This window comes from Gobio gobio (genome assembly GCF_949357685.1).
Source record: "Gobio gobio genome assembly, chromosome: 22".
NCBI classification, from domain to species: Eukaryota; Metazoa; Chordata; class Actinopteri; order Cypriniformes; family Gobionidae; genus Gobio; species Gobio gobio.
Window position 1 is genome coordinate 23,181,147 of NC_137118.1, and position 108,835 is coordinate 23,289,981.

The following is a 108,835-nucleotide window of genomic DNA, read 5'->3' on the forward strand; positions in this document are numbered from 1 at the left end:
GAGGAACGCACTATCAAAGAACCCTCGTCGCTGTGGGAAATCTGCAGTGCCATCAAGGATGGAGTGGGTTGAGTCTTCTGTAATGGACGCTGAAGGCACTGGAGTGACTTGCCTGGGAGAGATGGATGCACTCACTTCCATCTGCCTGAGCATGGGAGGGGTGGCTGCCGTCAGAAGGAGCCGGAGGAGACGCCACAGTTCAATGGGGTCTGCTGCTGTCCACCGTATGAGGAAGAGAAGGCAGAATGGAGCGGGGCTTGCTGCCAGACACTGATATGGAAGGAGCCGTCGCCTCCAGTCAGGAGATGGGGGAGTTAAAGTTGGGGTAAGCAATATTTCTAAGTCCGTTGCTGAACATTGTTGATATTTGAAATCAACCCATGCAATTCGCCCTAACAAGGGCGCTAAACAGTAAACAGCGCATTCACTAGCAGTCATCAGCCTGCACAACTCTCACTAGTTGACCTCCGTTACACATGCTATGCAAAAGTGGATGCCTATTTATCATAACAGAAGTGCAACAAAATAATGCTTCACAAAAAATAAAGTGAAGATGATGAACGAATTACAGAAAAAAGCACTAAAAATGTACATACAGTACATAAGAATAAAAACAAGCAAGAGTTTGTTGTCAGTTGTCAACAGCACAGTAGCTCCAGATAAACAATGACACTCAAAAGCAATGTTACTCAGGTATGGAGAGGAATCAGCTCCACGTCTGTTTTCAGGCCTTCCCGCATAGCTCTCTCCAGCGCTGGAAAGATTTCCCAACATTAACACGGGTCCTAAAGCTCTTTCTTGATCATAACCCTTCATTTTCCAGTGATATTCTTATGAGCTTTTCTCTTTTGTAATGTCTCTCAGGTATCTCTCTTTCAACAGTCTTTCTTCAAATCTCCCTCTCTTTCTCTCTTCTCCACCGTCATTTGCCCCCAAATGCTGATTGGCTACACGGTTTGTTGTTGTGTGTGGTTGTGTCGGTCCAACTTTCAAACAGCGTTTTTCTAATATTGCTTAGCCCACCTTTAAAGGCCGTACACCGAGCGATATCCAGTGCCACTGCCAGGAATCGCAGAGGATTTCACCCAGGAGGACTGGATGGCAGTGCGTTTTGGGAACCAGACCAAGATATTCCTTTTTCTTTCCTCTCTCGCCTCTGTCTCACTGCATCCACGGAGCAGCTCCAGAAGGATAAAAGGAGGCGTGATGACAGTGGAGGACATATCAATGCTATCTCACGACCAATTCATATTATACATGAATTGTCCAATTATTTACAAGGTGGCTAGTTCATACGAATTCGTACAACCTCACGCTTTGAACGTTTAGGGGCGGAGTGAGGGGTAGGTAATTCATACAAATTCATATGAATTCATTAAGATCTCATAAAATTTGTAAGAATTACTGTGAGATCAGGCTGGACATTTATGCTGTTGTTTTTGATTATACAGCAGTCATCGGTGATGGGCTGCCACCTTACTTTCATTTTGTGATTTATTTAGTTTTGTTACGCCGGTTCCTGCATCCTTCTTCTCTGAACTATGAACTTTGTTATAAAAATATTGAAAAAACAACAAAAGTTTGTTGAATATCTACATTACATCAGCAAGTCGGTTCTTCCTAAATTAGGTACACATGATGAAAATGTGTCGGTTCCAGTCCCCTCACCCCCGCTTTTTTTTTTTTTTTTTTTTTTTTTAGAGAACCAGTTCTGAAGAGTCCTGTTAAATTTAATTTGCACATATATATTAAACCTTTCTATTATATCCAGGTACATACCAAAACAGCTAAGAAAATTAGATATATTTGTTTGGAAAGGGTTACAAAGACATGTCTATGGTTCTTGGGCTCTATCAAATAATGCAAGCCTTTACTACTTAATGGAAAAGACTTAGATGTCACTGGGGCAACTCATCTGGAAAGTTTCAAAACATTCCAGAAATCCTTTAACAAAACTACAGGCATCTCAAGCACAAATCTAAGGCCTGGGTTCATATTTCAACAATAACAAAGGGTGCAAAAACCAGTGTTTGCAGAGTGAATCTGTGGGGATGCCTGTGTCTGTCCAATCAGTTATTCGTTTTTCAAATATAGATTTTCACAGGGTTAAATACCCTTTTTGCAACATTACATTCCGTTTGAATATGTACAACCATTTTGTTCTCCAAATATACATCAAAAGCAAATATAAAAAAAAAATTGTGCCACTCTATGATAATTCATACAAATCTTATTCTGTAAAATTGTATGCTACAAAGATCTACACAAGCAGACAAGATATGATTTTCAGCAGATGTTAATTATCTCATGGTCTGAATTTGAATCCCCCAAAGGCAAAGATGGCTCCTCTGTGGCATAGTTAAACCTTCATATTTCTAACCCATCTACAGCTCACTGCTGCTTCAGTGCCCGCACACATGGACTGTCTGCATCTAAAACCCTCGGGATAGTTATTAGAGATTTATGTCAACTTTTCATTCTCTTTGTATAATAATGACTTGAGGCTGAGCATACTGAAATCATGCTCTAAATTTGATTATGAGAAAACATAAGAAAAAAACCACTGCTATAGTACTTTAGAATACTTCAAATTTAGAATCGAATAGGAAATTCCTTTAGTTTAAGCCTCTGTTAATGCCTTTGCTTGGCATTGTCCGATTGGAAAACTTTTGTTTTAGATCACAGATGTACTGACATTGTGATCCATTGGCCCGTTAATGACTGCAAGTCATTTAAACCCTGAAGCAGAAAACAATTTTCTCAAACTCACCGCACAGCTGGCATGAGGATTTGGTGCTGGTGGGCAATGATTTGTTTACTCCAAACTTATTGCTATGTATTGAACTTTTGCTGTGAATGTTTTTATTTGCCCATATAACTGGAGAATAAAACTTGTTCACAGACTGTTCTGCTGAAATGTATTTTCCTTGGCCATATGTGCATAGAGTTCTATTGTGAAGAGAAGCGCCTTTCTGGAAAATTTAGAGCACTGGTGTGTCAAGAGTTTTAGAGAGAGTTATTCAAACAAAAGCCGTATATAATGCTAGAACATTATAATAATCCTATTATTGCTTGGAGGAATATGACTGACAAAGGTGGTGATCGATGTGAAAGGAGCAGTTGCAGATAAAAGACTGCAATGAGTAAATGTCATACCCCTAGTTTCACAGACTAGCCTAGTCCAGACTAAAATGCATGTTTTAACTGAAAGCAACTTATTGACAAATCTTAAAATATGTCAGTACTATTATTTTGTCTCAAGATGCACACCAGTAATGTTTTTATTTATTTATAAAAGCTACTTAAAGGCCCATGAAGCCTTGAAATGCACAGTATTATTCAGTGTGTGGACAATTTCCACTGAAACAGGAAGACAAGGCAGGACATATCAAATAACTCCACCCCTTTTTTTTAAAAATAGCCAATAGCGTTTAGTTTATATCACAGTTTGGCCAGAGCCTTTGAGGTCTGTAAAGCTGCAGTTTTCTCCTAATCTCTTCCACATCACTTTAAAATATAGCATTCTGTGCAGAATTCAAACGGGTCCGATACGTTTTGTGGTCTGCGCAGATTCGCGCATTTGATCCGCTCTGTGCTATCGCGTCTCTGGAACTAGCAGACTGCGTGCGCGCTGCTGCGGTTCACGTGACACTATTCCCATCCCCTTTATAGTGCACTATGTGCAATTCACTATGTAGAGAATAGTAAGTTTACTATTGAAACCGAGTTTGTCAAACTGATTTCAGCCATAGCATCAGTGTCTATTTATAATTTAGGAGGCGGGACACTGTAGATTCTAAAGAGCATTTGATTGGACAGAAAATCTGATGATAAGTGCAAAGTGATGTCATCAAAATCACTGATCCATATTGGTGGAAGTTAGAAACTAAGTTTTGAATACTTATATCTTCTAAATGCGAATTTTGTCATTGTTTTGGAGCACACTGGCTTATAGTAGTAACAGTAAGGCTAACATATTCATTCTAAAAACTTCAAATGTCCTAATTGAATTAAGGCCTAATCCTGGTTTAATCTAAACTCTGTCTGTGAAACTGGGCCATCAAGTTTATAAAACAATAATTTCATCTTTCATCTTCAGGTATGAAAAAGTAATGCAAACATAACGTTTTACTTCATTACTACAGAATCAAGTTCTCTTTCGTGCTTGAAAAAACAATAAGAGAATTATGCCAAAATGCCATTTTGTCGAATATTCTAAAAAATAAAGTCTTAAATTAGTTAAATAAGGTCTTAAATTAACTTAAAGAGTAGTGAGAAAATGAGATGCGCCTGACAGAGTGTCAGATCCTTTTAATGTGCGGCAGCGGCAGATCTTAAAGTGACAACAGCCTAATAAAACAGTTGCTGTGATATGTCATTAAAGTTCATCAAAGAACAAAGGTAACAGAGAAAATGTTAGCTTTAATAAGGATTAATCTATATTTAATTTATAATTTATGCAGTTAAGACTGTAAAGTGTTTGATAACTTCATTCAATTTCTGTATATTGATTAAGGCCACAGGTATTATAATGGGTTTGTGTGAAGATTGTTTTAAGTTCACTTAAAAGTAATTTTTGAAAGGAACACTCCACTATTTTTGAAAATAGGCTCATTTTCCAACTCTCCTACAGCTAAACACTTGAGTGTTACCGTTTCGAATCCATTCAGCCGATCTCCGGATCTGGCGGTAGCACTTTTAGCATAGCTTAGTTACATCGCGTACTAACGGACCGATGGAAAATGAAAAGTTGCGATTTTCTAGGCCGATATAGCTAAGAACTATACTCTAATTTTTGCGTAATATTCAAGGAACTTTTCTGCCGTACCATCTGTCAGTCTTAGTACACAATGTAACCACAGAAGAGTCAAGTTTTAAATAAGAAAAATATTGAAAGTCTTTGGTCATTTTTGAGCGAGATGCTAACGGTCTAATCAGATGCAATGAACTATGCTAAGCTATGCTAAAAGTGTTACCGCCAGCCCCGGGGATCGGCTAAATGGATTCAAAAATGGTAAAACTCAACTGTTTAACTCTAGGGGAGTTGGAAAATGTTGGGAAACTATTTTCAAATATAGTGGAGTGTTCCTTTAAAGCCTAATAAATGTTGAAATTGTTAGCTTCCAATTATACGGTAATGTTGAATGTCATTTCATACAGACACCAGTAGCAGTATTAGTTTCAGTGATACTGGCATTCATTCATAAAAAGATGCCATTACAACAAAAATTTAAAATTTACTGGAAGTTATTTCTACATTAATTTGGAGAGTGAAATTGTTACAATAATAAACATTAAAAACTCAAATGATTAATCGTGAAAAAGCATCATAGGACACCTTTAAACACCACTTGGCTGAAAAAAATGTTTTTAACCAAACTGGTATAGTAATAGGAGTAAAAGCATTCTTGTCATCATGAGATTATGGCACAAACTACATTAAAAATCTTAAAAAATGAAACCAACTCAAGTTATTGGACTCAGCTACCGACTATTTATTTGACAGACTACTCAGGAAAATATATTTAGCATTTCAAATGAAATGCCAACTCTAAAGAAAAACAAAACACAAGTCGGGAATGACAGGTTATTCAAACAGTGTTGTGTATTACATGCTGAGTACATGGCCATTCAAAGATGCCCGAGGAGAGTCCGATACAACGACGTGTAACAATTCAACATGTTTTCTTTCAATCTTACACCAAAAAATAGGTATACCAAAAACATTCCTGGAAAATCAGCAGGCAAAGTTGATCAAAATGCTTTATACAGATAACAAAAAGAATACAAAATGATCTTTGTCCAAAAATGTACAGGAAAAAAAAAATCTAAATAAAATCATTCTTTGTACAAATACCACATAACAACACCGATATTTGAATTACATTATATATAGACTGTATATATTTACTTTGTGATGTAAAACATGACAAAGAAGGCAGAAATCTGGACATGAATTGAGCAGTGTTGACATTATGAGGGAAAGCTACAGCACTCTCTTATACAAAATGTACAAAACAGCTGCTTCTAGGTACAACTAGTTACAACATAATACTGTCTTTTTTCTTTCTTTCTTTCTTTTTTCTTTAAAGTATGCCACAGTACAAAAAAAAACTTTTTGTGCCTAGAAGTGTTGAGGTGAAGCGAAAGTGACTCTGTGCTGCCCCCTTAGTCATGTGACTTCAGTCATGGACGCCGAATGGTTCTGAAAGACAGACACAATTGGATTAAGAGTCGTGCTGTGCCGTTGCAGATGGTAATAAGCACTTAAATGCTTATTACCCATCAGGCGCATTTAACGGAAACACCAGAGAGCCGCAGAGCAGAACGTGTAATTTCTCAACGCCAATTCCTGTTTCGATTATTGTACTTGTCCAGAACGTGACAGAACAGCTGATTTTCCTTGTTTCCCATACACAATGACTGGCATAGCCAGCTCTAAAGTGCACTAGGGTGTTAAGCAGGAGTCCAAAGCAAAGGAGGATTACTCTGACCCACATCTGTTTCTCAGGCGCCCCAGGTATTTCGCTGACTGGCTGTCAATAGAGTCGTCTGACAAGATTTTCCCTGCTGTAAACAGCGTCAGAATGAAGCAGCATTGGATCTCCCTGCTGTGTAATGTGACAAAATGCATATCTTTGGAGAATAAATGGCAAACAAGCAAAATCTTTTTACTCAGGGGCCAAATGATGGAACTACTAGTCGGGTTTACAAAATGCAAGGCAAATTCCAGCCAAATACAGATTGAAACTTAGGTTGGGAAAACTGTAAATACACATTTCATGATTACAAATTTTAATTTACAAGATTACACAATTAATTTATCACAAATTGTTGTTTAATATCCTGACGCTTTCAGATCCCTCTTCATTTAAATTTAGTCTTGGAACCAGGGTTATTATAGTCAACATAAACTAAAACCAAGTTATGTATAATATGATGTAAAATATAAATTAAACTGTAATAAACATGTAACAGAGAAATAAATAAATCGAAAAGTTGAACTATGTTTAATACACATTGACCAAAAATGTCAGTCTGCATTATATATTGTATGCAATATATATATATTATATATATATTATATATATATATATATATATATATATATATATATATATATATATAATATATATATATTATATATATATTATATATATATATATATATATATATATATATATATATATATATATATATATATATATATATATATATATATATATATATATATATATATATATATATATATATATATATATATATATATATATATATATATATATATATATATATATATATATATATATATATATATATATATATATATATAAATAAAGATTATATTTACCCATGGCTGTTTTACAAATAAAAGATTTTCAATAAAATGTTACTAAAATTGTGTTATTTAACATCCCCTGTAGTTAAAAATAGTTTAGATAAAACCAGATTAAAAATGGGGGAATTTAAACCTAAAACCATCAGCAAAATAAAGGCATATAATGCCTAGTATATAATGCCTTTATTTCCGCACTGTGTGTTTGAGCAACGTGTAGGCGTACTGTAAACGGTCACACAATGTACGTTCAAATGAAGATGTTTTAGCCTACAATTATTTTAAAAAACAATTCTTTGATCTGTGATGTAATTAATTTTTAAAAAAAATTATGATTACCCCAAGTTTATTGGTGTTGTTCCCTTATTCAAATTATAAATGATATAACCAAACAAATGAATAATTAATTAGGTGAAACTGCGCTTGAATTTGTCATTGCCTCATACATTCTATGCAGTGCTATGAATTATTATTGCTCATTATGGTCCCTTTAGGGTATTTTAGTCATTTAAATAACATGGGTTATCTTAATATGTGATTAATGACATTTTATTATAATATTACACCACCTAAATATGTATTTCTTTCTTTTTTAAGTTGCATTGTAGGCTGGTTTAGCCTGTATTCACTGTTAAGAAAAGTGATTAGTGTAGCTTGCTTAAAATAGCCTTGCACATAAAACAACAGGACAAAAACATAAAATATAATAATTTCATGAGTCTAGACATCACTTTGTGAAGATAGTGGCATAATACATTGACATACTAAGTTTATTTGCCATATCAAAACAGCGTGGGTAAATTTTACCTGCTGGCGGTTTTAGGTATACAATGACCCCTGGCGTTTCTAGTGTTAAAAAATAATTCTAATAATATATAATAAATAACATATAATATATTAAAACAAACAAAAAGCAGACAAAACACAATAATACATTGCTGTGGATTGAAAGCCAATGATAATAAATATAGAAAGTTACTAGTATGGCACAATGATGTAATTAAGTCACAAGTCATTTTGGCTTTTCTCAGCAACTATTGATATACACAATGAGTGAAAATAACTAAAATAACCACATTGTGCATGAAATGTAAATTACTCTATATAAAATGATTGTCCATATAACTGTAACATCACAATCGTGCTGTTGTACTGAATATCAGCATGGTCTCATACTGACGGTGCTGATATTCAGTGCAACAACACTCTTGCTTGTGTGATATTCCTTTAATAATAATAATTTGTAACATTTATATAGCACTTTTCTGGGTACTCAAAGCGCTTTACATATAGAAGGGGGAATCTCCTCAACCACCACCAATGTGCAGCATCCAGCTGGATGATGCGACGGCAGCCATATTGTGCCAGAACGCCCACCACACACCAGCTGATTGGTGGAGAGGAGACAAAGTGATGAATGCAATCAGTATATATGGGGATTATTAGGAGGCCATGATGGGCAGAGGCAAATGGGCAAATTTGGCCAGGGGTTACACCCCTACTCTTTTTCGAAGGACATCCTGGGATTTTTCCGACCGAGTCAGGACCTCGGTCGAAAGGACGAGAAATGACTTATTAATGCAAGTTACTATAAAATGTGTAAAATACCAAGAGATGATTGTGAGAAGCATGATAGATAGATGATTTACTGAAGGCCACAGAAGATGAAAATACCTGTGCGCTGAGAGTCTCCAGAGGGCTTTCCACACGGGGGAACGTCATCAAGGGAAGACCGCGGTAATCCTCCTGCTTCTGTTTGGTAGGAGTGGAGAGGGTCCCTTTAAAGTTGTTCACTACACAGATTCCCTACAATGAGAAAGGAACTTTTGAAGATTGGGATGGTTATCATATCTACTAAAGCCAAGTCACAAAAAAAAAAAAAAACCTTTCTTTTTATAATATAAATTTGTACAAAATTGATCATCCAAAAACATTTACACACAAAAAAGACTGTTATTTATAAAGTGGAACCTATGGCTTTGAAAACTTTAGTCAGAAAATATGGCGAACAGAAACTCTAATGTGGCGTTCACACCGGACGTGATTCACGCGAAGGTGGACGCGTGTACATTTTGAGTTTACTCGCGCGAATCGCGCGTGAAATTCGCACGAATCGCGCGTGACATTCACTGCACAACAGATGCGAATTCGCGTCATGGGCGGGGCTTCCGCCAGCAGCTCGTCTCGCTGAGAAATGGCTGACATGGGCTGTGTTTACATGTCTTTTCTTTTGTTCATATCTACTGTTAATGTGTGACAAAACGTAGTTTTAAGACTTTTTCAGTCGATAATGTAGTTGTTTAAAGCTCAAATCTGTGGTTTATTTACATAAACAGTGCCTATTTGAACATTTTATCTGCCGTTGTCGGAGCTGTGAGCTCCAGCGGACAGCGCGCTCAGCGCACGTGAAAGCCGGCGAGGGCAACCTTTCCTCGGCCAGTCCTTCTGCCGTCTACCGCTGGCTCTGATGTCTCTGTGGTGTGTCTCGAGCTATAATTCGTCTTGTAACGGCCGATCTTTGGTCTCATGGATCTATAATTTGTTCCCTGGCAAATCGTTTAGGCTGAGGGCAAAGATAAGTTTCATTACTTTATATTTTTAGGCTATAACTGTACGTTGCAGTTGTAACGTTAGCCTACTAGCACTGACTTTGAATGTTTGACTGCATTGTTTGCTTTATTTCATGTATAGCTTGTTATACATTACTTATACTTTTCTATTATTGATCATACATAAACTTGCATTTAACAAAAAGAGACTGGGTTGTGTTTCATGTCATTTAATGTTATCACAGTGATAATCATATTGTCTGAACCAGATATTAATATACAGATTTTCTCCTCATTGTTGTCACTACTAGAGCAAGCTCCTGATTGGTTACCACGGCGCGAAATATCCGCCAAAGTTCAGATTTTTCAACTTGAGCGTTTCACGCGATTCGCTTTAAACAACTACATTATCGACTGAAAAAGTCTTAAAACTACGTTTTGTCACACATTAACAGTAGATATTAACAAAAAAAGACATGTAAACACAGCCCATGTCAGCCATTTCTCAACGAGACGAGCTGCTGGCGGAAGCCCCGCCCATGACGCGAATTCGCATCTGTTGTGCAGTGAATTTCACGCGCGATTCGCGCGAGTAAACTCAAAATGTACACGCGTCCACCTTCGCGTGATTAGCGCGAATTATTCGCGCGAATCGCGTCCGGTGTGAACGCCACATAAGGGCCCTATTTTAACGATCTGAGCGCATGGTCTGAAGCGGGTGCACTTAGGGCGTGTCCGAATCCACTTTTGCTAGTTTAACGATGGTAAAAGTGGTTGGCGTGTCTGGCACATGATCCAAAAGCGTTGTACCTAGTATCTTAATGAGCCTTGGGTGTGTTTTGGGCATAATGTGCAATAAACCAATCAGAGTCTCATCTCCCATTCCCTTTAAAAGCCAGTTGTGCTTGCACCATGGCGGATTCGCTATTTACAAGGCAGAATTTAAACATGAGAAAATATCTATTTTTTTTTATTATTTGAGTAAAACAATGACAGCAAACTGTGAAACTTACCAGAAAAAGAGCTACGGAGCTTCCTAATATGAAGCCAGCAATAACATCAGAGCAGTGATTGCGGTATTCTGATACCCGGTTCAGGCCGGTAAGGAAAGCAGCGCACAGGATTCCCAGACAAAGTACAGGCTTGGCCAAACGACTGCTTTTCGTCTTGATGGTGCTCGTGATGTACATCTGAAACAGGCAAACACGCACACACACACACACACACACACACCCACACACACACAGGAACTGATTAATTCACTGGATTTATTGTGCAGCAGGTGACTGTGAGGAAATCAAGCTTAAATAAATACACAGTGCTTGCTCCACCTCAGGGAAATTATTGCCAATTATGGAGAATGGAATCCGAGTAAATAACCTCTTATACCCATGAAAGAGAGATAAAGAAAAAAGAAAAGAAAAACACAAACTCTGGCAATTCAACATCACTAACCTGACAATGAAACACATTAAAGGCCTATTCGAAATCAGTGAGAAAAACCTGCTTTCACTCGCTCATTTTGACAAAATGTGTAGTTAATTGCCTTTACATGGCAGTGTACAGTAGTTGATATAATAGTAAATATACACCAATCAGGCATTACATTATATTCCTAATATTGTGTTGGTCCCTCTTTTGCTGTCAAAACAGCCCTGACCCATCGAGGCATGGACTCCACTAGACCCCTGAAGGTGTGCTGTGGTATACCAAGATGTTAGCAGTAGATCCTTTAAGTCATAGCACATCCTGGTGCTATGTCTTCCCCAGGTAAGTGACGTACCCGGCCATCCACGTGATGTAAAAGAAAACGTGATTCATCAGACCAGGCCACCTTCTTCCATTGCTCTGTGGTCCAGTTCTGATGCTCACGTGCCCGGCACTTTCGGCTGTGGACAGGGGTCAGCATGGGCACTCTGACTTTTCTGCGGCTATGCAGCCCCATATGCAACAAACTGCAATGCATTGTGTATTCTGACACCATTCTATCAGAACCAGCATTAACTTCTTGAGCAATTTGAGCTACAGTAGCTCGTCTGTTTGATCGGACCACACGGGCCAGCCTTCGCACCCCACATGCATCAATGAGCCTCGGGTGCCCATGACCCGGTCGCCGGTTCACCACTGTTCCTTCCTTGAACAACTTTTGATAGATACTGACCGCTGCAGACCGGGAACACCCCAGAAGAGCTGCAGTTTTGGAGATGTGCTGACCAAGTCTTCTAGCCATCACAATTTGGCCCTTGTCAAACTAGCTAAAATCCTTACGCTTGCCCATTTTTCCTGCTTCTAATGCATCAACTTTGAGGACAACATGTTCACTTGCTGCCTAATATATCCCACCCACTAACAGGTGCCGTGATGAAGAGATAACCAGTGTTATTCACTTCACCTCATAATGTTATGCCTGATCGGTGTATTTGTAAATGATTTCTGTTTCCAGTACATTAGTTATGTTTTATGTTTGCACTTTGATGTTTTATATTTGTATTACCTTTGCATTTTATTTACTAAATGTTTATTTGAGAAATCCTGTTAGATACGTGAAAAACATCAAGCACCATATACTGCATTTGTATATTTCTTGTATTATTTTTTACTTAATAATTTGTTAATAACTTAACGTAATTTGTTCCATTGCTCTTTTTTTTTTCCTAACCTTACATCATTGAGAACTATTTGGAGGATCCAAGCCATTGCTTAATTTATTTTGTAAATATTTATAAAAATTTAATAGCATAGTATTAATAGGATATTCGTTTTTTGGTATCTAAATTAATATTGATAATTTCTCTAGTATTGGTATCAACTTTGCATAAGAATAAAACAGTCACACTTTATATTAGGTGTCTTTAACTACTATACAGTAGCATGCATTTGTTCCATGATGTATTGTCAACTGATTCTTTATTAGGAAAGTGGATTGTGCAACATATGTAAGCATGAAGTATACACTCTATTTTAAACATAGGACACATGTTTATCTTCCTTCTAAGGAAGTCTCTTCCTAGTGAGATCCTCTGTTAGTAGTATATAACATCCAAATTGAGTGTACTGCCTCAGATGGGAGAGAGAGACGTGAGACCGAGACGGGATACAGAGACAGGAGATGGCAGAGACCGAGACAACGATGACGACAATGAGATAGAGGAAGAGGGACAGGGGGAGGATGGAGAAGGGAGAGGGAAGAGAAACGGAGGAAGCTGGCATGAGACAATAACTTTTCAATGTCTCAACTATGTCTGACATATAAAAATAATAAATAAGAAATCTCTTGGCAAATGACTGGTATCCGGTCCTGTGATTCAATCATAACGGGGGCAAAGCTGAATTTTCAGATCAACATATTGAAAAACACTTTTACTGCTTTTGAGGCGGGATACAGGTAAAGTCAGGACAGGTTTTGTAGTATGGGTAGGTTTAAGGGTGGGTTAAGTATCAACAGGGTAATTATATTACAGAAATGTACTACTGCTGTGATTACATTAAGATATTTTTAAATACAAGTACAATGTAAAATAATGTATGTACACAAGAAGTGAAATGTATCAAATGATTAATTTAAATGTTATTATAAATTGGGACCCAATAGATTCTTTAGATCTTCGTCTTTACATTTAAAATGCAGAGTAGCTTACTTTGTTTTCCCTGTATAAAACCTGCAGGGTGAACAAAACACAAAAATAACAATTAACCATATTTCAAGTTTCCAGTGACAAGCATTTCAAGACTAATCGCTTGCCTCTTTATTGCACTGTACATGGTTGTGGAAAGCTAATTTCTTTTTGTACATGAAGTACGGACCAGTTGAAGTCAATTCAAATAAATCTAAGCAAACACACTCTATTAAGGATGCACACTAGTGTCTTACAGTAACGTAGACGGCAGAGTAGACACTGAGGGAAGCATCTTTGGATGGGAAAGACCTCCTGGCTCTCTCCACGACCATCTGGTTCCCAGTGCAGATGTTTCCATTGGCGATGAACTGGTGGCTAAAGTGACAATCCATCCCAGTGTAATTTGGCTTGCAGACGCTCAGGAAGTATGGCGCCAGATTGCCAGTCACGATCTGGCCCGCATTGACAAAGATGTCGGTGGCGAACAGGCCAAACGCGAAAACACCTGCGGTAAAAAAAGAAAAGACAAAAAAAGTGGCAAAAATATATTCACCTTGTTACTCCCAACCAAAGCCCAGATAATATAAGCAAATCAGACAAGGGTTTGGAGGATGCCCATGAATACCAATGCAGTCTTGATGGAACAATGTTATTTTTTATCTTCATCCAGAAGTAATTACGAAAGCCCACTAGAGCAAAAGCTACATTTGCATACACCATTTGGCACAAACAACTCTACTCTACTAAACTTAATATCTTATGCATGTAATTATGATGTCCTTTAGTTATGCATATTCTCTCAGTCTGACTTTTTCCAGCTGATTTTGTGATCTTGCAAGGAATAAAATGTCAACCAACATGTTGTCATGTCTGTTTAGATTTTTGGTTCATGTTTTCAATTCATGTTTATCATGTCATGTCTTGTACTTTTGTATTTCCTGGTTCACGTCATGTGATTCCCTGTTACCCTCATGTGATCCTGTTTAGGGTTGGGTATCGTTTGAATTTTATCGCTTCCGATTCTTACCGATTGCTAATTTCGATTCCAATAAGGTAAAAAAAAAGTGGATAATGATATAGTGAATCGTGTATGACGATTCATATAATATAGTGGATAGTGAATGATATCTAAGTTTTAAGTCTTATTGCAAAACATTTCATTGTAGCTAAATACCATGCACAAAAATCAACAGGCTAAAGAACACTTACACAAGGAACTTTTGCCTATGGTTTGAAAATACCATAGCAAAAACAACTAGCTTAACTAATATAGATTTCAAGCATTATTAAATACAAGTAACCACTCAGTAATTGAAAAAGAACAAATAAACAAATTAGCATTCGCACAAATACAACTGAACATTGTTTTTGAACTGTTTACGGGGATATTTTGAAATTTTTGTGTGCATTTGTCCGGTCAAGACAAAAAGACTCGGAAGAGAACTCAGAATTCAGTATCACGCACTATTCAGTATGAGAGGCAGCTTTCTGCGCGTAGAACATTTTGGATGTGTGCGCAGCACAGAAAATCACATTAAAAGCACGCGTTTTGGATTTGTGTGCAGTGCAGAAAACAGCATGCAGGTCTTCTTGTGCTTGGATGGTTTAAAGTCATATTAAAATGCACACAAAGGAATCATTAAAGGCACAATATGTAAGATTTTTGGATTCAAATATCCAAAAACCACTAGAACTGTGTTATATATTTTGTTGGCTTGTGCACTTACATTATCCCAGATGCTTCCAAAAATGTTTAAATCCAGAAAAATAAGCCTTTTTTACTAGGACAAGGACCATGTCCGTGCGTTGCCTATCAATGACATCATACCTGCGTTACCCTCGAGTTACGGTTTTATTTTGTAGAAACCATAGAAACACCAGAGACTCTTTAATATATTATATGTTTTATTAGACGAGGGAACAACTGTTTGGATACATATATAGACAGAAAACGAATCATTGTTATATAGCTCAACACGTTTGGTCTTATTGTTTGAATCTCGTTTTCTTGATTTACCACGAGTACCATGTTTTACCATGCCTAATATCGCTCTAGCTTACTTGCAGTGTGCTACAAGTGTCTAGCCACTAGGGTTGGGTACCGTTCACATTTTAACCGGTATCGGTACCTGAAATTCGGTACCGGTACCCAACAGTTCATTTTTTCAGTACTTTTGGGATGTTTACATAAATAACGGTAAAGAACCTGCAAGTCATTTATAAAAGTGTTATTGACATTATGCTAGAGCTGCCCTGGTCGCTATCCCATTGTCTGTGATGTTTGATTACTGTAATATTTACTAGTAAATAGTAGGCTACTAGGTACTTAATTTAATTAATAAAAACAACCATATTATTATTTTTTCTTTTTAATTTAATTTCTATTAAAAGATTTCCCAGAAATTATCTGTTATGTATTTTCTGGTAATCAAATGAAGACATAAGACATTCATTTAATTGACCTTTTTTGTCAAGCAAAGTGCTGCACAACTGAGATTTATATGGTTAAAATTAAAACATGTATTTTTTAATTTTTATTAAAATATTTATAAAAACAACAAGTGACTTTCTACTCTGAGCCGTTCATGTGAGCTTTCGCACTAAACATGGAGAATGCAGCTTTCAATGTTGCGGCTATAGCTTCAGATAGAAAAAGAAAGAAAATAAAAAGACAAGTCTGCAAACGATTTGGAGCAAAGTGGAGAACAGCGCAGACATTCCTTTCACAACTAGAGAGTGTATTTGTGTGTGTCAGTGTATGTGCATGCTGCAGGGTTGCAGTCACTGGGCTATAATAATATTCATAGATCTAGTCTATGTGATGTGGTTGAGTATGATTTGGAAATTTAGTGGACACTAGTCGAACATTTTTTTAATTATCAGATGGTCAGGAGGTGCTTGTAACGTACTAGCCTGCGAGCAGTACGCCAGGCTGTGGCTGTGGTCACTGTGAAATTCACTGTGTATCTTGGAGGGAACTCGATTGGTGCCTCTGAAAGTTAAGGGTTCCTATAGCTTGAGCTACTGAAAACAAGACAACCACTGGAGAAAGAAAGACAAAAGAGAGCTGGGATTCTCTCCAGCCCCAAATTGCTCAATATTGTGTTCAGTATTGTGAAAAGGCTGCAATACAATGGTCCATATCACTGCAATCCCAAGCCTCAGAAGACACCATTACCAGAGTCTCCACTACATTATGCATCACATCCATTAAATCAAGTGCTCCCCATTCTTTTAATTTCATTTTACATCAAGCACTTGGAAATGTGCTCTAAAATAAAATATGAATGCATAAAAGAAATACTGTGAGTGGGAAGTTTTCATGGAAAGTTTTGTTGATTGTGTCTATCATTATGTCTGTAGAAAACATTTAAAATTGATTGTGTTTTGGAGGTAGTGTTGTGTGTTCTGTCTGTTCCTAATCAATAAAACAGCCACAGCTCAGCAGTTATACTTTAAAACTTTTACTTTAAAATCTCCAGGTAAACATACCACCAAACAAAGTCAAAGATTTATTGGATATGGGTCACACTTTTACTTCTGAGAGCTCACTATAGTATTACTAATGGTGTTTGCTTAGGTATTTTTATTTTTATTAATGAGCCAAGTTGATTAATCAGCCATTAAGAAATCATCTGCATTGGCCAAAATGTCAAATACATATCCTATGACAGCTATAATTTAATGCACCAATAAACTCACAGCCAGTCGCATTTGTACTCAGCAATGCATCGGAAATGTATATGAACGCGCTGTTGCATCTTTAATACATTTTGAGACTTATTTTGTGGTGGTTTTATAAGCAGTTTGATTGGTTATAGGGTTGTAAAGACTGGTTACACTCACAGTGTGGATGAATCATGTTGGTGTCGAAGACTCAGGACCTACTGAAAAGAACTTATGTGATGCAGAAACTTACAAAAACATATTTTGCTTCCTTAATGCATCTCTCACTTTCTGTATGCAGTCTCACTGTTTGAGGCATCTGTTAGAGGAAATCAATGCATGCTCTCATGAATAATTAAGCGAGGCGTCTTCTCATAGAATAAGGACATGCAGTCTCATGAATAATTATGAGACACCATTGAGTCTAGTGTTGTCACCATACTGGAATTTCCAAGTTCGATACGATACCTTAAAAAATACAGATATTCGGCACCATTTTCAATACCACCGGCCAAATATACACCATTCAAATATTTATATTATTATTTTGTAATGTTGTTGCCATAGCTTACACAGCACAGGGAGGCTTAATTTTACACTCTGACTAAATTTACAACAAATTTTAACTCGTAAAAAAAGTCAGTAATAAAATAAGAATTAAAACAAACTGCAAATGATAGCACAAATAAATACAATAAAATAAAGAGACAATAAATGGCTTTAAGTTTTTCAGGTGGATCTAACAGTAGTTTTCAGGTAAGAAATACTACAAAAATGTAAGTAATCATTGTAAAAATGAAATACAGATTAATGCTTACAATTAAAAAGTTACAAAAGTTATTCAGTCAAGAGCAGCAAATTATTTTCTCTGCCTTTTGTTCTTTGATTAACATGACAGACAACAGCAGGCATATTGTGCTGCTGTCACTTTAAAGGCCGAAGTATACTTCACTTTTAACGTGTACGCGAGGGTCAGCGAATTTCGTCATCAGAAGAGTACAAACGTACTGAATGCGGAATTTTGTAAACAATTTTTGCACATGCGCATTTACATTTTCAGACATCCCAAGTCTCCCGGAAGCTCCGGGAGTCTCCCGCATATTGATAGCGGCTCCCTGATGTCCGCTAATTAGTTAAATTCTCCCGCAATCTAGAGCGAGCAAGAGCTCGCATGCGAGACCAGGTCTTCGGGATACCTCCCTGAAATGACTTTTTTCAGGTTGGGATGTCTGCATTTTTGCCATCATTTACATGGGTTGTAACTTGTGGCGAGATATTGCTCAAAACTGCATGTGTCGAACGGCTTAGTACGCATACAAGGCAAAATAAGTTTACTTTGCAAGGCTGTGCGTTCGACTGTGTATACGTTTGAGTAGGCGTAAAAAAACTAAGTATCGGCTTAAGAGTTTATGCATGGATCCAATACACTGTTGCACAAAATGCGTTATCTTTCTGAATTATTCCAAAACTGACTGTGTTTATCTGAATACTCGCCAAGACGGGAATTTTGACATTGAAATATCAAAATTGTTGACAACACTAGTCGAGTCATCAACTATGTATATCCTGTGACATTGACACAAAGACAAATTTAAACCCGGGAGACGAAAATAGCACAAAAAAGCTTAAAATTAACTAGTTTTCTCATACTGTTAAAACTAACGGATGGTAACATCTTCTATGATTTTTAACACGCATAACTGTTAAAATCTCAGAAAAATTTAGTTTAGGGTTATGATTTTTAATCATAAGTATATTTACCCAGAGTGTTCTCAACATATATTTTAAATGATATTTGTTAAACTGCATATTTTTACTAAATACTCTCAACGCTACAGTATATTACCAATAACTTTTTCAAATAGATTTTTTTTTCAAATGTTAAGAATAAAAGGAGTAATTATAGCCATTCAATAATATATTTGAATAATGCTTAACATTCAATAAGCAAACTGCAGACTAATGTTTTTTGTTTATCATTAACATGTTTATCATTTTTAATAAATGATCAATATACCTTTTTTTTATTACAAGAAATTTACAGCAATTGTCCCCTAAAACCATAATAAAAAAAAAAACATTTAATTTAGTTTTGCCTTTATTTATGAGAAATCCGTGTCATTGCATTAGTAAAAATTCCAAGTATGCATTATCTCACCATGGTGCCATCAATTGTGCCCACTGAAAAATCCATATTGGTACCAAACAATACTGAGCTGAAATGTTCAGCTCTAATGGAAACAGAAGACTCACCAATGAACCGAATGATTCTGCGGATGAGAGGGTTTAGGTAGCAGCACTCTCCAGTCACAATGGTTTTCTCCTGGGCTATTAGGGCTTCTCTAGTGGACTTCATGATATACATGGAGATCTCCCCAACAAATATCTACAGACAGAAAAAAACAAAAAGATTTAAGCAGTTAATGCGAGATTCATGTCTATTTTCACTGTTAGCCTTTTGCTCATCACTTGCATTTGGAGGAACTATATTCTTAAAGGGTTAGCTCATCCAAAAAGGAAAATTCTGTCATTAATTACTCACCCTCATGTTGTTCCAAACCCGTAAAACCTTTGTTCTTCGGAACACAAATTAAGATATTTTTAATGAAATCTGAGAGCTCTCTGACCTCTCCATAGACAGCAATTTAATTACCACTTTCAAGGCCCAGAAAGGTAGTAAAAACATCATTAAAGTAGCCCATGTGACTACAGTGGGACAATCTAAATTTTATGAAGTGTCGAGAACACAACGCTTGTTTGTGATGGCACACAATGTAGTTCTCACGTGAACGGCATCGGCCAATGGTAAGCCAGCGTTCTGGGGTAGCTCTGACGTAATTCGGAAGCGATGGACTGTATTTACTACATCGACAGTGTAGGAGACTGACACAGACGTGAAGAAATTGTTGAATAAAGTCGTTATCTTTGATAATTTTTTGGCAACAAGAAGTATTCTCAACGTTTCATATAATTAAGGTTGATCCACTGTAGTCACATGGAATATTTTAACGATGTTTTTACTACCTTTCTGGGCCTTGAAGGTGGTCATTAAATTGTTGTCTATGGAGGGGTCAGAGAGCTCTCCCATTTCATTAAAAATATATTAATTTGTGTTCCGAAGATGAACGAAGGTCTGACATGATGGTGAGTAATTAATAACAGAATTTTCATTTGTCGATGAACTACCCCTTTAAGTCCTTTACGTTATTCAAGGTGCCTTACACCAAAAAAAAGTAACACTTTGGTGTCAATGGACACTTTTCCACGGGCCAAATGGTTCCAAGAACGGTAAGTAATGGTTCTAGTTTTATATCCACTTGAGCTTGATTAAGCAAGGCACGATTACAAACAACCGTTCTCGGCCCAGAATTCTCATCACGGTTGGCTAACCATGCTGAAGCCCGCTGGTAGAGTTCGTATGACGCAATGAATCTGTGTCCTTACACTTCTGAGAGCTCACTGAAGTATTACTAGTGGTGTTTGCTTAGGTTTTTTTGTATTATTATTCTGTAGTAGTATTAATAGGCCAAGTTGATTATTCAGCCATTGAGAAATAAATCGGCATTGGCCAAAGTGTCAAAATAAACCCACATGTTTTTCAGTGGATAAGCACATACACTAAATGAAAACCACCCCAAAAATGACCGTGCTGGTTGAATGGGTGTAGTGATATCTCCACTCAGGATTAGTCACTTGTCTGTTGCCTGGCTACCAGTTTCTCTGTAGCTGGCCAAGCTCGCTATTTCAGCAAAGCAAACACAAGTTTAAAACAGAAAAATATCTGATCATCCTCCATAACGCAGTTACTATTTACATCTCATACCATCTGTAAACTCATGCGGTAACAAGGCAATGACTGACGCCTTTGTATTACATTCCAAAAAGCTCCGTTATCAGTCCCACAGTGGAAAACAAAACTATATCCACACCGGCTGGGATGAATCGGCACGGAATGGAGTGATTAGCCCGACGGTGAAAAGCAGCTATTGACGTCAATGTTTAAAAATGCCAATCTAAAGGTTTAGTCATCATTTTTGCTACTGTACAATTAAAGGGGTCATGAACTGAAAAATGTAGTCATTGTACTTTAAAAACATATTGTAAGTTTCAGAACTCAAAACTTCCCCAGTCCAAAAACAGCTTTTATTGAAACCAAGCTCTGAAGACGACTAGTTTCAGATTTTGTCAAATTAGGGCATAAAGACCACCGCTGCGGAATCAGATCAACTTCTGAATCATCGCATCTTTGGCCCCGCCCACTGGTGTGTTAGTGAGATGACGAGGGGAGAAGAGCAACCAGTGGATCACTGGACTAAAAAATAAAAATGTCTATCCCCAAAATAATGCTATAGATCTAAATATAATGCTGAAACACTTTTCACAGTTATCGACAGCTGTAATAGTAAAAATTAGGGCTGGGTATTGACACAAATTTCACAATTCAATTCGATTTCGATTCACAAGCTTTCGATTCGATTCGATTTTCGATTCGTTTCGAGTCAATTCAATATCGATTATTTTGGTAATGTATCAGGCACAATACATGGAACATTTTCTCAAGTAAAACAAATTTCTGAACTAATGTTGTAAACTATGGGAGTCAGTTGATACTACATTAGCCTACTAATATTGAAGGTAAAAATTAACTGATTTGAATACAAACACTTAAATGACACTAAATTATGTTTGTTTTTTATAATAATAAAGTTATAATATTAACTTAAAAATTACATAATCATAATTCTACTCCAATTCGTTTTTTGAAATATAAACATTTAAATGGTGGCTGTCATAAAAACTTGCCAGATTTATTCGTACACACATGCATTAAATATTGAAGAACATTAAAAATGACAATGAATATCCTATGTAAGTTAATGTGGTGCATATAATTAGCAAAATGCTCCTCTAGAGTTAATTTTTCTAGCTGACTAACGAGTTTATGGACACTGGATATGGTTTTTCTAAAGTAAATGTGATGTTACATGACATTGTTTACAAGCCGTTTTACTTGCATCTTTCTGCAGTTGAAACCATAGACTGTAAAAAAAATATGGACGTAGTGTCCGTGACGTCACCCAAAGGATTCTGATGAGCAGTTTTGAAGCTCAAAGTATGGACGAGATGGCCGTTGAAACACTGATTGAGCTATTCTATGTGACATGATACGATTTCAGTAAGTTGTCCTGTATCTTTTAACACACTTTCAGAAGCTCATTCATGTTTATTTTGCGCTGTTGCTGGTATTAAGGCGGAAGAGAAGATCCGTTCATGTGCGCTCCGCGCTGTTCTCTTGAGCTGAGCTGCGGCAGAGCGATCTCGCGCCACAGCGCCAAAACGGTATTTATGTTTTTGAATTTCGTTAAAAAAATAGACGCAATTTGAAATCTGAGACTTTGTTTCACATCAATAGTAATAAAGCACAAAAGATTATTGCGATTTATTGGATGGGAGGCACGCTACAATGTTTATTTCATTCATTACCTGAAAACAGGATGATTAATCGATTCTTTGGATTTAAGAATCAATAGTTTTATAAAAGTGAGAATCGATTAAAATCGAGAAATCAATATTTTTTACCCAGCCCTAGTAAAAATGTAGTAAAAGTTTTTGAGAGAGTTCCACATGTAATACTTATTTCATATGCAAAGACGTTAGCCAATCACAGCAGTGGGCGTTTTCACTGAAGTCTCAGCACCCCTTCAAACAGTGTTCAAATCAGAGGGCTAAAATCAGGGCCTTTCATTTATAAATTATGATTTTTTTTATGTAAAAAATCATACTAACATTATAAGTGCACCTCAGGAAACATAAAAATATGCAGCTCATGATCCCTTTAAGACATCTGTATGTAAATGACATTACGATAGGCTAACTTCATCAGATGTGAAAAGAGGAGTGGTTCACACGGTTACATTGGGACGGGTCGCTGAACTGCCACACAGGCATCGATGTATATATAAAGGCAGTCATACGTTAATGAGCTCCTGGTTGTGGTTTCATAACCATGATGACTTCTTGGAATAAGAGTCTTCAAAGAATTTCTATATAAGAGTCTCCATCTCCATTTTACGAGCAAAATCTGATTTTAAAAGTCCTTTGTGCCGTGAAATTGAGTGAACCTCTAATGATCAGTTCACTTTGCCCCTTTATTATTTTTAACAAGCCAACTGTGACTAAACATGGTGTTTCGCACTAATGGTAATAATAATGACAATGTACAAACCAAATTCATACTGTGTCACCTGGCACAGATTTCATTTGGTGAAAAGAAGCAATATTAATAGCGTAAACAATTATTATAAACACATTTAAGCAATATTTGGTAACACTTTATTTACAGTGTCCTTGTTACACGTTAATACTAACCCTAAACCAAACCCTAGTTTGTAGTTAATTAGTATTACTCGTTACTTAAATGTACGATTACAGTGTAACACGGACACCGTAAAATAAAGTGTAAGCCAATATTTCACCCAAAAATTAAAACCGTCATTGTTTATTCACCCTCATGTTGTTCCAAACCCGTATGCTGTTATTTTATTCGTGGCACACAAAAAGAGCATTTAAAAAAAAAAAAAAAAAAAAAAAACTTTTTTCCCATACTTCCAGCTACAACATAAATCAAAACCAAAGCCCTTTTCATTAAGATTCATATGTACTAATTTTAAATCTAAACACAAATGTGAGTGAGACAATTGACATGAAGCTTAAACTCACCATGAAATTATAAATACTGGAATATTGGAGTATTTATTATAATTGATTACTTTTTTTTTAATCATATGCCTCTTAATCTTTAATGAAAATAACTTCCCCTTCCCTTCTCTTCTCTCATAATGAGGGCGGAGCAACCGGTCAGTCCATGAGATCGACCAATAGCAAACCACAACCATCCAAACAATTCCCCATAGACCAAATGAAGCCCCGCCCTACATTTGTTCTATCATGTATCATCAGCAAAATGCTCCTCTAGAGTTAATTTTTCTAGCTGACTAACGAGTTTATGGACACTGGATATGGTTTTTCTAAAGTAAATGTGATGTTACATGACATTGTTTACAAGCCGTTTTACTTACATCTTTCTGCAGTTGAAACCATAGACTGTAAAAAAAATATGGACGTAGTGTCCGTGACGTCACCCAAAGGATTCTGATGAGCAGTTTTGAAGCTCAAAGTATGGACGAGATGGCCGTTGAAACACTGATTGAGCTATTCTATGTGACATGATACGATTTCAGTAAGTTGTCCTGTATCTTTTAACACACTTTCAGAAGCTCATTCATGTTTATTTTGCGCTGTTGCTGGTATTAAGGCGGAAGAGAAGATCCGTTCATGTGCGCTCCGCGCTGTTCTCTTGAGCTGAGCTGCGGCAGAGCGATCTCGCGCCACAGCGCCAAAACGGTATTTATGTTTTTGAATTTCGTTAAAAAAATAGACGCAATTTGAAATCTGAGACTTTGTTTCACATCAATAGTAATAAAGCACAAAAGATTATTGCGATTTATTGGATGGGAGGCACGCTACAATGTTTATTTCATTCATTACCTGAAAACAGGATGATTAATCGATTCTTTGGATTTAAGAATCAATAGTTTTATAAAAGTGAGAATCGATTAAAATCGAGAAATCAATATTTTTTACCCAGCCCTAGTAAAAATGTAGTAAAAGTTTTTGAGAGAGTTCCACATGTAATACTTATTTCATATGCAAAGACGTTAGCCAATCACAGCAGTGGGCGTTTTCACTGAAGTCTCAGCACCCCTTCAAACAGTGTTCAAATCAGAGGGCTAAAATCAGGGCCTTTCATTTATAAATTATGATTTTTTTTATGTAAAAAATCATACTAACATTATAAGTGCACCTCAGGAAACATAAAAATATGCAGCTCATGATCCCTTTAAGACATCTGTATGTAAATGACATTACGATAGGCTAACTTCATCAGATGTGAAAAGAGGAGTGGTTCACACGGTTACATTGGGACGGGTCGCTGAACTGCCACACAGGCATCGATGTATATATAAAGGCAGTCATACGTTAATGAGCTCCTGGTTGTGGTTTCATAACCATGATGACTTCTTGGAATAAGAGTCTTCAAAGAATTTCTATATAAGAGTCTCCATCTCCATTTTACGAGCAAAATCTGATTTTAAAAGTCCTTTGTGCCGTGAAATTGAGTGAACCTCTAATGATCAGTTCACTTTGCCCCTTTATTATTTTTAACAAGCCAACTGTGACTAAACATGGTGTTTCGCACTAATGGTAATAATAATGACAATGTACAAACCAAATTCATACTGTGTCACCTGGCACAGATTTCATTTGGTGAAAAGAAGCAATATTAATAGCGTAAACAATTATTATAAACACATTTAAGCAATATTTGGTAACACTTTATTTACAGTGTCCTTGTTACACGTTAATACTAACCCTAAACCAAACCCTAGTTTGTAGTTAATTAGTATTACTCGTTACTTAAATGTACGATTACAGTGTAACACGGACACCGTAAAATAAAGTGTAAGCCAATATTTCACCCAAAAATTAAAACCGTCATTGTTTATTCACCCTCATGTTGTTCCAAACCCGTATGCTGTTATTTTATTCGTGGCACACAAAAAGAGCATTTAAAAAAAATAAATAAAAAAAAAAACTTTTTTCCCATACTTCCAGCTACAACATAAATCAAAACCAAAGCCCTTTTCATTAAGATTCATATGTACTAATTTTAAATCTAAACACAAATGTGAGTGAGACAATTGACATGAAGCTTAAACTCACCATGAAATTATAAATACTGGAATATTGGAGTATTTATTATAATTGATTACTTTTTTTTTAATCATATGCCTCTTAATCTTTAATGAAAATAACTTCCCCTTCCCTTCTCTTCTCTCATAATGAGGGCGGAGCAACCGGTCAGTCCATGAGATCGACCAATAGCAAACCACAACCATCCAAACAATTCCCCATAGACCAAATGAAGCCCCGCCCTACATTTGTTCTTGTTCCAGAAGCTGTTCCACTCGGATATGTCACAAAATGGAAAAAAAAAAATGACTAATCGCAACTTCTGTTTCATGCTGACTTTAAGCTATTTTTCTGTTCCTCACACAAAAGTGTTTTATGCCCCGTCAATGATAAAATCGCATTAACTTTTCAAAGGTTTCAAAGGAAGTATACAAGCTTCATATGCATGCACATAAACCTATTATTAGAAAATCAATATTCAGTAGTGTACTCTTTTGGAAACTTAAAAACATCTCAATTTCACAGTTTAATAAAGTATATTTTCTAAATTGAATGCATGTTTCCCACAGCATCAGTCATGTTGCACATGCATGGATTTCTATACAAATGTCAAAACAGCAAAGTTAAAAGACGGAATTGACCAAGAAAGACCTGTTGATGGAGTGAATTTGCATAGAAAAGACGTGTTTGAGCTGAAAAGAATGATAATGACAAAAGTGGAGCCGTTTGGGGAATTTGCACCTAAAAGATACATTTCACAGGTCACTTTGAAGTCAGATATTTCTCAGCCACTGACCAATTCTCAAGCTACCAAATGCAAAAGCGGAGAGAGAATGTTTTGTGTCACAGGGAAGGAAAAATTCAAGACCAGAGGCTGCTGCTGCAGTTCTTTATATCTCTGGAGTAAAACTGGAGTAAAAGCTGATTTCTGTGCTTGGAATGATGATGGAATTGGACTGCTCTTAGAATAGTACAGTACAGATGAAACTCCAGTCTGTTGGCTGAGATATAGGCAGGTTTATAAAGATGAATAACTACACTATGTCCCAAACTGAATGAAAAAGGTAACCAACAGGTTGGACATATATTTGTACATGTTCAGCTATCATGTATCATATTATTTATATAAAATTATGTAAACAAAAAATGTTTTCCCCTTTTTGGTTGCACTTTGACATCATTTTCATGATACATTAAATATCTGTATATGTATGCATATCTATGGAAAATGTTTTTAGCTATGGAAAAAAAAAGCGTAATTGCGACATTTTCTCTCACAACTCTGACCTTTTCCTTGCAACTCAGAGAAAAAAATTTCTGAACTGCGAGTTTTAAACTCAGAATTGTGAGGGGGGAGGGGGGGGACAAAAATGTAAATTAAAAATAAAACATGTAATTGCGACTTCTCACAACTTTATTAACAGATTTTTCTCTGAACTGTGAGATATAAACTTGCAATCGTGAGAGAAAGTGGAGAGGAAAAAAAAAGAAAAGAGAATTGGGAATCCACCAAAGAATAAAACTCTCTCACACAATTCTGTTTTGTTTTCAGAATTGCAAGTTCTCAAAATTCTGGGGAAAAAAGTCAGAACAAGACAAGATAAAAAGTTGCAAACAAAGAGCGTTATTCTGTGGCCAAAAAAATAAGCTTCAATATATTCCCAATTGTCATTACCACAATAAAAAAACAAAGAAATAATAATAAAATATTTATAAACTATGGTTGTATTTGTTTATGTGCTAAAGAGATCATGAAGCTTGTTAAAGAGATGTGCTATTTTTTTTTGCCTCGTTAATGATAAAATGAGCAATAAACCTCACATGAATATCACAGAGACTTGGCAGTGGGTTTTTGAGCCAGTAACAGACCACCCAGAACACCAAAAAAAGACCTGTATAACTCATAACAGCTTCATAGCACATTTGATACAGGCCCAAACAAAGGCTGTACAAATTAGATCATTTTCAGCAAATTAAATAAATTCACTCTAATTTTCTTTAGTAGTTGATATTTTATGGTCCATGTGCCTATTAAAAGTATATGGGTCACAAAGAAACCCCACTCTGGAGATTACATTTAATTTCCCATTTATGTTTTACGCTATTGAAATATAGATATAAAGTAATGCAAGATAAAACTAGATAAAATTAATTAGACAAACCTCAAATAAAAATGTAAGATAAATAACTGACTACTTTTCCTTAAAAAGAAATGCATGTAGTATGTGTGTGCGTTGGTATTGCAGTGCCCTCTGCTGTTCATGTCCAACACTCACAATAAAACAATCATCCTTAATCTTTCTTTTTTGGATCATTCATTTAAAAAGATAACACTTTACAATACGGTTTCATTTGTCAATATCAGTTAACTTCTTTACCTCATTTTCTAGTAAAATGTCTGCTGATTAAAAATCACCAGAAGCTAAATACTAAAATGTAAAAATGAACTGGTATTAACTAGTCCATAAACTAGTTTGGACCATCTTGACCCATTGCTACTCACAATGATTAAATCACCAGAAACTAAAAATCAAAACATAAAAAAACAGTTACACTTTATTTTACAGTACGTGTACTTACAGTGTACTTACCTACATGGGTTAAGGTTAGGTTTAGAGGTAGGTTCAGGGTTAGTACCTAGTTATTGTAATAACTATAATAAGGACATAGTATGTACATGGGGAACAGGACTGTAAATAAAGTGCTATCAAAAAATCTAAAACAACTTGACCTCAGTAATTAACTAGTCTGTTAACTTGTTAACCGTTAACTTGTCTTCCGTAACTGTTTTGAGGACTTTTACTAGTTTTTGCTAAAGTATTGATAATTGTGAAATTTCACTGACATTTAAAATTACTCATATCATGAAATAAGACTTTAATCATATCACCCACCTATAATAGGGTTAAAATAATCGTGATTTCAATGTTGAGCAAAATAATCGTGATTATGATTGTCATAATCTAGCAGCCCTATTGATCTCAGTAATTAACTAGTCAGTTAACTAGTTTAGACAACTAGTTGACCATCTTGGCCCATTGCTACTCACAATGATTAAATCACCAGAAACTAAAAACCAAAATGTAACAAAAAAACAACAACTAGTCAGTTTACTAGTTTGGACCATCTTGATCCACCTCTACTCACAATGGCTGTAGGCGCAGCTGCCACCACGCAGTACAGGATGAGAGGAGGGATGAAGCCACTCTCCTCCGGCCCGGGGTATGGCTTCATCAGGTCAGCGTCATTACAGAAGAAACCCTGGATATGGATCCCAAACGTGTCTGTGCATTCAAAGTAGTACGCCAGCAGCACCGTCCCGGCCATGATGACCAACTGGAAAGACAACATAAATAAACAAACTTAACAGAAGTATCTGTCGAGATCTTTCACCATTTCACCAACACTTCTCAAAAATGTGTCTCATCTCAGCTCAGAAAGCCTCTTGTAAGCAGCTGTGTCCATCTGTTTTTCTGTTTGCATTAGGCCCACTTGTAAATCATATTTGTATCCTCGTTCATTTCCAGCAGGGATACATGAAGGGCATTTCGTGAAACGTGAGGCAGCCTTGCAGAGAGTACAGCTGAAGGCACAGTTAGCTTAAAGTGATATAGTATACAACCTACACTACTGATCAAAAGTTTGGGTCAGTTGCTGGCCCCCATTTACTTCTATAGTTTGAAAAAAATGGTTACACTTTAAAGGTGCAGTATGTAGTATTTATAAGGATCTATTGACAGAAATGCTATATACATAACTATATGTTTTCAGTGGTGTATAAAGAGCTTACATAATGAATTGTTTGTATTACCTTAGAATGAGCCATTTCTATCTACATACACCACGGTTCCCCATACAGTGAAGTCACCATTTTGCACCGCCATGTTTTTAGTAGCCCTAAACGGACAAACTCTGCTGTCTCAAACTACGTCATCTTTGTCCTGTGTCGGCCACCGTAGCTTCTTTATGTGCTTCGAAAGGGAGGGCTCGATGTCGCTAAAATTTACACAGTGCACCTTTAAGATGAAGATCTTTATTGCGTTTACTCAAATGAGTAGCCTACTTACTATAGAGTTACGGTAGGATTAGGGTTTGGTTTGGGGTTAGTTACTTGTAATTATGCATAATTTACTGTTAATACTATAGTTAGTAAATGTAGTGGTGTGTACCTACTGTATGTTACCTTAAAATAAAGTGTTACCAAATAAAAGTCAAGTCAATGGGGGCCAACAACTGTTTGGCATTCTTCAAAAGATCTTTTGTGTTCAACAGAACAAAGAAACTCAGCTCTAGAGAAACTTGGGTGAGTAAATAATGACAGCATTTTTATTTTCGGGTGAACTATTTAAGGTATTGCCAAACACTTTTGCTGTTACTGAGGTGGGATACAGGTATGGTTAGGACAGGTTTAGTGGTATGGCTACTAGGTTTATGGGTGGGTTGCGGTGTAAAGGAAGGATCAAAGATGCAATTACGTTCAGGTAAACAGCATAGAAAATATATACGATTCTCGACATCGGTTCATCAAAATGAGAAATCATTATTTTCAACCAAGCCTTAATTTTCAAACCTGGCTCATTTGGAGCGTTAGTTTTGAAACCTGACACTTTATCTTCTTTAGTTTGTTTCATTTTATTTCTCTTTAAGTCCCAGTTTCAGAACAAAGGTCTAAAAAAACTATTTAAGTTGAAAGATGGGATTTAAGTACACAACTCTTTACTGCAAAACAGTGTCCAAATTGTGTTTTTCAATGTTATTCCGGCTCAATGCTGCCCCATAGTCCTCCCCGGCAAGTGCATGAAATTGTTGCACGTCACAGATGTTTACAGAGTTTTAACCACTAGGCAACAGCACCAACCTTTAAATCGAATTATAGGCCACACCACCACCACATCAGAAGTCATATCAGGACAGAAGAGCATAAGCAGGTTGAATGTTGTCTTACTGCACCTCTCATACAACTGAACCCTGCAGCAATGTACTGAGTCAGCACCTCATTAGATTTCATGAGCCAACGTACCATGATTCCTCATGCTTGACTTAAATGGTAATATAAAGGGCATCATACAGAGCCAAAGGGTAAGCACGTCTAGCCCAATTACAGTCGCTATCCACTGACACACTTTGTTCAGTAGCTGAATTAAAAAAAAAAAATCAGCCCCAAACTATAGGTGGAATATAATAGCTGTGCTTGAAATCGCCCCCTATACCCTCATTCACTATTCCCTACATTATTAGTGCACTAACATAGTCCACTTGAAGGAGTGAATGAAAAAGAGAGCGAATTCGGAAGGGTTGCCGCTTTAGCATAGTTTCTGCTTGCGGTTTTATAAGAATTTGAAACTTAGCAAACTCGCAGCTCCAGTAGTCATGAAAACTTTTCTCTTGAAATTAAACAATGCATTAATCAATTAAAAAGGAATCTATATTTGTATGATATTACCCACATTGGACCAGCAGTTTGGAAAATGTATGGATGATTCAGCTGCGGGCGCCATCTTCTGTCAAGACATGGGAATTCATTCGGCGTGACGTCACAGTGCATTATGAGTACATCAGTTGAACACTCATTATTGTGGTGTATTATGGGATTGAACGAGTGCACTCGATAAGGTCCACTATGGTTTCAGACACATAGTGTCCCTCAATAGTGCCCCAGGGGCGATTCTAGGATTTTCATTTTAGGGGGCTCAGCCCCGAGTGAGGGTATACACTTTAGTTTAGGGCATTCTCACTAGTAACTAGTAGCTTATTAGTATGCATATTAGGATATTGGCTGTTTATTATTACTTATAAAGTAAATATTAGTGCCTTATTCTGCATGACCATATTGTACATCCCTTAATCATAACAATGTAGGCAGGTTTATAATCACTGAGATCCCAAATGTGAGGTAGTTAGTGGGGTTTGGGGGGCTTGCTCCCCTGAGAAAATTTTGATTTCCATGATCTACATATGTGCATTTTATGATATTCTGAATGACAAAAATTAGATAACAATAGCTTGAAAACCATGTCAGTGAGCAGATATGACTGATAAAGTTCATCAGTGAAGACTAAACATATGTTTAACGGCTATTTATGTTTTTTAATCATTTTCATAATACATGTTAATTTACTGAAGGCTACCAGGAAATGTAACTAAATTTATTAAATTAATTCACAATATGCACAAATTCATTACTAATATTATGCCCTATACAGGCTGAAAAAAACTGAGCTTTTTTATTTACTGAAAGCTACAAATGGAATTATTCATTTACAATAGGCACACATTCATTCCTATTATACATCATTACTACACATACTATGCCCAATCTGAAGAAAATGGCTTTTTTTTATATTTCTTGTTTGTTAATTATATTATTTAAATGACATAAGCCTATTTCAATTCAAAATGGCGAAATTAGACACAAGTTTATTGATTTGCCTGAATAGTTTTGTCATGTGTTTAACATTTCTGACTTAAAGAAGCAGCTTTAGTTTAGCTACATATCTCGTACTTGACGTCAAATCGTGCAGCTAAAATTCGCGCTCAGCCTCAGCAGATTCTGTTCGTACATAAAGCCAGCCTACTCTGATTTGATTGGTTTTCTCAAATATTTTTTGGCGGATTAAAGAACACGCTGATTAATGCAGATTAATAGACGGGATGAAGCCGAAGCCTCCCACCAGTTTAATATGTTATAAAGGTTAATCACAAATTTTTTAGGGGGGCTGGGCAGAAGTTTAGGGGGGCTGAAGCCCCCCTAAAATGGGCCTAGTGACGCCCATGTAGTGCCCTATTTAAGCGTATAAGGGGTAATTTCAGACACAGCCAAGGTTTATCCAGGATAAGTACAATATTAATACTTCACTGGAATATACAGCCTTACAAAAAAAGTACTGGGGTGATGGTATTAGTTCGCTTATTTATAACAGAGATGTAGCTTGATGATGCTTTGAATGAGCGTGGAATCATGGGAGTTGTGGAATGAATCAGACGGACTCTGGCAGAAATCATGTTCATGAATGAGCGAATGTATTCAAGTTGTATTAAAGTTATGGTGGTATGAAGCAGGGCAGGGCAAGAGCTGTGGGAGCGAATGCTAATGAGAGAGACCTGCGCCAACACAGTGCTGTTTTACATGGTTAAAACAATCATACTAAATACATTTGAGTGTGCTGAAAGTTATGTTATGACGTTACTGCATTCGCTCTGTGGCTGGTATGAGTATTGTTACACACTGCAGTAATCTAGATCTATATTAGAATATCATATTAATAAAAGCTGGATGACTAAATGACATGCAATTCATTTTAAAATGTATTGTATGATGGAATAAGCTCTCTCTGATTATGCCAGGTTAGCCACTTGACAAAATAGTGTCGTCTCTGAGGTATGGTAAAACATGGTACTTGTGGTAAATCAAGAAAACAAGCGATTCAAACAATAAGAATAACTGTGTTGAGCTATATAACAATGATTCGTTTTCTGTCGATGAATGTATCCAAACACTTGCTCATAAAACAAACAATACATTAACGTGTCTTTGTTAGGGGTGTCGAAATTAATCGTTTCAACGATGCATTGTGATGCAGACGAGGACGATACGGTATCGGTTCAGTAATAGACCATAACCGATTATAATATACTGATTCTTTTCTGCTGTCATTTGTCGCGTACGTGCTTTGTCGCGGTAGCATACAATGGCAGAGGGAGGCGAGACGCGAGTGCGAGCAATTAGAATGCTCCAACTACTTTAAATTCGACATCTGGGCACATTTCGGCTTTTATGAGCAACCTGGAAAGCACGGCCTGGAAAACACAAGCGCTGTGTGTAAATCAAAGCCATCTGATTTATCAAAATTATTTAATTTGCACTTGGGCACATAAACGTATCTCCGCAAAATGGATATAAATTCGATGTTCATTTCCCACACTACAGTATATGTAGATTTAATGGAGTTCATGTCACCGAAAACAACAGATATGAGCTGCATTTTAGTGATCATCAGCTCATTTCAAAATCAAAGACCGCAATAGGAGAGAGCGCGGCAACAGCACTGGTAAGATCATTCAGTTTCTTTACTTTTAAAGCTACACTGTGTGATATTTTCCCCCATCTAGTGGTGAAAATGTATATGACCATCCAGTGAATTTTAGTTTCTGTTCTTCTCAATTCCGATTTCGCTTTAACTCCTACGGTGGCCGATTTAGTCCAAGATTAACATGGCTTCCAGTTCGACCTCGTCCACATTCGACATGGTGCCATCGAGTGTTAAAACGCGAAAGGCGAAGCTTGAATTTATGGGTATGTCCCTCTTTGGCTAATGTACTTTCAAGATGGAGGGGCAACATGGCGACCCGCATTCGAACCCCTTACCCGTATGTATTTTCAATGGCATATTATAAACTTACGAGAATACTTTATTACTTGAAAGAAGTAAATATAAATTAATGAGCACATATATTTTTGAAAGAACTAAGTGTTTTTAGCTAAGAATAAACTAAAAAAGTTACACAGTGTAGCTTTAATGAATATGATCGTGTTGAGCACCTGCGACTTACTTTCAGTTTAATTTGGTGCGTTGGCTTGATGAAGAGATAACTTTGCTCTGCTGCGCGTGCTGCATAGCGCGGTCATATCTTGCTATAACATGTCATATATCCCATAACGTCATATATCCCATAACACTCACATGTTTATTCGTTAGCATTGTTGGGAGGAGTAAAATTTACATATGCCATTTCAACAACCAGATGCATTTAGACCTGTTCAGTTTCATCTGGAATGCGACCCAGACCACCTTCTGAAGTGGCTTTTAGTTTTTACTTTTTTGTATTTGTTCTAAATGCTCCTGTTGTCTTCTGTGCCGAGACTTGAGTTTTGTTTGATGTTTGATACATTCAAGAAGCGTGTTTTCTTTGAGCAGGTAAAATTAAAGGTTCAGTTCATATAACTGACTGACAAAATGTTAAACATGAGGATGCATTGCATGCATTGTGATGCATCGTGATATCGAATTGAACCGCACCGATGACATGATAATCGTAATCGAACCGAACCGTGAGACCAGTGTAGGCTCACACCATTAGTCTTTGTAGTTTCTATGGTTTCTACGAAAGTAAAACTGGAATTTGAGGGTATGACGTCATTATCATGCGACACAAAGAAAAAGGTCCCTAACTCTGGTTAAAATAGATGATTTATCTGGATTTAAACGTTTGGGATGATGCAACAAACTGAATAATATTTTCTATAGTGGTTTTTGGATAATTTATTCTAAAAATCGTACATATTGTGCCTTTAACTAGCTTCCCACCATTACTATGTAACAAATCTGAATAGCTAGCTAGTGTTAGCGAAATTTTTTGTTATGTCGCCAGTGTTGTTAGTTAAGGCTTTTCTGCCATTGTGGAGCACCGTAGACCGTAAAAAAATATGGACGACGCAACTTCATTTTCTTCCACTGAAGAAAAGTGAAGCCGCCGGAGGTCCGAATATGGCGCTGACATCTTGTGCAGATTTGGGACCAAGTCTGCACGGTAGAGACCAGGAAGTAGAGCCGCAATATCAAAAGCCCGCCCACACTCTTGCAAATGCAGAATAATTCATTATGTTGGTGTGAAATAAACAGTTATAGAAATGTTGAAATTAAAGCTAAAGCTCCAATCTCCTCCCAAAAATCCGGAAAAAAGTCAGTTGGTGCCTCAGTGACGACTTCACTCATAGAAGCTGTCAAATCATGACGTCACATCCCCGTTTTTATAGCATCAAATAACTAGCTAAAACCAAACTTATTTAAAAAAACGAACATTTGAAAATAAATCAGCATGATTTACTGCCTAAAATGACAGAAACCAACTTTGGGAAAAAATTATATGAAGTGTAATTTGATTGATTAGCTTGTCTCTGGTCCATTAGAAAACATGGAGGGGCGGAGGTTATGACCTATACTGGGACCAACCCCCTGGGGGCGATCGAGACATTTTGGCTTTAGTTTTTAATACGAGTGGTTTGTGGAGCACCAATTCAAGTGTTTGTTTACCATCTCTATTTCTTAAGCTTTGTGCCTTGCGCTTGATTTCCATTCGGCCTTAATGCAAATCTGGTGTAAAATCAGTGTTAAAGTCAGGAAATGACATCTAGCCTTTAGCCACATCACAAAACTAAGTTTAATCATTTACAGTGGAGTAGCGATGTTGTAACTTGGGTGCATTTCAACCTGATTCCATGTCAAAACATAACTATTTTATGGGTGGAAAAAGTACCTTTTAGAAAAAGTATGCATGAAGGTCCACCCCTAAACCTGATCATCAGTGGGGCTTAAACATTAGATTATACAAGATCATACGAATTAGCCATCAATTTGCAAAATGTAAAATAGCCATGAGTGTTGTGCATTTTCAATGTATTCAACTTATGTGCAGTTACAAAACTGTTTATATTGGCTACTGTACAATGGTTTAAACGTAGCTAATTCAGTTCAAAACTATTCGTTTTTATACCAGTTTTTTTTTATACTGTCCTTTGTTTTTAACACACTGATTGACGCACTGCTATATTACATTTTGTATGCTTTCTATTAAATAATTCACAATAATTAGCAATTTGTTTAAAATATATGTTGAATTATTGCCCTGTGAATGCACAGAATGTACATGTGGGTAATAAAGTATTTCCGAGAACATGAAAGCTTTTTACTTACAAACCCTAAGGACTGAACACAGTTCACTTAAAAAGCGCTTTACAACAAAGGGCTCTGAGCAAAGCCCATGAAGATGAAAATCCAGAAAAACACTGCACTACAAACAACATCAAGATCTCTCCCTAGAGCTTCTTAAACAGGCTTTCATATGACAGAAGGAGAGGTTGCCCTACAAATAAATAATATCCGTCACTCTTATGGACTGAGTTTTAACATTTCTAAGATGGTCTAATTTTAGGGCCTGAGGACTCTGAGGACTATTTTGGAACTGTTTAATTTCTTTTCATTTCCTACTGATTTGCAAAGATGTCATTCCAGAGCCCCAGATGACAAAAAAAAAAAGAACCATTGGCTCCTATAAGGGATTTTTTGTTTGTTTTTTGTGCGACAACAGAATAAACGTGTTTTAATTTTGTCACATTTTCACGTCTACCCTCTTTTTACAGAATCAGCATTTTCATCCATCTTGTGGATGTCCTGGGAACTAAGATTCACTTAAAGTAGGAACTGGATTGCTTTTCCAACTTGAACTACATGCAGTCACAAATAATTGTTCTTTACACAGAACCTGAACCAGTGTCACAGACCATAATAATGTCAGCATCACTTGGCCAATGAGAATAGGCTATAACCTATTCCATTATGTATTGTATTAACATATTTAGTAATTAATAATGACAATTCATTGGCAAAGACTAAGCAATACCCTTGCAAAAAATGTACCTTAAAAGAAAACACTTAAATTCATTTCAGACACTTTACTGCAATTAATGTATTATAGTTTAAATTTATATTACATGCAATTAGCTGAATTTTAGACTTAAGTAGGTCTTGAGTACATATGTAATTTCATAATTATTACTTCTGCTATCTTTGAGATATGGTTAAAGTTACTGCTGAATGTACTGGCATGCATTTATGTGTATGTTATGATTTTAAATGTATAATTTGTGATGATGAAGTTTTAATTTGGTCATTTTTAAACATTAACTTTTATTGTAATATCAAATAAAGTAAAAAAAAAAGTTATTTACATGTGCTTAAGTATGTAGGGTAAATGTACCTCAGACCATTGCACACTGAGATATGGGTATCTATGTGTTCACACTGTCTGACGGCCATTTTGAAAGCTGTCTGAAAACTTTCACCAAAAGAGGAGCCCCTTAAATGTGATTTTTTTTTTTTTTTCTAAGCCTTTATTTTAGATAAGTATAACTTCTTACTGCAAAATTAAGAGATTAACATTTAGACTTTTGCATATTATAACCTGGAAAGTGGATGTGGGATAGTTTTGAACTTAATACATGACCTAGATAATTTATTTAGCAAAATTGTCCTTTTAAATTTAATTGAATATTTATTAATACATAAAAGTTTGCTGTTCCAATAAAGCTCAGTGTGCTCCCTTTAAGCTCATCCACATTGAACGTCTATTAGGCTTGCTATGATAGTCGGTGTTGCCGGTGTTACCGGTGTCCAGACTCAACACCGGTTACATCACTTGCCCACCGTGGCACCGCCCACCGTCTTTTTGTTTTTTTAATAGTAATAAAATAATTTAGTTCAGTTAGAGAACAGACAATACAAATAAAAACTGAACGTATCTGCTTAATAAAGCAGGATCCGACCGTGAGTCTCGGCAGCAGCAGGAGTCATTCATCAGATTTAAGAGTGAGGAGCTGACTGAGATGATCGCGGAAGATTTGGTTTCAAAGCGAAACGTAAAAGCGCCTATTTAAGGGAGTTTGTCATTTGTTTTGTTGTTGTGTTTTTCATTAAAAATAATAGGCTAATGAACCCACATTCAAGCAACCCGCAGCCAAATTGGCGCTAATTCAAAACCGAAAGTAAAATGTGCACTGCCGCACAGAGCGTGCATTGTTTACTTTCGCCTGGCTCCGCTGTGCGAGCCTCCGCGCTTCGCTGACTGCGCGCATTTATTTTTGCCGCGCGCACCCTCGCGCTCGTGCTGGCGCGTCGAGTATAAACAAGGCTTTACGGACGAACTGTTATTCATCCATGGCGTGCATCTCAATCATAGACTGATCAATGCTTGATCAGTGCCCTGACTACTGAACTAGGGAACTGATTGAGACTCACCCATGGCCTCACAGAGCGTGCATTTACAGACGAGCGGTCATTCACGGTGTGTGCGCACTGGCACACGTTTTCAGTTCAGAGCGGTCGTGTGCATGTTACTTTCGGTTAGATAGAATTAGTGATTTAAAAGCCTCCGCCGGTGATACCGGTATTACCAGTGTTGTCACACATCAATTAACCGGTGGGAAAATTTCCTCACCGTCACATCCCTAACGTCTATGTAAATACTTCATAAACAGACTTGAAATATTAACTGATGGTTGTCACTTCAAGTTAATCTTTATAAATGTATTCTTTAAACATGTTGTGAGCTTAATGGCAACAGGGGCGTGTTTAAAGGGTACAAACATATACCCATTAAGCACAGCCAGACTTCTTGCACTTAATGATGTATATCTTAATTTAAATGCTTTTGTCATTTAAAATAAAATAAAATATTATTGTGTGAGAGATTCGTATTTTATTTTAACATAACTTCTTGTACTGAAACCAATACCCTGTGCACTAAAATGTCTCAATCTAGACCTTGGTGAGCTTGATGGGTATAAGTACGACAAAAGATAATTAAAACATGGTTTAAAATGTGTTAAAATAAAATTTTAAAACTACAAAGTGCACTTAAAGGGTCAGTTGACCCAAAAACAAAACAAACAAACAAAAAAGTTATTCTCATTGCTTCATAAATTTAAAGTTGAACCACTGTAGTCAAATTGACTATTTTAATGATGTTTTTACTATTTTTGGACCTTAAAAGTGTTCATTATATTGTGGTCTATGGAGGGGTCAGAGAGCTCTAGGATTTCATCAAAATACTTCTTAATTGGTGTTCAGAAGATGAACGAAGGTCTTACGGGTTTGGAAGGCCTTTTTGGGTGAACTAACCCTTTAAGTGCATTTTATTTTTTTTTTATTTATTTTTTTTAAACAAGTCATGAAAGTGCACTTAAGTGGCCTTGTATTTCATTAATACTATACTTATCTGCAAGTACAGTTTTTTTATGTAAGATTTAGTTAAGTTAAGATCTAAAGTACACTACAAGTGCCTATTCAATACAATTAAGCACACTTTTTCAAGAGTAATGAGACAAAAACAAAGCGTTATAAGTTAATGTACATCATAGAAAAAGAACACCAGCTGTAAAATTAAGAACATTTTTAGTAAAGTCCTCAGTATCTCATGCTAACACACTCATCACATCTTTAATGGGTAAAGGGATGATGATTGAGACCAAATCTGTTCTTCTGTTAAAGTGATTTTATGCTGGATACACTAATTACAGCTTGGTCCTTGAGATCTCTTGATCATTTCCCAACACACAATGCAATAATCAGCATGACACAAAACAAGACAGAACGCCACACACTGCCTCAGCTCTCCTACAGAGGGCAGTGTGTGACTACAAAAGAGAACAACATGGACAAGACCAACATAATGTGTGTGCAGAGAGAGAAAAGGGCTTACTACATACTGATCTGAAATCATTGCATACTGCCTACCATTCTAATAATAGAAGTAGTAGGCATTGCAAACTACTATGCTAAAATTTTGACACATAACCTCATTGTCTGTGAGTGAAAAACTTGTTTAACATTTTTATTTGATCGGGTCAAATTCTTTAATTAATAAAAAAGACATACTAAAATGTGTAATTATTTATAGCTCATTCACCAGGGCTGTGTCCCTATACCCTTAAATCGCCCCCTATACCTGTAAAGGGGTGATGAATTGAGAAATCAACTTTCCCTTGAGCCTTTGATATATTAAAGTTCATTGTGATAAGAATATCCTGTAAGTTTCGGAACTGAAAACTTCCTTGTTAGTCAAAGAAAAGCTTTTATTGACACCAGGCCCAGAAAACGCTCTATCTCAGAATATATCGACCCTTGACGTCATCTTATGCTGAAACGCCGTCTCAACAGATAAATATGTACGTCTGCTTATGTAGCCCCGCCCACCGACTCGTGGAGCTAAACGGATTGCACTACCGAGCAATAAACATGCCGAAGAGAGTAATATATTGCGCTGTGCCTGGTTGTGGAAGAACACAGTCCCTGCATAAGCTTCCTTTGGGTTCTAATATTAGGAATGAGTGGTTGAACTTTATTTTTAATGAATTTCCAGCTCACGTGCGCAAGACATTTCCGCAGAATCGTTTGCAATCAAGACACAGGTCGAGACTGGATTTGCAAACATATTGAGATTAAAACACAATGCTGTGCCTTCTATATTGGATCCGACAGGAATGGTGGAACACACTTATGTGAGTAAAACATGTTTTTTATATGTGATAGTATTGCATTGTTACAGATCGTATTGCTTATGTGTACTTGTCTAACTGAACATACCTTAGCACGCTGTCAAAAGCTGAAGAATCCTTTATTTGTGGTGTTGTTGGTTCATTGCGATTCAGGATCAGACTTGGACATGTATGGGCCAGTGCTCGCAAAGCCCAACATCCCGGGGTTATGTGTTTTTCAGACGGGCTACCAAAACGTAAGCCCGGCCTGCCGACAGGCTATCTTAAAGGGTAACTTCAGTGATTTAGCATTAAGCTTTGTATTTAAACTGGGTCATTTATGCAGTAGAAATGTGAAATTATTTTTGAATTTGGTGCCTTCTAGACTGAGAAAAGACAGAAAATGTATTTTTGTCTCATGTGGATGAAAGACAACAACTCCCAGAATGCACTTGCTTCGCTGCCCTACGAGGCCACTCCATACACCGTCGTTTTGATCTTCATAGTAATACAATAATTTTGTTCAGTTAGAGAATAAACACTACAATTAAAAACTGAACGTGTCTTTTCAATAAAGTGTGAGTGAGCCGAACGAAAGTCACGTCACAGACACAGCAGTGTCAGATTTCCTCAGTAGTGTCAGATTTCCTTCATCACAAAGAGCTGAGGTAACGTTAAGCGCCAGTCTGGCACGTTTTCAGATCCCATATGGAAGCTAAACTATCACAGGAATTCATTGAAAAGTTGAAACACTCACTTTACTCTGCACCGTGCTGCGTTATGATGATTGTCGTTATGATATGATAAGCCATCTGTGTCTTACATGCTGTGAGTGAGATCTCTCCCCTATGGTCAGGTTGATAACATGCGGAACAGCTCAATCTAGTGGCTGTAGTTTTAGCCTCTGGCCAAAAAATCCTCCGATGACGCAAAAAGACGATATTTGCGTCATCGGAGGAATTTTTCCAGAAATAAAATGCATAATTCTCTCGTCTCAGGGGGATATGAGGGGGGAAAGTACCATAATTTGAATATACTACCGGGTTTCTACTGATACAAAGCCTAATGCTAAATCACTGAAGTTACCCTTTAAATAGTGAAATAACATTCCTTTCTTGATGTGCGTTGTTCTCTCTCTTGACTTGATATTTGAAGGGCGCACGTGTGTGTGTGTTTGTTTGTGTGTGTGTGTACGGTTCACGGTTATATTCACAGATCGGGCGGGCCAAGTAATAAAAAAATAACATTCCAATCGATCGCGGGTGGATGAGAGATGAATCAATGTGTTTGTTTGATAAAGACCTTTTGCGAGCGAATCATTCCGGTTGCCGTTTCCCCACACGCTTTCAAAACTATTCCCAAATGTACTAACTAACAGGGTAGTTGAAGCTCATTGATTATGCAAATCTTATCCAATCCTAGCCGTGGACGTTTACTTCCAAGTCTTTAGAGCCCATAAAAACCGAGCGTTTCTTGAGAGAACCAAAACCAGGGCAGAAAATAGCCTATTACTTATTCATTATGATGTTTTTGAATGTAAATACCACACAAACGTCATAACTTGACCTCAGACAACAGTATACATTTTTTATTTAAAAAGCCAGTTCATGACCCCTTTAAATAGGGCACTAATTGAGGGAACAGCCAATTGTAGTGGTGTCTGAAACCACAGTGGACCTTATCGAGTGCACTCATTCAATCCCACAATGCACCACAATAACAAGTGTACAACTGATGTACGCTCAATGACTAGAGAATACCCATAATGGACTGTGGAGACGTGCGCTGAATAATTTCCCCTTGTCTCGCCAAAAGATGGCGCCCGCAGCTGAATCAATCATCCATCCATTTTCCAAACCACACTGGTTCAGCGTAATATCACACAGGTATAAATTATTTTTAAATTGATTATTAAATTGTTTCTTTACGGTTTACACATGCTAGTTTCCATGGCAGAGTTCAAGATAAATATATTCATTACTACTGGAGCAGTTTGCTACATTTCAAATAATTATTAAACAGTAATTTAGGGCATAGTTAATGAGGGCACAGGGGGCCATTTCAAACACAACACATGGACACAGTACAGTTCTACACAGTATGTTCTGTTGTTCTGGATATTTATTCCATGAATATAGACAATTTGCATATTGTGCATATTATACATCCTGCGGAAATAGTAAGCATGTAAGTATTGCCATAGTGAATGGAAAAGAAAGAAAGAGAACAAACGAGACGGATGTAATTCCCTAAATGACACTTACATTTACTTAGAATCCAACTTGCATCTTTTTTGTGTAAGGACTGCATAATTAAATCAAAATAAAACCAGAATCGAGATACATCTTAGTGAGATTATCAAATCGCAAAGGCCGTGTGACACGGTGTTCATTTACACGTGAGCAGCTCATGATCCGCCAGTGTCTGCAGCCTCTCATAGCGGCTCGGTTCAAAGTAAATGCTGCTCCACACAAGTTTGAGTCGCTTTAATGTGCCTTTAGGAACACAATATCTTTTCAAACTTATTTTCTCATACTGTTAATGAGAATTGCTTATGGATAGGCTATCGATTGGACCAGCAAGAAGCTACCCAACAACTACCCAGAGGACCCAAGCAAACGCCTTGCAACACACTAAACACCACTCAGAACACCCAAGCAGTGGGCAAGCACCACTCACATTTCCTCAGAAAGATGCAAAATAAAAGGGATTCCTCATAACCCCTTAAGGCCGGGACACACCAAGCTGATGGAGGGCCGCAAGGCCGTTTTTGAGCGCTGGTTGCAGCGCTTGACATTAACAACCGCCAAATACTGGTGGATTTCAGCAGTGGCGTGTAACACATTCACTCCTACAAGCTACAATGGCAGATTTATATATAGCATATACATTTTTCATACTGAAATATATGAAAATCTTCCAATACTGATTTTATGCAGAATAGATGCGCTTTCTCTCACTCGCTCTCTCATCTCTTTGACAGCAAGTTGACACAAACCCACGTCCCTTTACTCACTCGTTTAATTTGCTCCGGATGAATATTGTTGGTGTTACAGGGCTTGTTTTTTCGGCATGGGATTGCACGTAATGTGCAGAATTTTACTCATTCACGCACATTTTGTGCTCAAACCCAAAGTCTGCTCACATAAAGCCGCTTCTCAGTACTAAATTGAGTTTAAACAGTCAAATAAACACAAAATAATGCCAAAATGCAGGTCTTGGCAAGTATTCATTAAAGTAAGGTATGTTTTAAAGGTGCACTATGTACAAATTTTCAGTAAAAAATGGCAGAAATTGCCATTTTAACGGGACGTGTGAGGGAGTCGCCTGTCAATGGCGTCATATCTGCGTTCCCCTCGGTTTCCTGTTTTATTTTGTTGAAACGCTTTACTCTTACTGCAGTGTTCAACAAGTGTCATGGCAGCCGCCGAGCGAATGCACAGACATCATAACAATTTTCAACACACTCAGATGTATCTAATATGATAAACAGAGCTGCGTTACCTCATACTCATGACTATAGAAAAGCAAAAATGGCGCCGGCGACTGTGGCATAATAAAAGTCCCGTCGGCGACTATGTCATAATAAAAGTTCCGCTGCTTGCGAGGCTTGTGTTGCGCTCTTCTTATTAACAATCGCTCCTGCTTCTGCTTCATACTACAGAAACGTTAATAATCGCATCCATGAACATGATTTCTGCCCGAGTCCTATCCCGATTCTTTTCCACCAGCTGTGAGGCTAAGACCACATGTCCCAAGATTCTGCGCTCAAACTTGGCGTCAAACTACACCTATGTTTTGAATAAGCGACCTCTAGTGGACGGAAAAGTTACATAGTGCAGCTTTAAGTGAACGTAAACATGCATGTGTAACAGTATAATGGATTGGTGCATCAGGTCTAAAAAGTGACAGCAGCCTAATATACCAACATTTTTAGATGATATAAAAAATATCTCTATGGCAGTTTTTCCCCATGGTATCGATGTCAAATGCGTGGCTAGGGTAAAATACTGTCAAATTTTGGGCCGATTCAGCATGGTAAATTGGCGTCGGGCTGTCTATGAGAGAGAGAACTCTGACTCTTTGTTTATGATTTGTATCTGCAGTCCTAGTTCCCTTTTTTTACTGATATAGACAGACATTTCCTCACACAAAGGCACAGAACGCACATGCTAGTTGACAGTCGCCTTTAGTCCTTTTGGTGTGTACAATGCGCAACTTTATGGTCGAGACGCAGCTGACGAGAGGCGACAACACAGCTTCCGTCACCGCTAGTTCTTTGACGTCGGCTTGGTGTCCCAGGCTTTATAGATAAGCAAGCACATCCCATCAGCTTCACTTCCAGCCAGAGCAGCTCAAATCTAAAACTAAACACTACAGCTGTTCCAGACAACCAGAATCAATCATAACAGGCTGTATGCATCATAAACACGACCAGTCAGCCAACTTACGACACCAGCGGTTCAGTGGGACACAACGCTAAAACGCACATGATGAACGACTTCAGAGAACCATGATTCATCATTCTGCTCAACGCTGAATCAAAGCAATTACATGAGGAGATGCTTCACTCTATTTTCGGAATGTGTGCTGTAAAAATAGTTTACAGTGTGGCAGCGTGCTTGACACTGCATGATCAAACGAGGCCCATTTTGAGTTTATGGGACTATGCAGATCTATATAATAATAATCACTGATAATATTTTTTCTTCTGAATTTAAAGATTGCATCCATTTAAAATGCAAAAGTACACCTGGATATATACGGTTTTCTTACTGATGACACAATTGAGGCAGAAGTTGTTAATTTTCTACATCAACTTTTCAATGTTTTACGTCAATTGTGTAGTTGAAATAGCTCTTGCTGGTTGCAAATGTAAAAAAAAATTCAAATAGAGCATTTGCATAATGATTTTTTTTTATAAAAATAAACATCAAAGGAAGCTCACAAGCAATTACATTTTCAAAGAGACATGACCTACTAACTAACTAATGTGACCAGACTTCAGAAGATAAGAAAGCTCACATGCTTAGAGGAATAATTCACAAGTAAACATAAATTCTGTTATTGTTTATTTATATTGTTTCAAATTGTAATGCTGTTTCTATGGAACACACAAAGAAAATAATCTTTACACCATTTTTTTTCACATATAAGGGACAACATACACCATTTTGCCAAAAGTTTTGGGACGCCTGCCTTTACATGCACATGAACTTTAATGACATCCCATTCTTAATCCATGAGGTGTAATAGGGAGTTGGCCCACCCTTTGCAGCTATAACCACTTTAACTCTTCTGTGAAGGCTTTCCACAAGATTTAGGAGTGTGTTTATGGGAATTTTTGACTATTCTTCTAGAAGTGCATTTGTGAGGTCAGGCACTGATGTTGAACGAGAAGGCCTGGCTCGCAGTCTCCACTCTAATTCATCCCAAAGGTGTTCTATCAGGTTGAGGTCAGGCCAGTCAAGTTCCTCCACACAAAACTCGCTCATCCATGTCTTTATGGGCCTTGCTTTGTGCACTGGTGCGCAGTCATGTTGGAACAAGAAGGGGCCATCCCCAAACTATTCCCACAAAGTTCAGAGCATGACATTGTCCAAAATGTATTGGTATGCTGAAGAATTAAGAGTTCCTTTCACTGGAACTAAGGGGTTCAAGCCCAACCCTGAAAAACAACCCCCCACCATAATCTCCCCTCCACCAAACTTTACACTCGGCACAATGTAGTCAGGCAAGTACCGTTCTCCTGGCAACCACCAAACCCAGACTCATCCATCGGATTGCCAGACAGAGAAGTGTGATTCGTCACTCCAGAGAACACGTCTCCACAGCTCTAGATTCCACTGGCGGCGTGCTCTACACCACTGCATCCGAAGCTTTGCATTGCACTTGGTGATATAAAGCTTGGAAGCAGGTGCTCGGCCATGAAAATCCATTCCATGAAGCTCTCTATTCACTGTTCTTGAGCTAATCTGAAGGCCACACAAAGTTTGGAAGTCTGTAGCTATGACTCTGCAGAAAGTGCCTCAGCATTACGTGACCCTGCTCTGTGATTTTATGTGGCCGACCACTTCGTGGCTGAGTTGCTGTTGTTCCCAATTGCTTCCAATTTGTTATAATACCACTAACAGTTGACCGTGGAATATTTAGTAGTGAAGAAATTTCACAAATGGACTTATTGCACAGGTGGAAACCTATCACGGTACCACGCTTGAATTCACTGAGCTCCTGAGAGCATCCCATTCTTTCACAAATGTTTGTAGAAGCAGACTGCATACTTAGGTGCTTGATTTTATACACCTGTGGCCATGGAAGTGATTGGAATTCAATGATTTGGAGGGGTGTCCCAATAGTTTTGGCAATATAGTGTATATCATTGTGATCAACAAACTTTTTTTTATTTTAAAGAAATCACACAATGGTGAAAAGAAAAGAAAATGGTTTTCAACATTGATAATAATCAGAAATGTTTCATCATATTAGAATGATTTTTGAAGGATCATGTGACACTGAAAATTCAGCTTTGATCACAGGAATACATTCGATTTTACAATATATTCACATAGAAAACTGTTATTTTAAATTGTAATAATGGTTCACAATATATTACAGTTTTTAATGTATTTTTGATCAAATAAATGCAGCTTTGGTGAGCAGAAAAGAATTAAGGGCCTTTCACACTGATCGCGATTTAGTACCGCAAATGATGACGCTCTAGAATCAAAACAATAAATCCCTATTAAGTTATTCATAAAGGGCACAATAAATTGCGGTGCAACAAAGCAAGATTTTATTTACACCAGTCACCCCGCGATGCAACAAGCCATCCAATTAGATTTAAGCTTACCCAAGCCCCTGCTGTTGCACAAAAGTGGGAGTGGTGGCGCTGTTTTGAAAACCTGTGTAAAGTCTGAAGAAAAGTATTTCAGAAAAGAGAAGAGAATGAATGTAGTGTTATTGGTGGCTGAGAACAGATTATTCTTACATGTTCTTTATACAGATTGTAATCTCTAGTAATTTTATTATATTCATTATGCAATCTGAAGACAGTGCTGTTTTATTTTGTGCGTGTCTGCTGTTATGAGCCAGACAGCTAATTCGCTCTTGAGCTGTGAATCATATTTTATGATCTTTAACTCCTGCCATTTCTGAATGACGACATTGTGTTCATTTGTGTTCAGTGTGGAAGTGAAATCAAAATCAAACAAACAAATCGAATGGTAGTGTCAAGCTGCCAAAATGACAAAAAAAATAACCATAAAGACACCACTTAAGTTGTCCATATGACCTAGCACACTTCCATTAGTTTTGTGTGAGGAAAGGTACAAAATGTAGGCTGTTATTTCTTGAAAATGTTTCCCTCTGCACCAACATTGATATGGACAACACATATTAGCACTTTGTGATCAATTACACCATACATGATAACAAAAGTCAAATTTTTCACTGAATATTTCAAAATTCAATAATTTTTTTAACTGAATGTGAATGGGATTTCAGAGGTTCTGGAGGGTCAGACCAATCTACTGTAAAACTAATTTGTGTCATTTTATACTATGAACCGTCATCGTATGGAAAAAGAGTTGGAGATTCTTCCAAAATTGGCCATTTGCATAAATAGCAGCATCAAAGTATGGAATGACATGAGAGAGAGTATTTGGGTAAAAGATTCTGGGCTTAATGTGTTCTTGTGGAAAAGAGAGTGCTGTTTACGCAGTCGAATTTGATTCAGCTCATTAGTTTTAATAGGTTAATTACATCTCCTCAAAAATATTCACCAGTGGGCCTGTCCTAAACTCTCGCACAAATAATTAGACAGGCAGCGCTTAAAGCATTTGCTGTTTTTAGTATTCAGATTTGTTGACTGTCAATCCCGCCAAGAGTTTTCTAGAACATGTGTCAATCATGTATAGGCCTGGATTTGAGCAGCTTCCCTACGTTCTTCCATCAACATACTGTCAAATTGTCTCAGGTTATTTGTTACATCACTGATTCTCTGCAGGGTTTAAAAGAACAGAAATGCTGTTATCATTCTTGCATCTTCTGACTGATTGTGATGCAATGCATTTGAAATCTTATATGCAACTGAGTATCAACTGACAGCACAATACATGCAGTTCATGTTGAAACCGGTCTACAACAGTGTGGATAAAGCAGACTAAGGGTATGTTTACACGACACCGTTTTCAACTGAAAACGGTAAACGTATGCGTTTTGGCCGTTCATTTACACAATAACAGCGTTTTGGGGGCCTGAAGACGCAAGCTTTTGAAAACACCAGTCTCGGATCTCTCACGGAGAAGTGACAGGAGCATAAAAGGAGGAGCGATGACAGTGAAGGACGAGAGAGGACCAGGCCTGGACATTATGTTGCATTTGTAATTTACGTTTTATTGTGTGTGTGCACGGCAGTCGTCCGAGGGGCTGCTGCTTTTACTTTCAGTTTATTTGTTTATTTATTAAAGTCTTGTTAAATGTTCGCTGGTTCCCGCCTCCTTCTTCCTCATTTACAAATGCCGTTACATGAAAACACCAAATACGTGAATTTGTGAAAAAGGTGCATGTGTATTACGTGTTTGCGGGGTGTCAGACCAAACCGTAAGACGTAGAGGCTTGAAACTTTGAGGGATGGTAGTAACCACCCAGTCTACAACGTCACCAAGGTTCGCCCAAATCGGCCTGACGGGTGCACAACAGCAATCAAAAGTACGTAATGGCTCATAACTATATCATTGGAATCCTTGGCTGAAGATGAATAAAACACATCTAGGATTCAATCGTCACCCTGGTGAAATTAGGGGGTATTTTGGATTTCTCGGAAAACATACAGTAAAAACACCAGATTTAATGTTTTACTAGTGGGTGCAAAACACTACAGTTAATTTATGTAAGGATAGCAAAATAAAGTAAACCGTGAAATATTATAACCAAAAAGTCTTCATATAGTGGACTACCAGTAAAATGTATAATAATTTGGGACCAAAATTATTCAGACACTTTGACCTGACCATGTGTTTATTCTTTAATTGCTAAAGCAACCATTTACACCACAGACGGAACACTAACAGCTGACATCTGATTGGTTGATTGTAATCCATTAAATACCTTTCTGTCAAAGTTATCTGACATTATCAAGATGACTTTGTTCTGACACAGTTTAACTCTGAGTTCTTGGCATATTGTATTACCATTTTCAAAACTATAGCGAATAAACTGTTATAATGTGAGAAAATGTTGAAGGTGTCTGAATACATTTTGGTTTGACTGTACTTTTGTAAACTAGTCCTAGGTTTTTCTGCACTATCGGAAGCAAACCACTGCAAAAAGATTCTCCGGAGTCTGATTGTCAATCATTTTGATTGACGTCCACAACGGGAGGCCAAAACATTCGAAGGGGCAAAGAGCACTGTGATAAATTCAAAAGAAATTGGCCACCATGGCGCCTTTGCATTTTTCCCATGTGTAAAGGATTGTATGGCGCACGATTTTTCACACATGCCCATGATATTCATACCATATGGTAGAACTCCTCATTCTGAGCAACTTTGTCTCTAAGAGCACCGCTGTCAATCATAGCGTTCGTTAAATATTGGAGATTATTTCAAAAAACAACTTTTGCGAACTAGTCCTAGGTTTTTGGCTCAACGGCGATAACTGTTAAAGTTTTAAAACATATATTTCCTTATTAAATTTAATATTTTGCCTTTAAATTGTCTTTTCCATCTATAGGCGGTTACAGGCTTGCTGAATAAAACAATACCTTTTTATGCATGTGCTTAAAGGCCTTTAAGTGCTTGAATCACGTTAATTGCTGCTTGCAGCTATATTTCTACGTTGTTTTTTTACAAGAAAATACTACTTCACTTTTTCTTTAAAACTTAATTCAATTTAATGCGTTACTTGCCATTTCTTGGTAAATGCTTGCAAGATTTACGAAGAAACTTCTGATTGAAAATTGTTTCCACACCACAGTATAGTCCATATTCTACCTTAAGGCCTACAATAGCCACTTTTCAACCGTCGGTTCCAAGAATGGAATGATCCCCTTTATATATTTCCACTTGAGCTTGGTTAAGCACGGCACGATTACAAACCGTTCTCGACCCGGAATTCTCATCACGGTTGGCTAACTGCTGGTAGAATGTGTGTGGCCACACAGGATTGGTCACTTGTCTGTTGCCTGGCTACCAGTTTCTTTGTAGCTGGCAGAGCGCGCTATTTGAGCAATGTAAACAAGCTAATAACACCAATACCTGACCATCCTCCATAGTAGGGTCATTATTTACATCTCTTACCATCTGTAAGCTCTTGATTTACCAAGGCAACGACTGACACATTTGTATTACATTCTAAAGAGCTCCGTTGTCAGCCCCGCAGTGGAAAATGCAACTAATAAATCAATGAGAATAGTTTGGCTTGACGGTGGAAAAGAGACTAAGGCTACCCTTTCGAACCATGTTTAGGTTCTTAGTTTAGTATCAGGCTAATTCATTTGCAGATATTACAAAATAACAAACTTCAGCTTTAAAAATCTTACATTTCAGACAGAGAGAGAGATACGAAACTACAGCACTCTAGTGGATGGCTGGAGAGCACAGCACTTTGTGGTTGGACTTTTAGGATTAATAATTAATTGTGTCTGGTGTTATTGGGGAATAGGTTGTTTCTTAACAGGGAGCATATCTCAAGAAGCAGGTTGAGTGAGTGGCGTCTCTAAGGCAGGGTTCCAAAATTAACTTTTGGAGGAAAGTTGAGAAAATTTGCACGCCAAAATTAGTTTTGACTATGAAAAATTATTTTGAGTTGTTATATAATGCACATAAATTCTCAATAATACATAAAAGGTCAAATTGTCAGCTATGTTTCTACACAGTAGTTGCAGCACAAGGCTTTTTATCCCTAAGAAATAAGGTTTCTCTTCAAAAATGTCTCCATGGAATCAGGACTATTGGATTGTTTTGTCCAAAAAATATGAAAATGAATGCTCATAGCAGAAGATTTGTATACAAGTCATTATATATAGGCAAAAAAATTGTATGACATGTCATTGACCTACTGGCTGGGGGAAAACATGAAAAACACAAACAGGATGTGATTCATTAAGAGTCTTGATGGTTTGAGTGTTCAGTTTCTAAAAAAGTCTTTGGAATTTCACTGGTTTCCATGTTCTCAGCAGCCAATAATTCGCTGCACAAAACCATTTACTTTCCTCTTAAAATATGCACAAGCAAATAGTTATTTGCTTTTTATTTCCTACTGAACATAGAACTTTACAAAATAGTAAGTAGGCCTAAATTAAATTTCCATTATCTCAAGTAGTGGTTAAAGGTCCCATGGCATGGCATTTTTCTATTATTTTATAATGTTTCCTGAGGTGTACTTAGATTGTTAGTATGATTTTTACATCAAAAAATGTCATAATTTAGAAATAAAAGGCATTGTCTTTACTGTTATTACCCCTCTGGCTGAATGCCCTGTTTCAAGGGGCGTGTCTGCTGTGAGACTTCAGAGAAAACGCCCACTGTTGTGATTGGCTGACATCTTTGCACTTGAAATGAGTGTTAGATTGTGTTGCGGAGGGGGCGTGGTTTAGCGAGGCACTGCACGCACTGACTGCATGCATCAGAGAGAGAGACTGACGGGGCACTCCACGGAGAGTTGGAGGAAGTTTTATTGTACCGAGTTGTTGAGAGCGCTGTGCTGTAAGCGCAAGCTTATTTGTATCTGAGAGTTCTGAATAAACAGTCCCAGTCACGTGGACTCTGTCTTCTTCCACCTTATTCTACGAACTTTGTAACACATGTAATGTACCATTACAGCCGTCGAGATGAACGAATCGTCAAAGTGTGGATTATAGCATTATTTTATGATCTAACGTTATCCCCATCACATGAAAGGCTGCAGTGATAAGCATTGAGTACACAGACAGTCTGTTGATCGCGTGAATGCAGTGATCTAGTCATTGCAACGCGTTCTCTCTCACAAAATGCTTTCACCACAACTAACAGCAAACACAACATCGACAGGAATACAGTAAGAGCTTTGTGCAGCATAACAGTGTCATTCATTATAACGGCAGTTTGGACAAGTGTGCAGATACACTCGCAACATGTGACTGACAGATTGATTGCCATTTGCTTCCGGTCACCTGGACTAACCACAACAAACAGACCGCGACCAAAGACAAAACATAATATGCAGATAAGTCCAATAAACATCTATGGATTAATTTATCTGTTGTCTGTGTGTTTATAAAGGGGATTTGGAAAAAGATGCGATAATGGTGTGAATATGTGTGTTATGTATGCTACTGAAGCATTAACCTGACCCTCGTGTGCACCCAAGGGTAGGAAACAATAAACCAGGTGGATAATGGATCAAATGTGCGTGTAAAATGTAGTGCTGCTGTGATCGTGACAGAGCCCTCTGTCACACGAACATTAAAGAGTGTTCTTTGATCGCTCTCTGTAGTTTAATCACTTAAATAAGTGATTTGTTTCATGCTACTAACAGAAACGATCGTTTTAGTCACTGGCTTGATTCACTGATGCATTACGCTTAGGGCATCAAGACGGCGATCATTAAACGATCTAGAAAGAAAGTCTGAGTGAACTTGAATGATTAGCTACACATCAGAAATCACTGATCACAGATCAGGCATTAATGAACACTGTTAGTCAGTGTTTGTCGCTGTGCTGTCGAATCCATATTGTAAAGTCTGTTTGTAAAGCCTGTGCTGACATAAACTGAATCCAATTTCTCCAAATGCTCTGGGCAGGCAAAGCAGAGGAAGGGGAGGTAACCTTTCCTGGTATGACATCATAACGGGAAAATTCCAGATCAGCTCGTCTGAGCTGACATTTTCTCAAAGGCAGAGAAAGACAGCCAGAACTCGGTTTACACCCATCAAAATTTCTAGCCACTTGGGGACCATACACAGGCTAGGGGAATTTCATTCATACATTCATATTAATGTTAAAAAAACCTCATAAAATGAAATTTTCATGCCATGGGACCTTTAAACGCTTATCCTAGTTAAGCACTTGCACAGCGTTTCCCACAATTCCCAAAGCGTTTCCCATAATTCCCAAAGCGGTCGGGCGGATGGGGAACCCTTATTTAGTTAAAAACCTGATACCTTCTTACCAGCCCAGTTTTCAAGTCTTTCCCTGCCTGCGTTTTTAAAAAAGCCAGCATTTTTGATAATTTTTCACAAAACTTTCGTACGAATAGTCCTTAAGTAGCCCGCACTTTTTGTCTTTCAGTATGTATTTCCACAGCATGAAGATAAGATCTTACGGATGTTTGAATGAAGCGCTTGTTTTAAAATCTTCCCGGTCTACTGACATTTGTTATGCCAGCCGCTTCAAACATTACAATGCTCATGATAACTTCCGTTAACTCTACAATAAGTAAATCCACTAAAAGACCAGCTAATTGCTCTTGGACAGCAATGGCTGTCAAAGTATAGATATATACAGAGCTACTACAAAAACAAAATTTCTAAAGCTGTCTGAGTGCTTGTTTCTCTGGCGCATATGCAATATATCAAAAGAAAGAAAAGAGCCTCTGCTTTTTAATTCTAGCTTCATTCATTTTTTTTTTTATTAATACTTGAATGAGGGTGAGTTTCATAAAAACCATCAACATTTTGAAAAAAAAGAAAAAAAGTCAAAGAAAATAGCATTTTGTGGATTGCCGGAAAAGTCAGTCAATCGTGGGGAATGAGTTCAAATGCTCAACTTAGGTCCTGAGTTTCATCAAACACTGCTTAAAACGTAGAATTCCTCTTGAGGGCTTGTGATGCATCATGGGTAAACAATTTTTTTGATAAATTCATGAAATTGCCTCTGAAGCTGACACAGTAAATAATCATGCATATGGTATAATTATAGCCTGCAATTTCTGAATATTACTTTGATCAGAGCCAACACTGAAAATAGGTCAACAGATGGTTGTGGTGTGGTCCAGGTATACGGCCGTCATTACTGGTGAAGACGTGTAGTTTTCTTCAAATAAGTTGGTTTAACAGAAATGTAAATTATATTATTATATTAAATGTAAATTATTTTACACCAAATTATTTTTACTAGACACAAGATCTTATAGCGGCAGTCAATCATTCATTGCTCGTTTACCTAGTTATTTGTCGATCAGTGAAAAACAGGCTCAATCACTGCCACATAAACAGGAACAACATGGTCAGAAGATGGCCAGTGTCCAGTTCCTGCACAGTCAGTAGCTGGAAGAGAAAGGTAGCTGGCATATGTCACCATATTGGATACGCTTCTCAGATCGTGAGCCTTTTCACAGGAATAATCTCTCTAAAGAAACTGAGCACACGACTGTATTTCTCAGCTCCTTCACGTCTTCACTAAGCAAGCATTAGGCTGCATGATCGTTTCTGTGTGGCCTAGTTTCTGTCTCTGATGTGTCTTGAAAGCTTCAAGCAGATCTAGAGGCAGAGGAACAGAAACACACACACTCACACACGTCCATTTAGTGGAAAGCACTGTGGAATTGAGGATTCGCCCTGTAAAAGGAATCTCTGTGACAAGCTGTGATTTCAAGTGTGTTTCATCTCTGTTTGCATGAAGAGTCCCCAACAGTAGTCTGTTTGAGAATCTACTAGTATAGACACACTTTTTATTTCTCTCTTACACCGTTTGGCAAGTGGTCTGGCACTTTGCTGCCAATGTGCAATCCCTCTATTGTATGCGGTTACAAAAGGAAAGAAACACAGGCACTAAAAGGGAAAGTTAACTGTCATTCAAGTGCACACTCAGTAGGCAACTAAGAATCAAAAACAGTTACAAGTATGGAATAGCAGACTATCTATCTCTAGTCACTATCACAAGTTTAATTCTTTCCCCGCCATTGACGAGTTATCTCGTCTTTTATGTGAAAACGCTTCCCTACCACTGGCAAGTTTTTACAGCTTTCCACACGGCTTATCACTGTTATAAGGTAGGGCGAGTACATTATCTCCAGATCAAAACACAGGCAAAGAAACAGCAGAAATAAGCGATCTCATATGCAAGCAGATGCATATGAAAAATAATGTGATCATCAACAATAAACAGCATATCAATTAAAATGTCCTAATGTTACTGAATGAAACATCGACCCAGGATGAGCCTTAAGACTGTGAAGCTGGACTTGATCTACTCCATCTATGTTTTGACCATTGTTCTGACCATTGTCCAGACAAAGCAAAAAACACGATTTTCTCAGCTTTTTGTTGTCATCTTAAGAACTAAAAATAAAAATGTATTTGTTTTATTTGTAAGAATAAAATGACAAGCTTTGACGTTGTCTGCTTGTATATTATCCTACGCATAAGGCTGCCTTATCTAATACAAAAAAACCTTTACTTTCTTGTAGTAATATGTATTACAGTATATGTAGCTTGTAACATGTATGTTTTATGTTCCCCCCTTCATTGTGTTTTTGGTTCAGTCCCGGTGACCGATGCGGTGTTCGAAATCGCCCCCTATACCCTCATTCACTATTCCCTACATTACTCCACTAATATAATCCACTTGAGGGAGTGAATGAAAACGAGTGTAACTGATCTAACCAGTAGAAGACACAAGCCGGGGTTAAATTACAGTTGTGCAGGTGGGGTATGTTGTAACAATGCGTTACAATGTGCCCCTATTAGAACTATGCGATTATATTCTATACTTTTATGAATTCCATTGAGAAACCATGAGAAAAAGGTGAATAGAGTCAATGTTCAGAAATGCTTAATTATTACCATTCTGTAAAACGGTTTTGAGGTGTGTTTGTTGACAAACTCAAAAAAAATTTTTTTTTAAAGCTACACTGTGTGATATTTTCCCCCATCTAGTGGTGAACTTGTATATGACCATCCAGTGAATTTTAGTTTCTGTTCTGTTCAATTCCGATTTCGTTTTAACTCCTACGGTGGCCGATTTAGTCCAAGATTAATATGGCTTCCAGTTCGACCTCGTCCACATTCGACACGGTGCCTGTGGGATATTCTGTGCGCAGTGGGATGGTTGGAACTCAACTGGCCTAATTATTCGGCTAGAAAGAACTGCAGCTAATCCAGAGTGAACTTTGATGATAGTAATGTTTATTCAGTCATCCAATTGCAAGGCATAAACAGGTTTGCATGGATATGTACATAAATGTGGTTTCTGTGAGAGAACAAATTAGGATGGTAAATATACATGATAATGACATGACAGAATATACACAGTTAAGAACTGTATAACTATACTTATAAGTTACATTTGTATAATGTAACCGTAAACCAGAGCTTATTGTACCACATATAGGCGCTAAATGCAGCTGCATTAAAAGGAGCGGAGCTGCCGCTGCTGCTGCTGCTAACAAGCGGTGTCCGGTTACAAAAGTGTGTGCGCAGGTTTAGCTCTGTATAACAAGTGTTAATATGCCGATCAGACCTGATACATATTTCCATCAACATACATTACAAGCAAATAATTTCTATAAACGAATAAACATTGTTAATAACTGAATGACTATTCAAATAGGTGAGCATTACGCTATTGTATGTTGACACAAAAATACTTCTGGAGGTAACATCAACTGAATTACATGATGACACACTCTGAAACACATCCACAATGACAATAACTATTATTACTTACGGAGTTATTAACGCACAGAAATACCACACAAGGAAAAACAGACTTTTGAGGAATAAACAAGCCAGGAAAACTCCGTATAACTCTGTTACTGGAGCTGCTGAGATGAAAACTCTCTGCGCATGCACCAGACAAGTATGAACAAGTTGACGCGCACAGTGTTAAAACCATAGACCGTAAAAAAATAGGTTAAAACCGGTTAAAACGCGAAAGGTGAAGCTTGAATTTACGGGTATGTCCCTCTTTGGCTAATGTACTTTCAAGATGGAGGGGCAACATGGCGACCACCGTTAGATCCCATTACCTTATGTATTTTCAATGGCATATTATAAACTTACGAGAATACTTTATTACTTGAAAGAAGTAAATATACATTAATGAGCACATATATTTTTGAAAGAACTAAGTGTTTTTAGCTAAGAATAGACTAAAAAAGTTACACAGTGTAGCTTTAAAGTTAATTGCATTTTATTGACAAAATATTTTTGTTTGTCTTGGATATTTCTTAAACATTTTAAGCTGTCATTTGGTCATGTTACAATGTACCCCTAATATGTTACAATGGACCCCACCTATGTGCCATGTTGTCACATTTCACTTCCATTCTTTCGGGGTAAATCAAGAAAAAAGTATACACTGTATTAATGAAACAAAACCACATAATTGTACTAGACGTGTGCAAATAATGTGGGAAAAAAATAAATACTCTGAACCACAAGTGAATTTACACAAACTGAGAAAGTCAAAAAGCTTTAGGTACACACCCGTTCTCCCCTATGTATGGTTATAAAGTTGGATCCTATGTGATATATTTGCTATATAGTATATATTGTTTTTATATGAGTATTCATTATATACTCAGGTAAGTAGTATCTTAACATATACTATAATTTCATGGTTTGGAAATTTAATAAGGCAGAAAAATTAATTGTCACAAGTAATTAATGAAGCAAGTAAGATTACCGGCCAGAAACAGAGTACAATACAAGAGCTGTTCACACATTTTATTGAAAAAAGGCAATTGCAGTGTATTCAGACCAAACCCATCCACTCCATTTTTGCTTAGAGGCTCTCCCTTCGGGGCGCAGGTTGCGTGTACTGCGAGCCAATAAGAATATATATAAAAGATAATTTGTTCCTTTGGCGGTGACTGTGTTAAACCAAATTCTTAATAAAGTTATATATTTATATGAGCAGGTGCTTGTACACATATGAGAGAATGCATGCGTTACATTGATTGACAGAGATATATGTATAAATAATGGTATGGCATTTATTTTTGTTTGTTTGTGTGTTTGTTTGTTCTTTATAGGGACTTGCGCGTTTTATGTAATTTTATTATGTGAAAGTGTGGACGTATATTGTCAGTGTCAAAGATGAATTTCTGTCCACGAAACGGAACAGACAATAAAGGTTTAACTAACTAACTAAGTAGGATGTACAGTATAAACTGTTGACGTTAACTCCCTGTCAGTGGAGAAAGAGATATCTTTTTGACAAGCATTCAATATGTCCTTAACCAGCCAAGCAACTGCCATTGAGATGAATGTGAATGTGTATGGTAGCTCTCTCCAGGTATTATAAACCCAACTGCACTCCATGAGTAACCTGAGACATCATGATCATAGATCCAATGGTGATAGTTCATTGCTCAACCCTTACAGAGCTTGAAACTAGATCTTTGACCACTAGGCTACAACTCCACCACATGATTTATGAACCCATACTAGCGCATAATTCTGCTGTAGAACAAAGCTGGATGTCCTAAATACTCCTTCACTGTATCAGCAGCACACAGCTCTGGATATCTGGCATCCAACGTTCTCAAGTTCAGGCAAATGGCACAGCGGTTCATCTCACAAACCCAACAGTGCTGTCTGAGAGATATGCTCAACTCATCTCGCGGAGGGAAAAGAGCGCTTTGAAGTGCAGACACACAGTTCCCAGTGATCAAACTGGATTTGACAGATTTTTTTAATTAAATACCCAGCCAGTTTCACAAAGAAAGGACATCTTAAAGCCGTATCAAGAGTGTAAGGAACAGCACAATAACCGGTGAATAGAATATGATAGCAAGTGGGAAAAAATGCAGTTAAATATTAGTGTTTTGGCTGTAAAAGAAACTTACCTCTACAAATATGAAGCATGGTATGATGGAATAACTACGGTGTGTATTATCTGAAGCCATTTTGCATCGATTCAGTCAAAGTTCCACAGTTGGCAATCTAAAGGAGAAATAAGTAAAAAAGATTACAATTAATGCATTTAGTAAAAATCATGCATTTACTACCATTCTGTGAAATGCCGACATGGAAACCAGGAGAAAGAATGTGGAGAAACAAGAAATCGTATTAGCAACCCATTTTACTGGTAAAGTGACATATTCCAGTCACATTTTTCTTTAAAAAAAAAAAATAATCAAAATGTGTACACTACCATTCAAAAGTTAAGTGCCTGTAAATGTTTTGAAGAAATAAAAACATATATTTATATAGCAAAGAACACATTACATTGATCAAAGAGACAGCAAAGACATTTATAATGTTACAAAAGTGGTCAAATAATCATTTTTATTTGAAATTAAGAATCCTGAAATAATCAGTTTTTTACAAAAATATGAAGCTCTTTTTCAGCACTTTTTTCAACATTGATAATAATGAGAAAACATTTTTTTCTTGAGTAGCAAATCAAATATATTAATTAACATTTAGGCCGATACCGATAACTGATAATTCTTTATATTTGAAGGCCGATAACCAATATATTGGCCTAAATCCTATTTTTTATATAATTTTTGATAGCCTGATTATGAAAACAAAAGTCTCACTATTAAAAGCCATGTGCCAAGGACACAATTATAACGTTCTCATTATAATTGTATGTAGCCTATATGACAAGACTGCTAATGTTGCATTTAAAGGGATAGTTCACCCAAAAATGAAAATCCTGTCATCATTTACTCACCCTCAAGTTGTTCCAAACCTGTATGAGTTTCTTTGTTCTGCTGAACACAAAATATAATATATTTAGAAGAATGTTTGTAACCAAGCAGAGAGAGCAACCATTGACTACCATAGTATTTTTTTCCCTACTATGGTAGTCAATGGTTGCTCTCTCTGCTTGGTAACAAACATTCTTCAAAATATCTTCTTTTGTGTTCAGAAACTCGTACAGGTTTGGAACAACTGGAGGGTGAGTAGATAACAGGATTTTCATTTTTGGGTGAACCAACCCTTTAACTGCATTTTCCATTTTTGAAGTGATTCTGATCAAATTCAAGCAATTCAAAACCATCATGGCAAACAGTGCACATCTGAATGATCTCAGCTGAAGGAAATAATCCAATGTTTATCAGCTTTAATATACATGACTGTGCACAAAGCAAGGTCCATAAAGACATGAATGAGCGAGTTTGATGTGGAGGAACTTGACTGGCCTGCACAGAGTCCTGACCTCAACACGATAGAACACTTTTGGGATGAATTAGAGCGGAGACTGCGAGCCAGGCCTACACACTCCTAAACCTTGTGGAAAGCCTTCCCAGAAGAGTTGAAACAGTTATAGCTGCAAAGGGTGGGTCAACTCCATATTAAACCCTACAGATTAAGAATGGGATGTCATTAAATTTCATGTGCATGTAAAGACAGGTGTCCCAAAACTTTGGGCAATATAGTGTATATTCAAATAGAAAACTGTTATTTTTTATATAATTGTAACAATTCCTGAGAAAAACGCTGACTTGGAAATGCCAATTCCAACTCTTCTGGGTTTTATGGCTACACAACTTCACAGCTCTGCTGCACTGACTACTTAAATTTTGGTATTCTGACCAAAACTTTGTGAGTGCGAGGTCGTAAACTGCTAATATACCACTGCAATTGAAATGATTCGTGGAATACCCAAACATATACCACAACCAAAACAAATAGGAGTTCACAACAAATGCCCAAAGGACCTAAAAAAAAGAGCAGCTAGAAAGAGTCTGAGGACCTCAGGTCCTTGAAGGGCAGTCATTCAGTGGAAACAGAACCAAGACAGAACAACAGAGAAAAGACTTTAACTGTGCAGAATTCTCATTCGCAGTAGAGCAACACAAGGTCAAACACACTTTTTCTGCTTTTCTCCCTTTTCATCATCATTCATTCAAATATTATATATATACACACACACGCAAGAAAAACAGAGAAACAGAAAGAAACGTTTGTACACAGGAGGTTCATTATGCAAATTTGCTGTCTCCTAGGGCGGCAATTAATGTGTGTATTATTTTATGTCAAAATATTTTATTCTATCCCAGCTAAATATGCAGTAACAACTCAGTAAGACATATTAAGTTGATTCTCAGAAAAGTATAAACACTGACTTTGTGGCACTATCTAAACAACTCTGGTTGAGCGTTCAAACCAGCCTGATAACAACACTGGCTGAACACATGGCATAGGTTAGGGTGGAACTTAGGGCTGCACGATTAATCGAAAAAAAATCACGATCTCGATTCAAACATAAATGCGATCTCATTTCTTAATGTTGGCGATTCACTTCCGTGTATTTCCCTCAGATCATGCTGCGTTCACGCGTTATTGGTCACACCAGAGCTTGTCACACTCACACTCAAATGACTTTTTTCAGGTTGGGAGGTCTGTAACACTGTCTTAGTACATTAAGCCACGTTAAGCGTTTTCTTATAACATTTTTTTTATTTATAGTTTTCATTTTTTACAAAAACGCAAAAACAAAATGAAACATCGAAATAAGACAACAAAAACCCTCTCTCCACAAGGCAAGATATTAAATAATCATAAAAATAGAAATAAACAGTAACAAGCATATATTTACATCTAGTCTGTCTACATTTGTTGTTTCTACATTTTAATTTAATTGTAACTAATTACTTTTATTTAAAATTGATTCATTTTTTTTAAGTATAAGAAAAAATGAGAATCGTGTAAGAGAATCGTGATCTCAATTCCCATGGAGAAAAATCGTGATTCACATTTTAGCAAGAATCGTGTAGCCCTAGTGGAACTATTTGGCTCCGTTTACACCTGGTCACTTCATGGGTTTTCTCTGATGGGATAGCGATCCTATTTGCCATGCTGTCCGATGGGATCGAGGGCTTCAAGCTTGGAATTTAGCCCAAACCCAGAGTACTCCACTGGGCCGAGAGTGTTGCTGTGTAATACAGTATCCACTCGAGCTGATTAGGTAGTGCTTCTCCCAAACTTGGTTTATAAAACATAATTTGTCGCTTGAATTCATGGCAAATAGGCTCATTGTATTATTTTACTCCATCTGATCATTTGTAAGTGTAAACTCATGAAACTACTGCCTTAGGTAATCAGTATTTTCTTGTCTTTTCTTTTTTTTCTTTAAGATTTATTTTGGCATTTTTACCTTTTTATTATGATAGGACAGATTTGGGACAGCGATTTGGGAGAGAGAAGGGGGGTTGGGGAGGTTGAACCAGAGCTGTCCACAAGACTTTTGGCGCAGACGATGGGACATTATGTCCAATGTTTTATTCTCCATCATTCAAAATATTGCCTATACATTAATGAACCCTTATGTTATGTAATCGCAGATTAAAATCTATAAATCAAAATATTTATTTCATTTCAGTTCTACTTTCTGAGTATGAATTATCATATGCAGTAAAAGACAACAAGCTCTGTAAAGGTTTTGCCAAAAACTCAACTGACTGGCTTCTTTCCTGCATGATTGTCTCTTCAGACCTTAGAACTGAACCTTCTAACTGAACTCCTCTCCTTCCCACAAATTGATCAGATATTAAGTGCAAACAATAACCATAATCAAAGTACTCAATATTCAAAAGTGCAAACAGAGACCAAATTTTTCTTCACGCATGATACAGAGCTAAGAGATGATTACAACAAGCTATTATATTGGGAGATATTCACGTGCCTCAGGGAGCCGATTTCAAACAGCGGTAACGTATTGAAATAGCGTTTGAATGCGCGCTCCTGTTTATTTTTCACTTTCGCGATCGTGCGTACTCTGTGAATAGGGAGTGGTGGTGCTGAACGCACATGTTAAAATATAAGTCTGACGCTTCTGCTGCGCAACGATCCTCCACCAGGTCCAGTCAACTAAACGTACACAAACTCGTACACACGCTCAATGCGAGCGCTTCACTAACACGTAACACACACACTCAATGTCTTCTCGTCACGTGATCAGTGGCAGTGCTGCGCACTAGGTAAACTCGAACAGCTCGTGTTGGATGAGCTGATGGAATTGAAGCGACTGTTATCCACTTGAAGTAAATTGTTTTTATTTCTATAAAAAGCAAAACTACAGTGGAGGCGTAATGTAAACGTAGCGTTGGCATATTCTATCCTAACTTCACCCTCACACTCCGTCACGACCTGGTCAAGACAATAGAGTGCCGAAGTTATGACGTCACTTTGTAGGCCAACCCGGAAGTTAGCGGCGCATGGGTTCCCTCGATCGAAAAGCCATGCATTTTCCCCATAGACTTTTGGAAAATCGCAAAAAAATAAGATCTGTGTTCAACAAAGAGTTATGACCCTTACGCGTTTTGTCGATCAAGATAATCTTTACAAATTAATCCAAAATGTATACATTTTGAAGCCTAAATAAAGCCGTCAGATATAAAATGCTAACGGTAGGCTATAAACGGACTAGAGCACACCATGGATCATCATCAAGCTTCCTCAAACTTTATTTAAAAAACACGCTCGCTCATTATGATCTGCGCTGTGTATGAACACTTATCCACTTTTTCATGAGAAATATTGCCCATTCGTTTTTTCCAAAAATGTTAGAAACTAATTTTGCCTAATTTTCATGCCTCTCTGAGATTTATCTTTTGTTAATATTTTTTCAGACTATATGATTATCACTGTGATAACATTAAATGACATGAAACACAACCCAGTCTCTTTTTGTTAAATGCAAGTTTATGTTTGATCAATAATACAAAAGTATAAGTAAAATGTATAATAAGCTATACATTAAATAAAGCAAACAATTCAGTCAAACATTCAAAGTCAGTGCTAGTCGGCTAACTTACAACGGTAACGTACAGTTATAGCCTAAAAATAAACAAGTAATGAAACTTCACTTTGCCCTCAGCCTAAACGATTTGCCAGGGAACAAATTATAGATCCATGAGAGCAAATATGGGCCGTTAAATCTCCACAAGACGAATTATAGCTGGAGACGCCACAGAGACATCAGAGCCAGCCGCAGACGTCAGAAGGACTAGGCGAGGATAGTCTACTCTCGCCGGGTAAACACTTATATATTACTTCACAGGCATTACTGGCTTGTACTTTTAAATCTATTATATCATAAATGTACAGTTTATTGATGTTCTGTGGTTTTACACTGCTGTAATTTTTTTAGACTTCATATTATTGTAAGGTGAGCTTAAAGGGTGCACTACTATGAAAATCACAAAGCTTCAGAGTGACATCAATAGGAAAAAGTATAATTTCATAGATATTTTCAATAATAGTTGTTCATATTAAAATATGTATGAACTTAATACATGACATAGATTATTTATTTAGCAAAATTGTCCTTTTAAATTTAATTTAATAATATTTATTAATTAAAAAAAAATGTTGCTGTTCCAATTAAGCTCAGTGTGTTCCCTTTAAGCTCATCCACATTAAACGCCTATGTAAATACTTCATAAACAGACTTTAAATATTATCTGATGGTTGTCACTTCAAGTTAATCTTTATAAAACTTATTCTTTAAAAGTTTTGTTTAAAATAAACAAGAATTTCCCCCCAAAAAAAACATGTTGTGAGCTTAATGGCAACATGTACCCATTAAGCACAGCAAGACTTCTTGCATTTAATGATGTACAACTTAATTTAAATGCTTTTGTCATTTAAAATAAAATGAAATAGTATTGTGCAAGAGATTAATATTTTATTTTAACATAACTTCTTGTACTGAAACCAATACCCTGTTCACTAAAATGTCTCAATGTAGACTTTGGTGAGCTTAATAGGTATGTTTACCCTATATAAGCAGTAGACTTTAGGAAATTTTTTTTTATTTTATTTTTTATTTTTTTAAGTTCGTGTTTAGTACAATTGCATTCAAAACAGCAGTGAACCACACTGGAGTTCACACGAACATACCCCAGACCACCCTTTTTATGAGGACTCGGGTACGATTCGGGGGTGCAGAAAACAACTTTCACATCATCCAAACGAACCAAACTCTGATGACAATCGAACCCAGGTCAGCACTATACGCGAAAGCACCATCAAATACCAAAATAATCAATTTAGCAAAACTGGCCTAATTTAAACTGAATGAATACTGAATAAACTGAATGAATACTGTTTGTGTAATATAAACTTAAACTATGAAACGATACAGATGTGACCATGTTGTTATTGCTTTTCTAGAAAATGTTTACTGTTAAAGTGAAAGTTTCCCATTATCTGTTTGAAGAGAGAGAAAAAAAAGAAAAGTTACTTGCAGTATTCGAGGTATGGCCATTGTTCCCCGCTATCACCATTTCAGAGCAAATCCTTCATTCTACAGCAAGACTCACTGACAGCAAGAAGAAAGTCCTACAAAGCACATATTCAAACAAAATGTCGCCCGAACAAGAAAGTAGCATTTCCCCTTTGGCAGGTGCTACATGAATACATTTCACAATACCAGAATTGTGAGAGCATGTCAAAGAGGCTGTTTGAAATGTTTAAGGTAGGAAATTCAAGGCAGTCAGTATCAATCAGGACAGCAACTGCTCTGCAAACCTTGTCAAAACACAGTTGACTGGACTTGAAAGACGATCTGTGATGGCCAACTTGGCACATTGTCAGAAGCAAGGTGTATAGTCTTACATAGCCAACAAGTTACATATTGTCTCTGGATATATCTCTGATTGATGGAAGACACAGATGCATTCATCAAGCAGTTCCTTAAGTTTTATCCAATACTTTTACATCTTGTATCACGATATGTGTATTTTTATTTCACAATAAAGTTATTTTTGCTTGAAATAAGGTAAAAAAAATTATACCGTTGAAATATAATTCTTATCACCATTTTCAATATCATTACTAAAAAAAACTAATACTAGCCTAAAACTCAAGCTTACTGAAGACAAATAAACTGTGATAAAGAAAGAGCAAAGAAAGCAAACTATAATAGAACAAAGATACAAATGAAATAGACCTACCTGAAAAACTTCAAGCACTAGAAATGCTAAATAAAATGAATAAAGTAATCAAATCTATATAAAAAAATACTACATTGTCTTTACTGTGTAAATTATACACATTTATTCTTATTAAAGTTAGAAAAGTGATTCAGTCATGAGCAGTGAGAGATTTTTTTATTTTTTTTTATACTGTTCAACTTATGACGTTTGCATGGTTTTTACATTCAGAAACATCATAATGAATAAGTAATAGGCTATTTTCTACCTTGGTTTTGAGGCTCTCTGAAAAACGGTCAGTTTTGATGGGCGTGCCGCACTGAAGACTTGGAAGTAAACGCCCACAGCTAGGATTGGATACGATTTGCATATTTAAAGGTCCCATGGCATGGCATTTTTCTATTATTTTATAGTGTTTTCTGAGGTGTACTTATATTATTAGTATGATTTTTACATCATAAAATGTCATAATTTAGAAATAAAAGGCATTTTTTCTATACTGCTGTTTGCCCTGTGGCTGAATGCCCTGCTTCAAGAGGCGTGTCTGCTGTGAGACTTCAGTAAAAACGCCCACTGTTGTGATTGGCTGACATCTTTGCATTTTAAATGAGCGGAGGGGGCGTGGTTTAACGAGGCACGAGCAGGCACGAGTCTGCCAGAGAGACGGATGGACCTGTGTTCACTTCTCATCAGTTCTCTCAGCATGTCTCAGTTCAGGGTGAACTGTTGTAGTTACTAGCATATACTTCAGGTTATTAGTTTATTTCTAGTCGGAGGGACTGTCACTCATGTCAGAAAGTTAGTAACTTTAGTAAATTATGGATCAGCGCTGACTCGAGACGCGAACCGTTTAGAACGATTCAGTCCGATTTGGTGAACTGGTTCGGTTCACTAAAAAGAACCGATTCAAAAGAATGATTCGTTCGCGAACCGGACATCACGGAGACGAAGCGATTACTAACAAAGTTATTTATAGTAACTACTGAGTTATGAGAGCGCTGTCAGTCAGCGCGAGTTTATTGTGTTTGTATCTGAGAGTTCTGAATAAACACGAGTCCCAGTCACACAGAGTCCTCTTCATCATTATTCTACCAACTTTGTAACACATGCAATGTTATTACAGCGAGATGAACGAGTTAGTAAGTGTTGAGTATAGCATTATTTCTAGATATGTTCCAATCATATGAATAGCGTCATTGACGCGCATTGAGTAACGTTACACAGCGCAAACAAAGACACAACAGCTGTAATCGAATGTAACGTTAATCCAGTTTATTGTGGGGAAAGCTGGCTAGCCTAGCCGGATACCCTCACGCTTACCCCCCTTCTGCTTAATCTCACGCCGCGTTTGGCTCCTCCGCTGTGGGCCAGGTGCAGTACTGGGGGTCGGGGATGTTGGAGGCCGAGCTTCGGCGTGCGTGAAGTTTATCTCTAAAGATGTGACTGCTGATGTTAAACAGAAAAGACTGTATGCACATTTTAGAACAGATAGACGCGACAAGGACGTACAAAAACACTGACTCACAAGATAGAAAACACGAAAACACCGTTCTGTCGGGAGAGAGAGAAGCCGCTGCGTGTCCACAAATAATAAATAATAAGCTACACATAAGAAATCAATGATCACAGATCAGAAGGAACTGAAGAAAGACTTCTGTTTTCATTTGTACATCCAAACACTGAGAAACTGCCAGTGTTCACTCGTTCACAAGTAACGTTAATGATCTCGAGTGTTTGCATGGGCGTGCCAGATTCTCTGGGCGGAGGAAAGGGAGGTAACCGCTCCTGCTTGGACGTCAAACCAGGAGACTTCAGGATTGGCTCGTCTGGCCTGTCATTTTCTCAAAGGCAGAGAGAGACAGCCAGAACTCGGGTTTACACCGATCAACATTTCTATCCACTTGGGGACAATATTCAGGCTAGGGGAACTCATATTAATGTTGAAATACCTCATAAAATGAAAATTTCATGCCATGGGACCTTTAATGAGTAGGGGTGCTCCGATTGATCGGCAACCGATCGGTCGATAATCGCTTTGGGATGATTGATCGGCGGTCTCTAAAAAGGCCGATCTCATGAACCGATCGCATGCAGACGACACATAAAACCCCGCACCTGCCGTGAGAGCTGGGGCATGATATGCAGCGACACCTTCTCATTCTCTTTCTGGCGCGGGTAAAATAATTTCTAATGCTGAAGGTTAGATACAATTCATATTTCTATATTAAATAACTTACGTCTCACAGAAAGTTTTCAATTGACTGCGTAAGTTCACAAACAGCGCGAGTGAATCACCGCGTGCGCGCGCTCTCTCTCCCTTTCAAAATGCTCAAATGGCTTCACATCAGCGCATCGCATGTGCACTAAAATCGAGCTGCACAGTTGACACAGGATTTGCCACTTTGCACAATCGAGGCAGTGTCGCGTCGTCACTAAAGTTTATCATTTGCATTTATTTTTAAGTCTTGCCAGTGTTCAAACCGCTCAGCACTCGCTCGCTGTCCAGACCGTGAGCGCGCGCGTGCCCCCCCCCCCCACACACACACACACACACACACACACAGGCCATCTCACAAAAAGCTTGCGAGAACAAATTGCGGTGAAATGGTCAGATACACACAAATGTATTTTTTGACGAGTATGCACGTAAACCCCGTCGTGACTCGCGAGTGAACGTTTGTGCAACTGCATGTAATCCGTGTTCGCTCTTAAAGTGACAGCTGTCGAATAAACTGCTGCTGTCTCTGAGTTTCATAAAGCAGTGAGTGTCATAAAGGTTCATCAAACACCACAAGACAAAGTGTTTGATGAACCTTTATGACACTCACTGCTCTTGAATGACTAACTTTTGCAACCTTAAGTGTAATGATTAGTCTAATTTAATTTATTCAGGGAAGACCAATATTAATTTACATTTGATTTCTTATTAAATGTTTTTGGATTTCTTATCTCAATACTAATGTTAGACCTACCTGAAAATTTGTCTTTAAAAACAAAAATTCACTGCATGATCAAATATTTAGGTGAGATAATTATATACATCTATTATATACATTTATTTGGGAAAGATGGCCTACAGTAGCCTTAAGTTATCTCGTTTTCTAAAATAAACACTTGGTGGTTCTTCAAGATCTTGACTCTAGCCTATTTCTACAGTTTTTTTTTCTCAATACAGTTAATTTAGAGTTAGTTTCATTTCTACAAATGGTGCAAACTCTGCAAGATTATAGATAAAAGATTCCCATTCCCCTGCCCTTCTGTGATCGGCAGTGATCGGCAATCGGCAGATCATGATCTTGGTGATCGGTAATCGGTGATCGGCCCCAAAAATGCTGATCGGAGCATCTCTATTAATGAGTTTCCGCTCCCCTGTCAGTACACGTGAGGAATTGTTTTGAAAGCGTCTGGAGAAACGTTCACAGGGCTCGAAAAATATCTTTATCAATAACAAACACAATGATTTATCTCTCATCCACCTGCGATTTATTGGAATGTTATTTCGGTTTCATTTCACCCGATCATCAGTGAATATAACCGCAAACCGTACACACACACACGCGCAAGAAAGAAATGTTATTTCGGTGATAGCCCGTCTGAAAAACACATTTCCTCGGGACTTTGGGCTTTGCAAGATGGCGTCTGATCACGAATGAACCAATAACACCTTCTCCAGCCTGTGACAGCATGCTAAGGTATGTAATCAATAGATATCAAACAATTCCGTTCCTGTCGGATCCAATATAGAAGGCACAGCATTGTGTTTTAATCTCAATATGTCTGCAAATCCAGTCTCGACCTCTATCTTGTTTACAATCGATTCCGTAGTGAAATGAAGCGAACAAACGCAATGTCTTACCCACGTGAGCTGGAACCGGCATGTTTATTGCTCGGTAGCGACCCGTTTAGCTCCACGAGTTGGTGGGCGGGCTTGAGGCGGTGCTTCTGCATCCTATTACGTCAATGGTCGACATATTGTGAGAGCTCTCATTTTCTGGGCCTGGTGTCTATAAAAGCTTTTCTTTGACTAACATGGGCGTTTTCAGCTCTGAAACAGGATATTCTTATATCACAATTAACTTTTATATACCAAAGGTTCAAAGGAAAGTTGATTTCTCAATTCATCACCCCTTTAACAATGACAGCAGGTAAATTTGTATGCTGTCACTTTAAGACCAACCGCATGGATCCATTGTATTTGTTAGTTTTCTCTCTCTCAACTGTTTACGTTCATTACAGCTGGGCCTGGTGGATGAGCTTTTAAATCCTAACCGATTATGAAATCTGGTGGCATCCCTCACATAAGGAGAATCTTCACAGGTTTTTTTCTCTCAAATCTCAAATATGCACACACTACAAGATTTAAAAATGGTTGGCGCATCACACACTACAAGATATTATTAAAAGATTATCAGGCCAGGACAAGTACCTCACGTGATCTTATGGAGAAGCGGATGTAAACATGTACATAACAGATCATCATTGAGGTCTCAACAGGTAATGTTTACATTTGCTAGCAGCTTTCTACACTCACCCAGTGTGTTCAAAACCAAGGTGATTTCTCTCCTCAGCTTTTCTCTTTGTCCGTACGGTTGTGTCATGTTTTCGAAGACACGTTATACAAATAGACGTGTTGTAAACAGTCCACATGCCGTTCCGCCATCTCCGCTGTTTAACGGACCCGCACACATAAGCTTGTTTTGCGGTTTCAAAAGTGCTCTCTATCACTTCTCTCATTGGCTATTGTAAAAGAACTGACGTAATCATCCCAATTTAAAGTCCTAAATATCAAACATGTTTGATATGATCAGGGCGGCCCCGATTTGCGTTAGAGCAGATCAGCAGGTGCAAGATTTGATCTGTGAATGCCTCACTACCAGTAGAGGCAGATATTAGGCATTTTCCAAACTATCGGTATCGGCATTTATGATGGCCGATAAATGAATATTTAAAAAAATAATAAAAACGGACGAAACACCGCTCAACCACATTGTTGGCGTTTCATAGTCCAGCCAGAGTCATGCTGCGCGCCGCGAACATTCATAACTAAGATCATCCATGAAGTGCATGTAAGTTGGCAACTGTCATGAGACATACATTGCTTGAATAACAATTAAAAGAGCATCCCCATCAGTTCTCTGAATAAGATTCTTTAATAGCATGACAGTATGAGACGTATCATCTCTCCCCTGCCCGTTATTTTGAAAAAGTATGTTTTACAATATTTTGCAGTCCATTTCTAAATTATGGCTTATCATAGACTTTAGCTAACCACAAAGCTAGCTAATGCCATGGCTATCAGTGGAAGACCGCTAACATTAATGGGCTTGGAAATCACAATGAACATATTCTGCCTAAATAAAGTAATGATTACTGTATTTATAACTAGTATATTTGTAGTTCCAGTCCCTGCATTGTAAATCGTAAGTTAGGCACATGAGGAGTGAACGAAAGTGCGTTGCTGACTTCGTTCAGACACAGCATTAACAAGTCACATAATGGATTTACTGCATCACCAAGTAGTAAATTTTAGAAGGCAGGCAGCAAATGATGATTGAAAATGGTTTGTTGTAGCTTGATGGATAGAATTATAAGAGTGCATGTAAAGGGAAAATCAAGTTGACATTGTAATTATAAGGTAGCTCATATTTATACTGTATATAGTTTATATTTTGCTGTTGTTATTATTTATCAGAACTTAACTGAATATTTTTTTCCAGTCTTGCTCAAAGTTATATTTATGAAGCTTACCACATCTATTAATACTGGTAACTTAGATTTTTTGTTTTGTTTTTGTTGTTGTGTTTTCGTCCAAAGGACTTTAAGTTTCAAATCTTAAGTTTGTATTTTTACACATTTTATTATTATCAGAACTTTAATATATTTTTATGGTCCTCTGTTCTGTTGTAACAATAAAACAAACAAGTTTATTTTTAAACTGCTATCTGTCTTAAAAATCCTTTATCGGTCAGGCTCTAACTACCAGATAATCTGCGCCGAATATCGGAACCGATCGAGGTCCTCAACAAGATTTTTCTCAGATTCTCAGGAAGGGGGAAATCGGGCATAAATAGGCATAAAACTCCTGTAGTCTGAGCCCAGCTTTAGCGATTCTAAGGATCTTTCTATATGCTGCAGGTTAGTTTTTGAATAACTGATATCATACATTGTATAGATATTTATCTCGTTAAACCTAAAGTGTCAAAAAGTAAATTTTTTTAAGTCAGATTTCCATCTGTGGTCATTTGGTCCTCTTCACATGCACACCTTACTACAAAATATCCTATACGACCTAATTGTTTGTGAAATAACTCAGCTTGCAAGATAAGAATGTCTAAAGGTGCGAAATTTTTGCAGACAAAGAGGTTCATTGTTTATTGTCAATAGTGTGATGATGTATGAAGCACGGCTCACAGAGAAGTCACTTTCAAACCAAGCAGATTTCTGATGGTTGAATCCATATGACCAACTTGAAAAGGTCACAAAATCCGCAGGGGGAAAATATTTGAAATGACTGGATTTCAGCTGCAAAAAATTGGCTGAAAATGGTAAATGTGACCACACCTTAAGAAATCAGAACTAGTCAGTGTCACACCTTGCAGGGAAGTAAAACACACACACACACACACACACACACGCACATATACTGTAAGCAATCTGTGGCCCCGTACACACGGAGACGTGTTTAGCTGTATGCATAAGAATTTTGTATCGTAACAAAATATTGTTCTAGACAGATCCGCCATTATGGGAGCCTGAAGTCTCAGAGTGGATAAATCTGAAAACGACACCCTTACTTTTTTGTATCTTTTGTGAAACAATGATGTCATCACCCCACGTCTCGCCCATGCTCCAAGTCTTGTTCTCTGTTTTTAGTGCATCTCTGTGACAGAATTACAGCGCCACATAATGGTCTGGCATGTATACTACATCATTTTGAGTCGGTTTCGTGTGTACGCAGATATTTCTTGAGATGAGGGAAAAAAAAGAACAGATAGGGAAAGCTCTGGCTCCGTGTGGATGTGGCCTTAGTCCAAACGTCTGTGTGTCAGGATTATGTCCTGTTTTATCAGTGTTCGATTTTTACTACGAAATGGTTTTTGCAGTTGTCTTTGTTCTTTTTTCTCCACTTCTAATTAGTTTCCTAGGTTACTCATTGTTTGCACCTGATGATCATTAAAGGGCACCTATTATGCAAAATTCACTTTTACATGGTGTTTGAACATAAATGCGTGTCAGCAGTGTGTGTACACAACTACCCTATAATGATAAAAATCCACCCACTCCTTTTTTTTTTATTCCCATAAATCATAAGCAGTGTCTCAGAACAAGCCGTTTGCAGATTCCTGGCAAAGTTACGTTCCTTTTTACAGGCCCTGCCCACGACTGTTGACTGTTGCCGTATTAGCAAAGTCCTCGTTCCTGAGCGAGTTGTACAAAGTCCACCATTTTATCCAGGCTGGAGCAACTGTAGCGACAAGAATGTCCCATCAGCGATTGAGGGGTTTTATGTTTTGTACTTGGATGTAAGAGTGAACATTACAGTGTCCATGTACTCCTGACATCAGAGCCGCTGAAGACTCAAGAGAATTAGTTTTATTGGACCCACTTTATATTAGGTGGCCTTAACTACCATGTACTAACATTTTAATTAATAATTTGATACAATGCACTATTGTGTACATACACGTTTTTACATTGTACTTACATTTAAAAAAATACCTGCAGGTAATTACATCTGTAATTAATTTCTGTAGTTACACAGTTGACACTTCCCTTACACCTAACCCTACCCTTAAACTTATCCAATCCCACCCATCCCACCCATCCCACCACACCGGTCCCTAACTTTACCCGTATCCCACCTCAATCACAGCAAAGGTGTTTTGCAATACAATTTGAACACAGTAAGTACATTGTGCTTATTTTTGTATGTAAGTACATAGTACTTAAGGCCACCTAATATAAAGAGGGGCCGTTTTATTTTTTGAAGGAACTGCCCCCCATATTCGAAGTTTTAGATATTATAGTGAGTCCTCACTCCTGACACCAAAGAATGAGCTCTTGAAGCCCCGCCTTCTTTGGCCAGCACAGCAGCATTTAAAAGGGACACACACTAAAACGGTACATTTCTGCTCACCCCCAAAAATGGCAATTTTAACATGCTATAAAAAAATTATCTATGGGGTATTTTGAGCTACAACTTCACATACACACTCTAGGGACATCAGAGACTTATTTTAAATAATGTAAAAAGGGGCATAATAGATGCCCTTTAAGTTCATTGGTTTGTTCAGTGTATTTAAAGGGTTAATTCACCCAAAAATGAAAATTCTGTCATTAATTACTCACCCTCATGTCGTTGGACACCCGTAAGACCTCCGTTCATATTCATATAATTTTACGATGCGACGACAATAGTTTTTGTGCGCAAAAAAAAATCAAAATAACACCTTTATCCAACTTGTTCTCGACTTCCATGTATGCCTCCACGACGCATGCGCGAGAATATGACGTAGCGCCGGCGTTCGGGAATCCATGAAATACACACTTAAGCCCCATTTTGAGAACTACGCAGAGACCTAAAGCACAATCAATGTAGAATCCAACAGCTTAGACACGCGCGTCTTCCTCTGCTCGTAAACAAATCGCTTCTGGGTCATATGTCCGAACGCCGGATCTGCGTCATATTCTCGCGCATGCGTCGTGGAGGCATACACGGAAGTCGAGAACAAGTTGGATAAAGGTGTTATTTTGATTTTTTTTTTCGCACAAAAACTATTGTCGTCGCATCGTAAAATTATTGTAGAGCCACTGTGGTGAAATGGACTTTGTAACGACGTTTTAAGTGCCTTTCATGGATCTTGGAAGTGTCAATGTACTGAATGCAAATGGAGGCCTGTCTGAAGCCTTTCTCAGCCATCAGCTTTCAACTAAAATATCTTCATTTGTGTTCCGAATATGAACGGAGGTCTTACGGGTGTCCAACGACATGAGGGTGAGTAATTAATGACAGAATTTTCATTTTTGGGTGAACTAACCCTTTAATCTGTATTTAGTTGTCGACGCGTTTACGTTGGTTGTTCTGTTCACATTCTTAGTTCTTGAGTTCATTACATGTAAATAAACCTTTTAACTGCTTGTGATTAGATCCTGCACTCAACTTTATTTCACATAACTGTGACAATGTGCATGAAGAACTAAATTTGTGCATTTTTTGAAGGAAATATGAGTTGCATTTTCCTGTGCCAAACTGGTTGCAATGATTGGGTAATTGTGGGTGGATGTTAAGAGTTGTTTGGTGGATGTTGTTTACTGGCCCAAGTTGAAAGAGTCCACCCACAAGTCTCTATGATATTCTTGTCTCTATCGCTTGGGGTCCTTCCTTCCGTCCAAGTATATGAGGAGTTTTTCTGCTTTATCATCCATAATTCCAGCTGCATAGTATTAGAATTATCAACAAGAAACCTTAATTAACAAGCTACACAATTTTTTTTAGCCATAACTCATGTATGGCGGGACGTTTCTAGGCATAGGCGAACTAAGTGGTTGCTTAGGGCATGAGGTGGAGGGGGCGGCAAAAGTTTGCCCACGTTAAAACATTAACATAACGACACAGCATTTTATCCAAAAATATAAGTACATTTAAGCAACTGAATATTAGTAGAGTTTTAAATGTTGTCAAAAAGACGGTGACCAGAAATCCACATTTTTAGTGTATATTGAAATTATCAAGCGTATAGCATCGGTTCTGGCAGGTAACATTAGTCAAGCTGACTGTCAGCTGATCACGTCTAACTATAGGAATACGACGTCTATCACAGCATACATATACAAGCGCCTTCAGTACCATCAGCAGCTATTGCGTTTCTCCAGAGCTCATAGACCATAAAAAAATATGGACGACACAACTTCATTGCTTCCGCTGAAGTAACTGAAGCCTCTGGAGGTACGAATATGGAGGTACGACCGAGTCTGCGCAGTAGTGATCTAGGGACCGGAGTCTGCGCAGTAGAGAGCAGGAAGTATAGCCGCGATATCAAAAGCCCGCCCACACTCTCACGGATGCAGAATAATTCATTATGTCGGAGTGAAATAAACAGTTATGGGAATTAGGGCTGTCAAAATTGCTCAAAAATGATGTTCGAATATTCCCTCTAAAAAAAGCACGAATATTCGAACTATTCGAACATCTGGTTGCGCATTTTATCAATGACGCGCATTACGTCAATAACAGGACAAATTAATACAAAGAGACATAACTACTTATATAGGTAGTCTATTTAAGTTTAAACATATTTGACAACGTATTACCTACACAAAAACAAGTAAATCAACTAATGGCTAAAGACCGCAGACCTCACTCTCTCTCGCCCTCACGCTCTCTGCGCATAGCGGTTTAAATGAACACACACATTTTGAGAGCTGATCAAGAGTTTTGTACAAGCAATTTAAGGTCGCGACTCTTGTCCCAAATATAGCAGGCTTCATTCAGTGATTGAAACAAATATTAATATAAGTTTTACAGCATATTATTGAACGCTCCGAGCGAGCTGTGCTGTGGTAAACATGGAACTTTTCCTTGACATGAAACGGTAAATAATCAAACCAGTGGAAGCAGTGCATTTATCCTTTATTCATGCAATATCTATTCAGTCAGTACCTCGGTTCCATTGCTTGACAGAACTCCAGCCTGCACCATCCAAGACACTGATCGGTCTCATGTCCTTACAAATGAACAAAATTAATTTCTCCGTTATGGCCTCTTGTCGTGTTGCAGACAGAGCTTGTGGCGGGCGATGCAAAGTAAGGGTGGTCCAGTTTGCACATACAAATTAGTTGCTTATATTTACAAAACGAGCCTACAAAAGCATAAATCCCGTTTAATAAAGAAAAGTTCACGAAACTAAGTGAAAACTCACTAAAGTGTTTAGTGAAATTAGGAAACATTTAGATATCATAAATTGAGTTGTATAAGTTAACGTTACATTTCTACATACATTTTGTTCTCATGTCACAAGTAATATCAAGGTTTATTTTGATCTGTTTTACATGATTCTTTTGTAGTGTGGTTTTCGATGAAGTGTACTAAAATAAATATCGTCACCTGTGTACATTAGCCCACTTCTTCTCGACGCTTTTCCTGATAGTTTATAGAACAATTACTCCGAGTCGCCATCTGTCGTTTCAAAGAAAAGCACAACGGCGAGCGCGTCAAATATAAACACCTCGTCCGTTTGGGGAGGAGCGCGCGCAGTCAGTGGAGGCTCGCGCTGCGGAGACAGGCCAAAGTACACAAGGCTAGCGCGCCCACTCGCAAAGCAGACAGCCACACCTCTACTACCGTGGGCGTTTTATTTTTCCACATTTTTTTATTTATTCGAATATTAATTTTCACCTTCGAAATTCGTTTTTTAAAAACTATTCGAATATATATTCGAATTTAGAATATTCGTTGACAGCCCTAATGGGAATGTAGAAATTAAAGCTAAAGCTCCAATCTCCTCCCAAAAATCCAGAAAAAAAGTCTGTTAGAGCTTGTGCAGGGCTCCAGAGTGCGACCAAATGGTCGCATTTTGCGACTAAAATTTGAGAGTGTGCGACTGAATTTTACATCCAGTCGCACGTGTGCGACCAGTAAATTTGCCTGCTGTCGGTACTGGAGAAATTAAGAAAATACACTTACTAATTATAATTGATAGACGTTATGTCTGGCAAATTCTATCTTTGCCAGCCGTTTCTATATGAGAGAATATTAAACCGTTTGTCCGTGATGCATTTTTGCCATTAGCATTTCAGAAGAGAGAGAAAGCTAGCTCTCTCACGTGGAGCTACAGTGAACACAACACACAGTCAGCTTTAATGAGGGACGATGGCCAAGAACTAAACAAAAGTTTAGTCTGCTTAAACTTTAGGGATGTGCTGCGATATAATCAAATTTTATTTTCGATTTTGGCTTCCAAGAATTATAAAAGGATGGAATAAGGTAAAACTATTCCTATAGCCGTGTTCGTCGAGCTCATTCTTCCCTTCACAGACTTGCGCTGTCATTTCTCCTCAAACCTAAACTACCGGTAAACGTCAGATTCAGTGATTGTTGTAAACTGCAGTCTCTACTGTTGCTAAACTGCGGGATGTGTTTGATAATAAAGAGCTATTAAATGCACAATAATCCGCGCAAGAGACGCGGTTTCCAACTTCAAGGCGGCTTATGTGTGTGTGCTTCGAAATGGACCGACTTGCACTTTATATTTTAGGCTTCGTGTGCGCGTCTAAACCATCAAATAAACAACAAATAGCCGGTGACAAAATGACCGGATTGGAGAGTAGTTATTTTAACAGTTTATATCTTAAATGGGCGTAAATAGTTTGGAGAAATAGGAGAATATGATATTATTAGTTCTACATTCGATCGGTCTTAAAGGGGCAGCGTCTAATAAACCTGCTGACGATTGAGCCATTGATTCGAATCGAACAAAAGGCAAAGAAAATATTCACATCTCTTGAATGAATAACTTTAGCTTTTATAAGCATTAATCTATCAATTTATACAGTGAAAACTATGCAGTGTTATTTTACATTTCATTACTTTATTAGATTTCTTTGTAGGTTTGTTCTTTACTGTAATATTAATGTTAGCAGACCTTCCGAATGCCTGCACACTGGTCCATTTACACATAGATGTTTTATATTTTATTCAAACTTTGCGGTTTCTTTTGCTATAGATATTTTACTTTTCAGATTATAAAGCCATGTTAATTATGTTCTTAATTATGTTTTTTTTATATAAAAAAAATATATAAAGTATAATAAAAAGAACCGGTAAGAATACTGTTAAAGTACCGGATCGATAATTAGTATCAGTAAGAGTAATAATACCATTAAAACCTTAACGATACAGATCCTATTAGTAATACAGTGGACATTAGTAGATTTGGTTAGCATGCTGATTTACGGTGTGCGCTCCTAAAATTTCTGGTTGTGCCCCTAAAATTTTCAGTTGGGGGCCACTGTGCTCCTAGTGAAAAAAGTTAGTCTGGAGCCCTGTTGTGACAACTTCACTCTGTCAGAAGCTGTCAATCATGACATCATGATGGGTAGGTTTAGGGGTAGGGTTAGTGTAAGGGGATACAGTTTGTAGTATAAAAATCATTATATGGAAAATCCCCATAAAACATAGAAACCCAACGTGTGCGTCTCTCTGTGGTGTCTCTGTGTGTGTATATTAGGGCTGTAATCAACCAAAGAAAATCTTGGTCGACTGAAGTCCTGAAATTTTCGACTAAAAATCGACTAAAATGACGTTAAGAAAAAAAACGTTAAATGAATAAGCTGCGCACTGTTCGCAGTACTTGGTAGCCTTGTTGTCTGCCTAAATTAATTATAAATAAACATAAAAAACTAGTAGGCTATTTGCAGTATATTAAATAGTTTTTGAGCTGATTATTTTGGACTGAAATGAGTCTGACACACGAGTCTCTCGGCTCTGACAGCGTTGCATCACGTGCACCTGTGCAATATCATAGCCTATGACTTCCGAAAATATAGTACTATATGTTGTCAACTAGATATCATCACAAGAACTTTTGAGGAATATACAACATAATTTAGACAATTGTTTTTGTCATATGTATTATAATAACCGACAGACAGTATAATTTCAGCCGCCCTGTGAAGCTCGAACACAGGATCAGCTCAGCTTCGCGGCTGAGACACAAATAGACTTAAACATAAACTTTTTTACTTAAAGCTTTTACTCTTTAACACTAAAGGCACGTCCACTTTAATAAAAAAATGAATATTTATTAAACAAGCCAGATCAAGAGCAGAAAAAACGCTCTCACAATTAAATAAATAATATACAAGAAAACTAGCCTTCTTCAATCTGTCGCTCTTCTCCAGTGGGTTGGGCTAATCCAAAAGAAGTGGAAAAAATGGGGGTGTTCTGAAGACAGACTGTTACCTGTGAAACAGGGGTGCTCTGAAAACACCCCCATTAGCAATTAGTGCTTTCCACCAAATGAAATGATCGCGGCGCGGCAAAACTGATGAAATGAACGCGGCAAAACTAATGAAATGAACGCGGCAAAAAATCGACCAATCAGAATTTTGGTCGAGCCAGAACGTATCGACTAATAATCGACTAATCGACTGGGAGATTACAGCCCTAGTGTATATATTTAAAAGGGTCATTAACTGTCTTTTTTTTTTTTTTTATATATATATACTGTTGTCTGAGGTCAAGTTATTGCGTCCACGTGGTTTTTACATTCAAAAACATCATAATGAATAAGTAATAGGCTATTTTCTGACCTGGTTTTGAGGCTCTCTCAAGACACGCTTGGTTTTGATGGGCGTGCCGCACTGGAAACTTGGAAGTAAACGCCCACGGCTAGGATAAGATTTGCATATTTAATGAGCTTCTGCTCCCCTGCCCTGTCAGTGACAGCGTGTGGCAAACAGCAACAGGAATGAATCGCCCAGGCCACAGCCAGGGCTCGCAAAATGTCTTTATCAAACAAACACAATGATTAATCTCTCATCCACCCGCGATTGATTGGAATTATATTTTTTTATTAACGTTACTTGGCCCGCCCGGTCAATGAATATAACAAGAGTCAAGAGAGTGAACAACACGCATCAAGACAGTAATGAACCAAGAACACCACAAATAAAGTATTCTCCAGCCTGTGACAGTGTGCTAAGGTATGTTCTGTTAGACACGTACACAATTCATAGATATCAAACGATCTGTAACAATGCAATACTATCAAAAATTTAAAAAAAGATTTTTTACTCACATTAGTGTTGCTTCATTCGTTCATATAATCTCATCCTGTCTGCAAATCCAGTCTCTTACAAACGACTCCGTGGTTAAATTAACATACGTGCAATGTCTTCCCCACGTGAGCTGGATTTTCATTAAAAATAAAGTTCATCCATGCATTCATAATATTGGAATCCGGATACTTAAAAATAAGAATCCGAAAAGCTTATGTCGTATGTGTACTGCTTAGAAATTCGATGCTGTTTAGCTCTATGCTGCTCTTAGCTGTCATGTCAGTGGCACGAGTCGGTGGGCGGGGCTACAGAATCAGGCATTGTTCTTCTTCTGTTGAGGCGGTGCTTCACTACACTCTCACGTCATAGCCGGGCACATTCTGAAATCAATCGTTTGCTGGGCCTGGTGTCAATAAAACCTTTTCTTTGACTAACAAGGAAGTTTTCAGCTCTGAAACTTACAGGATATTATTATATTACCATGACCTTTTATATATGAAAAGCTCAAGGGAAAGTTGATTTCTCAATTCATGACCCCTTTAAAATCCTAGTGTACATTTTGCAATCTAATAAATTGCCCCCCATAACGTCTTTTAATGTGCTCCTAAACTTTAATAGCCTGGTCTTACCAGACTCTCGTACATTTCATTTGTACAGAGTCTGGCCACTCTCCATTGACAAGTGTTTACTTCCTTGAAGGTGGGAACTTTGTTGAAGTTTAAAACTATTGGATCTGCCAAGAGCCACTCTGAATCTGCCACAACCAATCGCTAACGTTTGGTCGTGACGTGTGTCATGTGCCGTTCGCCTTTTGTTTCTCACATGGAAGTCCGTAAAAATAAATGTGCATGCCACCTCAGTGATAAAACCTAAAACTCGTGCATTCGGATTGTGATTTATTCACGGTGGAGGGGAGAGTTTTGTGATCGAGAACGCGCTGCTCACGTGGTCCGTAACATGATTGTATGCTGTAAATAAAATGCTTGGTATGATAAGAATAAATGCTGCCGTAAATAACAGCCCAATTCAAATGTTTACATGCTTTTCTTCTTTTAATTTTTTGAGCGGTGATGAAATGTATCGCTCTTGTAAATCACAACCGCACGGTGCTCTGCAGTGGTCAACAAGGATATTATAAAACAGTGAATTTTGAAGTGATATATTCTTGAAAACACAGAGATGTGGATTCAGACAGCAATTCATTTACCACACAACCTTGGTGTTTTTCAAAAGCAGTAGGTAATTCGGCCAGGGATTTTTACGTGGGTGGTAGGAGACGGACGGCAATAAAATCACCACTGTAAATGATGACAATACCTTACGACCCCACGAGAAACAATTACCGCCAGAATAGGGCTTCAGCCAACTCCTGCACCACTAACGGAGCGAGCTGGAAAATGCCACAACATCATGGCCACCAACAAAACTCAGCAAAGATTGTTCTTGCTCTGGAGTCCGGCTTTAACTTCTGGATATTCAGCAGCGGTGTCACAACAGAATGAACGGCTTCGTCCACAACTTTCTCCGCTGCCATTACTAGAGATTCTAGTATCTAGATACTAGAGACCCTTTTTCCCTTCCCGATACCGATTCTGATACCTGGGCTCAGGGTATCGGCCGATACCGAGTACTGATCCGATACCTGGGTGTGTATCTGTATATACAGCTGTATAGACTACTAGCCCTCTATGAATTGCTAGAATTATTTTATGTCAGACTTATCCCTTAATAAGACATGAACAAATACATACAGTGAACTACTGTATTCATTACAGTATTTTTATTATCTGACATGCATTTGACAGTAATATTATTTATTTTTCTTAAGCGAAAAAGAACTTCAAATGCAGCCACAAATCTAACACTGCAAACTGAAAAAGGTATTTTAGTTGTACAATATAACTGTATAAAAAACAGTGCTACAAATAAATGAATATAAAAATATATATTAATCAGAAAATAATCTCTTTACAACAAAACAAGTGAAAAATAAGCAACCATCTAGGCATTATTATTATTAGTAGTAGAGACGTATTATCACATAGAGATGTAGCTAAATCTACTGTACAGCAGTAGCCTAATATATTCTGTCAATTTAAAATGTTTTAAACTAAAACTTTTATTTTGACGGGTTGCCGTGTCTGTGTTCCTTATATGACAGTTTTCCCAAATGAAACGGTAAATTCTCATGAAGTGACAGTTTATGCATTCGTGTCCTCATAGTGACCATAGACTCTGAATGTGGATGTAGAGAAACTGGTGGAGTTTGCCGCTTGAATTGATAGTGACACACGGCAGAGATTACAAAGACAGCGCGCGTGTGTGCGCGCGCGCGCGCTCGCGGGCGCCCGTCATCTACACAGACACAAAATACTGCTAAACAGCCAGTAAACAGCGGACATAGCCTACTGCTAACACGTTTTCATTTCGTCTTCGCTGCTCCAAACAGTGGTTCTTTGTGGCAACACAGCACAACTTCCTGTGTTTGCAATCGCATACGGAGCACCGAAGAAGAACCGTGCAGTGGTTAGGCAAAGCTCACGGTCATAAATAGGTCTTGTTTAAGAAAATGGTATCGGATCGGTACATGGGTTCAAGTACTCGCCGATACCGATGCCAGAATTTTTTGTGGTATCGGTGATATTTTCGATATTAGTATTGGAATCGGAACAACTCTAGCCATTACTGAACTACAACTCAAACTAGCGCACGACATCAACGTCATCGTTCTCAGCCACTCCTTCTTTTCGCTGATTGGACCGTTTCAAATTTTATCTGAGAAAACCTAAGAATATACCGCAGTCCCAGACGGATTACTGAAGGAATAATTGAGCGGAAGTACGTAGGAGGGCGGAGCCAGTCTAAAACTTTAACTCTTTTAACTAAAAAAATCAGTGTCAAGCCCTGTATTATCACCAAAGCAATAACTGTCTGAGATATTCAGAAAACCCCCAAGTATGAACAATATTAATAGTAATGTTTGCCTTAGCAAACACCACTAATTATTCTTAAAATAGCCTTGATCTATAGCCTTAGATGGTGGTCCAGCGGGTTTAAACCATGGAACTGATATACAGAAGGTTGCTGGTTCGATCCCAGCGGTCACCACCAATGTGTCCTTGAGCAAGGCACTTTACTACATGTTGCTCCAGGGGGATTGTCCCTGTAATAAGGGCACTGTAAGTCGCGTCTGCCAAATGCATAAATGTAAATGTAAATCTCCTTTGATGAGTTCAAAAAGAAGATAAAAATAGCTAGCTTGTTTTATTTTATCCTTTAAGAAAAGCAAAACAGAGAAGCCGCTTAAATATAAAGTATGTATAAATACCTCAAAAACTACAACATGACAAAAACTTGCTGTTTGCAAGACATATGTATAGGAAATCCTCCAAAACTATGTTGATGTCAGATAAAGCCCTCTGGCTGTGTCCATCCCAGCCAGGACAGCATCTGTCTGTGAGCCTGTGATCCAAGTGCTGTCCCGAGGGACCGGCTGTGACATATCTCCAGCACAGCGTCTCTCTGACTGCCATCAGTGTAATGTGATACCAGTCAGAAGCCACTAATGGACTGGGGGTTCATGAGGCTCAGTTCAGATAAATGATGAAAAACTGGTACATACAGACTCTGCATAGAAACATAGAAAGCTGCCTCCTGCCCACTGCCTTATACGGCTGAACTGAAGCGCTCTACATAGACAAAAGCTCTTTATAAGAGCTCAAATGGCGCTCCTCATGCACGTTATATGCTATTGATTTCAACAGAGTATGTTGCTTTATACTCTAAGCTTAAAGTCTGCATTAAATGGACATTAATCTATTTTCTAAACGCATCTTAGGCTGCATGTACATTATTTGGTTCAAGTGACCCAATTCAGATTTTTTCCTCCCATGTGGCTAGGGATGGGATGGTATTAAAATGTAATATCACGATTATAGTGACCAAAATTATCACGATTATCAATATTATCACGGTTTTGTTAAAACGAACTGATGCACACTTCACCAAGTTTTATATTTGAAAATCAACGAAACAAATAAAACAAGCAGCTCTATGCTAGCCTAGAAATCTAGACACACCCTAGCGGCAACAAATATAATTTGCAGCCAGGGCGTCTAGCAACTCTCCGTTGGCTTGCGAGCTGGAAAAACCAAACTCTAGTCAGGCTAATCACATTGTGTATAGAGTTGGTTGGCGGGCTTAACATAATGACGGCAGAGTTGCGGCGGTTCCGCATGCTACTTGTAAACAAAGAAGCTGACGAACAGTGGTCTTTCGAATTGGCTTTGGCCGCGACTCTGGAAGATGAAGCTTTTCTTTGAGAAAAGAACAAAGAACGGCACTGGAGTCATTCTTAAAAAAGGAAGATGTGTTCTGAGTTTTGCCGACCGGATACAGCAAAAGTTTAATCTATCAACTAGCTCCGCTTCACCTTTTTCGTTGCTCTGGTTGGTTGTAGCATTATCCTATTTGATATGACCCACAAACGTGGAAAACTTATCGTTGTCTTGAAGAGAAGATTCCAGCTCACTGCTAGTGGGGGAGGGGCAGTGCATGGTCTGCACGTCTCCAGCAACACAGAGCTGCCTGTGGACATCTGTCTGTAAATAATGACGGGGAAAAATATCGGCGAACGCAGCAGCCTTGTATCGGCCGATGCACGTAAAAATAGCAAATATCGGCCCGATATATCGGCCGGCCGACACTAATTATGTTTTCCTTGGGTTGTTTCGCCAAGTGTATAGTGTAAATGCAGATATCGGATATGGGCAGTGTTGAGGAATAACTAATCAGTTACAGTTACTGAGAAGAAACGTGTGATTAAATTACAGTTACTTATGAAAATGTTAATGATTACAAAGGGGGTTACATCTGAATATTTTCTGGGCTAGGATATGTTGAATAATATTAATGTGTTGTAGGGCTGTCCAAAAAAAAAAAAAGTCGAATTTACAAAAAAAAAAATGCACATTCGAATGCAAAAACTGTGCATTCAAATTTTTGGTAGAGGAACGCGAGACATGACGATGACGTAACTGACGCGGTTTGTTTATCCAGTACAGCGCGGTGCGGCTGTAAAAAGGTGTAAAAAAATGGGCAACCTGTTCAACGGCGTATTCAGTCAGACACAGAGCTGTGCAAAAGGAGGCAATCAGGGCTTTGGAGCATGAGATGGATATAAACAGGGTTCTTGCAGGTTTCAGAAAGATAATTTAAGACCTTTTTAAGACATTTTAAGACCATAAAGATTGAAATTTAAGACCTATACAACGCATTACCAAAATTATTTAAATCAAAGAAATAATAAAAAAAGCAATGACATTAGTAACCCTCCACAGCCAACAACGTGCCAAATGCCCAAAACCTTAGGCCCAAAATGAAAATAGGCTAAAATAAACTTGCCCTCAAATAGAATAGATTACAAAACAGCATATTAATAGCCTAATAGAGATTGAACAGGGGATGCACTAAGGAGATCGGATAAACTAGGGATGCACTAAGGAGATAGGATAAACTAGGGATGCACGATTTGGGGAAGATATCTAATTGTGATTATTCTGGTTAAAATGCAAAAAATATATACATATTTTTTTTTTACAAATGAAAAGTGTATGCATATAACATTTTATATATGAATGTTTATATATTAACTAGACTAATAATAATGATTATATTCAATAAATACAAATATTTAACAAAATTAGAAATAATAGTATTACAATAACATTTTAATAATTAAAAAATTAAAAATATAGTATTTAAGAAAAAATATAACAATATAATAATAATACTAATAAAATAACATTTATATTTTACAGAAAACTTATTTTACAAAAAAAACCTGCTGGGTTACCTGTTAAAGGTGAACTATGTAGGATTTTTGCAGTAAAATATCCAGAAACCACTAGGCCAGTGTTATATATTTTGTTCAGTTGAGTACTTCCCAAATGTTTTCAACTATTTGTAAATCGTGAGAAAATTGCTATTTTAACCAAGGAACCGGGACGTGTGAGCTATGCGTGTGAGGGAGTCGCCTGTCGATTGTGTCATATCTGCGTCATCCTCGGTCTCCGGTTTTATTCAGTGAAACACTTTACTCTCACTGCATTGTGAACAAGTGTCATAGCAGCCGCCGAGCGAACGTCATAACTTCCTTTTCAACACACTCAGATATATCTAATACGATAAACAGAGTTGCGTTACCTCAAACTCATGACTGGAAAAGAGGAAGTGGCGCCGGCAACCGTGTCATAATAAAAGTCCCGCCAGCGACTATGCCATAATAACAGTCCCGCTCTTCAATCGCTCCTGCGGCCTTGCTCAGCTCCACAACACTCGGTCCTGCTCTGCTTCAGACTACAGTAATGTTAATAATCGCATCCATGAACATGATTTCTGCCCGAGTCCTATCCTGACTGTTTCCCACCGGCTGTGAGGTGAAAACCACATGTCCCGAGATTCTGCGCTCAAACGTGCCGTCATCAAACTACGCCTTTGTTTTGAACAGGCGACCTCTGTGACATACTTGATCATCTGCCAATTACATCAATCTACATTGCCGCTGAAAGCTTTAGGCGACAACCTGTCAGAGAGTTGCCACCATGGTGAGTGATAAAAAGGCATTTCAGTGCTGGAAATAAAAAAAAAAGTAATCAAATGTAATCAGTTACATTACTTTAATAAAATAATTGAAATAGTTACACTACTTATTACATTTTAAATAGGGTTACCTATTACATGTACAAAGTAATCTTTTCAACACTGGACAAGGGTCACTTTTCCAACAACCGATGGATTAAACCAAGGGTTACAGATTAGTATTTATTTCAGTGTTGTTTAAGCAAGCAGTACTGTCACTGATATGACCAATAGCTAGCCTACTTTCCCATTGTCGGGCCAGGGCTAACAGTGTGCCGGCCCCAGGTGATGCCAGTAGCCAATAACTCGGACCTTAAGTCACAAGGACAAAATCAAGCTGCGTTTCCACAGTCTGGCCAGAAACCCTGCATCACTACCCTAAAACCCGCCCATAACACGCCTCCATAGAACGACATCACACATCTACTGTAGCCGACTGAACATAAAAAGAGAACACGCATACTTATTCAGTCCCGCCTGCTTCCATTTATTTGTTCATGTCACATTTCTTTAGAAAGAATGTGCATTTCTATTAACATTTCACAAAATGATGCAATCTGAGGAGGTTTGAGCGATCTCTCCCATTTCACTATAACTGTTATTCTTTCAGCCAGAGCAACAGAGTGTGCTCATGAGCAGAAAACAGGAGGAAACAGTCTACGCTTAAGTCCAGTATCAATTAACAAAGGCACAGGGAAGAGACAGATGAAACATGAAACCAAACACGAGTCAATCATATTTAATTTGTCTAAGTTCTTTAAGCGGTTTCTGGTATTATCCATAATCATATGTGTATTTACTATTACAATGGTTAGCATAAGTAGCCTTTAGCATTGCATATAAATATATTTCTGCCTCATATGATGATGAGAATCCCCATCGGATCCCAAGGAAGTTATTTCAAACGCGCGTTGATGTCTGAAAGTGAGTTGAGCTGAAATGTTGAAGTTAGCTGGTAGCCTGATGTCCATCTCCCGCCTCAGATAAGTCTCTGTTCATGGCCACTTCAAGCCCACTTTGGACCAAGGTATTCGGCAGGCCATAAACCTCTGGCCATTGGCACAGAGGAAGCACTGAGGAGGCCCCAGAAGTGACAGTAGAAACGCGACTGGCCCTGGCACTCACTAGTATGCCTGCTTTTGGCCTGACAGTGGAAACACAGCTAATGACATCTTTTCAATTGGCTTTAGAATAGGGCGGGTTCACGCTGAACTGGTTTAGGGAAAACATTATGCAGTTTTTTCAATGAGCTTGTAACAGTGCATTATGGTATATTACTATCTGCTATAAATTATGGTTGCATGATATAACAAAACAAAATCAATATCATGATATGGCTTAATGCGATAGTCAAATCATGAAAGCTGTGATTTAATTAAATATAATGTACGTGTTGCCGGTTTCAAGGGGACAGTGTTTCAGCGTCTCGGAGTGTCTTGAATCATTTACTGTGAATAGAGCTGCTCTGTTCAACATCCAGGTCATAAACTGCATGTGAGCAAACCAACACAGATAGGCTATATTTTTTTATATTTATTTGCCAACAAACTACCAAAAAGATTGAGGGATTAAAGGGTTAGTTCTCCCAAAAAAATATGTCAGTAATTACTAATTACTTAATCTTTGGAACACAAAGATATTTTTTTTATAAAGTCAGTCTCCTACACAGCGTTGGCTAATACAGAGCCGGTATAAGACGGATTTCATCAAAAATATTTTTATTTATGTTCCAAAGATGAATGAAGGTCTTATGGGTTTGGAACAACATCAGGGTTATTAATTACAGAATTTTTTTTCAGAATTTTTGGGTAAACGAACCCTTTAACATTTAAAAAAAAAAAAAAAGAGAGAGAGAGGGAGAGAAAGAGAGAAACAAAAAGAGAAAAGCCATAAATATTAGCATTGTAAATTCACAGTTCTACAATATGATGCGTCTCCCATTCATAGTGAACACCCACAGTTTTTCATTAAAAAAAATTAATTCCCCAACAAAATCACCTCAATTATTATATTAGGAATAATTATATCCAAATATTATTCAAGTAACACGTCATCTGGTGAAAATTCTTGTATTTTCATATTGATATATACAGAAAAACTAAATATCGCCATGTCAGATGGAAATCTGGTCAAAAGACGCAACCCTAGAAAGCAGACAATGATGCTAATACAGTAAGCAACACCCTAGTGACCACAGAGTAGCATTATAAACCACACAGAACACCCAACAACCTCCCACAACTCCCTAGAAAGCTTTGAAGGGTCAACGCCACTCACATTTTCATGAGAAAACATTTTAAACTAGTGTTAGCAAGTATATCGAGCATCGCTCTGACATACTGTACATTAACTGTGAAACTAAATTATGTTTTTAACTCTGTGAAGGGTTAAGTATTCATCTAACCTGTTTTTTAAAATGCCAGCACGGAAATGAACACATGAGGCGCAGTCAAGCAGAGTTCAGTTTAAATGTGTTCTCTGGAACTAACATAAATCCAAAGCGTCTCGTGTGGATAATTCTCGCTTCAAACACTTCAAGAGCTCTGCTCTATATCCTTTTTCCAATCCACCAGCAATTAACAGACAGGGAAAATCCATTATTGGCATACAGGACAGTCAGCAGTTGTTCTAAGGGGAAACCATGATTTTCCTTTGCATTTCAACTGCTAGGTAATTAAAATCTTGACTGAGGCGTTTCCGATTAGCAGCCTTAGAGAATTAACCACAGCACTTGAAGAGAGTTTCAGAAAGAAACTTCAGAAGAATGAAAAGGGTCACAGCGGATCTCAGCATTCTTCATCTTCCTGTTTTTCTGGCCAACATTAAAACCAACTTCACACCTGATGGCAATCTGATCTAGCACAGTTCATAGCATTTTCGATTAAATGGTGCTTTTACAACTAAACAATCAAGTAGCTGTCTATATATTCATGTTGTTCAAACCCTGCCAGGACACATTCCAAATAAAAATCTACAAATAAGCCCTTGGCAAACACAAAGTGTTCAAACACTGCACGCGTCTTGGTCTCACACATCATACATTATGTGTGGAGCTTCACATTTGCTGTAGTTGGACCTTCAGATCTTCAGGAAACAGGTTTAGGCAGTACTGACGTACTGACTGACTGATTAGTCTATATATTTTGCTTATTCTGACATATATTGCCAAAAGTTTTGGGATGCCTTTACATGCACATGAACTTAAATGGCATTACCATTCTTAATCCGTAGGATTTAGTATGGAGTTCCCAACCCTACCCTTTGTAGCTGAAACAGCTTCAACTCTTTTATGAAGGCTTTCCACAAGGTTTAGGAGTGTGTTTATGGGAATTTTTAACCATTCTTTTAGAAGCGCATTTGTGAGGTCAGGCACTGATGTTGGACGAGAAGGCCTGGCTCACAGTCTCCGCTCTAATTCATCCCAAAGGTGTTCTACTGGGTTGAGGTCAGGACTCTGTGCAGGCCAGTCAATTTCCTCCACACCAAACAGTTTGTGGGCCTTGCTTTGCGCACTGGTGTGCAGTCATGTTGGAACAGAAAGGGGCCATCCTCAAACTGTTCCCACAAAGTTGGGAGCATGAAATTGTCAAAAAATGTCTTGGTATGCTGAAGCATTAAGGCCCGGGTATACTTCACTTACCGCGGCCGGACGCGTCACGCGCGCAGCCCTGTCCGCGCGTCTTTCAAAGTATACTACACAACGGATGCGCGCGGATGATCACGTTCGACACATGCGCGGTAAAAAAAAAGTGTCTATGCTCTACCAGACATCGGAGGGCAGCACTGAGTCCTGTCATCAACGGGACATTCGCTGGGCATGATCGGAGAAGAACTGTGGTGCATCCACCATTGCAACATAGTTTGGAAGAAACACTGAAGAATCAAAAATTCTCTCTTTTTTTCAAGTGTGTTGTTTTTAAACCGGTCTTTGCACACTCTTCTTCGACGGCTGAACACTGTGCTCAATACTGTGCGTATTGCCACCTAGTGGACTCTTCTGTACTGCTGGCGCATGCGCTGTTGCACGCGGACCGTCCGCGCGGTCTGAAAATTTGGGCTGCGCGCAGACGGGGTGTGCGGCCGGCCGCGAGCCCTCCGAGTGACGAAAATTACGTCATGCGGGCGGTCCACGAACGCGGACGGCCGAAGTATACCCGGGCCTTTAAGAGTTTGTTTCACTGGAACGAAAGGGGCCAAGCCCAACCCCTGAAAAACAACCCCACACCATAATCCCTCCTCCACCAAAATTTACACTTGACACTAGAGATGTCATGGTACCAAAATTCCAGTAGTCGGTACCAATACCATCAAAATTTTACAGTACTCTGTACCAAAGCTAAATGTTTTTTTTTTTTTTACTTTTCAAAAAAATATATTAAATGTTTTAAGTTTATTATTTATGATAATCATTATAAGTAAATAATACATAAGCATTTAAAGGATGTATGCTGTTTAAAAGTAAACATTGTTTATAAAAAAAGATAAAGTGAAAAATAAATCAACCATCTAGGCATAATTATTATTATTAGTAGAGACGTATTATTATTACATAGAGACGTAGCTAAATCTACTGTAGGCTACAACAGTAGCCTAATATATTGCCTTTTTTTAATTTTTTAAACAAACTTTTATTTTGACGGGTTGCCGTGAAGACCTTTAAGTGTCTGCGTTCTAGATGAGTTTTCTCAAATGAAATGGTAAATTCTTATGAAGTGACGTTTATGCGTTCGTGACCTCATATAGTGACACACGGCAGAGACTAAAAAGATAGCGAGCGAGTGTCGAGCGAGTGTCACGCATGTGCGTGTGTGTGTGTGTGTGTGTGTGTGCGTGCGTGTTCACACAGAGAGGCAGAACACGCAGGAGTAATATTTAAATAGTATTTTGCAGTTTAATATTCACAGACACTAGTATATATCCGGCTACAATCTGGAGTCCTGCGCTTGATAAAACACAGAAGCGACTGAACACAGCTGCGGGTACCGATTATACTCGGGAGTCGGTACTACCGGTACTACAGAAATGCAGGTATCGTCACATTTTTATCATTTCAGTTCCGATTTGGTACTGAAGTACCGGTACTTGTGACATCCCTACTTGACACAATGCAGTCAGGCAAGTACCGTTCTCCTGGCAACTGCCAAAACCAGACTCATCCATCGTATCGCCAGACATAGAAATGCAATTCGTCCCACCAGAAAACACATCTCCACTGCTCTAGAGTCCAGTGGCGGCTGCTTTACACCACTGCATCCAACGCTTTTCATTGCACTTGGTGATGTAAGGCTTGGATGCAGCTGCTCGGCCAAGAAAACCCATTCCATGACGCTCTCTGCTCTCGGTTCTTGAGCTAATCTAAAGGCCACACGAAGTTTGGAGGTCTGTAGCTATTGTCCACCTCAACATGTGCTGACCCCGCTCTGTGATTTTACATGGCCTACTTTTTCGTGGCTGAGATCTGTTGTTCCCAAATACCACCGTGGAATATTTAGTACCGAGGAAATTTCTCAAATGGACTTATTGCACAGGTGGAAACCTATCACGGTACCATTCTTGAATTCGCTGAGCTTCTGAGGGCGACCCATTCTTTCACAAATGTTTGTAGAAGCAGTCGGCATGCCTAGCTAGATTTTATACACCTGTGGCCATGGAAGTGATTGGACAACCTGAATTCAATTATTTAAATGGGTGTCCCAATACTTTTGTCAATATATGCATCCTCTATATCCACACTACTGATCAAAAGTGTGGGGTCGGTAAGGTTTTTTTTCATTCCCTTTTATTCAGCAAGGATCCATAATATTGATCAAATGTGACAGAAAAGACATTTATAAAGGTACAAAAGATCTTGATTTCAAATAAATGCTGTTTTTTCTTCTTTCTATTCATCAAAAAGTCCTGGGGGAAAAAAGTACCCACAGTTTCTACATACAAATTAAGCAGCACAACTACTTTCAACAATGGTAATAATCAGAAATGTTTCATTAGAATGATTTCTGAAGGTTCATGTGAAGACTAGAGTAATGATGTTGAAAATTCAGCTTCGGTCACAGGAATGCATTACATTTTAAAGGGGTGGTAAAACACGATTTCACTTTTCTAACTTTAGCTAGTGTGTAATGTTGCTGTTTGAGCATAAACAACATCTGCAAAGTTACAACGTTCAAAGTTTAAAGCAAAGGGAGATATTTCTAAGGACTAAAGCAAACGGCCGGTAGGGAACACAAATAAATGTTGCCGCAATGCCGACGAAACGCTGTTATTTTCATCCGGATCGCAGGTCCACTTTGTTCAGCCTTCCTAGGGACAGGGGTGCGTTGCAGTGCGTTTAACATACAACATGTTATTTGTATGCGTGTATGAGACAGAGGGGAACAGGTCACATTTGCAGCAAATATATGCTGCCCATCATAAATCAAAGACAGACAGGGGTCAGAGGAGAAGACCGGAAAATGTGACAGAATGGACATTATTCGTCTGTATTGGCAATTCACAAGCCACGGTTCAGCTGCGTGAGACAAACACTGCCAGTGTGAATGCACAACGGGTGCGCACGGCTCCCGCTGCACATTTCGCGGTGGAAAGCTTACACAATCTTCGCGAGTTCAAATGCAGGATTCGCACAACGGCTTGTCCCGAAAGATGGATTTAAAAACCGAAGCTGTTTACGGGCCACAACCTGTAAGTATGATTTATTTTTCATCTATGTGTTTTCCTGTGATAGTTCGTATTGTTAATTGTACGTTGTAGCAAGGAAGTAAACAAATGACAATGCTGTTTGGCTCTGCAAACCAGTTTGTTAAATGCTCATTCGTACTTAACGTTATCCGACAAACACCTAACGTTACAAACTTTTTTTAAATCTCAACAGCGAACTTGGAATTAGTGTAAATTATTCTTTGATTAGAGCTTTTATGTATTGTTTATCTACATGCTTGTTTATCTACGGGCATGCTAAACATGGTTCTGTGTTTGATTTGGCTACTATAGTAAAGCCAATGTTTAGTGTTTGTTTTGGGTTAATAGTTCTTCCAACAGATATTTGGCTATAATCGTTCTAAAAATACAAAAGTAACAGTGCCATTCAGTAGCAATCACTATAGATCCGCAGTCTTTACTCCTGAAGACTGAACAGATTGAACAGGTTCTGCTCGATCATCTTCACAAAACTTGTCTGAGTCCGATTCGGGCTCAAAATGGTATGGTTTTATTGACGTCATTGTTTCTAATACTACCAAAGCACAGTCTACCGGTAAAGGTAAGGGGTGTGACGTTTCCGAAAAACGTGCACTAAGCGGTTAGCAAATCACAACATACTGGGCCAGCTAACCAATCTGAGCCCATTGTGTGTTTTTGAGAGACTGGCTTCATTGAACCCGGAAACCATCAGACCGTTTTTACAAGGAGGGAAAGAGCAGTGTAGAATAAAGGTAAAATATATGAAAAATAATGTAATTTTTTTTAAACGAAGCATGAACACATGTTACAGTGCACCCCACAAACACAATCAAGCCTTCAAAAGAATGTGTTTTACCACCCCTTTAAAACATTCACATAGAAGAAAATATTTTGACAACATTTCTGTTTTTACTGCATTTTTAATAAATAAATGCAGGCTTGGTGAGCAGAAGAGACTTCTTTCAAAAACATTTAAAAAAAAGAATCTTACCAACCCCAAACTTTTGAATGGTAGTTTATCTTTATATCAACTAATTTCCATGACTCTTCCAGGTTATGTCTGAACCGGCCTTCTGACAGACGGAAAAACTCTCTATTCAAAAATTTTAATTAGCCCATGATTTACTCACCCTCAAGTCATGCTAGATTTAGCTAGATATTTTACTTTATAAAGTTTTAAATATGGATATTTTTCTTACATGAACGCATCGCTTCGAAAAATACACATTTCGGGATGCACAAACAAACGGAGCAATGTTTAAAATCACACACGGCAGCTTTAACTGCTTTTCGGAAGAAAATCGATAAATACCAATATAAATCATATTCGTAAGCTCTCATCACAGAAAATTGTGACATTTCTTCACAACTACCATGAATAATCCAGGAGCAGGAATTACTCTTTAATAGGCAGTCTGAATCCATCTATCAGCCATGTGTTCACCGCACATGAACAGATGTTACTAAATGAATCCCTCTTTTCCTTATCCTAGAAAACCTATGCGCGTCAACACCCTTGTTTGTCCAGGAATTCCCATCGGGTTAGGGCTGGCGATGGGGCTTCAACAACATTATCATTTCCCTGTGATTTTAAAGAATGGCAGGAATGAAGGAAGATGTCTACTTGCCAAAAATCACAGTTGACTTACTTGACAGGCTTTTTGCTCCAAAAAGCTCAAAAGCATATTTAGTATTAGCCTGGTCCTACCAGACTCTCGTACATTTCATTTGTACAGAGAGTCTGGCCACTCTCCAGTGACAAGCGTTTACTTCCTTGAAGGTGGGTACTCTGTTGAAGATTAAAACTATTGGATCTGCCCAGAGCCACTCGGGATCTGCCATAACCAATCGCTAATGTTTGGTCGTGACGCATGTCATCTCAAATTATCGCACGGCATCAACGTTATCGTACTCAGCAACTCCCTCTGTTCGCTGATTGGACCGGTTAAAATTTGACCGGAGAAAACCAGAGAATATACCGCAATCACAGACGGAGTACTGTAGGAAAATGAAAATTGAGAGGAAGAACGTAGGAGGGTTATATGAACGCTAATTTAGTATATGAAAGAAATAAATAAAAAGTATAATTAAATACGGCTGTACAAATTGTGCAAACGATGAGCACTTCCACTGAAGAAACGTTTTCAATGCAAATATTTCATAAATGATTAGACTTACTAAAATACAGCGATGCCAATCATGTGTGAATTTATCATTATTTTGGGGTCGCTTTTTCTTTTCAGTGAATTGGCCAAACGGATTTGCAAAACTGTAATTGTCTGTATCGATTTGGATTTGTTTGGACCGCTCTCTCACTGAATCATCTTAAGCGGTTTCTCAGTCAGTAAAAGATACAGATGGTTGATGCAGTGCTCAATGCTCAGATTATTTTTAATTATTATACAATAAATCAAAAAGTATGTTTTGAATAGTATGGATTATTGACTTCCAAACATTCATCTTCCATACAAAAAAAAGTATTGCAGGAGTGCTGGATGATTACATAACATACAGCATAGTAAATTGTGAAGAGGATAGGGGAACATTCTGGTAGTGTTAGGAGAATGTTAATAGCCTGGATGCCAGCCGAACTTAGCCCCGCCAAACAACATTTTTACTCGGGCAGTTCGGTCTGGACTTGCTCAATAGAGAAGTAATTATGCCCGAACAGAAGCTGTTCGGACCAATGAAATTGTCAGGGCGGGCTTTAGACGATGATGGACAGATGAGAAACAGTAACATAATCATCCACGTCATCAAAGAGCGCCTGGGTTGAATTTGTTCTAATCCTAAACAGAGAATATATGCATTCACCTTTACTATTTATCTCAGAAATGATGATCGTGTTGGTAAGTACTCTGTGTCTCCTTAAATTCTTTTTTTACAAAACCGGCAAAGTTCGTTCACACTCATCTTTTTCTTCTAACGCTAGGCTACTTATTCCAGCGTGCGTGCAGACAGGGTTGCCAAGTTTTACAACAAAACCTGCCCAATTGCTAACGTTCCTCAAAACTAGCCAAAAACAAGCCCAAAAGCTTTCCAGGGGGGTTCTCCGGGGGAAAAAAAAGGCATTTGGGGGGTAAAATATGTGTTATTTTGGAAGGACTGTCTGTTAAAATTCGCATTCCTGGGTCTGAATATCACATAATTGGGGTCGCTTCAACCCGTGGACTTGGCAACACAGTGCAGTTGAGTTCTGTTGACATTTGACTACTAACGTTATGCGTCGCTCGGTCGCTCCGTTGCTCTGATTGGTTGTAGGTCTATCCAATTGAGGTCTTTCCTGGTTCGGTTGAAACACGCCCCATAATCACAGCCCAACGGAGCAGAATCAGACTCATATTCTGACTAAAATTGAGTATGACGACGTCAGGCTAGAATGTTAAAGGAACGCAAACCGAAAAATGCCTTATTTCCATAAAAAAGAAAAACTTTCCTAACTAACCAAAAATAAACCTTAAACAAGATTCAGAATTTTTTTTTTTTAAACTCCAATGTTCTGAACATTTTCTGGGATTGCTAGCTTGCTAAATTGCTAGCTGGGTAAGTGACCATTCACAACAGAAGTCTTTGTGTGTCCAGTTGTGCTGTGTTCAGTTGTTTTCCCATTTACTTGTTTTAGATTGATGTCTTGACGGTTCTGCGGTTTTTGGGTTTAAAAACATTCATAAAAAGGAAAAAAAAACTACAAAAACAACACGTGGAATCGAAATGTTTTATTTTACAACAAGTATCTGATTCCAGAATTGGAATTGATTTTCGATTCCCAACCCTAATATTAATTTATGTTGAACATTTAAAGTAGTTTCTGTAACCTATTTGAATGCTTGAACGCTTGTGCTCAGGCTATGGGCACTCAGTGATCAATACTAAAACCATGCTTTTCTTATTGGTTGATTGTATATAATGATGAATGAAACAGAAGACCAACATAAGGCAATTTAGTTTGACAAATATAATGAAATGTAATGAAGTTAAACATACTAGAGCAAACTAATTTGACCTAAAGAAAATTAACAAATAAATAAATCTCCCCTCTGTCGCCCATGAACAGTAAGTAATAGTAATAAAATCTTACCATGGCACAAAAAAAGTCACTCTAGAGTGAAACTTTTAAAAGGCTAAACAAATTTGGTTAAAAAAACAACTGAGACTTCATTCCGATGCCCAAACAGAATTCAAAAATACCCATATTTGCCCACTTCGAACCTTTATTGACAAATACAGTATTAGAGAGATGAGTCAAGCGTGACTAAAATCCACACAAAACACCATAATCACTTTTAATTTAATGTTTTTTTCCCAAGTTCCATACTCCTAATTTAGGGAACCACAGCAACCAGGGACCCTCCTTTAAACATGGAATGCAATGTGGCCCACTAATGTAAGGGTTCCCCCATCATGTGACCACTTCATGTCTTCAGAGTATAGCCTACTACAGTCCTGCATTCTGTGTTTTGCATGCAGTAAGATCCCAAATGATCAACATTATACATGAGACGAATCAATACATAAAATCTAAAATATGTATCCAAAGGCTTATGTGGACCCATCTGTGTGGCCAGACGCTCCAGATGACAAACCAGATAAACCATGTCAAATACATCTGATCGTCAAACACGATGTGCGTAAATAAGGGCATCCTATGATTTATTTCGTTTGCCATCGCGCAAAATCTTCGAAACTTCCCTGGTAGTGCCTTTTAAACCTTTCAAACGCGAATTCTCCATCGCTGATGCATCATGCCATGAGGACAAGTGTCAATCATCACGGAGATGAAGCTCAAGACCGTAGCATGAGAAGATCACTTGTTTCCAGCATGTAGCTTTCACTGGGTGTCCGATCAAGTTGGACATGATTTACTATTACAGACCGTTACCGCAGTTTTATTCGAATTCATCTTGGAGATCTACATAAAAGGCGTGTTAGGAAATCTCAGCGTTCCCTTGCCAACAAATGTAAAACGGACACAAAATATCACTGGACGCACGAGACAATGGCAGGTTGCAACTACCACATGCTTCATCATTTCACCCCTCCGACCTCCTCTAACAACTTACCGTGCGATGGATGTGTATTATTCCCCAATTAATCCATCAGTGTTCATTTGCCATAGATTCGGAAAACGGGTATTCCATTATCTGTGTTTTCTGCCGCGTTTCAGCGAAGCTGGGTTTGGTGTTTGATTGGAGATCAGTGATTAGAGGCGATCGTGAATGCTCAAGGAGTTCACACATACACACACACACTCACACACATATATACACACACACACAGACGCTGAGAATAGTGGGAGGCGGGGCCGCCCGGGAGCCCGAATGTGCTGCCTCATGAATATGTATGACGCAACGCGACGCTCGTCCAGTAGGGTTATCAGCAAGATGTAATTAATACTCAGAAGCCTTCGCAGTAGAAGAGCAAGGCAATTCGGGGTGGGAATGAATGCGTCCTCAAGTGGTGGGAATTCGATTAATTTAATCGAATCGGTTTCAGTGGCTTCATAAAATCAAAATGGACAATTCTTATTTTATTTATGGAATATTGCATTATTTAGCCTATTATACCATTTTTATCCATGCACATTTTTAATTAATGTGCCTCATAGCCTAACCTTGAATCAAAATCACTTCCTCTCCCTCTTGCAGCAACAGGCTTGTTCGACTTCACCCAGCGATGCGCAGACCGATCGGCGGCTGACTTGAAGCAGTGCATGCCGGTTAGAAATTTTGTCCGACTTGAGGCAGCGCCGACGCCACGTGACAGTGACGTATGTCAACAAAGTGCCGCGAGAGCGATTCGAGAGCAGCCGGCGATTACAGCCGGTGCAGTTTCTCGAGAGCGACTTTTTTTTTTTTTTTTTTTTTTTTTTTTTTTTTTTATTATTTGCCAGAGTAAACTTGTAATAGACAACAAGGATTACATATTAAAACATATATAAAATAAAATAAAAAAAATAAAAAAGAACAAGAAACAAAAAATGCCAGAGTGTACAAACCTTTGATAAATTAATCAAAAAGAGGATATTCATTAAGAATATAACAAGTCTTTCTTGCTTTTTTATTCACTATGTTCTCCAGACTGGTGCAATAGTCCTTAGTCTCCTGAAGAAAATGATTAAAATGTGGCTTGGATCCTGACCATTTCTTCTTGTGTATATGAAATTTTCCCAAAATAATAAAAAGTTGTACAATAAAGGTGAAATTATTATTATTATTACATTCATTGGAATAATACATACATATATCAAAATTATTTAATTTAAATACAACATTTGTTTTCCTCCTAATGTAATTTTCCATATCCACCCAAAACATCTTTGTGTATATACAATCACAAAATAAATGAATAATAGATTCTTTTTCTATTGAACAGAAATCACATGAATAATCAATATCTAAATTAAACCTCTCTAACACACTTTTAGCTGGATATATGCCATGTAAAATTTTAAATGTAACTTCTTTTACTTTATTATTTAAGCAGTATGCTTCACAAATACTCCAAGCTTTATTCCAGTTTATATCTTTAAATACACTGTTCCACAATACACTTTTATGAGTAGTTGTTTCACCTGTTATAATATCCCTAATATGTTTATTAGTACAACTATGTTTCAGAATGTCAATGTCTCCTAAAAACATGCTGTCTTTAACATATACTTCCTCAGAAGAATCACTTCCACACGCTCTTACAAATTGTACAACTTGTTGAGGTATGGCATCAAAGACAACAGCATACTCTTTTGGTGTAACTGGAAGCCCAAATTTATCCAAAAATTCACTATAAGATAATAAAATACCATTTGAATTTAAAAGTTGTTTAATTAACACAATGTTGTTTTCATACCAAGTACTATAGAAGAGAGATCTATTTTTATATTGAATGCATCTATTATTCCAAATAATATATTTATTTGGGGAAAAATTGTGCTTAAACGCCAGCATCCAGGCCAATAAAGCTTGTTTGTGAAATCTAGCTAACTTCACAGGCAGTTTATCAATTTTAAAATCACATCTCAACAGAAGATCTATGCCACCTAACATATTAAACACGTGTTTTGGAAATGTATACCACATACTATTCTTTTCTTTTATAAATTTAATTAACCACTTAAGCTTGAAAGTATTGTTTAATGTTTCAAAACTAAGCACAGATAATCCACCTTTACGCTTTGGTTTACATAAGATTTCCTTTCTCAAATAATGGTGTTTATTCCTCCATACAAAATTAAATAACGTTTTGTCCAATTCTTTGTGTACATTAGATGGCATATCTAGAGCTAAAGACACATAAACAGACCTTGATATCCCTTCTGCTTTGGATAGTAAGACCCTACCATTCAGGGATAAATCCCTTTGAAGCCAGATGTTAAATCTTGTTTTAGTTTTGTTAATTATAGGTTCAAAATTGAGCACAGCGCGTTCATTCTCATCTTTATGGATAATAACACCTAAATATGTAATTGTATGTTTAATAGGAATACCATGTAATTCTGTTAAATTACATGCTTTAAGTGGAAACAGCACTGATTTATTTATGTTCATTTTAAGACCTGATACTGAGGAAAACTCATTAATGCAATTAACTGCTTTTATTATTTCTAAATCGTTTTTAAGAAAAATAGTGGTATCATCAGCCAATTGACACAATTTAAATAATCTTTCAAATGCTCTTATACCTTCAAACTCTGCTTTTTTAATATGCAAGGCCATGATTTGTGTGACTAATAAAAACAAGAATGGAGACAAAGGGCTACCTTGCTGTATACCTCGATGAATCTCAAATCTCCCACTTGTACCCATTAATAATTTGACTGAACTATTGCACCCATTGTAAATAGTCCTAACAGCTTTTTGGAAATAATCCCCAAAACCAAAATGTTTAATACATTTAAACAAAAACTCATGACTTACAGTATCGAATGCTTTGTAAAAGTCTATGAATAAAATAAAAGAATCTGTCGGTATGTAACAATTATAATCAATCATATCTAAAATTAATCTGATATTATTACTGATATGTCTCCCAGTCATAAACCCTGATTGTTCTTCCTCAATTATCTCTTCCAGACCTTTCTTTAATCTTCTTGCAAAAACTAGAGCAAAAAGTTTAGCATCATTATTCAGAAGGGTAATCGGTCTCCAGTTGTCAATGTACAGTTTATCCTTATTAGGCTTAGGAATAATTGTGATAAGACCTTGTTTGAGAGTTGCAGGTAATTCACCGCATGTAATGGATTCCTTAAACATAGCTGCTAAAAAAGGAGATAACTGAACATTAAACATCTTATAGAATTCACTAATAAGCCCATCATTCCCTGGAGACTTATTATCCTTCAATCTTACAATACAATTTTGAATTTCTTCTAAACCAATCTCTTTGTCACAAAATAATTTAAATTCTTCATCTATTTTCTTGGTTGTGTCAGAAATTGTATTCAAAAAAAGATCTGTTTCTCTATCATTATAAGGTTCAGAAGTGTATAGATTTTTATAGAACTGGGTAACATATTCAGCAATATCTTTATTGTTTTCACAAATTCTATTATTAATCATGAGTTTACGTATAGATGATAATTCCCTATTACGATTTTCTAAATTAAAAAAATATTTGGTATTTTTCTCACCTTGTTCCATCCACTTCTGTCTACTCCTTATAAAGGCACCTCTAGCTTTGTCCATATAAATTGTGTCTAATTGTAACTGCAAGGAGGTCAATTGTTTAAGTTCTTCAGTGGTTAAAATTTGTTTACTAGATAATTTTATTATTTCTTCAATTAATATATTTTCCTTCTCTTTTTTTACTTTAGCATTTCTTTTTCCTATGCCAATAGCTAGGGTTCTTATTTCAAATTTCATTAATTCCCAATTATGACCAAATTTATTGAGGATACATGCCTGTTTCCAATATTTTGCTATAATTTCAATAGCTTTATTTTTAAACCATTCATTCTCTAACAAGGTTTTATTTAATTTCCAATAATTTGTTTTAGGACCACCTGAACTTACCGCATCTTTGTTGATTTTAATCAGAATAGCCTTATGATCAGTTAAAACTGAAGTCTCAATTTTCACTAATTCAACATCATCTGCACTATTTGCAGAAATTAACCAAAAGTCAATACGAGAATGTTTAGTCAAATCATTATTGCTCCAAGTATACATTTTTTGGTATGGGTAAGTATGTCTCCATATATCTAAAAGACCCATTCTTGCACATAAGTTTTTTAATTCACACGTTTTTACATTTTTTTTAGGGGGCCATCTGTCTATTTCTTCATCCATAACAGTATTGAAGTCTCCACCCCAAATAATCATGGCACCGGGAAATTTAGAACATAATTGGTTAATTTTACTCTCAATTGTTAAAAACAAATTATTATTCTTCTGCTTATTATTTGTGGCATAAACATTTACTATAATATATTGAGAAAGGTCAATACTAATATGCAGAATTATCCATCTTCCTTCAGTATCTGTTTGCTTACTGATAATGTGTCCTTTGAATTTACCTTTTAATATAACTACTCCTGCTGATCTGTTAGTACCAAATGAGAACCAAACATCATTCCCCCACTGACTTCTCCAAAAAGTCACATCTGCTTCACAAGCATGAGACTCCTGAATAAAATAAAAGTCTGCACCTTTGCTTTGACAATAAAGAAATAAAGATTTTCTTTTTAGTTGGTTTCTTATACCTCTGGCATTAATGGAACAAATTGAAATTGACATTAACAATAACAGTAAAGATTAACGTATCCCAAGTGCACTTAATAACAACATAACATGTCACACACTTTGATCTATTATTGCATTCATCAATTATAACTCAGAACATTCTTCTTTTGACTTCAGTAACAGTAAATCATCTAGAGACAATACCTAAAAAATAAACAGTCAGTATCTGAAGTCTCTGATTATTGGTGGAGAAATGTTCATCCCTTCATTTCTTTTCCATTCACAAATGCTTTGTTACCTACCAGGTAAGCCTTCTCCCCATTTTTCCTAGCCTTCTCTACTATTGGCCACAGACGAGCACGTGCTGCCCTGTCCTCAGCGGTCAGATCTTCCTTCACTTGAAAACCTCTACTTTTTAGAAACTCGTTGTTCTTGGCGCCTTTCCAGAGAGCATCTCTTGCACATCTAGACGTAAATCTGACGATCACTGGCCGTGGAAACTTGTTCTTTCCTCCGTTATCCAGTATTCTGCCGATGCGATGAGCCACATCCACTGCTGTCGCGACTGTTTCACCATCACTGCCTGGAATTACTGCACAGCAAATCTCCTTCACCTTAACTTTAACGTTTTCCTCACGCTCTTCAGCTACTCCATACACACGAAGATTGTACCGACGGCTATATCGATCCGTGTCATTCACTTTTTGTTCCAACTCACTCACTTTCTTTTGCATTTGTTCCACTGTCATCTTCATTGTAGCGTTTTCTTTTTTGAGATCTACCACTTCCTGATGACAGAAGTCCAGCGATTTTTTAAGCCCCTCGATTTGCATAGTGTTGTGTTTAACAGCTTCATCCGTTTGGTCTGCTCTTTCGTTTATTTTGGCAGTGATAACACGAATGACGTTGTTTTGTAACTCAGCCAACGATGGTTCAGCATTTGCTTGTATCTGTTCTTTGCGCGCTTTCTTGGAAAGTTTTTTGTCCGGTGTATTAGGGCTTGAATCACAGGCCCCATTACCTTCCTTGTAAGCTCTGCAGGTGTAAGAGTGTGTGTCTTGAATCACTCTCTTATCTTTGATGGTAACTATCTCCATTTCTTCCTCAGTAACGTTACACTCACATGCCAAGTTTTTCTCCATATCCGAGTCTGATAGGTTCTGAGATTAAGTTCTTAACGAATAAAACAACAAAACGTTTGAAATGTAGCTTCAAATGACAACTATATACATCCGGTTACAAAAACCATGCAACTACATCATGTAAATATTATAAACTGCGTGTGACAAGGTTTCGAACATTCCTTAGCTTAACAGACCAACCACTCGTTCCGCCATCTTGGGAGAACCGCTGCTGAGCTCTCGAGAGCGACTGCATGAGGCTGCACGGGCTCTGATGACGACACAGCCGTTCCACGATTGGCCAGATTCACCGCATGACAGCGATCACGTGTGTTTCGTGTTTATTCTAAAACCTTCAGCTCCACTAATGCGCACAAATCTGTTTTTTATAACAGTAAAACCTCCTTTCATGTAGTCGCGATGTTATATTGTCATGTTTATCAAAATATAACTGATTAAAAACATAGACCCCACTTCATTGATAGTGTAGGCTTATATGTTGAACTTTATTCTTGTAAAAACACACGCTGTATTAAGCAGTGCATAAAGTATTACATGACAATAATGTCTCTGAAACATCTGTGTATTGCCAAATGTTGCATTTGTTTCACTTCAGCTGATAAAGTGTGCAAACACAGCGCGAGCGTCACCGCGGGAAGCAGAAAGTGTCCGACTTCACGTCTGTGTTTGCAGCTCCTCCCCGCCTGCACGCGGCTACTCTCGCCGATCAGGTGCATCCAGCCGCAGCCGATGTCGAACACACCTAATATCTCTTCTCTGATGACGTGTTTGCTGGCTCGAGGGCGGGGCAACCGTCACTCACATGAAATCCACCAATGGAGACAGAGCGTATTTAGGCTACGCCCACACAGAGGGGGGGGGGGGGAATAATCCAACGCTCTCCGTTGACTTTGCATTGCGGGAGGCTGCCTCATTGTAATTTCGGACTTATAACAAAAAACAGAACAATGTCTAAAAGTTGATATGTGACAAGGTGTAAAGCAAACAAGCTAAAAAACACAGAAATACGTTTTTATAAGCTGTCGACCCAAAAAAACGAGAGTTTAAGAAGATAAAAGTGGATACAGGCAATACGAAGTGAAGCTTCAGCAGGAAGAATGGGTCAATTTTGGGATCCTGACACTCAGTATGCCTCAATATGTCTGTGTGTGCAGTAAACATTTTGTCACTGTTAAGTCAAATATCCAAATGTCCGTTTTATATATTATATTTACCGTCGCTGATTACGTTCCCCTCTAGTCGCCGTAGTTCTCAGTGTAATATGACCCGTCACGCTCTGTCTCAATGGCCTGAATCCACTTTTTTGTTCTTAAACGCTCGTTTTTTGGGTCAACAGCTTATAAAAACGTCTGTTTTTTTGCTTCTGGGTTTTGTTTAGTTTGTTTGCTGTACACTTTGTCACATATCAGCTTTTATACATTGTTCAGTTTTTTGTTATAAGTCCGAAATGACAAGGAGGCGGCCTCCCGCAATGCAAAGTCAATGGAGACGGTTTGGTTGTCCCGTTTTCAATCTCACTCAATTTTTTCCCTCTTTTTGAAAGTTCTAATCACTACTGTGGCGTTTTTCTTTTGCTATGTGAGCAAATGGGCACACAAAAAAAAATATTTAATGTATTCTCTCATTCACAGCTATAATATTTAACCCAACTGTGACGACTTCCGCTCGGAGAAACCCGGAAATGTGAAAAGGGTCTATAGCAAACCACAACGATTTAACTATCCAATAGAGTGGTGCAGTCACTTTGTAGGCCAACTGGTAGTTGGCATCACACTGGTTCCCTCAATAAAAACCCAATAGGATTTCCCCATAGGCTTTTGGAATATTGCAAAAAAAAAACAAGCACTGTGTTCAACAAAAGTTTCTGATACTTACACGTTTTATCAAGATAATTATCACAGATGAAGACAACTTTTATGAATTTTGAAGGCTTAGTCGCCAGAAGTAAAAGGCTAAAGGTAGGCTATAAACGGACTACACCCGCCCTACATTTGTTTTTGTTTGAGAAGCCATTTCACTTGGATATACAGTGTGTCAAAATAGAGAAGAAAAAACTATTGCAACTTTTGTTTCATGTCGATTTTAACGGGGTTGTTTGTTTTCTTTACTATTTTTGTTTTGTTGGGTTTTTTTTAATGAAAATCCAAGAATTTCACGTGAAGTGAATTAATTACCCACGCAGATTTCACAAGTTCAATTTAGTCATGCCACCTTGACTAGCAAAAAAGTGCTTGGTATAAAGTGACCGTTGTGTATTTTGCTAATAGTGTAGCAGTGTATGACGCACAGAAAATGGACCTTTTTCACTGTGAAATTTAGCCAAAAATTTGCTAATGAGATTACATCTTTACGCACTTCATGCATCTCCCAGTTTTCTATAAGAAAATAATTTTTATTACTAGAATTTCACTATTGGGTGGTATAGTCAGATGGTCAAACATTTTTTTAAATTTTTTTATTTAGAATGTCATTTTTTTTTTTTCTTGGGCTGTGTCCGAAAACTGGAAAATGCTGCCTTCGGAGGACACATTTCAAGGTAGGAAGGCATCAAGGCATGTCCGAATCCAAAGTTAGCTTCACTTCCTGCCTCCTGGAAGACCTTCATCTGATCGGTTTTTGAAGGTAGCATAGATGTATCCTTCGCTGTCTTTGATATCCCACAATCCTGTGCGTTCCATTTGATGACAGCTGAGCTAGAAAAAGAAAGATGGCGTCTGAAAGTTGCGTGGCTGGTCAGTTTTTTTGTAAATATGTGTTTTTGACCAACGTTTTCCACTTCTGATGTAATTTCTAGCGAGAAATTACTACTGCAGTACTTAAATATTTGCTTAGTTCTCACCAAAGCTTGCGCTGTTTTGCTGTAGATCATTAAACTGTTACGCTGCCTCAGAAGTTTCATGAGGTGCCTTCATGCGCAAATGCTGCCTTGCAAGTCATTGCCTGATAAGGCAGCAAGGCAACAAGTCAGCTGTATAGTTTTTCGGATGCAGCCGCTATGGTATTATCCCCTGTTAAAAATGCCACCAGAGATATTCCTTACTGTCTAATGAAAATCACTGTCAATTTAAAAAAAAAAAAAGTCCCCACAAGACACCTTTGCTTAATTTTTTTGCTGTTTACAATTGTTTTCACTATAGGCTACTATATGAACTA

General features: G+C 37.7%; 1 protein-coding gene across 1 annotated transcript; it reads right to left on the reverse strand.

Moving 5' to 3' along the window:
- Positions 1-5,476: 5,476 nt before the first annotated feature.
- Positions 5,477-100,193, reverse strand: plppr1 (phospholipid phosphatase related 1). Its single transcript, XM_079804486.1, has 8 exons — positions 99,924-100,193; positions 59,722-59,818; positions 29,070-29,258; positions 19,422-19,554; positions 13,757-14,007; positions 10,899-11,075; positions 9,011-9,142; positions 5,477-6,205 (listed from the first exon to the last, which is right to left on the reverse strand). The coding sequence occupies exons 2-8, from the start codon at positions 59,779-59,781 to the stop codon at positions 6,173-6,175; spliced, it is 975 nt and encodes a 324-aa protein (XP_079660612.1). The 5' UTR covers positions 59,782-59,818; positions 99,924-100,193; the 3' UTR covers positions 5,477-6,172.
- Positions 100,194-108,835: the final 8,642 nt, after the last annotated feature.

What these genes read in the sequence shown, in the direction of transcription:
- plppr1 (XM_079804486.1), bottom strand. Translation starts at nt 59,781, where the DNA reads ATGGCTTCAGATAATACACACCGTAGTTATTCCATCATACCATGCTTC. An exon ending in CATGCTTCATATTTGTAGAG is followed by an intron (nt 29,259 to 59,721) that starts GTAAGTTTCTTT and finishes TTGTCTTTCCAG; the next exon opens with TTGGTCATCATGGCCGGGAC. An exon ending in CAGCTGCGCCTACAGCCATT is followed by an intron (nt 19,555 to 29,069) that starts GTGAGTAGAGGT and finishes TTCTGTCTGTAG; the next exon opens with ATATTTGTTGGGGAGATCTC.